This window comes from Lepus europaeus, chromosome 17 (assembly GCF_033115175.1).
Source record: "Lepus europaeus isolate LE1 chromosome 17, mLepTim1.pri, whole genome shotgun sequence".
Classification (NCBI taxonomy): domain Eukaryota; kingdom Metazoa; phylum Chordata; class Mammalia; order Lagomorpha; family Leporidae; genus Lepus; species Lepus europaeus.
Window position 1 is genome coordinate 17691927 of NC_084843.1, and position 142781 is coordinate 17834707.

The 142781-nt window shown below is 47.6% G+C and overlaps 1 protein-coding gene across 6 annotated transcripts; it reads left to right on the plus strand.

Moving 5' to 3' along the window:
- The first annotated feature begins 28497 nt into the window (after positions 1-28497).
- Positions 28498-89936, plus strand: GPAM (glycerol-3-phosphate acyltransferase, mitochondrial). Of its 6 annotated transcripts, none has more exons than XM_062215347.1 (22): positions 28498-28704; positions 56834-56964; positions 58101-58223; positions 61030-61103; positions 63678-63791; positions 65496-65642; positions 66676-66772; positions 67359-67495; positions 70698-70797; positions 71799-72011; positions 74380-74493; positions 74813-74898; positions 76018-76133; positions 78376-78446; positions 79200-79464; positions 80014-80156; positions 81741-81818; positions 82411-82551; positions 84134-84323; positions 85586-85644; positions 86356-86518; positions 88211-89936. In XM_062215347.1, the coding sequence occupies exons 2-21, from the start codon at positions 56863-56865 to the stop codon at positions 86470-86472; spliced, it is 2487 nt and encodes an 828-aa protein (XP_062071331.1). In that variant the 5' UTR covers positions 28498-28704; positions 56834-56862; the 3' UTR covers positions 86473-86518; positions 88211-89936. The 6 variants fall into 6 exon arrangements, 5 of the variants coding, with proteins under 5 accessions (XP_062071331.1, XP_062071327.1, XP_062071330.1 ...); XM_062215345.1 differs by lacking the exon at positions 28498-28704 and adding exons at positions 55094-55170; positions 55843-56072 and having other exon boundaries at positions 86356-89936; XR_009868371.1 differs by lacking the exons at positions 84134-84323; positions 86356-86518; positions 88211-89936 and adding exons at positions 83973-84133; positions 84384-84466.
- Positions 89937-142781: the final 52845 nt, after the last annotated feature.

Below are 142781 nucleotides of genomic sequence, written 5' to 3' on the forward strand. Positions count from 1 at the left end.
TCAGTCACCTTTTGCATAATAGTACCTTTTATAACACAAAACTGCGGAGTCATTGGGGCAGGGCTAAGGACCAACCAATCACTTAAAAAATCACCTTATGGGGGGGATTTCTATAGGACTAGCCCTATGTCTATACACTTGTTACTAGTTTTGTTACCTCCCTTGATGTTGCACAGCCAATTAGTTTTAGTGGTAAACAACTTTGGATTCCGCCCATCTTACTTCCTCTGGGCGCCATCTTACTTGGCTCCGCGTGGCTTTGTTCCGCGCAGCTCGGGCGGGGGCAGCTGCGCATGTGGAGCCCCCGGGCCTGGCCTGGCCATGCCATGGCCGCGCTCATGCCCCACAGATTCCCCCTTTTTGCTTTAGCACGCGATCCCTGTCTTAGGTTGCCCCCAGCCGTCCTTGCCCTTACCCGTCATTGGTAACCCAGGCAGCTTGGCCATGAGCCCTGTCTTAGGTTGGTGCAGGACGCTGGGTGCTTTACCCGTCTTGGGGTGTCGCGTAACTTGTAATTATGGGGGCTTGGTGAGCTTTCTCCACCGCCTGTCTTAGGTTGTTCTGGTCCATCCAGAATCTTACCCGTCATTGGCAATGTGGAGAGCACCGGGGGCGCTTCCCCAGTTCAGGGGATCGTAGCCCTCTGTGGCTAGCAGCCTCTGGTAATGAACCTCAACCTGTCTTACCCTTGTTGCCTCTATGTGCTGTTGTATAAACTGTATAAGCCTATTCATTATGCATGGGCCAATAGCAAGGATTAAAAGCAGGGCAAGAAGAGAGAAGAGGTAGGGAAAGAGTCCATTAAGGCTCGTCCAAAAGAGGCTTTCTTGGAGTTCTCTTCGTCTTTTTCAGGTCCTCCTGAAGTGTTTTGATGATCTCGTTTGGGTCATCGAATCCCCCGTCACTGGGCCGGGCACTTCTTGTCAGGAAGAGTAGCGTCCACATCATCGCCTGCCTTTGGATTTCGATCTCCATCCATTTCTGGAAGAGGAAAGACAAGGGGATCTCCCTCAGGGGCAAACTGCTCCCTGGGTGGGTTGTTACTTGCATCGGGCATAGGCCTGATATTTCTGGCCGGTATTCAAATTGGAGTCAACTCCCCTATGGGGAACACACAGCCAAATCCTCTTCCCAACTGAATTAGCGGGTCAGGCCCTCTCCAGAGTCGGGTGAGAGGGTCTCTCCGTCTCTGAGGTTTAGGGGTTAAATGTCCCCAATGTTTTTGGAACCTTGACTCCCTTGACCCTTTTGAAAAATTTTAAATATTGATGGTAAACAAGGCCTTATGTAACTGTAGATGGGGGGTAGCCACTCCCCCTTTTTGTTTTAGTAACTGTTTTTTGAGGCATTGATGGTTTTTTCCCACCATAGCCTGTTCCTGTGGGTTGTGAGGAATTTTAGTAGAGTGTTGAATCATTTTACGTCTTGGCAGCATTTTTAAGCATTTCAATTGGTTATTATTGGTTATTATCTCTATAAGATGAGAGATATCGCTTTTGACATCTCCAGGGGCCCTTTTGGAGATACCAAAAGTTTAGAGAATTTAGAACTTTGATTTTTAGAAAGTTTGTTAAAGGTGCCAAGAGAACTTAGAGTATCTGGTTAGAATAGAATTTTTTAACATCCTGAAATGATAGCCCTTCATTAGACAGGGTAATCTTAACACTTTTAGACCAGGTCTAATTATAATGATATTTGACAATGCTTTTTATTAATCTGAACTTAACAGAGACAGTATACACTAGATTACCTTGACAGAACATGAATTTTATGTTTTTTGTTATTGAATAAACCAGAAATAAACACCTTGAACATAAGAGTTAGTACACAAAATCCTCACATAACTTAGAACTATTTAACAGAGCTAAGTTTTAAGTAGTATTGGCTGTAGACACAATGCTGTACATTGTACATAATTAGAACTAAGTTCTGTACACTTGAAACTTTATGCCAATTGAACAGTTCCCTTACCCTAGAACTTGGAAATTCTTGTTCTACTCTGTTTCCACAAGTCTGATGATTTTAGATACTTCATAGAAGTGGGATCATGCATTGTTCGTCCTCCAGATCTGCTTATTTCACTAAGCATAATGTTCTGCAGGTTCATCCATGTGTTGCCTGTGGTACAAGCTCCTTCCTGTTTAAGGATGAATGCTATTCTGTTATATGTGTGTCCTGTAGTTTATTTATCCATTCACCCACTGAGAGACTTCTGGGTTGCTTGTGTATCTCCGCTACTGTGGATAATGGTGTGATGAACGTGGATATACAGATATCTCTTTAAGATTCTGATTTCGATTGTTTTGGATGAATAGTTAGAAGTAAGATTGCTGAATCATGTAGCAGTTCTCCATTTAATTTTCTGAGAAATCTGCTTGTTGTTTCCATAGCAACAGCCCCATTTACAACCCCACCAACATTGGACAAAGGTCCCAATCTCTCCATATCTTCACCAATACTTACCTTTGGTTTTTTGATAAGAGCCATACCAACAAGCATTAGACAGTGTCTCATTGTAGTTTTGGATGGCATTTTCTTGCTTACTAGTGTGTTGAATACCTTTCCATATACCTGTTGGCCAGTTATGTGTCATCTTTGGAGAAATGCCTTTTCAAGTCCTTTTTTTTTTTTTTTTTTTTTTTTTGGCTAGTTGTGGAGTAGGGAGAACAAGACATTTGAGCAAAGAGTTGAAGGAGGTTAAAGAGCCAGCCAGGGAGGAGGAGTTGTTTCTGGCAGAGGGAGCAGGAAGCACCACGTTCTACAGGCAGGGGTCTGCCTGGGGAGAGGGAGCAGTGGCATAGGGGCCAGTGTATCTAGACCTGAGAGTTTCAGAGAGGTCGTGGGACAGGAGCTCTTCATGGTCCTGGGGAGCTCATCACAGTCCTGGGCAGCCGAGCTGAGGCAGAAGTGGTCTCATACCAGATGTGGTTTGAAGGTGACATCACAACGACTCCTCCATCACAGTTTTAACAAATATGTGATGTGTATGTTCTGCCTTCCAGGTAAACACAGCACGACTTTGAAGCACTCACCATGACGACACAGCAATAAGTAACGAACAAGCTGCAGTACAAGGCCAGAGACAGGTGAGTACCCAAGAGGGGAGCCAATTCCCAGAGGAAGTCCCTCTTGTCCTAGGTCTTGGAGTGAATGACTTTGCTGCTTTGGTGTTGGAAATGGATTTTCAGAATGAATATGATTTCTGAAGTCTTTTTATTGTTCTAATAGTAAAAATAATGCATGTTTATTATAAAAATGTAAGATACAGAGCAACACAAAGATAAAAAGACCAACAATAATCCCACTCCCTGATATAATCAGTATTTTGGTATTTTTCTAGTTCCCTTCCCCTATATGCACAAATGCACACTACATAAAATTTGAGCCACATCGTTTCATGGTTTGGTTTACATTATCATTTTTCATTGAAAAAACTTGGAGCTTTTTCTAAAACTGTAAAATCTTTGACATGCTAATTTTTTATTGCCTAGTATTCAATTATGTTGTACTAGCAGCAACTCAATAATCTTCAATTTTTGAAAATTTATTGTTTTTATTTACTGACTGTTACATAGCCCTATATTGCCATTCAAAATGCTCGCCTTATTGAGCATTCTTTTTCATAAATCTTTGTCCACATTTCTATTTGTATCTTGATAATAAATGATTGAGCTAGAGTTACTAGATCCAAAGCTATGTTATAAAGTTTTTGAATGTATTGAGTCTATTAATCAATTGTCTCAAAAGTTTGCAACCATATATGTACCCAAAAGAAATCTAGGGACAGACTGGTTTCACTATACCTGAATTAATAATGGCCATTGTTCTTTAAAAAGTCATTTCTAGTTTGGAAGGTTTAAAACAAATGTCACTTTTATTCCTGTATCAGGTAGCTTTCACTGTAACAGATCACTTCCCCTCCTTCAAACAGTGGCTCATAAAAAACATCTGTGAGGGCTGGTGCTGTGGTGTAGCAGGTAAAGCCCACCACTTGCAATACTGGCAAGCCATATGGGTGCCAGTTCGTGTCCTGGCTGCTCCGCTTCCAATCCAGCTCCCTGCTAATGGCCTGGGAAAAGCAGAAGAAGATGGCCCAAGTGCTTGGGCCCCTGCCACTGATGTGGGAGACCCGGATGAAGCTCCTGGCTCCTAGCTTTGACTTGGCCCAGCACTGGCCATTGTGGCCATCTGGGGAGTGAGCCAGTGGATGGAGGAGCTCTCTCTCTCTGTCTCTCTTTGTTTTGCAACTCTGACCTTCAAACAAATAAATTAATTTAAAAAATCCAACTTTTTGTTTAGTGAATAATCAGTAGGTGGGTGACGTGGGATGAACTCAGTGCTGGTTTTGACTGGGGCCCATCACACATCTGTGATAAGCTGCCACTCACTAACAGGCTCTACTTTTGGGGAGTTTATTGCTTATTTTCAGTTGGGGCAGGGAAATGTGTAATGGGATAACATTCCTCTCATCATCCAACAAGCTGGCCTGGGCCTCTTCACGTGATTGAGGGGGGTGGGTTTCTGAGCACAGCAAGAGAGGACGAACCCAGTGCACAGGCACTCATCAAGCCTTGGCTTGCATCGTACTTGCTGACATCCCATTGGCTAAATCAAGTCACATGACTAAACTGACTCAGCATGGGTGCATGCTCAGTCACATGGCAAGGAATATGGCTAGGGCGAGGGAAAGACCGTATTTGTTCCAGACGAAATAGAATGCTACCCAACACTGCCAAGCAATGATTGTGTGCCAGACATCATCGCGCATTCTCTCATTGAATCCTCACAACTGTCCTTGGACTAGGTGCTGTTGTGACTGTCAGACGTTGAGGACTGTGTCAGTTGGAGTTCAGTCATGAAGTAGGAGCAGTAGGGGACATAGATTAAGAAATTTCTTGCAGGGACTTGGCTGCATGCCATCCTGAAGGCTGGCCTAGCAAGGCCAGAATCTGCAGGGCAGGCCGTCTGGAAGGGCAGGCGGGGATGTCAGGTCCAGGCCTGGGACACAGCCCACAGGTGGGATTTCTTGCACTCCCAGGGAAGCCTTGGCTCCTCTCTGAGGCTCTTAGCTGATTGGACAAAGCCCACCAAGATTATGCAGGCAGATCTCCCTGTCTTAATCCCAAGTGATCACGGAGTACATCACTGCCTCACAGCCAGTGTGGCACATAAAGAGCATCACAAAGACTCGAGAAGCGTCCATAACTTCCCCCAAATCACACAGCCATGCAAATGGTCGAGCTGGGACTAAAACGAAACTCGGATATTAGAGCTCTCGTTATTAACAACTACACTCTTCTTTGAGTGTGGTTTGCCCTTCTCTTTTTAAAGATTCATTTGTTGATTTATTTGAAAGGTAGAGTGATGGGAAGAGGTGGGAAGAGGTAGATAGGAGAGAGAGAGAGAGAGAGGTAGGGAGGGAGAGAGAGAGAGAGAGGGAGAGAGAGGGAGAGTGAGAAAGAGAGAGAGAGAGAGAGAGAGAGAGAGAGAGTCTTTTATCTGCCCAAATGGCCACAGCAAGCAGGGCTGTTGCGTACCAGGCTGGAGCCGGGAACTCCACTGGTCTCCCACGTGGGTGGCAGGGATTGAAGCACTTGGGCCATCTTCTGCTGCCTTCGCCGGCCCATCAGCAGGAAGCTGCACAGAAGCAGAGTACTGGGACTTGCACCAACACTCCCATGTGGGAGCCAGTGTCCCAGCAGAGGTTTCACCTGCTATACCACAGCACTAGCCCCTGATTTGCATTTTTGAATGGTGAATGATACTGGTATATATGTATACATATATTGAACATGTATGTACTTTTCCCTTTGTAAATTTTTCATCTCCACTATGGAGCAGCGGTTAGTTTCTTACCAAGTGGAGATGTAAGAGCCCTGGTGAAGAGGCAGAAAATGTTTTTAAACACAGAGGTGGAAACTAAGGGGTTGCAAGGGTGTATTGTTTTTCTGTTGCTGCTGTAACAGCGTAATCACTCCTTGGTGATCTGAAACCACACAGACTTGTTATCTTCCAGCTCCAGACATCAGAAGTACAAAGCCAACCCCAGGGGGCTAAAACCCAGCAATCAGTAGGGCTGTGATGATTGTGGAGGCTCTTGCGTTTTCTCTCCCTTATCTTTTCCAGATTCTAGTGGCTGCCCACATGCCTTGGCTCTGAGCCTTGCCTCACTCTGAGCTCTGCCTCTGTGGTCACATCCCCTTCTCTGCCTTTTCTCTTTCCCTCTTGCAAGGACTCCATCATTATATTGAGTCAACTGGATAATGAGGCTAACATTCCTATTTTAAATCCTTGACTTGGCCACATCAGAAAAGCCCCTTTTCCCATCTGAGGTTACAGATTTACATGTTCCAGCAGTTAGGACATGGACATCTTTGGGGACCATGGTGTGAGTGACCTGCTTTATTAGGTCTACCTGTACTGCAGTAGGGGAGATGGGGGTGCCACACATTGGAAGAGGTGGCTTGGGATAGATACAGAGTCTTTGAGTACCTTCCAAAGGGCACTTCCCAAAGGGCACTGAACTGGACAGCAGAAGGCTGCTCAGATCCCTGATCCACCCCTACTTGTATGGCCCTGGACGATTCTTCTCTACTCTCAACTTGCTATTTAATACTGTTCTCACCTTGCCTGTAATCAGGGGTTTCTGTGGGCTGTGGGCCTTGGGACCCATGGGGCTCTTGGAAGTCAGTGAAGCTCTGCATAAGCTAAGCACAGCAGCTCTCAGGATGTGCCATTTTCTAAGCACATGGAGAGTCTGTAGTGATGACTAGCAAATGATCGGCCTTCCAGAGTATTCCCTGAATTCATGATAGTTATTTGTCAGTCTACATATTCTGGTTATAGAAAGCTCCTAGCATATGAGGGATTCACAAATTTATTTATTTATTTTTTAAGATTTATTTTATTTATTTGAAAGATAGAATTACAGAGAGAGGTAGAGAGAGAGAGCGATCTTCCATCCGCTGGTTCACTCCCCAGATGGCTGCAATGGCTGGAGCTGCACTGATACAAAGCCAGGAGCCAGGAGCACATCCAAGTGCTGATTTGAGTCCCAGCCTCTCTACTTCCAATCCAGCTTCCTGCTAATGCACCTGGGAAGGCAGCAGATGATGGCCCGTGTGTTTGGGTCCCTGACAACCATTTGGAAGATCAGGATGGAGCTCCTGGATCCTGGCTTCAGCCTGGCCCAGCCCTATCTGTTGTGGGAGAGTAAACCAATGGATGGAAGTTATTCTCTCTCTCTCTCTCTCTCTCAAATAAATGAATAAATAAGTCTTAAAAAAATGTGTTGTATGATTTGAGTCCCCATGTAAAATACATTTCATAATGCATCACCAAAGAAGTTAGAGAAATGTTAGGTGTACTTTTGTTATGAGGTTGTTATGAGGTTGAGCCCCTGTCTTGCCTACTGATTCCTCCTTACATAACTTCTCTAAGCTGTCCCTTGCCTTGACAGAAGAGTGTTTCTTGTGTTATTGTGCAAGCAGAGAATGAAGCAATGCATGTGAACGTCGCTGCTAAGCTGTCTGCCACCCACAAAGACTTTGTCATGCCCAGTGCATGCTCACCTGGCTAAATCTGACCCCCACACACCCACTTTCCTCACACCTGTCTCTTTCCTAGACAGTGAGCACCCACGAAGTAGACTTTTTTGGGGACCCATATCACAACCCTTTGGGCCACTCAAATTGCAGAGCATCAGTGGTGAGCAGTTGTTGGCCACTGCCGGAGTCTCTCCTCCAGTGCCAGGTTCTACCCAAGAGCCTTTGCTGAAGCTGGGAGAACGTGCTGAGACCCATAGGTTAGTGTAGCCTGAACCTGGAGGCAATGAACATGTCTGGGGAATCCCTCAGCCACGAGGGAAAAATGTCTTCCACAGGTCATATCTGAGCCACAGTCTACACACAGCCTCCAACAGTCCTCAGTGAGTTTGGACCCCATTTCCCAAGGTGGGAGCCAGCTTGATCTTGCTCCCTTTCCTGTCTTTCCCCTCCTAGTCTCTGCCTAGGAACTTTATTATGGTTTGGGTTCATCTCCCAGAAGTTCATGTGTTGGAAACTTGATTCCTTAATGTGGTGGAGTTGGGAGTGGGACCCAGTGGGAGGTGTTTGGGTCCTGGGGGTGGAGCCCTCATGAACCCAGTGACACTGGGAGTTCCTGTCCTCTCTCTCTGATACATCCCCTTGCCCTTCCACTTCCTGCCAAGAGATGAAGCAGCACAAGGCCCTCACTGGGAGCCGAGTAGAAGACGGTGCGTTGCTCTTGAACTTGCCAGTTTCTAGAACCACGACACCACACCTCTTTTCTTTAATTACCTAGGCTCAGAAAACAGAGCAAGACACCCCTTCCTCTTCTTCCTGGAAACCTTTTATCTCCCTGCTTCTGAGTACTTGTTCTAGGGCTCTGCTTCCAGGGAACCAAATGAAGGCACGCCAGCATCCAAACAGGCTTAGGAAGATTTTCCCACCAAATCAGGATTAAGGAAATTTTGTCCAACCTGCTGACTCTCATTTCTCTAGACTAATGGAAACTGAAAAGGGTGACTACGAAAGTTCCTGAGAAAGTGCACGCTTGTGTGTGTGTCTGTGTGTCTTTGACCCTGTGTGTGCGTGCACAGCCTGCTCATTCTGAGCTTGAGCTCATCAACTCAGCCTGGGCTGGCTGATCCCTCACTCACTTTTGCGTCCTGGAGAATTCACTGGAGAAGCATTCATTGCATTGAAACAAATACGTGGAAACACCAGCAGTTGTCATTTAGTGTCTACTTTTAAATTTCTACTTCTGTTGATTTTAATGTAATTAATTTTTAAAACGTAGGCTTTAATATGATTTTTAACAACTTTATTTAGATATAAATCATATGCCATACAATTCATCCATTTCAAGTGTACCGTTCAATGGTTTTTAGTAAATTTAGAGCATTGTTCCACTCTCACCACAATCCATTTTATAACATTTTCATTATCCTCAAAAGAAACCCAGTAATTATTAGCAGTCCTCAGTTGTTCTCAGCTTTCCCTATCCCTTGGCAATCACTAATTTATCTGCTGTCCCCGTTAATTTGCCTATTCTGAATATTTCATGGGAATGGAATCACAATATGTGGTGTTTTGTGTCTGGCTTTTCACTTAGCAGGGTTTTAGGTTTTCTTCACCTTGTAGCAAGTGTTAGGTCTTCAGTTCCTAAGTATAGTATACTGTAGCAAGTATTAGGTCTTCAGTTGGTCTTCAGCCAAATGTTTTATTGTATGACTATACTATGTATCTGTTACTTTTTAAAACATTGTTTGAGAGGCAGAGAGAGGTAACTGGAATCCATCAATTCACTCCCCAAATGCCTGGGAGCCAGGTGCTCAGCCTGGGTCTCTCACAGAAGTGGGAGGAACCCAAGTACTTGAGCCATCGCTGCTGCTTCCCAGGGTCTGCATCAGCTAGAAGCCGGGGTCAGGAGCTGGAGCTGGGAACTGAACCTCGGTACTCCCATGTGGGATAGGAGGGTGGATCTTAATCAGCTCTTTAGCCACTGGGCTAAATGTCCACCCCTCTGTTTTTGATCATCTGTGTTCACTATAGTATGCCACACATCTAGAAGAACACCTGTATAACTACTCTTGAATACATGAATAAGTGACCAGTGATAGCCATCAGAGCAAGAATGAATCTTGGTCCACAAATCAAGCTGTGAAAGAGCTATCAGTGTTTTTTTTTTTTTTAAATGCTTATTTATTTGAAAGTCAGAGTTACACAGAGAAAGAAGGAGAAGCAGAGAGAGAGAGAGAGAGAGATCGATCTTCCATTTGCTGGTTCACTGCCCAATTGACCACACCAGCTGGAGCCGCACCCATCTAAAATGAGGAGACAGGAACCTCCTCTGGGTCTCCCACACAGGTGCAAGGGCCCAAGGACATGGGCCATCTTCCACTGCTTTCCCAGGCCATAGCAGAGAGCTGGATGGGAAGTGGAGCAGCTGGGACTTGAACCAGTACCCATATGGGATGCTGGCACTGCAAGTGGAATATTAACCTACTGCACCACAGCGCCGGCCCCAAGTGTTTTTATCTTTCCACAAAAAAGCAAAATTCCTATTCGGAGGCCTCTCCTGCTCGTTTAGTTCCTCCCAACCTTTTTTCCTAAGATGTGTCTCCGGGGCATCACGTGTACACCCAGCTATGCTGTGAGATCCCCTATGCCTCAAGCCTGCAGGATTGGGAGACCACAGGCAGGGATGCAGTTGGGGTGCCCCCTTTCCCAGGCACTGGGCCAAGGATTCTCCTGGAAACTTCCGTGCCCTTCAGGTACATTCGTGAGGTTGTGCCTGGTCACACCTGTGGCTGCTTCTCCTCTGAGATCTCGCCGGCTTCCTAGGGGTTGTGACTGACCCGGGTCGGTTGGATTGCCTAAGATCCTTTAGTTCTACTCCAACAGGTATGGGCAGCATCTGCCAGTAACGGCTACAGACAAGGCAAGTCTCAGCTGAAGCCCCGCCCACTAGCACACAGACACACAGCATGCACTTCCTCAGGCTGCGTGAAGACCAAGCTTTCCGTCCTCTCAGAAGCTGCCCCAGCGTCTTCCATAGAAGCTTCTCTTCGGACAAGCAGCACTCTACGCAGAATCAGCCAATGAGACCCTCCCGTTCGCTAACACACAATTCTAACCCTGGGTGCATTTCAAGAGCATAGAGGACACTGGGCTTCCTAGGTTCTCATGTCCCATTCATGCAAGAGCAGGAGTCGGCACACGTTGCCTGGCCCATCTATGTGTCTTGGTTACACTCTGAGAAATTGCTTCCACCATCCGCCGTAACCGTCCACAGAGCCTCTGACTGAAGGGCTGGTGTTTGAGTCCATCATGCAAACGCTGGCCAGTACCTGGTAGGTGGGGGAGGGGAGGGAAAGATCCCGATGGCTCTTTTCCAGACAGTCACCAACCATTTCTGGGGCTTAAGCTAAAAACAGCACATACCCTGCTATCTAAGTAGGAATATTTTGTAAAGATTTATTTTATCTATTTGAAAGTTAGTTACAGAGAGAGAGATCTGCCATCTGCTGGTTCACTCCCTAGATGGCTGCCACAGCCATCTCTGGGCCAGGCTGAAGCCAGGAGCTAGGAACACCACGTGGGTTTCCCATGTGCAGGTGCAGGGGCCCAAGCACTTGGCTCATCTTCTGCTGCTTTCTCAGGCACATTAGCAGGAAGCTGGATTAGAGTGGAGCATCCAGGACTCAAACCCGTGTCCTTATGGGATGCTGGTGCTGCAGACACAGCTTTATCTACTATACTACAGTGCCAGCCCCAGCAGGAGTATTTTGAAGTAAATTACAGAGGGCACGATAGTGGGTCTCTACCTATGACCTGAGGCACAGTAGGATCACCATGTAATTTGTCATCCAAGATGGGGTCCTGTTGGAGATGAAATGGGGACTCATGATTTTGCATGGTGACAAACTGTGCCTGCCCCAGGCCAGCAGGGCTCCATGGCTGCTTTAGATAGAGGTCCCCTCTATTCTCAGATCCCACAGTTAGAGGCATTCTCTGGGTCTGGCCCTCAAGGGAGAGATGGCTGTGCTGGGATCCAAGACATCGGTGTACCTCCCTGCCCCTCCCTCCCTTCCCTAGCTCTGAACAACTCAGAGAAGGTGCAGTGGGACATGTCCGGATCCTGGAACACAGCCTGCAGGCAGCACCTCATCCCAGGAGTGAGCCACGAAGGTGAAGTGGCGGCTCTGAATCTCAGTGTCCACCTTGCTTCCCCAAGGAGGGCACCTGAGCATCTACTGTGTGCCAGGCACTGCCCTCAGCATCACACATCTGCTAGCCACAGGCGCTTCTGCATTTTACTCTTTCTCCTCCCTGCGCCTACTTTGTAGCTGACCAGAGTTGGAAGAGCAGAGCTCGCTCCAACAGCCGCAGGACCAAACCCCAGTTTCTATCCTAACCGTGTGATCTTGGGCATTTCCTTTGCCCCTCCTGAGCCTCACTTGCTTCATCCACAGTGTCCTGGTGACTCCAGGTATAATATACATGTTCCTCCCCAAGACCCATTCTACCCCAGGCTGCCCTGCTCTGACCTCAGCACACAATCACCAAGCACCTGCTCTCACTCCTGCCCCGTGGACTGGATGCTTCCTTCTCTCTCTGAGCTCATCTCTATCCTGGCAACTTAGCATTCTCTGTCCCTCCACCTACAACAATTTTCTTCCAGGTGTCTGCAGAGCCAGTGCCCGCATTTCCTTCCATTCTTAATGAAACCCCACCTCCCCCAGGAAGCCTTTCTTGATCACCCCAGCACCACTCCTGTCCCCTTTGCCATTCTCCCATGCCACCTACTCCATAGACCTCCTGCCTGACCTAGGTGTCCCTACCTAACATGTGACATTCTTGTTGGCTATCTGTCTTGCCCACTGCTGCAACAGCTACAGAAGAACAGAGATAGGTCTGTGGAGTTTGATGCTATAGTCTCAGCCTCTGGAACACTCTAGAAGGGGTTCAATAACTATGTGTTGAATGATGTTGAATGATTGAAAGAATGAAGATGTGGGTGGTGGGGGGGGGTGGGGAGGGCTTATATTGCCCGGCTCACTCTATTGCTGCTGTGTCCTCTGGGCCCAGCCCCAGTGAGATTCCCTTCTTGGGCCCCCCACCCCCCACCCTATATCTCTAGCTGTCATCATTTAGTTTCACACAGCAATTCAGCTCCTTTGAGGTGGTCAGCCCACATGGGCCTAGCAGTCAGGAATAGGCCTGCATTAAAAACCTCCTCACTCCCCTGTTGCATGAAGACTTGGCAGGGGCCTGAGCACAAACACACACAGCTAGCAGATGTGCAGTGCTGACAGAGCGCCTGGCACACGGCAGGTGCTCAGGTGCCCTCTGCAGGGAACCAGGATGGCAGCTGCGATTCGGAGATGTCACCTCATTTTGCCCCTACTCGCCAGGAGTGAGGTGCTCTTCAAATGTGGTGTTTCAGAGTCTGAAGACCCCTTAGTCCACCTGTTCAAAGTTGGTCAAGGAAGGGGTCCCAGTAGGAACAGAGAGGAGTTGGAATCACATATATCCCAGCCCACCCATCTCTTCTTCCAAAGCCCAGCCATGAGTGGAAGGAGTTAACTGCAGTTGCTGACCTCCCACTTAGCCGGGAGACACCATCTCATTTCCTACTCTTAGCACCTGTGTTTAAATATGTTCAGGTGGGCCATGGCATAACTTAAAGTGCTTGGTTTGTTCAGGGCTTGAGCAGCAAGTGGCCTCAGAAGCTGGGGCTGTTGGTTCTGACTCTGTTCACCTCCAACTTGCTGGGTGACCTTGAGTGATGTCCCGCTGCCTCTCAGAGCTCTTGTATTATCCCCTGCAGAGATGGGACACCCACCAGCGAAGCAAAATGCTGAGTGGCTTTCAAAGGTTGGGTTCCGGCTCTGTGCTGCAGGTGGGTTTCCAGGGCTTTGTGCACCCTTCACCTGAGACCTAAAGCAGAAGTGAGAAACAGCTGTGTGCCTGGTGTGTCGTGTTCTCTGGAGGTGTGGGCGTCATTTGGTGAAGCATCAAGCAATGCTGGCTTCCGGTGGGTATTTTAGATCAGCAAGCACAGCCACTTGGGTTCTCAGTTTTCTTTTCCTCCTTGTCACTGGGGGACTTGGGGAGGGGCTGGATTTCATGTTGATTCTCTCTGCCCTCACAGCTAATCACCAGTTTGAGCAATTTCATCCCCTGAATCGCCTCCAGTATCACTTGTCGTGTCCAGTCCCCCGACACAAGCCGAGTCCAGGCTCTGGGGCTCCTGCCACAGCCTCCTCACCTGTGTTACGCACCTTGGTGTACAGAGAAGCTAGAAGGATGCTGGCAGCCTGACTCGGATCACTCCTGGCTCCTGCTGGAGTCCTTCCAAGCTTGTCGGCTGTTGTCCATACAGTCCTGCTCTTCTCACGGCTCTTGCTGCCCTCTGACCACCTCCCCAGCCCTGCCCGCCCCCTGCCCTCATAATCTCAGCCACACTGCATTGTTTCCCTCCCGTTCCTACTTTGAGCCTTTCATATTCGCTATTCTTTTGGAAGGAACCATTGTCATTGCCATCCTCACTTAGGCGACTCCTACTCCATCTTGAAGTCTCTCTCTTTGGGAGATACTTTCTCTCCCACGTCCCCCTGACCCACCGTGTCTGCTTTAGGCTGAGATTTCTCCTCTGTGCTAACTCTGACTAGCTGGAAGCACCTGCCTGGAATATTGGCTTGAGGTTTTGGAGACCCAGGCCAGTGGGAAAGAAAGCTGTCAATGCTGAAAGATGTTTGCAGTGGAAGGAGGAGCGGCTGTGTGTGCGCAGGTGAACCTTTGTGATCATTGATGCAGTTCCTCTCTTCTCCTGGGTGAAATACGCTTCCCCTGCACACCCTGAAGGCCTTGGGGTCCTTCTGTTCAACTGATCTCACCTTCTCCAAATGCCTTTGCATGGAGAATCAGAGCCACTGACTTAGCTCCAGGATGTTCCATAATTGTATTAGCCATTATTTGTTGTCTCTTGGCCCAGACTGGAAGTTCCGAGAAAACAGGGGCCTTTTAATCTAATCTTCTGTGTTCCCATCTAGAAGACCTGGAAAGCAGTTGCTGGTGAAGGAGGCAGGGCTGCTGGCCACCCTTTGCTTTGGCTCCCCGGGGCATAGATGGCCACCTGCTCTGAGCCCGAGCTCCTTCCTACAGTGTCTCCTCTGGGTGCCTGTGCTTCTGTGCCACTTCGCACTCACCTCTGCCACTCACCCCTCCAGCGCTCTGCACCCTGCCTAAGCTCCTGGCCCCCTCCTGCCACCTCCTCTAAGGCCTGTCTGCTCCTTTGCATCTCGCTAGAACCTTCCCAGCCTCATGTTCTCCACAGTGTGTTTGGCTTATTGCTGTGCTCCCCCGGATGGGGGAATGAAGGAACGAAGACCTAAAGAACAGGTGTCTCCTTTGGAGAGGGATCCAGTAGGAGGACCTTTTTCCTACATTGTGAATTTCTCAGGCCTTTGGCTCTGCAAATTCAGGAGGATTGCAGGTGGCTCACTGATTTCTCAGAGAAAGCGAGTGTTTACTGGGAAGAAAGAAACCAGTGAAAGGCAATGGCTGCTGGGTTTGTCCGTGGCCTGGGCCCTCGGAAAGGTCGAGGGGCCATTTTCCTTCTCCTCAGCTCCCCCCCCCAACCTCCTGGAAAGCAGGGAGACCACGAGAGGGCCCCTTCCGTGGCCCTGTTTGCACCAACAAAGAGCCGTGTCTCCCCGCTGACTCACCAGAAAGGAACAAGCAGCCCTCTATCTCCCGGCTCTGGGCCTTGGATTTCAGAATCCCCTGAAGAATGTTAAGGGGGTTTAATGTTTCTCTGCAGAAACGGCTTTGGAAGAAAGAAGCCGGGAGGGAGGCAAGCCTCTGCCTGCATCCTTTCTGGTTGTAACAGACAGCGCTTGTTCCTCGGGAGAATGTGTTTTCTTTCTTTCTTTTTTTTCTTGCTGTGATTTTCATTCCCAAAGCCTGTTTTTCAGTGATGCTGAAAGCTTCTGTTTCTTCCAGGTCAGGTGGAAGTCTGCTTAACCCGTGATGGCTCTTTGTTTCATATGCACACACACATATAGATACACACACATGCACACACACATATATACATATACATATGTACACACATATATACATATGTATACACATATATACACACACACATATATATATTCATTGTGCTCAATTTGGAAAATATCAACCAGCAGAGTAGAAGATGAAAGTGACCTGTATTTCCAACATCCAGAGGCAACTCTCAGGCATTCACCCCTCTCCTGCATGTTTGTGAAAATTAGAAAGTCAGCTTTTGTATTGGGCAATATACCATAAACAATTGTGAACATTCTTTTTCAGGTCATTTTCTGCTTTCAGATTACAAAAGAGTACTCTGTGGTGATAGAAAAATTAAAAAGCAGAACCAGATAGCATGGGAAATAAACAAAAAATACCTGCCATGTCACCCCTCAGGTAGTCACTACAAGGTATATGCCCACCTATTCCTTAAAAATTATTCTTAAAAACATATTTAAAAGTCTATCTTTGAAGAGATCAAAATAGGGCTATGTTGGATATCCAGTGGGGTCAGGGAAATAGTCTCTTACAAAGAGACCACCAAGGTCAAGTAAGGTTCATCTACTCCTTGATGAATGTGCGATAAATATGTAGCAGTTGCTATTGGCTGGGGGAAACCTGTTTACAGCACCTTCCCCTTACCACAGGGGACAGTGTGAGAGAAAATAGTAAATACTTCTTTGTGATTTCATGACAACTCCTCCGGCTGTCAACTGTCTACCTCTGGAATTCTTGATGTGTGAGAAAAGTATATCCCATCTTGTATGAGCTACTATTCACATTTGCAGGTGTTCTGTTACGTGTGGCTCAATGTGCTCCCGACTGGGCTGAGATCTGTGACGTTTTCTCAAATCCAGCCTCACTCATGTCTACCCTTTGGCTCTCCCGCCCCCCGCCAAAGGGCCAACCCAGAACAGAACTTGGAGTGGAGGCATACTGACAGTAATAAGCCTTCCACAGCAAGCTTCTTGTTCCAGATATTCATTTCAGTGGGAGTCCTGTCTGGCTGGGTTTCACTGACCTATTTTACGTCTGTTATACAACTCTTCTGTCCTCAAACCCCCTTCAGTGACTGCTAGAGTTTAGATGTGGGTTTTGCCCAAAAGTTTCACGTGCTGGGGGCTTGATCCTCAGTGAAATTGAGCCCCTTTAAAAGGCGGGGTTTAGTGTGAGGTAATGTCATTGGGGATGCTGCCTTCGAAGGGATTCTTTTTTTCCTCAGAAACCTTTTATTTAAGGAATATAAACGTCATGCATTTCATAAATATAACTTTAGAAACATGGTGATTCTTCCCACCATACCCTCCTTCCCACCCTTCTTCCTTCTCCCTCTCCTATTCCCATTCTTATTTTTTACTAAGATCTATTTTCAATTAACTTTATACATATAAGATTATACTAAGTAAAGAGTTCAACAAATGGTATTAAAAAAAAAAAAACTGTTCCTCAACAGTAGAGACAAGGGCTGTTCAAAGTCATTGCATCTCAAAGTGTCAATTTCACTTCTATACCTTTTAGGTACTCTATAAGTTATCACAGATCAGGGAGAACACATAGGATTCGTCCTTCTTGGACTAGCTTCTTTCACTAAGTATGATGTTTTCCAGTTTCAATCATTTTGTTGCAAATGACAGAATTTCATTTTTTTTATCACTGTCTAGTATTCCATGGTGTACATATCCTATAATTTCTTTACTCAGTCTTCCATTGACAGACATTTGGGTTGATTCCATATCTTAGCTATTGTGAATTGAACTGCAATAGATATGAGGGTACACATAACTCTTTGATATGCTGATTTCATTTCTATTGGGGATTCTTTATGATTTTGCTGAGTGAGTTCTTAAGAGAGTGATTTATTATAAAGGGATCCCACCCACCCCCACCCCACACCCCTGGTACCTTTTTTTTTTTTTTGCTTCTGGTTTTTGTTCTATTTCTCTGCCATGTTGTGATACAACCAAGAGGCCAAATGGATGGAACCACCCTATCTTGGTCTTGCAGCCTCCAAAACTGGGAGCTAAGTCAAACTTCTTCTCCTCCTCCTTCTCATTCTTTTTAAAAATGAACTCCCAGCCTCAGGTATTTTGTTACTGCAATAGAAAACAAACTAATACAGTAGGCAACATACCTTCCCCAGGACAAGGCCTGAGCTTTCTACTTTTGTCTGTCAACCCACAGCAAAGTTCCGTATGAATGATAGATGCTTCATAAGTATCAGTGGTTTGATTATTTTTTTTAAAATAAATGTACTTTTTTTTTTTTTTTGACAGGCGGAGTGGATAGTGAGAGAGAGAGACAGAGAGAAAGGTCTTCCTTTTTGCCGTTGGTTCACCCTCCAATGGCCGCTGCGGCCAGCGCATCGCACTGATCTGAAGCCAGGAGCCAGGTGCTTCTCCTGGTCTCCCATGCGGGTGCAGGGCCCAAGCACTTGGGCCATCCTCCACTGCCTTCCCGGGCCACAGCAGAGAGCTGGCTTGGAAGAGGGGCAACCGGGACAGAATCCAGCGCCCCAACCGGGACTAGAACCTGGTGTGCCGGTGCCGCAAGGCGGAGGATTAGCCTGTTAAGCCACGGCGCCGGCTTGATTATTTTTAACTCTTTGATTTCTTGGTTACTGGATGTATAAGACTTTTGGGGACTGTTGATTTAGACATCTTTACAGATAAATATAATGTCACTTATTTTTCAAAATGCTAAGTAGACCTGTCAAAATGGCACTGTCATATTCTTTACAAAATTATCTTCTTGTCATCTGTTGATGAACTGTTATCAGCAACATCATCTGATGGTGAGGGAACACTTTTGCAAGAAGGATTGTGTTTGGAAAGGCCTGGAAATGGTTAATATGGAGGCTGTGACTCTCTCATGTTGTCTTGTGGTTGCAGATGGAATATGGTCGATCAGCTGAATGATGCTTTGTGCATCCCAGGCCCTTGTAATTGAGGAGCTGCTGTTCTTGCTTGCCTGAGTCATTTGTGGGTCAGCAGGGAGCCTCACAGCCGGGTGGACAAAGAGGAAAGAAGACAGTGTAGTTGCCCAATGAACCTTCAGAACAAAGTGATCTGGAATGTTTGTGGTTCCAAAAGCTATCAGGTATTTGCATGCAACTCTCCATGTGTGCAGTTGGAACCTTGACCTCTGCCTGTCCATTGCTGCTGCAAGTTGAGAGCCAATGCTTCAATGTGTGTTTTTAGCTTCTGTCTTCATTTGTACTGGGACTGGCAATCAGGGAGATATTGCTCAAGAAGCCCACCTTGGCTTTCACCCTGTGGGAGGCCAGAGGGCCACAAGCCAAGGCCTCTTGGTGACTGCGAGGGCCTAATAGTCTTTGGAGTTCACAGCCAATCAGGTGAGCCAGCTGAGCAACTGAAGTACCAGAACAGCCAATGACTGGGCTCCAGGATGGGGAGATCCCAGAGGGGAGGGACCGCAGGGGCGGGAGGAGCAGGAGAGGGAGCTCTGGGGTAAGCCGAAAGGAACAGAGCAGGGAAGCCACTGAGGCCTTCAGTGCGGCTGCTGCTATTTTGCCTAAGAAGCTCGGGTTTAATGGACCCCGTTTGGAAAGACCACATTTTCTACACTGAGGTGTCACAGCAGTGTCCATAGCAGGTGAAAGAGATGGGTGCTTTGTTGCAGAAAAGGTCACAAATGTTTGCACATAAAGAGCCTTAGAGGCCATGTTGGCTGCCAATCACCTGTTCCTTATAGGGAAACGCATGGGCGAGGGAGAGTGACATGTCCAGGCTCACATGGATTCCAACTCCTGAACTCCTGTCCCCTCCCCCAGCCCCCAGCTCTGCCCCCTGATGGGTTTCCCTTTGTACAGGGGGATCATGCACCTGCTTACGGATGAGCACACATCAGGCATGGGGAACATAGTAGGTGCTCAGGCAGTGTCCACCTCCTCCCTTCTTCAGCATTTCCTTGCTCCTTGGAGAGAAAACAAATGTTCTCAGAAAGCAATTGGAAGCACAAACCGGTGTCTTTCTATGTGCTAAACCACATTGCAAGTAAATTGAGGGGAAAGCCTTTGATTAGTCTCCTCTATAAACTCAGGGCCTAGCATGGGACATGCACATAGTAGGTGTTCAATCCAAGTTTGTTGATGCATCACAGGAGCAATAGTATGCTCTTCAGAGCAGGCAGGGTAGGCTCCCAGAGGGAGTGAGGCCAGCACCAGGCTTCAGAAACACGGCTACTTGTAGTTCCTTTGTTCATTCATTCAATGGACTTAATACTCACTTGCCAGGCATTTGTCTAGACAGCAGACACACTGTAGAGAACCAAATAAAAAAAACCTTGCGTTAAGAAGCTGGCATCCTAATATACGGGGATAACTACTAACAATGAACTCTATCTCGTTGTGCAGGGTGATTCATGGAGTTTCACAGAAAGAGGGAAAATGAAGATGTTTGGGGAACAGAGACCTTGGGTGGTGTTGGGGAGCAGGGAGGGAGTTGACGCTTCATAAGTAGAGGGCGGGGAGGGTTTTGTTGGTGGAGAAGGGCAGTGACTATGCTCTGTGTTGGAGCACAAACCAGGGGATCCATCCTCAGATACCCCCGACCCACAGCTCGCTAGGACATTCTTATCCCCTGTTTCCCTGCATGAGCATCCTGGCAGTGAACTCGGGTGGGGTGGCTGGCACAGGTGGGAGGAGGAATTGTGGGGAGGAAATGCATGGTAGTGGTACTGGGCTAGGTGGCTCTGGCCCCTGGAGCTGAGAGCTCGGTCCTCGGCTTCCCAGGACTTCACTCAAGAGTGCCCACCTGACTGTGGAAGATGAGTTCCCTGCAGAGAAGCTCCGTGTCACCAGATTCCAAAGGGCATGGTTGGCCCCACATGGCAAACAGTCACCTTTTCATAATTTGGAAGGGAACTTGGCTTCTTAGGCACTGGGAAGCGCCTTGTCCAGTCCTGAGAACAACTTGTCTGATTTACAGAAGGCTTTGAGCTCCCTGGTGAAGAAGCTGAGAAGCGAGAGGCAATGTCAAGGATGTCTTCCCACAGTGCAGCAACAGCACAACCCAAGGGGGAGAGAGGCCAGAGGAGGACTGTGTGTCCCGTCCGTGGTGCACTCCGGGCACAGACACCTGTTGGACGGAGCTGACTACAGCTTGCAGCTCTCTCTCAGCACCTGGGTTGGTCTGCAGAGGAGCAAATTCAGATATGGCCTTCTGAACGCCAGCCCAGGGCCAGTGGGAAAACAGAGTGGACGTCTTTGTGTGCATCCCAAGGAATGAATCTCTCCCATCCAGAAGATGGGGAAAAGGCACATTGGATCCAGTTGTTCTTGCTGCAGAAAAATCATCGTGATCTTGTATGCAATGATTTGATTTCTTATTTAAATTGTGATAGAAAGGATTGGGTTTTAGCTCCAGACAGCATGCTTTGTATTGAAGAGATGCTGTACACGTTGCAAACTACTTCTGTATTTACTGTCACTGGATCACTGGCCTCAGTGGGAACTGAATAAGATCGTGAGAAAGTGATAGACACACCACACACGTTAGCTCAGCTGCATCTGTAACCGTGTGTTAAGAAGGATTCTGAAGCCCCTCTGAGTTCTACAGAAAGATGCCTCCTGATGGACTAGTCAGGCCTGCCGTGAATGTAGGAGGAAGGAGATGGTTGCTTGGAAAATTATGATGCCCGCTTTCTTCCACAAGATTCCATGACTCAGGGGCAAAGGTCAGCAAATTACAGCTCAGGGACCAAACCCAGCCACCTCCATGCTTATGTAAAGTTTTGTCGGTTACTCTTCCTTGTTTATGTGTTGTTTTTGGCGGCCTTTGCACTCCATGGTGGGGTTGACTTGGTACAACAGAGACATATGGCCCACAAAGTCTGAAATATTTACCTGTAGAGAAAAGTTTGCCATCCCTGTTTTAGGGAAAATTAGGCAATTAAAAAAATGCATCCAGCATCTCCATGAAGGAGCAAGGATCTTATTCACCTCATTTTAAGGAATAACAAAGGTCAGGAGCCATGACGAGTGCCTTGCCCAAGGTCACACGGCCAGACACAGCTGTACTGGTCCTCCAAGCCCCCAGATCATTGCACTGCAGCATGGACTTCACAGCAGAACATTCTCATTGGGTGCAGAAGAAACGATTTTTATTTGCTTTAGGGTAGATTTTCCCGCCACGTCTTTAAACCTAAAGTAGGAGGAGCATAGAACTATTTCCAAGTGTAATAAGGGAAATTCTGGTTCTTGGTGAAGTTCAAATGCTTGAAGTGGTCAACAGGATGGGTCCTCTGAGAAACAGATGCTGGGGCGATGCTTGTCAAGGATAAAGGTGGGGGGAGAAGAAGTAGGCAGGCCTTGGACCACGGTGCAGGTTTCAGTCCTGTGAAGAAAGGATTGGTGGGAGGAGCCTCAGACTACAGGGGCTCCCCAAGAAAGTGTCTGCTGGGCTGCTGGAGGAATGCCACATGGGGCAGGCAAAGGCCAACCCTTGCACCCCATTGCACTCAGACATGGCACAGGAGCAGCCTGGGGGAAGAGTGGCCATGGCAGGGGTGCCATAGTGGATCAAAGGGGCGGCAGGGAGGGGCCAGCGAGGCTCCCTCAGCAGGTTCTGTTGGAGGGGAATCTGGGCACTGCCTTTCTGTGGCCACCATGGCATGCGCTGTTTGGCCACATGCCCTGGGCAAGTCTCCACGCAAGGCCCGGAAGCCCCAGAGATCCGAGGAACATCCCTCCGAGCCCAAGCCACGCAAGCCTAATTGGAGAGATCCAGCATGCATACTTGAACAAGCAAATATGACTGAAATAGCAGCAGAGGTGGTAATTAAAGTGGGGAGGAAGGAGAGGGAGTAATCGGGGGTTCTGGGACAGTGCATGCCATTGGTTCCAAGAGGGACCCTGCGAGGAAAGTTTGTGACGTTACCCCTTGGCATTTGAATGGACTGTGCAGGGTGTTCTGTGCCATTGCAGCCTGCCCCATGCCCACAGGTTGCCTCCATCTATTTGGCATCCACTGAGTGCCTACTACGTATAAGGCTCAGTGCCAGGTGCCTTGGGTATGTGGCTCTCTGGTCATAAAATCTAATATATGATATTGAAGGGACTATGGATACTGATGAGTCATTTAAGCCATTTAGAGAAATATGTGTGCGCTTGTGAGCGACTCTTAATGAGTAGAATCCTGATAATATTCAGTTGAGGCACAAGCAGAGGACAAAACCATTCATTTAAGCAACCATTATTTGCCAAGCTGTGTAACACACGGTGCAGTAGCAGGAAGGAAGTCTTGTCTTTCCTTTTATAATGAAACAATAGAACACATTTACCTATAGGGAAGTATGAAAACTATACACTAGGGAATCATGTAGTGCACTCCAACCATACCCATCACTCAGCTTCAGCAGTTATTAAAGTATGGCAAATTTTGTTTCATCTTTAACCTCACTCATATCCTACCTCTTATATAATTTGGGGGCAAACCCCCTCTGGATGTCATTTGCCTTCACATATGACCTCTTTGTCATGGAACTTCAAAAACATCATTGGAAAATGAAATCAAAATGTAAGTTTATTTTGGTGCAAAATTGTTTTGAAATCCATGCTAATTTTTTTCATAATAAATGTTCTCTGTGAACTTTTGGAAGATTGTGCATAAGTCTAAAACGTAAATTTGCTGTTTTTCTTTAAAATCATATTTGCAATACTGTTATCACACATTTCACTTTCCCAAGTCTCGATTTCTTATCTGTAAAATAGACATAACAGTATCTATTTTGTAGCATTATTAGCTATACCTTATGTATTTAGCTCAAGTCGTGCTTTCTATTATGATGATGATATACTTGAGAAATTGTGAATCAGAAGCCTAGAAATCCACACTTAAACAGGATATCAAAGCAGCCCTCAGGGCTGGTTCTGTGGTGGGCACTGGTTTGAGTCCCAGCTGCTCCACTTCCTATCTGGCTCCCTGCTAATGCACCTGGGAAAGCAGCAGAAGATAGCCCTAATACTTGGGCCCCTGCACTCATGTGGGAGACCTAGAGGAAGTTCTTGCCTTCAGATTTGTCCAGCTCTGGCCATTGTGGCCATTTGGGGGAATGAACCAGCAAATGGAAGATTTCTTTTTCTCTCCCTGCCTCCCCCGCAACTCTGCCTTTCAAATAAATCTTTTTTTTTTTTTTTTAAAGCAATTCTGACACAGGTGGGGCCTAGACCACGTGCTGAGACACTCTGTTCTGGTGTATACAGTGATAACGAGAGCCATCATTTAAAGCCATCAGTTAAATCAGGTCATCATCGGTAGCTTCATAGACCTTTCAAGACATACTCAAGGCTTTACCTTAACATTCAAGACTCTTTGGAATGTAGAGCCAGTGATTCTCAAATTTTAACAGCAGAATGAGATGTGATTTTGTTTACATGAAGATTCCTGGGTTATGTCCCTGGAGTTCCAGGAAGGTGTCTGGGGGTCTGTGTGTTTATTAAGCATCTGGAGACTCCTGGTGCAGGGGCCCTCTGACGACACCTTGGTAGCTCCTGACCAGGGGGAGCAAGACAGACACATCCAGAAGCCTCCAGAACTGACTCTCTGCCTCTGTAGAACCTTTGGTCACCGTGTGAGGGTTGACAAGTACAAGTATGTGGTTGCAGATATTGTCCACATTAGAGGTAAAAATCGGCAGTCCACAGGCTGAATTTGTCTTGCAAATCTGTGTAGGCTTTTAGATTTGAACAGCATTTAATTTCTTTAATCAGTTGCCAGTTAAAAAAAATGTTGGAAATTTCACCTTACAATCCACTTTCCCAGCCTCCCTTAAAGTTAAAAAAGATTCCATGACCCTGGCTCCATTTTCCATAGCAATCTTTGTCTGGAGGTGGCAGAAGCCCTGAGATGAGATGTATAATCCTCATATCACCCAGGCCCCTCCATTCCCCACTGATTGCCTCTGACCCATTTTTCTCATTTACATTAGCTGACAGGTGCTAAGATAGTTTTGAATCTGTCATATATTAGACAGTTTCCCCACTTGATTAAAAAATGTGTGTGTTTATGTATGTGTGCACGATCTGTCCTCAGTGCAGTTTAAGCTCAAATCAAAGAGGTTTTTTTTTTTTTTTTTTTTTGTCATTACATGTACTTTAATGATATCATGGTTGGATACCCACATTAGCCGAAGTTTAGACAAAGATTCTTGGATGAAAGAACCATCCCAGGAAAAGGAATTCGAAAGCTGTTTGCAGTATGGTTATTTTCCTGGTCAAAGGGACTGATTTCTCCATGCAGGTACGGGGACTGATGTACAACAGGAATACCATCAGGAGGCAAGTTTCCAAGCACAGACTTCAACACAGCCTCACAGAAATTAAATTAAAGCCACTGATCCCTCTCTCTGGAGGCAACAGAAGGTATGTGGCTAAAAGCAAAGAGAGACACACATGACTACGTGTGCACAGACTGACATCTGTATGAGTATGGATGTAGATGTGTATGTCATGTATTAGCACACATGCACACAAATGATGCTGGTGGTGCTAGAAAAATCACACAAAAGAAGGAATCTAAGACCTCTCTGTGCGTAGCAGCAGAAATAATGGAAAGGTCATGGGCCTTGGAGTCAGATGGCCTTAAGGTTCAAGTCGCAGCTCCACCAAACTGAGCTCAACTTCTCGGAGGCAGTCCACCTCTCCGAGCACACCTCCTTCCATAGTGTGACTCTTCCTTACGCTTGGAAGCCGTGTTTGTGAGGAGATAATGGGTGCCAGTCAGTGTTGCTTCCTCACCCCAGACGGAACCACTGGTAGCTGCCCGCCTCGCTCTGTGCTCCGATGCCCCAGCCTCCCTGGTGCTTGAGGAAGGAGCAGACTTCGAGGCACCTTTAATTTCCCACAAGTGGATCTTGTAGCCAGTCCAGGAAACCATGGGCCTTGGAGCTGGTCTGAGGCCACTGCCTGCCCACAGAGAGCTTTTCTGACCAAATTTTTCTGAATTCTGTCTACTGAATTTTGCAAATCATGGGCCCAACTGGATAAAATGGAAAATAAATGGAGTCAGTCTGATCGTGGTGCAGTGAATCCACTTCCCGGATCTGAGTGCTCTCACCGCTCCATGCCATCACTCTTCCTCTTACACTTTGCATTGGAATCTCTGTCTCAGGCTGCCTGTGGTCAGACCTGTGCTCGCCTGTGCTCACCTGGCACTCCCCCCCCCCCCACCATGGAGAGCCTTCCCTCCTGCTGCTGGGCTGGCTCCTCTCTGTGGGGCCTTGCCAGGGCTGTGGACTTCGGTGAGGGCTGGAGACCAGACAGGTGACGAGAATCCGGGTGGACTCCCACTCTCAGCACACTGGCTGTCCCACACCATTCCACCCAGCACGTCTGCTTACGCTGTGGATCAGGTGATCTCAAGCACCCAGATGATACGTTCTCGCCACAGGTCAAGCTGGGAACAGGGCCAGTCATCCTCTGGAGCCCTGCCCATGTTCTGTTTTCTCTGCTGCTTCTGTTCTGAATGGCCATCTTTCCCCATAACTTCTGACTTCCATCTTCCCTGTGCTCCCCCTTCCTATGTATGGTGCTATCCTCACCCTGTACTGCCCCCACCGAAAGACCCCCTTCCTCTCACCTGAACAACCAGGCATCTGCAGCAGCACTGCCCTCAGTTAGCTATTCGGAAGGAAGCTAGCTGATCTAGCCTGTGCTGGGGAATCGGGTTTCTCTCTGCCTTAGTTGTCAATGACTGGCTTGCCAGCTCTGTGCCTTTCGGGAAACTATTCCATCTTTCTGGGTGTTAACTAAAATTATTACCAAAAAAAAAAAAAAAAAAAAAAGCAAACCAACAATAACAACTATTGGCTTAATTGTCATTCATTTTTTTCATAAATAATGATAAAACCTCCTTTTTTCACTCCCTCCTCCCCCCGGAAGCCAAGACTGAATGTGGAGAACAATGAAGAGCTCTTTTGTGTGGGAAGAGCTGGAGTAGGACAAACACAGCACTGGCTTTGGTTCCTGACTGGGTAACTTTGCATAAGCTACTCAAACTTTCTGATTCTCCAAAACCTCACCTTTGAAACGACAATAAAAATGGCATCTTCCTCTTGCCTGGGGTTGCGGGAGGATTCCACAGGTGACTGTGCTTCACGCACTGGGAAGATGTGTGCAAATATCAGACTTGGCTCCTGCTAAGCTGTTATGACTTCTGGCTGGAGAGAAGTGCTTTCGTGATTCAATCTCTCCACTGCGTTGTGTCCTTCTCATTTCTTTGCAATGGGGTGTGAAGGTGTGGATTCTGGGTAGTGGAGATTTGTACGTGAATGTGCATAGCAGCGTTATTCACAAGAGGGAACCAACTCAAGTGTCCAGCAGTGGATGGATGGGTAGACAAACTGTGGTATATCCATGAAATGGAATATTATTCAGCAATGAAAAGATGAGAAATGAACCTTGAATACACGTAGTAACTGACAGAAGCCCGTCATAAAGACTGGAAATATTCAGAATAGGTAAATCCACCAAGCAGGTTAGTGGCTTCCTTGAGCTAGAGGAGGGATTTTTGAATTTTTTTAATAGGGGTTGGGGTTGAGTAGGGAGGGTGGTGACTGCTAATGGGAAGAGGTGGATTTTTGGAGTGATACAGTGTTCTAAACCAGATGCTCCACTCTGTGAATATACTAGACACCAATAGTTACACACTTACATGGGTGGGTTGCTTGGTATGTGACTATGGCTCATTGAGGCTGTCTCATGTTTTTCAAAAGGTTGGAGATATAACTTCGCTTTTTCTTGCCAGTAGGAGTCCTACAGGGAGCTCCCCAGGAAACAGTTTGGCTGCATTCTACTCCCTGGCGTGGGGATGCTTCCGGTCCACCTCTGAGGGTTTGTCCCTTGTTCCCTTTGGACAGCCCATCCCCTTTATGACGAGTCCCTTCCTGGAGCCTGCCACTGGTTCCATTGCTCTAAGGACCTCTTTGATTACCTCCTTTCTCCATGCTACACATCTTTCTTGAGGGTAGGGAGTCATGCTAGGTTTGGTCATTTTGGTGCTCCCAGGGGTTAACACAGTTTTCAATAGAGTCGATGCAAAAGAAATCTTAGCTAAATAATGGTTATTCACATAACAAAAGCATTCCTTCAATGTTGAGCTCTAATAGGTCAATATCATTTAAGAATTGTTCGCAACTCCTCAGGGCCTATATGAGGCTCACAGGGAGTTGGGCAAGTTCCTCTGCTTCTAGTCTTTGCAGCAATTCAGCTAGGAAAGGAACCACAGATGTGTCCAGCGTCACAGGGCCATTATTCACCCCCAGGCTTGCTAAGTCCCTCCTGCTTTACAGTGCCTCTTCTAGCCTATGAGAGCAATGATAGCTTTGGAAGTGGAGGGTGGCTGGACAGAATTAGAAAAACCCCGGGTCACTACTGATGCTGGTCTGATAGCAAAAGCATGGGAAGCGTGTCCGATGTGTGAGAGCAGTCACCGGGGTGTCCATGACCGCCGCAGGGGCTCCATCCTGGAGCTGCACATCTCGTGTCAAATATGCGCCTGACAGTGACCCCAGGCCTGCTCAGTCCATTCCAGCCTCTCTTCTCTGATACCTGCAAGAACTAGGAGCCTGGGGCTCCATCTGACGACTCAGGGTGCTCAGCTGCAGCCCTGCACCAGGCACCTCCACAGCGCATGAGGTTATTGAGCTCAGAGCTTCACTCCCCAGTTAGAAAACCCCCACTTGGCAAAGCCTAGAAGACACCACCCACTGCATCATTAAATTATAACAAGCCCTGAAACTCACTCCAGAAGCCTGGGCCTGCCTGCCCTTGTGGTCGGAAGCAAGCATGTGATTGGCTGGCCAAGCTCAGCCTACCAGGCCTTATCTCTGGCTGGTTATTATTTGATTAAAGAGCCTTCCTCCTCCTGGGGTGTTGCAAAACTGCACCGGGAGAGCTGGATGCTTCCCCGGGGACTTTTTCTGAGGTTATTGCCGAGCACCCAAAGTCCTTAGGCCTCTGGCCATACAAACAGGAACCCAGCGGAGCTCGACCTGGTTTTTTATTCATCCACAGCCTGGGGCCACCTTCTGCAGTGTCTCAGACAGCTCTACTGATCAACTGATTGGAAATACTCCGAACACCACAGAGTCACGGGTCCAGGTATTTGAACGTTTTGGTAGGGGGTGTAATTTTCTGGGATGTCATGACATAGGGGTAGAATGGATGGGAGTGGGATGGGATGTGTTGCGGATGCAAAGTGCAATGCACGAGAGGCAAACACAGCAGAGGAAGCTGAAGAACTTGGAATCTTAGAATTCACCAGAGAGCCAAAGCCAAGGCTCTTGGCATGAATGGTTTGCATCTGGAAAGCGGTGCCAGCACATTTGGGATGCAACATTCACACCTGCATGCCTTTGCTCCCCAGGAAGCCTTTCCCAAGGTCTTGCTACTCTTGGCCTGCACGTAATCCTTCACCATTTCTCAGAGCCCCCAGGTCCTGAGAGGGTTTTGGATACTTTATATTAAGTCCAAGTGTATCCATCAATTCTGATCTGTTCATGGGATGTGGCCAGCAAGGGGTCTGCTGAGTGGCACAAATCCTGGTGATGTTGGCTACAGAGAAGAGTAGCACTGAGCACCGCATTTATGAGAGTTTGCTTCCCTCTTTGCTTGAGATCTGTGTTTGATGCACGATGTCTGTTCTCATCCGGCCACATTCCCCACTCAATGGTGTTTTTCTGAGTCCTGGTTGAGCAGAGACAGCTCGGTCTGAAATCTGTCAGAGCTCATGTCAAAGGACTTCCTTGCTGCAGATGGACGCTGGGCTCTGCATGGGGCCAGCAGAGATTTAGCCACCTGGAATGAAGATGACAGGCCGATGAAATGACAGACTGTCTGCTCCAATTGTTAGGTTTGGCTTGGGTGGCTGAGGAGGGGAGGATGGGATGCAAAAACAAGGAAAGCAATAATGTAATTCTAGAGTTGAGTAGAGACAAATGCTTTCATGGCACATCCATGTCCTTAAACCCGATTTCTTTCTAATGCATTGTAGGCTAAGAAATAACCATGCCAATGGCATTTCCTCTTGGTGGCTGACACTGGTCTCAGTTGTGTCCATCCCTGTTGCTTTAGTCCTCACACGTTTGTATCCAGGTTGTACCTGTCTTGTCATCTGTAGTGGGACCATACACGGCCATGTCCCCACAAAGGTTCTTCGTAGATGGAGGAGTCTTCTTCCAGCCGACCCCTCTGTGGTTCCCCAGGGAGCTGGCTCTGCTGTGGGCCCAGTGGATTTCCTGGGACTACTTGGAGTAATTGGTCTGACAAGTTTGTCATAGTGAATGATGCTCTCTGTTCATTTTAAGGGAAATGCCAAGACTATGCAGGGGGTTTTGTCTCCTGGACCTGACTCCTCTCTGTTCTTCCAAAGGGCAGTTCCCTTGGCCATCCTTGCATGGGCAGGGGCCTGCTTGCTGCTTTGACCTCCTCCCTCACCCTTCTCCGTCTCTGTCTTTCAGTTCTTTGCATCCACTGTGGTCGCTAAGGTAACTCCTCCCCTTCTCCTCTCTCAGGACCTCCCACTCAGGAAGACCTAACCTAAGGCCCCCCATTGAAGGGCCTCTCATTAGTCTTGTGTTAGCAAATCGTCCAGTGTGGGAAAAGAGCCATTCAGATCATAACAATCTTGCTTCTGCCACTGCTACTTAGGTTGTCTAAGCCCAGTTTCCTCATCTGTAAGGACTTCTCCCATGGTGTTACTTTGGCTATAGAGATTCTGTGTTCCATCAATGCCAGCTGTGTGCCTATGGTGTGTGTGAGGGGAGGAGAGTAGCTGGGAAGGCAAGGAAAGCTGGCTGCCCTTGTGGGAGTTACAACTGAATGTGAGCTCCAGGTCTGGAAAATTCACTCAACTGTGGCATTCCCATCTGTGATGAAAAAAAGAATCAAGGGTTCCATGGAGATGGAAGTGGGAGCTGTCAAGAAAGGAATCCTTGATGAACCATAGCATTTGATGACCTTGACCTGAGCACAGTGGGTGGTCCGTGTGGGCCACCCTGACTCCTGTCCAGTGCTCTGCCCCAGCTGCCTCTGCTGATGGAGACAGGTTGGGCCCACACCCAAGAAAGGCCAGGGAGCGGGAGGAAGACTCGAGACTGTTCTGTACCCTGAACTCCCCTTTCTCTCAGCACCTCTGCACCTTCCCCAAGCTGGAGGCTGGACTCCTCACCTCCTTCATCCTCTTTGCAGGAGCTGCCTCCCCGAGCACCTACGTGCCCAGCCTGGGCACTTAACCCCCCTGGCCGCTGCTCTCCGAAGGTGAAATTCTGAGTGCAGGGAGAGTGGGAGGGGAGCTGAGGGTTCGGGGATGGCTCACGGGCAGTTCCTGGGCTGTTGGCTCACGCTCTCAAGGCTGCCCACTCACCCCCACCTCCGCCAAGAGCATCGTGTTCTTTTGCGCTGCACACAGTGTCTTTTTGTGGTTCTCTGGCCAGGACCTGAGGGACAGCTCTTGTAAGAATTGGTTAGCATTTTTTCCAGACAAAGCTAGCAGCCTGGGAGGTGGTGGGAAGGATATGTCTGCAGAGAATGATGTAAGGCCCCTGCTCCTGAAAGGGTGGTGAAGCTGACGTCTGTAATTCCGCCCCCCCTTCCTGCTGTGGGGTGGGCAGAGGGAGACTTTGCCCCTTTGACCTTCAGGGTCGTAACAAGTCTCTGTCCCTCTCCTCTTCTCTGCCTGGGGCCTTGCTCTTGCCATCAGCATCTGGGAATCAATCCCTGCCCGTGGTTCACGGCTCTCAGGGCCTCGTGGGACTTCCCAGGGCATCAGCGTTGGAGCAAGCAGTAGCAGTGGGACTTCCTGGTGCACCTCTCTTCAACATGGGAATTCTGGATTTGAAAACTCCCTGTTTGATGGGGTGGTTACAAAGGTTTGGAGGCTTGAGAAAGAATCAGAGATCTTCTGGCATCAAACCCCAGTCCCAGAGAGACTTTGAGTGGCAGCGCGTAGCCCAAGGCACAACCCTGCCATGACACAGGTCAGGTAAGAAATATGACAGCAGAGCTGCAGTGCAAAGTTTAGCTTCACAACTCTTCTCCCAGAACCCTCAGCCTTGTTAATTTCACTACCATGGTGGGACCAGGTTCTGTAACTGCTGGCGGCATTTCAGATATAGAATGGACTCCCTGGTGTCAGGCAGAGCTAGTGCTAATTAAAACACTCCATCAGCACCGTGGGCATGCCAGCAGCAGGCAGCCTGCCTGCCTCCCCGCTGCCACCCCACCTTGTCCCAATGCACTTGCTGACCGCATTTCTCAGCTGTCCAGAGCTGGCCAGAAGTGTGGCTGAGCCTCGACCTTCAGTGTCACACCAGGAATCAGAAAAACAAAATGAAACAGGCACCCAAAATGAGTCTCGGAAGCAAGCAGCAACCGTGTTCCTGTGGGCGGGACTTTTCTCTACAGGAAGGGGGCCGTTACTGTGGAACTTGACCCCGAGGGCTGCTGGTAACCATGTTGGGTTTTGTTTTGCTTCACTTTTGAGTCAACTCCAAGACAGTAACTGTGAGGAACAGGGCCTGGGAAAATGGGGAATTCTGCGATGGAAAGCTCTCTAGGACTTGGCAGTGGGAAGGCCACAGGACCAGGTGGCAGCAGCAGCAGTCAAGGGCCTGGCTTCTCCCCAGCCTCAGCCTTGCCCCCACCCCACCCCTCCCCCCAGTACTGCCGCAGGGACCATGGGCCAGGGAGAAGCTGAGTTTTTGATCAGAGTCCCCAGGCACCTCTCTAGGGCAGCCACAGTCCTGACCCTCCCATCAAGCTCCCCTTGGGGTGCGTTTTAATTATCTTGTGGGATGCTGCTCAGGCTGAGGCTGCTGGCGAGGTGGGAGTGGCCCCGTCTGCTGTAGCAGGCAGAACAGCACGCACTGGTGGGTAACAGAGGGTGTGCCCTCCAACGCTCAGTGCACACAGGTCTGTGAAGCGGCACTGTGTGTCCCTGGTGCCTCGCCACTGCTCCTTCAGTGCCCATGTGCCACGCCAGCTTCCCTGCCTCACATCTAATTAGCTCTGTGACTCAGGGAAACAGAGCACAGTGGCTGCTCTCACGGAGCCCATAGCCCAGTGGAAGAGATAGGGAGTTGAACAGGAACCAGAGTGCAGCCTTGCAGAGTGGAGAGTATAACCGTACAGCAGGGCAGTGTGGCCGCAGGGCAACCCCTAGGCTGCAGTTCTACCCCCTTGCCCTTCCTACCCTCACCGGACAACACCCTTTCCATTCCAGTTTGGCTTCACTCTAACTCTTCTGCAGTCAGAAGAGTTTGGAGATTGGAGAGTTCGGAGGATAAAGATCGGTTCCTTGTTGCTCGTGGGCCCCATATTCTTGAGTGCAGATGGGTATTGATCTCTGATGTATTTAACAGTCTAGGGCGACATAAAAACTAAGGACAAGGTGCCAGCATTGTGGCATAGCAGGTAAAGCTGCCTCCTGCGATGCCAGCATCCCATATGGGCACTGGTTCGAGTCATGGCTGCTCTACTTCTGATCCAGCTCCCTACTAATGTACCTAGGAGAGCAGTGGAAGATGGCCCAAGTCCTTGGGCCTGTACCCATGTGGGGGGCCCAGAAGAAGCTCCTGGCTCCTGGTTTCAGCCTGACCAAGCTCTGGCTGTTGCAGCCATTTGGGGAGTGAACCAGCAGATGGAAGATTCTCTCTCTCTCTCTCTTCTTTCTCTCTCACTCCCTCTCACCCTCCCTCCCCCCCTCTTTTCCTCCCTTCCTCCCTTTCTCCCTTCCTCCCTCCCTCTTCTCTCTTTCTTCAGCTTTGCCTTTAAAATAAATAAAATAGAATCTTTTAAAAAAACTAAAGTTGCACATCTTTAATAAAACTATATATATATAAATATATATTCAGTTTGAGGGACTTTCTGTGATTCTTTCTGCTTGTTGAGATGTGAAAAGCTTCTTTTATTAAATAATGGTATTTGTCAGTAAGCAATTTATGTTCAGTTTAATTTTAATATGGTAGTTCAAAATCTAGGAAGCATTATCCAATCAACTAGTTATAATGAGACAAACACCCATGCCCGAACCCAGGCAGGAGCCCCTGGGGTGTTTCTCTTAGCTTCTGATGTCCCAGTCCGCAGCAGAATACCCAGACTGATATATTCAAATTCCACTCACTCACCCCCAAGACACTTAGCTAGTTGCGGCAGCTGAATCCTTAAATAGAAACTTTTGTTTGCTTGGCGTCTCAAGCTCTTGTATGTTTAATGCTTCAAGTATCTGCTTTCTGGGCCAAACTCATGAAAATCTAAAGGGGCATTATCTGTATCAGAGAGCAGTTGCTGTGGAAATAAAAGCCATTAGTACTCAGCGTTATCAGGATGTTTAATTTTTCATTGATACTGCAAGATAAAAGTTAATCTTCCGAGTTGTGTTAACCCAGGTCACCAGCTTCTCCTTTGATGCAGCTTGGAGACAGTTGCCAAAGATGCCAGTACCCTAGCTTGGGGTAGCCAAATTTTAGAGGCCCTGTATTCACATGCTCAGGTTAGAGGATTTTGCAGGCATAGGATCTGCTCTGGTTTCATGTTGTCTGATACTGCATCTGGTAACTGACATTTCCATTGTGGTCTGGGATATATTGGGGTAGGGGGGAGCATGGAGTGATGGGGGAGAAACTTGATGGATAGGAGAAATTCAGACAGGCCACATCCCAGTAATCCAAGTGGTAGAGTTCAAGTTCTTGGGCTGGAGTCGAATGTTTCTGTGTTAAAGGTTGTTTAAAATAAGCAAGTCGTGCTAAGTTTAGATATTTAGCTGCAACAAGGGTTTGTAGTGCTCATGTTTGCAAGGCTGGCTTCACGCGCGCTGTAATGGCAACAGCAAAGGAAACTCATGCTTGGACTGTGTGCTTTCTGAGGTCAAGGGTGTGCTTTGTGTCTGACACTGATGGAACTTCTCTCTCTCTCCCTCCCTCATTCTCCCTTGGGCACATGGGAAGACAAAAACTAGTTGTTGGTGACAATGATAATGCAAATGACTCTACATTTCCTAGAGAATCAGTGTCTGAAAGTTTTTATTTCGACCTACAATGACCAGCCAATTGTTAATATCCTTAACTTGCCTAGTTATTCAGCTATTAAAAGGAAGCTTTGAGTTGATCACTTGTTGGGTTTGCAACCCCAAGAAAAGACAGGAGTATGAAGCTGTCGGTGGCAACAGCCCCTGTGTTCTGAGGCTTGGTCACCCCATCTACAACTAGTCCTGGCTGCTTATTCAGGGCCTGCTCCAGACTCAAGAGCGACAGGCACTGTCCACTTGAACTTGACATTGTCATGCTTCACCTGTCTGAGGCTTACACCAGCTGCACTTGGCCCTTTGGGAGCAGACAGCCCTCTGGCTGGCAGTAGTTTGAGGACCTGGCAAAAACATTGTAGAAGGCTTCAGGGTGTGTTTACCATCACAGCTCTGCCAGTAACACGTTGTGCGGCCTTGGGCATAACTCTTTATCTCTCTAGGTCTTGTTTTTCTCCTCTGTACAGTGGGTTGAATTAGATCAGAATCTCTCTAGCACTATGGATATTTGGGGTCAGATAATTCTTCACCATGGGGACTGTCCCGTGTGTTACAAAATGTTTGGTGGTATTCTTGTCTCTATCCCTTGGATGCCAATAGCGTATCCCCCTTCGACCAAAACTATCTCCAGACATTTGCAAATGTCCCTTGGTGAGCAAAATCACCCCAAGTTGAGAACGATTGGATCTGATATCTACCTCAATTTGAGAAACCACATTAAGAAGTATGAATGCATCTTATGTTATTGAGCTACAAGTATGTGTGAGGCAGTGTGTTAGGCTTTGCAGATTAATATGTATTTTTAGATAACTCATTGATAAAGTGCCATCTATGTGATGCAAATCTGAACTGGAGACCCAAACAGGCATGGAGGTGGAGTGGAGGAAAGATAGATTCCCTATTGGGCTGCTTTCCAGTCACTCATCTCAGTTTCCTTATCTGTAAAACATGAGCTTTATACATTGTTGGCAGGACCTAATGCTCAGTATATAGGAAAGCAACCAGAGCATAGTAGAGAGTTCATAAAATAAAATTGGTTGCTCTTTTCTCCCTCCCACCCCTGAGGGAATGGGATGTGTGAAAACCATGAACTTTGCCAGTCTTGCCCTGCTGTCTCTGGAAATCCACACTTCACTCTACTCCTTCCCCGATAGATCATCTTACAATTCTCCAGGAATGCCCCCTCTTTTTTTTTTTTTTTTTTTTTTTGAGGTGAGCCACATCTGTCTTAGCACCAGAGCATTGGTATTTGGGTCATCCTTGAAGGGGATGCTTTCCCATCAAATAAAAAAAAAAATCTGCAGCAACTAGAGATTTGTAGACGCCATTAAAACATCTCTCTTCTTGCACACGCACGGACAATAAGGAGTGAAGGATAAGGGAGCTGCTGCTATCTGTGCTATCAGCATTGCTCCTCCTGGAACACAGGTTGCACCATGGGTGTATCACCTCCTCTAAGTTCTCAGTATCTCAAGGGCAAAGATCAGACCTTGGAGGCCACAGCAGTTGCTGCACCATCTCCTCCATGGAAAACCTCTTGGTATTTAATAGCCTGGCATGGTGAGAGGCAGCAAGGCACGGTGAGAAGTTTAGGGTGAGGGTGTTTGCAGCTGGACTTTGCTCTGTAGTTGAACACCAGCAAGGAACATTGGCACATGAAGACAGTGTCGTCCTTGAAAAAATGAGGCTCCGGCTCAAATCCCAGATCTCCCACTTATTTCTGGGGGACCTAGAGGAACTTCTGTCACCTAGCTGAACCTCAGCTGTCCGTTGCATCTGAGAAGTCTAGGTTGTAAGAGTCCCTCCCTTGGGAGGCAGTTGTGACAGCTAAATAACAGAAGGCAAGGGAAGCACATGGGAGTGCTCAGTACCGAGGCAGGCTTCTAGTCCTAGACATCACCTTAAATAGTAATGATAAGTACAACCGATGTCGCACAGCAGATGACAAGTGCAAGTTGGGGAGGTGAAGAGGTATGAGGTTGGATCATTCTGTTACTGATAAGGAAACAAGCTTAGAAATGGGAAGACTGAGTCAGGGTCCCCTCGCCCTAGGTACTGTGGAAGGGAAGAGCTGGGAGAGATATTACATCTCTAAAGTCACCTTCAGACTAGTTCCAGTGCTGGGGCTGCCTTTCTGCTCAACACTTGAAAGCCCATGTTTAGAAAATTGCACAAAGTTGAGGAAAATAAAGTTGCACAGTGACTTGGTACACCGTTCCTTCACAACTGAGTATTTGGGGCCTGTTGGGGATGGAGGTTGATGCAAGTTTGTTAGAGTGTTGGCATGTGAAATCACGTATAATTACAACACTAACAGAACCTTGGTTTAAAAGAAATAACTTATTTCAATTAAACTCTACTGTAGTCTTGGGTAATGATTTCAATCAAGAGGCTGAACTGGTAGTCACAATTTATACCAGAATCATACCTCTTGTTTTGCCCTTTTTAAGTTAATGGTTTATTTTCTGGCTATCTTTCTTAATTAGAGGGGCTCATCATGCATAGAGCACACATTTTAATACTTTTCTTTTATCCTCTCATCCCCATTTTTAGCCCCATTCTTGTGTAGCATTCATAGGATGATGAATTAGAGGAGTGATCAGTAAGCAGGGACCCCTGGACAAGATCCTGCCCACAACCTGTTTGGCTAATCAAGTTGTACCTGCACATAGGAACAGCAATTTGTTATGTATCATCTATGGCCTCTTCCCCCCTACAATGGGATTCAGTAGATGACCTAGTGGCCTGCAAAATCTGAAATCTTTACTATTTGACCATTTACAGGAAAACAAAAAGGCTGATTCCTGGCTTAGAGTATGAGGGTTGGAGTCGAACATGTCTGAGGTCAAATCAGGTTTGGTTTCCCACTAGCTGTGACACTGGGAACATTGTATGACCTCAAGAATAATAGATAGACACCCACCTTGTAAGGGTATTGTGGAAATTCAGTGAGAATTTGTAAAAAAAAAAAAAATGTACAGCCCTGGGCCTGGCACAGGGTAAATGCTCAATGGGACCTGTAATGATCATCCATTCTTTTCTCCAGCAGGTGTACATCTAGTGACTTCTCTGTGCTAGGCCTGGGGGTTGGGGGACAGCAGAAAGTCCCCATTGTCATGGAGTTTACATTCTTTTTTTCTTTTTTTTATTTTTCTTTTTTTTAATTATTTTTGACAGGCAGAGTGGACAGTGAGAGAGAGACAGAGAGAAAGGTCTTCCTTTTGCCGTTGGTTCACCCTCCAATGGCCACAGCGGTAGCGCGCTGCGGCCGGCGCACCGCGCTGTTCTGATGGCAGGAGCCAGGTGCTTCTCCTGGTCTCCCATGGGGTGCAGAGCCCAAACACTTGGGCTATCCTCCACTGCACTCCCTGGAGTTTACATTCTAATGGGCAAGATAGGCAATGATCAGGAAACCGAATTGACAGGTTATTGGCAGAGAGTGATACATACTGTAAATAAAACAAAATAGAATGATATAGAGGAAAATGACAAGGCAGGGGACAGAAAGTTGCTAACTGAACTAAGAGCTAAAAATAGGAATGAGTCACCCAAGCTAACATCTAGAGAAGGAATGTTCCTGGCAAAGAGACTGCAAACACAGAGGCATTGAGCCAGGGATGAGCTTGGGATGGTCCAGGAACAGTGAGATGGTCTTGGGGGCTGGGGCAGAGGGAGGGAGGGAGAATGGTGGAGGACCAGAGAGCAGAGGTAGGCAAGGTAAAAGCATGGCAATGCTTGTAGACTCTGGAAAATGGTTGGCTGGCTTCCTTTTCCTCATCGGTCTCTGGCATTAGCCACTGTTAGAAACAGAAATGAATGAGGGCCCTCATGAGCTCTGGTAAAGGTAGCAACTCTTGGTCGCGGTGAACCCATCAGACTGCCCAGCTGGACCCAGCCGCCTCATGTGGGCTTTTCTCCTCACAATGCCCCTGACTCACCTGACAGATCTTCTGGCCAATGCCATTACCTCTTTGAAATGGTTCCTTATCAGGGGCTTTGAAAGCTTCTCCAGGTAGAGCACTTAAGGTAAAAATCAGTTAATGTAATCTTAAAACCCTCTAATAAATTTCCAGCAACATAAGACCACCAGATAAGCACTGTGTCCCTAGGGTCATTCAGAATTCACAGCTCGGTTCCCATAATTAGCATTTCTTTTATGTCTGAATCATTGAACAGGCGTGAAGAGCCTTGGTGATAATATTTTACTTGTTTGAGGCTTAAAAGAAAATCTTAGACGCAGCTGTCTCCAGAGGTGCTGGTGCTTGTCATAGAGCACATCAAAGTCGCAAAGCCACGCTGTACGCCCAGCTCACTTAGAGGGAAAAGTACACCTTTGGTTTACTTTCATCCATTTTCAATGACTTCTCCTCTTGTTCTCTTCACTCTCCCCACTCGTCGTCTTCACGATCCTCAGATCCCTTTGCTGAAAGTCCTTAGGTCACTAATAGTAGTTAATACTTCCCTCCCAGTGTGTTTGTGTTTCTATCTTGTCTTGCTTTACCCCTTGTTAAAAGTGCAAGATCCAAACATGGCTGTCTTCCAAGCCATGTTTTCAAACACTGTTTTTTTTTTTTTAAATGACAAAAATTTTGTTTATATTTATGGCATACAGTGGGATGCTTTGATACATGTATACATTACGATATGATTAAATCAAGCTACTTAACACATCCACCTCACATACTTCAGCTTTTTGTGCATGTGGTAAGTACTGTCCTAGCAATTTTTAAGTGTACATCCATTATTCTTAACTATAGTCACATGCTGTATGATAGAACTCCAGATTTTATTGCCTCGTCCAACTGAAAGTTTGTGCCTTTTGATCAGCATCTGCCCCTATAGTTACCCCTCCCCATCTCATCATAATCACCACTCTACTCTCTACTTCTCTGAGTTGGAGAGTTCTAAATTCCATTTGTGAGATGATGCAATGTTTGTCTTTCTGCACCTGGCTTATTTCACTTAGCATAATGTCCTCCAGATTCACTTATGCTGTTGCAAAAGACAGGATTTCATCCTTCTGTTTGGCTAAATAGCATTCCAGTTGTGTGTATGTACTGTTTTTTCTTTCTCCATTCAGCCATGGATGGGCTCATGGGTTGAGTCCATGTCTTGGTTATTGTGAATAGTGCTACAAAAACATGGGAGTGCAGATGTCTCTTACTCATATTAATTTCATTTCTTTGAATATACGCCCAGTAGTAGGGTTGTTGGGTCATATTGTTGTTTTAGTTTGAATTTTTCGGAGAATTCTTCAGACCTTTTTCCATTACAGCTATATTTCAAATATGGATTCTTTTTTTTTTTTACACCTTTCTTTTTTTAAAAAGTTTTTTTTATTTATTTATTTGAAAGATGGAATTACAGAGAGGCAGAGGCAGAGAGAGAGAAAAAAAGACAGAGGTTTTACATCCACCAATTCATTCCCTAAATGGCCACAGTGGCCAGAGCTGGCCCTATCTGAAGCCAGGAGGCAGGAGCCAGGAGCTTTCTCTGGGTCTCCCATGTGGTTGCAGGGACCCAAGGACTTGTGCCATCCTCCACCACTTTCCTAGGCCATAGCAGAGAGCTGGATCAGAAGTGGAACAGCTGAAACTTGAATTGGCGCCCATACGGGGTGCTGACACTGAAGGCGATGGCTCCACCTGCCGTGCCACAGCAATGGCCCTGACATCTTTCTTTTTTAAAATATTTATTCATTTATTTGAAAGGCAGAGTTACAGAAAGAGAAGGAGAGACAGAGAGAGGTCTTCCATCCACTGGTTCACTCCCTAGATGGCTGCAACAGCCAGGGCTGGGCCAAGCAGGGGCCAGGAGCCATACCAGTTCTCAAACACTGATTCTCAATCTGAGGTCCTTGAATGACCTTGGGGGAGAGTTATGGACCCATGACAATGCAGAGCAAACTTTTTTATTTTTCTGGGGAAAGAGTGTGGCGTTGAATCAGATTCTCAAAGTCTTTCCTGATGCCCAAAAGTTAAATACTCCTGCTTTCAAGACTTCACTGACCTAATCAATAGTATTGTTATCAAAGGAAATCTCTGTGCATGTTTGCAACTAAAAAAGGAAAACGTGGTGAAATTTCCAGAGGTGGGGAGCCTGTGATTCTACAAGACCCCATTTATCAATTTTGATCTGCAAAGGCAAGTGGAGCAACATTCAGATCAAGCGAGTCTGCATTTTACAGGACTGGCCAGTTTCCTAGGCACTCTTAGAATAAGTGTAGGTATTCTTTCATACTCACTGTGTTCCAGGCACTATCTCAGGCCTTACATCTTTTAACTTTTAATCCTGACAACACTTTAACATAGGGACTATTACTGGCCTTGTTTTATAGGTAAGGGAAAAAGAGAAACAGAGGTATACGAACCACACATTGAGTTTGAATTCAACATTCCAAGACCCTTCATAATAGTGGGTAATACAGATTATTGAGCTGTAATTGATGGTTCAGAATAATTGCCATTTGGGACCTGTCTGAATGGTGGTCATGTTGTAATCTTGAGAGCACATTCCTAATTAATAACAGGCGTCCTATACATGCCATCTCTGGTTTTGTGGATGAGAATCTCTCCAGATCACATGGAGAGGAGAACCAGTTGATTGCTCTGCTTAGAATTTGGCAAAAAAAAAAAAAGAAAAAGTCACTGTGGTTTATAAAATAGGATTTCTAACCAAGTAGGTAATTCTATTTTTATAATTATTATCGCTACTAAAAAAATCACATATGTACATAAGGTATGCCACAACTGTAAAGAGCTTAAAGTTAATTAAACTTTATCCTGGGAGGGTAAAATTGCTTTCATCCCAATATTTGATGAATTGATGAGGCTTTAGCTATAATTTCCCCTTTACCTAGATTGTATTAATTCCACAGTTAACGACTAGGTGACCTAGAAGTTTAGATGACTATCCTCCAAGAATATCATTTATAAATAAAATGGAGAAATATCAACACTATTGAAATCAAGATTTATTTAGCTTCTTTGTTATGTACAGTGGTTACCTGGAATCTGGCAATTCAAGAATGCACGCTTAATTTACATGTGTCTCCAGTGAGTTATAAAGTGATTTAGGAGCACTGGATCGGAACTGAGAACCTTTGAAGGAAAAACTATAATATTATTGAGAAAGAGGGAAAATGTTTTGCCATCTCAAAGCGCAATTGGACATACAATGGGATTGAGGCAAGACATAATTCACCTTGAGTGCGTGAAGTGTCAGTTTTCACGACCCTCTGACCAGTAATCGAACAAAATGAGCTCGAAGAGAAAATTGTACCTGGGATTCTGGATTATGGAAAGTCTATTTTCTAGCAGCTTCTTTTTATGTTGGAGATCATCTCTGTACTAAACTTCAAATATTTTATTGAGGAATATGATGACTGCCAGCTAGGAAAAAAGCAGTCCACTGTGTAATACTGATGCAGGGCTTGCTTTATATTGGGCAATTTAGATAATTGGAAACTGGGGTGTTAAAATCCTTTACTTTGGAAAACTTTTCTTTTGGGAAATCTGTAGATCAAAATCTAAAGCCAGTTACAAAGTATGTTTAGAATACCTGCGAGAATAAATTTCCCAGAAGAAAATCTTTGAGCTGTTTTATGTTGAGTTTCTTTGGAAGTATTCTCAAAATGAGCCTTAGTGGAACTTCGATTGATCTTCCTCTCAATTAGACTTAATGAGTGAGGTTCTAGCTTACTTTGAACTAATCAGGAAAAGAATTATCCAAATAAAAAGTAGTTCTGCTTCTTCTCTCTTTGAAAATTCTTCCCTTTTGGGCAAAGACTGATTCCTAGGGAGGAGAGATGATGATAAATCCATCTCCAGCCATGGCCAGGTCTCCCCTTACAGCCTTTTCAAATCCTTCCTTCACGGGCATTGGGCATATGTGTGGTTCCCTACTAGCCCCACTGTGCCTTTCTTTGTGTCATTCTGTCCTGTGGGGCACACCTGCCTCCCCACCCTCACCCCCTGTCCCCAGCCGCCTGTGTTGCTGATCACTGCTAGAACCCTGAGCCTCTCTTCTCCACTTCACCCAGAGAGTGAAGTGGGCTGGGGTGAGATGGGAAATCGGCTTCTTGCCCCAAGACCCATGAAGCCCTGGGATGAGCCCCTACACTGTGGCACACATATTTCTCCTTGAATATCTCCAGTCCAAGGGCCGTCCTTCTTGTCTTGTTGACAGTTGTGGTAGCCTTTCCTGCTCTCCTTTATTAAATATTTAATCTTGCCTTGTATTTAGACACTCAACAAATAGGTACTGAGCAACTGTTTTGTGCAAAGCACTATGGGATCTGTGAGTGCAGGGGAAAGAAATGGGAGAGGCCAAGAGTGACATCTAAAAGGGAGAAGCAGTTACTAAGTGACTCCAATGAAGGATTGAGTTATAATTCTGCTAAGTCTCGTAGGAGAGCGGCATATGCCAAGGGACTTGACTTAAATGTTTGCGTGAGGAGGTGAGATTTGAGCTGCATATGAAGTGTGCGTTGGAGAGAAGCAGGGGCGTGGGGGAGACCCCATCAGTCCGAGGAAGCAGCTCGTACCAGTGAAGGGCTAAGCCTATCTTTGTCGAGGAACTGAAAGTAAACCAGGGTGGCTGCAGTAGGGGAGAGGAGATGAGGCTGATACAATTAGCAAGTGTGGATGTGCTAGGCTTTTAATGGCACATTGAAGACTCTAGTTTTTGTTCTAAAATTTTTGAGGAATAATGGAGAAGTTTATAATCAGCTGGAGTGCGGTTGAGCAGGACATCGAGTGTATTTGACATGGTCAGTGTTGCACTTTCAAATGTTCCCTGGGGCTGATATGGGATTGGGGTGGTGTTCAGAAAGGTTGTGGGTGGCAGAAGTAGGATGAGGAGCCCAGGAATAAACTGCAAGCATTCCCAGGGGAGATGGTGGTGCTTTGGATCAGGATGGTGCAGGTAGGCAGGGAGTTAAGAGTGATGGGTTTAAAACTAGTTAGGAGGCAGAATTGCTAGGAGTTAGTCCTGGGTCGAACGTGGGAAGGCATTAAGAATGATTCCTACATTCTCGGTATGCTAAGGAAGGAGTATGGAATGAAAACAGAGGAGGTACTGGAGCCAGCAAGGTGCGCCAGTAAAAGCCATCTAGGCAGGTAGAAATACAACTGAGCCCGGCGTTGTGAAAGCTGAGGACAGACCTTGCTCCTTCACCCGAGGCTTAACTTGCTCAACAGGCCATCGGTACCCAGGCATCTGACATCAGGTTATACAACATTTGGAAAGTTCTGGATGAGTCCGGGCATGCACATCTAGACCATGCTAGGATTCCTTTTGCACAAGACAAGACACGTTGTTCTCACACATCATTCCTGCCACCATCTCAGCTCCATAGACCTTGATGATATCTTCCAAGAACCCACAGCAGCTTCCAGGAAAGTGGTCTTCAGCAATGTTTAGAAACAAAAACTTTTCCTAAAAAGACAAGGTGTCTTCAGAGCTGTAACTCTCGGCACAGCAAAGACGGCCTTTCATGGTGTCCTTTCAGCTGTTTTGTCTGATTTAGAACTTCCTTAACCTCTTCCTTCCATTCCTGGGATTTTGCCTTATCTCAGGTCAAACAGAAGCGTCACTGAGGTTAGTCCGCCATTCACTAGGACTGTTCATAAATGTTTAATTCTCTGGTTTCAGACTTGGGGTAGGAGTGCACGTCTTTATCTACTTGTTTCACATGACTTAGGTTCGCTATGGAATGTGCACAGAAGCCATGTGGGATTCAGAGTGAGCGAGTAGCTCACTACCGCCTCTTGCCTAGTCTCGGCAATCACTGACGTGTGTGTCACTATGATGCCCGGCCTCCCGTGGCCATTAGAGCGGAGCCCCTTGACCGACCTGCCCTTTATATGTAGCACAGATAAGAAATAAGCTTTGCTGTCTTGAAACTAGGAGACATTTGCTACTGAACCATAACCTAGCCCCTCCTGACTGATAGACACTCTTTCCAGGACAAAGTAACCCGAAGGGTTCAGACGAGTCTGAGAGGTTTTGGAGAAGATTCTTTGCCAGGGTTCAATCTCAGAGGAACAGGATTCCCATTTTTATTTGCAAACTCTCATTTCTGCAAGGTGTATGTTTTCCAAGCACAAGATCTTGGTGGCCCAGGCCCAAGATGAGGGCTGCAAAGAACTACAGCCACTTCCACAGAAAATCCTTACCCCAATGATAACAAATGCTACCATTTAGGACATCTTACCATGTTCCAGGCTCTGTGCTATCTTATATACACAACTGAATTTTATTGGCCGGCGCAGTGGCTTAACAGGCTAATCCTCCGCCTTGTGGCGCCAGCACACCGGGTTCTAGTCCAGGTTGGGGCACCGGATTCTATCCTGGTTGCCTCTCTTCCAGGCCAGCTCTCTGCTATGGCCCGGGAAGGCAGTGGAGGATGGCCCAAGTCCTTGGGCCCTGCACCCGCATGGGAGACCAGGAGAAGCGCCTGGCTCCTGGCTTCGGATCAGCACGATGCACCGGCCGCGGCGGCCATTGGAGGGTGAACCAACGGCAAAAAAGGAAGACCTTTCTCTCTGTCTCTCACTATCCACTCTGCCTGTCAAAAAAAAAATTGAATTTTATTTCAAAAAAAAAATCAAAATGTAAATGGATGTTAGTAAACCTATTGTTTTAAAGATTGATTTATTTGAAAGATGAAGTGAGAGAGAGAGAGAGAGACTGAGAGACTGAGAGACTGTGGCTGGTTGACACCCACATGGCCACACCAGCCAGCGCTGGACCAGGCTGAAGCCATGAGTCTAGAACTCCATCCGGGTCTCCCACATGGTTGGCAGGGTCTCCAGGATTGGCCCATCTTCTACTGCTTTCCCAGGTACATTAGCAGGGAGCTGGATTGGAAGCAGAGCAGCCAGGAGTTGAACTGGTACTCTAAAATAGGATACAGGCGTCACAGGTGCCACAGTGCTGGCAGTAAACCTATTTTCAAAATGAGGAAACTGGGGCTCGGTGAGGTTAACGAGCTTGCCCACCCAGCCAGGGAATAGCAGACTCAGGCCTGGAAACCAGGTTGGCTGCGTGGCCTTCGTAGAGCTCTCAGACACTGGGGCAGAAGGACTTGGGGTCAGTCCCCTGATGTCCCAACTAGCAGCTTGGCTTAGAAGCCACCGGCTCTGAGCATCAGCTCCCTCAGCTTTGCAGCAGAGTAGCCTTGTCCCTAACATGTGATTTTCCCCCCAAGCCCAAGAGGTGGTACCCCAGCCCTGGCTACCAGGCTCCTACCTAGGCTGGCTAATTAATATCTTAGCTACATGCTTGGGGTCTAGATTCAGATAGATCAGAATACAAATTAGAGTTCTGCTCCTTAGCAGTTTCACTTGACATTTCCGTGCGCCTCAGTTTCCTTGTCTGAAAAATGGGGCAACAATGCTTCCTATCCCATGGGGCCCCTCATTTGCCTCTGTGCCTTCAGACCCATTCCCCATTCTTCCCAGCTCTGCTGTGTCCCTGAGGGGGCTCCTCTGCAAACTCATTTTCCAGGCTCCCTTGCAGCTTGATTCTAACACCAGGTGGTGCTGGCAGGTGCCAGGAGAGCAGAAAGGGAGTCAACGCTAAGTATTGCCCTCTTTCTCAGATGGACTCCCCAGCTGTGACAGCTTTGGGCTTCTCACACTCCCAGGCATCCTCTCTTCGTCCCAGTGGTTCCCCAAGTGGCTCCAGTTCCTGGCTCTGTTAACACCTTGCTTTGCCACCCCAGCCAACCTGTGTGGTTGCTCACCACGCTCTTTCATTCTTTCAGCAACCCCCAGGCCTTTCTAAGTCACTCTCGATAGTTAAGTTCCGCTAAACTGGGTTCTGTTTTCCTGTTGGTGCCAGAGGTGCCACAGAGAACTGCTTGAGACAATGCCTACAGAGTACTCACAACAGTGCCTGGCACATAGTAAGTGCTCAATAAAGGGCAGAATACAAAACAGACTCTACCTTGGGATGAGCATTGTGGTAGAGCAGATTAAGCGGCTTGGGACACCTGCATCCCGTATCAGAGTGAGGGGTTTGAGCCTTGGCTACTCTGCACTTCCAATCCAGCTTCCTACTAATGTACCTGGGAGGCAGCAGATGAGGGTTCAAGTCCTTGGGATCCTGCCACCCATTTGAGAGACCCAGATGGAGTCCCTGCCAACTGGCTTTAGCCTGGCCCAGCCTCAGCTGTTGTGGGTATTTGGAGAGTGAAGCAATGGATGGAAGATTGGTCTCTGTTTCTTACTCTGTCACTCTACCTATCAAATAAGCAAATCTTGAAAAGATGTACTTTACCTAGATGCTATGTCCAGCCTGTCCCCTGAGGCAGGCTCCTGTATCCATTGCAATTCCAGAGTCACACACTGCCCGCTTCTCGTCTCCAAATTAATCAAGTTCAGAGGTCTGGGCTTCGATTTTGAGTCACCCTTCTTTTAGGTAACAAGGTAAAAGGTATGTGAATTCCCTATGACCTTCATGAGGAACTTCATGTCACAACTTTATATCAATGTCCCAAACCTATCCCTGTGGCCTAAAAGGCCCTGCTCTCCCAGGGCCCTCTGATGTTCCACCCTCACCCATCCAGGCCTTTCCCTGGATTCCACTCCAGCCACACTGGAGCTCTGCTCTGTCCTCCCCAAGCTTCCAAGTGCCTGGTCCCCTCTCCGTGGAGAGGTCTTCTCCAGACTCCCTTCACGGTCATGTCCTCTGCACACCCCCATCTCCGTGTAGCTGCTCTCCCCTTCCAGAGCCCCATCACCCCCTCATCTAACAGCCATCACCTCTGCTATTCTGTGTGACAGATACTGTTTGGATTTTTATTGCGCTTTTCTTATTTTGTCTATTTGTTGATCATCGCTTCCCCTACTATTCCCACTCCCACCTGCCCTAGCCCTTTAGACTATTAATTCCAGAGGGTAGGGTCCACGGGTGACATTGGCATCTGTGTATCTTTTACACTCAGCAAGATACCAGCAGCAAACAGGCTCTCTTGGTCAGTGTGTTGGGAGTGAACAGATGTCGAACGAATCTGTCTTTACACAGCTGATTTCAAGGTTCCACAGACGCCAGACGGTGATCATTTCAGGGATTCTGCGCCTTACCCCCCAGCCTAGTGTTTGTGCTGTGGGTGAATGGAGGCGTGAGTTTGGTTTGGACTGGTCTCCTTCACCATTGCTCGTTGTTGGGGTCTGCGAGGTGCATGGAGCTCCATTTCCTTGGTGATCTGCTCAGCCACAGGGCCCCGCACCGAGGATTCTAAGACTGTACACTCACTCGTCACACTCGGCCCTCCTGCGTCAAGACCTGTACCTCCAGCATCTTGCATCAGAGCTGCCTCACACTTATCCCCCTCAGCTCTTGTCTCTTCTCCCTGCCTGGACCATCCGGGCCCCTACTCCCTTCTCAAATAACGTGGTCTGCAGGGGAAAAGCAAAGGCCCATTAGGTTTTAACTATTTGGTTGCCAACTCTAGCCATGCAGCTTCTGGCATTTGGCTTTCCATCACAAAAAGGCTGCTAATTGCCACTGCTCATCTCCCTCAAGGGCTTGGAAAACTTAAACCACAGAACCTGCCTACACCCTAGAGAGAGCTGGGAAATACCTTCCATTCTTTGAGAATGAGCCAACAGTCGTTAGAAAAAAATACAAGCTAATTTCTTAACTATCCTGCTCGGCTAGTTACTCTCTCTGAGTCCCAGTTGCCCTGTAGAACTGGTGCCCAGCCCAGAGACACAGTGGCTGGAAGCCCAGAATCCTCCGCGTTCCCGCCATGCCCCTTTCCTGGGGGGCTGAGCCTTGTCATGCACTCTGTCCACAAGGAGGTTCCACGATGGACGTCCAAGAAGCCCGAGTGCAGACTCAGGTATGGTTAATGACTGTCCTGAGGGACTATTGGCCTGAATGTCTTTGTCACATGGACCTTCCAAGTCCCAATGGATGTCTGACTTGGACCTGGGCTTCCTGCATTCTTTAGACACTATGTCTCACTATAACTGACTTTGGTCTTTGGAAAAATTTCTTCATCTTCCTTTCTGTTTGTCTCTGCCCTCCTCCCCAGGCTGAAATCCTAGTATACTTCCCTCATCTCATATTGGAGTGCCTGGGTTCAATTCTCTGCTCTGTTATTTTTTTTTCTTTAGATTTATTTTATTTATTTGAAAGGCAGGGTTACAGAGAGAGGGAGACACAAAGAGGCAGAGAGAGACAGAGAGAGATCTTTCATTCACTGGTTCACTCTCCAAACTGCAACAGCCTGGGGCTAGGCCAAAGCCAGGAGCCTGAAATTCCATCAGGGTCTCCCATGTGGGTGGCAGGGGCCCAAGTACTTGGGTAATCTTCCACTTCTTTCCTAGGTGCATTAGTGGGGAGCTGGGTCACACGGGAAGCAGCTGGGATTCAAATAGGCAGTCATATGGGATGCTGGTATGGTAGGCTGTGACTTAACTTGCTGTGCCACCACAATACCACCCCTCCCCCTACTCCCAGTGTGCATTGGGAGGCATGGGTGATGGCTGAAGTAATTGGGTTCCTGCCACCCACATGGGAGACCCTGATGGAATTTCAGGCTCCTGGCTTTGGCCTAGCCCCAGGCTGTTGCAGTTTGGAGAGTGAACCAGTGAATGAAAAAGCAAACAATCAAAACAAAACAAACAAATAAATTTAAAAATTGGCAAAAAATTTTTATATGTAAGAGCAAACAGGGGCCGGCACTGTGGTATCATGGGTTAATGCCCTGGTCTGATGAGTTGACATCCCATATTGGTGCCTAGTTCTAGTCCCGGCTGCTCCACTTCTGATCCAGCTCTCTGCTGTAGCCTGGGAAAGCAGTGGAAGATGGCTCAAGTCCTTGGGCCCCTGCACCCGCGTGGGAGACCCAGAAGAAGCTTCTGGCTCCTGGCTTCGGACTGGTGCAGCCCTGGCCACTGTGGCCAATTGGGGAGTGAACCATTGGATGGATAACTTTTCTCTCTTTCTCTCTCTCTCTCCTCTCTCCTCTCTCCTCTCTCTGTGTAACTCTGACTTTCAAATAAATAATTTAATTAAAAAAAAAAAACTAAAAAAAAAATCACAAATATTTTAGCTGGGGAGCAACAGATTGAAACCAAGGAAATAGTTGTTCACACCTAACTCTTCTTGGTGCAGCAGTGTGGAGAGAACCCTGCTTTTTCTAGAAACTGGTGGGCTATTCCTCATTTGCTGCTCCAGATTCAACTGTGAATTATGAACTCCATAAACCCACACATGTGTGACGGGTAGTACAATTAGCAGTTCAAGTGTGAGGGGCAGTTCTAGATCATTTCCGTCACCACCGTACTTAGTATTCCAACCATCCTTTGGTATCTCTTATTTGAAGTTTAATGTGCTAATTGATTTCCTGACGAAGCCGTTTTCAGCCCCACGGTCACACCAATGTTGGAAAGTCTCCATTCTCTTCTCGTCTAAGGTCCTTTCTAAAAAGCAGACTCTAAAGTCAACTCCACTGCCATCTCTCAGCATGATACCCTGGCAGAGGCTATTTCCAAACTATCTCATTTATTTACTTTGTCATATGCTTGAGTCATTCTAGCAGTGAGATTTGCACTCAAAATTAACTATGCATCAGTAATCCATTTGCCCTAGAGTCACAGAAGACAGGATTACAGTGGTTTCAACAGGAAAAGAGTTGACAAAGTCCAGGGATCTGTGATTGGCAGTGCTGGCTTTGGACACTTTACACTGAAAATGGGAGGGGTGGGGCTGTATCCATTCTCTTGGATCGGGAAAGCCATGCTCCAGAAATCTTCAGTTTCCCTCTCTCTCAGGTCACACTGCCCAGAACTGGGTCATCCGATTGACCTGGCTGCAGGGGCAGTGGCCATGTTAAGAAACATGATTATCATAATTGACTTAGATACCTTGATTCATTCTTGTCTTGGAGCTGAGCAAGAGATCACTCTGAACAGGGTAAGAGAGAGCAAATAGGTACTAAGACAGGTAGGTCTCAGTGCCTGCTGCGAATCAACCAAGAGAATCCTAGAAGCTACACACCAATGAACTTGATGCTGATTTACAATTAAGCAGAAATAGAGTAAGTATACTTGATTGTAAGCTCTAAGGGAAGAAGTATTGTGCTATGGTGTCCAAAGCTGGAACTACAACAGAGTATTTGGCATGAAGTAGATGTTCTACAAATATTAACTGAATAGATAAACACAAGGAGCCTGGAGAAAAGGAGATGATAAGAACAGCACGGGTGCAGAAAGAATAAGGCATAACAAACTATTCCCTTTAAAAGTTTTGGATAGAATAACTGTTATATTTCTATATTGGCATATCATAGGCATTTTGGTCTTTGGATTTTGGAGGGTCAGTTAGCAATGTTCTCACAATATTCATGCAGAGAATTACTAGTTTGCTTAGGTGTGTCTGCAGCAGTTTGTCAGGTAAGTTTCGCTTAATGAATGTGGATCACCCTGGGAGGAAGCCTACTGAACAGGGACTACCAGGAAGGCAGTGTGAGTTACTGGCAGGAGTGTGGGGATCGTGTGGCTTAGATGCAAGTCCCTTCCCCTCTACCTTGCGTCTGTCCTTCCTGGGGACTCTGTGCCATTGTGATACACTTCATTTCTACAAGTATTGTTCTTACTTTTGCCATAAGCTGCTGTCTTTCTAAAGGCTTTTCTTTTTTTAAAAAAAGAAAATAATTATTTACCACTGTACTCATATTTATGGTTTTTTAAGCCCTTAATGTCTTTGTGTAGCTTCAGATTTCTATTTGGTAGCATTTTCTTTTTGCCTGAAGAATAACTATCTATTGTAGTGCAAGTCTACTGGTGATGAATTCTTTCAGCACTTATGTGTCAGAATGTCTTTATCTTATCTTGTGCTGAAATACAGGGAGACTTTAAAAAATTCATGAAAAATTGAATTAAAAATTTATTTTGGTACAAAAAGTTTTTTTTTTTACAATTATACATATGAGTATTAAGAGAACGAATTCTGAAAGTATTTTCATTCAGTACTTTAAGCTGCTTCCTCCCTGCCTTCTACGTGTTTTTTATGAGAAGTTGACTGTCATTTCTATTTCTGTTCCTCTGTACAGTAATGTCTTTTTTATCCCATTTGCTTTTATGGTTCTACCTTCATTACTGATTTCAGGCAATTTTATTGTGATATTCTTTGGCATAGCTTTTGTCACATTTCTCCTGAGTTTGTTGAAGCTCTTGGATTTGGGAGTTCATAGTTGTCATCAGATTTGGAAAGTTTCCGTCCAGTATTTGTACAATTAGTTTTCTGTCCTCCTTGATCCTCTCTCGTCGCTGTTTCTCCTTGTCATGTCAGGGACTCCAATGACCTGTTTACTGAGCTCGCTGATCCTCTGCTCATTTGGATTTTCAGGCTTTTTTTTTTCCACTCAGTATTTCATGTTAGATAATTTCTATCACAACGTGTTAAGGTTCTTGACTATTTTTTGTTAATGTTGAATCTGCTGTTCCTATAGAGGAGTGTGTGTGTGTGTGTGTGCAGGTACTCAAGTGAAAACTCAATGATCATATAATCCATTGTTTGGTCTGATATTTTTTCTGAAGATTTTCCACATCCCTATTTAACATGCTCAAATTCTTCTCTAGACATATTGAATATAGTTATGATTACTTTCTTAATGTCATTTTCTACCATGACCTTTGTCATTTCTAGGATTTTGTCAATAGATTTTCTTAAAAAGATTTATTTATTTAGTTGAAAGGCAGTTAGAGAGAGAGAGAGAGAGTGAGAGATCGACTGATCGTCCATCCATTGGTTCATTTCCCAGATGGCTGCAAGGGCTGGGGCTAGGTCAGGGAGAAGCCAGGAATTTTGCAAGGATCCCGCGTGTGTGTGTCAGCGGCCCAGGTACTTGAGACATCTCCTGCTGCTTTCCCAGGCACATTACCAGGGAGGTGGATCAAAAGTGGAGCAGCCAGGTCTTGAACTGGCGCTCACAGGGGATGCTGTCATTGCCGGTGGCGGCCTAACCTTGTGTGCCACAATGTCGGCCCCTTTCAATTGATTTTTGTTTTCCCCTCACTATGAGTCATTTTCTCCTGCCTGGTAATTTTGATTAGATCTTAGACATTGTGAATTTACCTCGTTAAGTGCTAGACATTTTTGATGTAAGTATTTCTATGCTTTGTTTGGGCTATTTTGTTCTTGGAAACGCTTTTATTCTTTTGGGGTTGGCTCATAAGATCTGTTAGGTAGGAATGCCGTAGCATTTGCTCTAAGACTAATTTTGCCCCACCTCTGAGGCAAGACTGTTCGGGTCATGAAATAGGAAGTTTCCTGTCTGGGTGCCTGGATCAGGCACTGCTCTTTGGTCATCTATGATCATTGAGTACCTTCCACTCTGCCTTGCGGGAACAGGAATAATTTCCTGCCCTGTGCGGGCTCAAGCCCTTGTTCTAACTTCTCTTTACATGTGTTTTTTTCTTTGGCTTTGCTTAGCTTTCTCACATGAATGTGCTAACGATTTCAGTTTAAGATGGGACCCAGAGGGGTCAGGCTAAGCCACTGCTTGCTACACTGCATCCCCTATTAGCATGCCGGTTCTAGTCTCCGTTACTCTGCTTGTCCCTGCCACCCACAAGGGAGTCCTGGATGGGCTTCCTGGCTTTATCCGCTAGGCCACAGTGCCGGCCCCCGTGTCCAATCTGTGGAAGCCATTGTTTTATATTTGCCTGTTTATTTGCATTTTGTTTTTAGTTGTTTTGGGGCAGGAGAGTGAATTCAGTTCTGTCTCTCCCACCTTGGTGGGCTAGATTGGATTACTATAAATTAGTCATTCTCATGCTGAGGGTGTCATCTGTTTCCAAAACAATGAAGGAATCTGAAACATCTGCCATTGTAATCCACCTCCTCCAAAAGTGCAGTAACCCTTACGCAATGACTGTTATAGAAAACCTGCCTACCAACGAACTCAGCGTAAGACAATCTGATTGCCCACTCGGGCTCACATCATAAGCTTCCTGTGACACTGTCCCTAACTCCATTTCTTCAAGTGACTTCAGATCCTGAGGCTTCTCTGTTTTCTCCTGTCTTTATCTTTGGCAGGGGCCTCTAAATGTTTTCAGGGTGTTTGGGATCAGAGCTCACTTGGTTCTAGTCAGCATATAGTCCCCGAGTACGTCCGCCTGTTTGGAAAGTATGTGTGAGGTTGAATCAACACAGGACCTTTGAACTCAAAAGCATTTTCTTAAACATTTATGAATACCCACTCCTATTATTTTTGGTTGTTTCAAAAGAAAAGTATGTTTACAGTTTGGGATGGGTTTAGAAAGAGACATTGCAAATTCAGGAGAAAGGAGTCTTGCTTTTCTTTTTCCTCCCCTTCAGCAAATATCGTTTACTATAACGAGGCATTGTGGTGTTTAGCAGATGAGGCAAGCCCCTGATGGGATGAGTTTGCAATCTCATGGAAGACGGACACAAGCGGATTAAAGACTCGGAGTGTGGCACCCTGATAGATCTGTGACGATTTCACAGGAGAGTGTGATTATCCAGGGCTGGAGCCATTTTGGGAAAGGTTGTAGAACTAGTTTAGGAAGGAGCTATAGAATTATAGAATTTCACAGAGGATCGCATGAACAGAATTAGGGATGTGAGTGCCTGTGGGCTGTCCAGACCAAGGGAAATGATAGGGAGAGAGAGAGAGAGAGAGAGACCGAGACTCCTACAAGAGTGGTGGGGATCTCCTGTGCCAGACTTGGGAGTTCAGATTTTGAGGAGCTGTGTGGACATGCATGAATGTCCCAGATAGGGGATTAGGGTTACTGTGTGTATAAGAGACAAGGACTGGAAGCAGGGACTTCAGGGCAGGGAGCATGGTCTTAAGGATCCTTTCCCTTCTAATTCACTAAGGCTTTTGACGACCACTGGCCCTGTCAATAGCATGACGAGCATCGTGAAAGAACCTCCTCGCACGTGTTATTTGGTGTGAAGGGTTAATCTGGACTCAGCTTCCTTCAGGCTTCTTACAGAATTTGATTAAATCGCAGTTGCACGTTATAGGGTGCATTTTCCTCCTTAAACAAAAAACGCACTCAGCCCGTCTTTGAAAAATCACACAGCAGGACCATCCGCAAGCCCCGCCTCTCCCGTCCTGGGTGCCTTCTACGCGGTCTTACAAAGCCCGTAAAACAGCACGCGTCTACACACCCACCCGACAGCCCACGCATTCGCGCCACGGCCCGGCCGGACCCACGTCCCCACGGTGCGGATTTACACACACACACACACACACACCGCCCAGGCAGCGCGGCCCTCTGTGTGGACAGCACGCACAACCCGACCTCAGCTCCCTCCTCCACGCGCGTGCACGCCCCCCGCTCTCGGGCCCACGCACAGCACGCGGGGCCACCGGGCCCCGCCCCCAACCCATCACTCCAGCGCGCCCATGGCGTCATCAGGGCGCGACACTGCAGCAGGCGCTGGCTGGGACGTGAAGTGCGGGCAGCGGCTGCAGCCGAAGCCGGAGCTGCCGGGGCGGAGACGCGAGGGCTGTTGCAGGCTGTGGGAGGCGGCACAGGCGAGCGCCGGCACAGGTGCGTCGTCGGCCCTCGTCCCCGGACCTGGCGCGACTCCTGCAGGTGGCCGGGCTGTCCGTGTCCCCCTGGCCCCCTCCCCCGAGCCCCGGGGTTCCCCCTGAGAAATGGGCCGGGCTCGTGCTGGCGTGGGAGCCAGCCTTGTTCTCTCTCCGCGGAGACCAGGCGGCGGGGTGGGCTCCCCTGCGGAGGAGGGGGTGTCCTGCGGACGCAGTGCCCCCAGCGCCCCAAGGGGCGAGGGCGCTGCCGGCCGGTTCGTGCCGTGGGGGGCTCTCAGAGCAGCTGGTGCTGGGGATAGTCCGGTGACAGCGGCCACCGTGGGTTGCACTGGGCGCCCACTGCGTGTTCCGCGCTGCGCTGGGCGCCTTGTACCCCTCGGTCAGTCCCCCCGGCCACCCGGGAGGTAGGATCGGTCGTGTGCCCATTTTCCAGACGGGGAGGCCGAGGCACAGTTCACCGACCTGTTCCCGGTCGCACGGTGGAGGATTTAGACCTCAGAGCGGCCCCTGCCTCTGCCCCTGTCGGGGCTCGCGGTCCGCTCCTCTGGGCCCACGTGGAGCCCGCGGCATGGGGTCCCCCCACCCCTTGACCTTGGGTCAACCCTGTGCGGCGGGAGGAGGCGCACAGCGCGCACTGCCTATTGGCGCGAGTCTCCCTTTGGTCTCCTCTTAGGCGGCAGCGGCTCCCCGTGTTGAGTGGCCGTTCTCCACCCGGGTGCTGAATCTTTGCTTTAGAGTTCAGAGGAACCCCCTTCCTGCCAGGTGCATCGCGCCGCTCGTCGCTGCCATCGGCTGGTGCTGCGTGGCGGACAGGTGACAGCGGGCGGAGGCTGGCGGCTGTGCAGACATCACGATAGCCCCAGGGGAGCGCCCTGGACCCGGCCGCTCCGATTTGAAAGCCAAGTGAGAAATGGCCAAAAGCTAAAATCATTTGAGAATGTTAAGAAGCTTTTGTATTTTAGGGTAATATCCATGTATTCTGGGAGTGCACTCTTCCCTCAGAGTAGGAAAAGCCTCAAGGAAAAAGGTGCAAGTGGATAAAACTCATGTTGCATAATAATGCGTTTTTCTTTTCCGTCTTTGTAGTTAAGAGTGCAAACGTCGTTTCTTTTAAGGTATCATGAGAAAATCAAGCTTAATTCAGTTTCAGTGGGAAACTTTAGAAGTACCCTAATCGCTTTTCGGTATTTTGCCTTGCATAAATATGTATGAGGGAAAATTCCCAGTAGCTTAAAAAAATTGTCATTTGTGGGCATACAAATGTTTAATTAAATAAACACATGTTTTCATCCTCCTTCAAACTATTCAGTTATTAACAAAAATGAAATAAGCCTCTTTTGCCTGTCTGAAACAAACTCTCACATTTGCAAATAACTTTTAATAGGAATTTTTTTTTTAGGAAATCTAAGGATGCAAGTATATCCTTATATATTCAGGGAGACTTCTGATACAAATGTTCTTTTTTATTTTTTGAATAAGGGCAGTTTGAGTTTATCTAAACACATAAAGCCTGTTTTTACATTATACTTAATATGGTAAAGTATACAGTTAGTTCAATTGCTATCCTATTATAGAGCAAAATAATAGAGAAGTCAGGATTTTGAGTTCTGATATTTACTGTCTGGGTTCTTCATTGGCCTGATACGTGTATATATTTTTTATAGCACATGATTTGGGAGTTACACTTTGTGACATGGATGAATCTGCACTGACCCTTGGCACAATAGATGTTTCTTATCTTCCGAATTCCTCGGACTACAGCCTTGGTCGATGCAAGCACGCCAGTGAGGAGTGGGTAAGTGTCAGATAAAACTTAGAAGAATTTAGCCGAGACTGTCCGTTTCAGTGTTGCTGGCGGGGGTGGAGAGGTTGGCAGCAGTGGGTGTAATGTAGGTTGACAGCTGCGGAAGAAGTCTCCAAGTGTTGCGTGTGTTTATGAAGTCTCACAATATTTAAAATTTTTTGGTATTAGCATTAATTGGGAAAAAAGCAATGTGGTGGAAAATGTAAGTGCAGTGATTATGTCAAAAAGCAGAACTCTTGCATGGGAAACAAGAAACCCTCATCATTGTTTTGGACGGGATTTCTTTTTTTCCGCTCTCTCATCATGTACTTCCCATAGTTATATTTAATAAGCACAGATTTTATAATGGACGTGAGCTTCAAACAGAAAACTCTAGTGTGGATCCATTACAAAGGACATGGCTTTGCTTGTCTTGTTTTCCTTATTTCAGCAGAACATGACATATTTTAAATCTTATCTCAAACACTCTCTGCTTTATGTAAATTTTTTTTCTTTGCTTATTTTGAGATTGTTATTTTTGTGAGATTTGAACAACTACTTCTATCAAAGTCAAAAGAAAAATTGTTAGAGCAGAAGAGCCGGTTTGACCCTAATTGAACACTACAACTATAATATAATTTAAAGTCCAGCTTTTAAAATTTCTTGAAAAGATACAGGAATGTTACGTGAGTTTACTTTGTTTTCATACAAAGTTAAATATTTTTAGCTGTAGCATGACAACTTCTTACCACGTAAGGTAGTTCTGTTGTGGAAGTGGCTTGAAAGGAGGGAAGGTTAACAGTCAGCCTTGGGGTCCAGGAGTCGGAAATTCTTCCTCAGTAGATTCCCATTTGGCTTCCACAACTCACTAGCTTTGAACGCCGCCTTGTGTGTGCTGTGGTTGTTATTAGCGATTGCTGTTCTCAGGCATTGACTTCTTGTTTATGTCCCAAGCTTGTGTCTGAGTGTTGATGGTGGAGGCGGCTGGCCAGTGAAAACCCACCATGTGAAACAGACGTGGTTGTACCACCGAAGACAAACACATCTCCAGAATTCTCTGCTACAGAAATGTCTTCCTTGTAGAGATTAAGTGGACAAATATCATTTTCTTGCCACTTAGGCAGTTTTTCTTGCTTAATATTTATTAGGGTGAATATGGTTTCAGACCTACCGTCTTCAGATCTGCAACCTTAAAATGGAAAGAAAGCCTGATGAGCCGCAAGAGGCCATTTGTTGGAAGATGTTGCTATTCCTGCACCCCCCAGAGCTGGGTAAGGATGGTACTGCTTGTGGATCTTTAGTGCCCAGAGCGAAATATGTGACACAGGGTTCTCACTTTGTGTGAGCTCATATTTTCTGAGACTCACATTTATAAAGCCAGTATCCCCTGTAAAAGTGTGGACTTGATTTTTCTTTCTGTTGTTTTATTCAACAAATATTAGCCCATAATCAATACTTGGTAATATTCTGATTCTTTTGTAGTTTTAGTGTGATTTTTTAGGGGAGAATAAATCTGATTTTCAGTTATTCTTCTAGAGAGTTACTGGGAACCTTCATGTAACTTCTAGATGTTGAATTTTATTGTTTTATATCTGTAAACCCTCATATTTAAAAAATATTTATTTTCATCTAATTAAAAGGCAGAGCCTGAGAGGGAGGGAGAGAGAGCAAAGGAGAGGGAGGAAAGATGGAGAGAGAGAGAGAGAGAGATCATTCATCTGCTGGTTCACTTCCCAAATGCCCACAACAGCCAGGGCTGGACCAGCCTAAGGCAAAGAGCCTGGAAGCCGTCTGGGTCTCCCGTGTGGGTGACAGGGACCCAGGCACTTGCGTCACCTTCTGCTGCCTTCCAGGATGCGTTATCCGCAATGCGCAGTTGGAAACAGAGGCCCTGGGACTGTAGCCGGCACTCCACTGTGGAATGCAGGCCTTCCAAGCAGCAGCTTGATCTGCTGTGCCACAATGCTTGCCCAGATGTTGGACATCGGCACTTAACGTTCGAATCCTAGACCAATGGGAGGAAGACAGTGGGACGGGAGAAGAGTTAAAGCTGTGACTTCGCTTTGGCTTGTGTCACGTTTCTGTTCCCAGGCTGTCTGTTGCTGTGATATTGAAGAAAGGTCACTAAAATGTTAGGGGGAAAGTTGACAAAAGAGCATGGGTAGGTTTGTTTGTATTTGGTATAAAACGAAGCCATGCAGTGTCTTCCACTGTCCAGTGCAGTGGTTGAGAAGGCTCGACTGGGTGAGAGGTGCTTCTTAGGGCAGCTGGCATGGGCCACATTAGCACAGGAACATAGGATTTCATGTGGCTGTGTCCTGAAATAGCTGATTCTTTATATATATATATATATATATATATATATATATATATATATATATAGATTGATTTGTTTGAGAGGTAGAGTTACAGAGAGAGGGAGAGACAGAGAGAGGTCTTCCATCTGCTGGTTCACTCCCCAAATGGCTGCAACAGCCAGAACTGAGTTGATCTGAAGCCAGGAGCCAGGAGATTCTTCTGGGTCTCCCACGTGGGTGCAGGGGCCCAAGGACTTGGGCCATCTTCTACTCCTGTCCTAGGCCATAACAGAGAGCTGGATTCGAAGAGGAGCAGTTGGGACACGAACTCGTGCCCAAATAGGATGCCGGCACCACAGGTGGCAGCTCTCCCTGCTATGCCACGGTGCCAACCTAGCTGATACACTTTTTAAAACATTTTTCTTGATGTTAAGCTCTGTGAGGGGTGAGCCAGTTGTTAGGATGTAGGAGATCTGCCAACTAAGTGCCTGCCATTTATAGAGGTTCCTTATAACCTGTGTGAATAGGTAACTGTGCTGTGTGAATTTTCTATTTGGGTTGTTTTGGCAGGAAGTAGAATTCTGAGTCTGATATAAAGTGATTTACTAACCCAACATAGATTTGTGTGGAGCCCAAGCTATTTCCATGAACTGTTCAGGTCTGCTTAAAGGTGCTTTGTCATAAAAATTGCTTCTTTGAAACCACAGGTACCTTATTGCAAGAATTTGGTGGAATTGAAAGATATGGAAATTTCTGGTCTGGGAGTAGGCCAGCTCAGAACAGGCCAGTATAAATAAAGATGTAAACAGAAGGCTGTATGGCTTTTCCTTTTTGATCTGGTTTCTCACCTCAAAGCAATACTTTAGCTACAATATCAAGCCAAAACAGTATCTTATATGTAATGTTACAGTGTATTCTTAAGTTGGAAGAGAGTATAAGAAATTATTGGTAGTGGTGATGGTTTGGAGTGGGGTTAGATGGTATTTTGCCTACATGCAGAACCTGATGGAACTGAACTCGGTCTTGAATTTCTCCCATGGCATGTTCTTTTAAAAAAAAAAAATTGTTTGAAAATAGGTTGGTAGTGATTTTTTTATTTGGCTGAAATGTTATTTTTCTTTTCTCAAAAAAGATTTCACTTATATATGTTTTACATCTTTTTTGAGGGTAGGTAATGCTTTTTGGTTCTTTATTTGTGGAACATTTCTCTTTCAGCCCACATTTGTAAAGCTGTAGACTTGGTCTTTTCAGCACGGCTCTCTGGATTATCTTTCGAGGCTACCTACAAAGAGGGTGGCTTGAGGCTGCACATTTTCTCATTAAGTGGGCAGTCATTATACAGGGAGAGAAAGACCATGCTCTCTGGAGCAGATTCTGAGGCTGAATCCTAAACCCCCACCAGTCTCCATTTTCTCACAATTCTTATGAGGATTATTGAGAGATTTAGTGATCTAACAATAGCTGCATGGTGCTTACTTAGCGCAGTATTGCTGTATTCTGGGAACTCTCTCAATGTTTCATGCTACCTGTAGCTTTAATTTGGTAGCCTTGTGGGGCATGAAGGGCGAGACAGGGTTTCCTTTGGTTTTAAGGATTAATTTGGAGTTTGTGACCTGAAAGTTCTTTTCAGTAAGGCCTAGTTGATCTTCATCACACAGAGTTTTGGAGCTATGCCTTTATATCGTGCTTGAATTTTCAGAGTCATCAAGAATTCTTAATCTGAGCTCTTGGCCACCATCCAGTTGTGTATTTATGTTTCCGTTTATTTTGTTTTGTATAGGAAAAGTTTTTCAACCCCAGTATCCCGTCTTTGGGTTTGCGGAATGTTATTTATATCAATGAAACTCACACAAGGTAAAAAGAAACTTCTTACACTTCTAATAAATGTCAAAAAAAATTCATGATAGCCAATTAATACACTTAAAGGTGGATCTCTTTATGTTTTTTGAGAGTTAATAGAGCATGAGTGTCTGACATGAGAGTTTTAATCTAAAAATTAGAAGCAGTGCAGATACGACAGAAACTTCTTGCTGTCACCACTGCTGGACTTAAGTCTGTGACAGTGCAGATGTTATGATGGTACTTTATCCATATAATGGTTTTGCATATAAAGGGTGCCAAAATGTAAGAAATATTTGATGACTAGTATAGGTTTGGATGTCTTGTAGTCTGTTATGGCTATTTTATTATTCAAAAATGTCCAAGTGCCTAAAATCTGCCCCATCTATAGGGTTTTAGTAGATATTTTCTGCTATTAAGGAAACTTTCTTTGACTTATTATTTGTCTAATACTTTTCTTAGAATTCTTACAAGTTCCGGGCATATGGGGATGGGTTAGTAAGCATCGTAGCAAGAGTAAGGGGCCTTTGTTTGATAGGCATCCAGGCCAGTGGCTAAGGAAGGAGGGTTGGCAGGTTGTGTTAGTGTCATTGATGCAAGAGAAGCAGTGGCCAGACAAGCTCCCAGTGCTCCCAGTTCCAGAAGTAGATGCCTGTGGTAGGTAACCAGGGTGCTCAGGTGATTAGATATTCTTGCAATTCTATGAAAAATTGACCCAAGAAGTTGCATAATTAATTTTGAAGGCTTTCTGATGTTCGTATTCATAATGGATAATGAGGTCACACACAAGCATAATTCTACATGTACTAAAGTTTTCATTTTTTTTTTTTTTAATAGAACTGCAGTCAAAGTCAAGGGATGTATTGTTTTCTACTGCCAGGCTATTCTTTTCCCCCTCTCTCTAAATTTAAAACAGGGAGGGGCTGTGTGGTCTATTGAGTTTTTTTTTTTTTAATTGTTATTTTCCTTTTTACTCATGGTTGACATGATTAAAATCCTAAGAAAAGAGAAAGCCTTTTATTCTTTACATAACTAGACATTTTATGAATAAAGCCAAAAGTTGCTCTTGTTGCCCTAGGAGGCAATTGGGAAAGACAGCATTTGCTATATTGACATGTACAACGCTTCTAGTCAGCCGCAAAGGGGTTTCATAGGGGGCGTAGACTTTGGATCTTACAGTAGTAGCTCTGAAAACGTTCACTGAAGAGTTTAGGGGGAACCTTTAACATAACGGGACACATTTTCAAGCGATTGAGGCAAAGGGGGCAGGAAGGAGGGGCAAGAAGGAGAGATGAAGGAGCAGGTGGTTCGTGCACAGTGCTTTCTTGAGTTACGTTCCTCAGGGCAGGGCCTTCTGGATCCTTTTGGAGTGAGTGAACTTATGCTTCAGCTCTTCTCCTGTCTCTGTCATGAAAAGGAAATAGTAGCAAAGCATTATATAATCATTAGAAATGATGTCAAGTGGTTACCTAAGGAAGGTTTGGCATTCTGGTTACCACATCAGTCTCCCCATCCCCCCATGTAAACACCACACAGTCACTGTCACTGCTGGGACCACGTCCTGTCTCTCAGGTGGGGTGAATATGCGTTTGCATTAAAATAAAATATAAAATAAAAAAAATTAAAGAAACAACCTAAGCAAAGAGGCTTCATGAATCCAGAATCCAGATGTTCAGATCATTGGCCTGTTACACTTGACTCTCTCAGCTGAGCATCCTTATGGATTCAACTGGAAAGTCAGTGATTGCCTTGAAAGAAGTACTGTGATAATAAAGGGGTAGCTAAGAGCTAGCTTAATATTAGATAAGAATATTTCCAAATTTATCTTTTTATGGCCCATAGCTATGATTGTAAGCTACATAACTTATCTCTATACAGTTAGTGCTCCTTGTCCCTTGGTTCCACATCTATGGATTTGACCAACAATAGATCAAATATTTTTGGGAAAAAGAATTGCATCTGAACTGAAAATGTATAATTTTGATTTTTATTATTTCCTAAAAAGCACATTACAACAACGATTTAAGTCAGTTTACCTTGTAAGAGGTCTCCTATGTAATCCAGAGACAATTGAAGTGTGTAGGAGGCTGTACAGTGGATTACATGCTGCTACTGTACCATATGACATAAGGGACGTGATGAGCATCCTCACATTTTGTTGCCTGTGGGAGTTCTGGAGTCAGTCCCTTCAGATGCTAAGGGATGACTCCGTGTGCATGCGTGCTCACACACACATATATGATACATATATATTGTGTATATCCTACATATAATACAACATTTAACTTAGTTGCCTTTTTAATGGCATTAACAAAGTCAGACATTTTTATTCTTTTGTTACTGTAGAAGGGTTATTATTTAGCAGAGTTTCCAAGTTTCCGTTGTAGCTGAGAACAGGAGAAAGAAACTGACTAAAGTGGGCTGCCCAGCATCCTGTACTCCTAAGGAGAATTGGCTGCTGTAGGAGATCCTCTGGGTCTTGGGAGCAGATGCCATCAGGCTTTGTTTTCACAGGAGGAAGCCACTGCATAGATTAAGCCACTGGTTTCAGACCTTTCTCTTCCCTGCTAACTCAGCTTCACATTGCAGGCACCGAGGATGGCTGGCAAGACGGCTTTCCTATGTTCTTTTTGTTCAAGAGCGAGATGTCCATAACGGCATGTTTGCCACCAACGTGAGAGAGAATGTGCTAAACAGTACTAGGTAAGGCGGGAGCACTGTTGCTAAGGTGGGGAGAGGCGGGGTGGTGGTGGTGGTGGTGGCAGGAGTGGGGGTGGGCCAGTAATCCCCTCTGTGAATCCACGGTGTCTCGGGAATGCTATTTCAAGAAGGGTTTGTATTCCCAAACATTAAATGTTCAGCTCTGAAGGAAACTGCAGAAGGGCAGAACAGATGGTTTTGGTGAACAGTGCCATGTGGGAGTCACAGACTTGTTTTATGGATTAGCAATTGGATGGGTTTCTAATCCGACATGAAAGGAGGGTTTAGAGATGCACATATTTCCAGTTTTCTGTGATGCCAGTGTTGGAGACACTGTACTTCCTATTTTATAGCCACAGGGGATGTGGCTTTGCTGTCTGTCAGATAGTTACTGAGTGCTCCGTACATACTCTTGTGCTAGAAAGTCTCCTAACAATCCTGGTAAGATTCTGATCTTGCTCTCAGAGGCGCTTGCTTGCTGGGGAGAGCAACTGACTTTAGCCCAGATGGGATGCTACAGTAGATACTCCTGAGCAGGAGTTGTTCTGTTCTGTCTCATTGCTGGGGCCCACTTCAGAGATTTGCTTCACTGGGGAGAGGGAGATGAGGACGAATTGAAAGGCTGCTTTGAATACACAAGGGTTATTTGTAGGTGGGTAGTTGTTAAGGCTTGAACAGTGCTGGGAGGGGGTGCATAGTAGGTACTCAAGAAATGTTTATTGAAAGAACAAGTGAATAGTTGATAATGGAAATGTAACAATTAGAGCATTAATTCCTTGTGAAAAAATTCCTGGCAGGAATGTGGGAAACATCACTCAGGGAGTACACTTGGGTGTACCCCTGTCCTATGGAATGAGTCTTTTCATATTAGTGAAGTAGAGGACCATGTGGAGTTTTGCCAGACTTCATTAGACTACATTAGTAGCACTAGTGGGAGAAAACTTGAAATTCTATTGGATTATTATGTATTCTATTTTCTAGTCAAATCTGCAAGTGTGTTTCATTCCATCCAGTTTTGAGTGCTAACTGCAGTGTTAGAAGTGGTTAAACCCTACTTAGGTTTCTCTCCAAAGTTAATGGAAGTTAACAAAAGTATAATAAAATTTTCATTTTTCCTCACTGCTTATTGCTTTGTGTTATTTTTATCTTGAACCATTTTTTTTAATTACTGGATTGATTTGGGAAAAAATGAAAGCGTGATAAATATTTATGTCCCCCTTTGATCCTTCCCAGAGAGATTTGCATATAGTTTTAATGGGGTCGTGATATACATCAATATTAATTTAGGTCTTTAGAAAGAGAAATTATAAATTACTTTGGCAGTGGATGTTTGAATGCTTCTGAATTATGTGACTAAAGGAATAATCTTTTTTTCCTTTGTGGAATTCCTCTTTGTGACTCTCCCATCACAGCCAGAAATTTTAAATGCATGGAGTTGTCCCCCAGTGAATTGGGTCAAATTCTTCAGTCTACCTTCCACATGCCTCAGGGAGCCATTGATTTAGGGATGCTCCCAAATCAGTTAACATCTCTGGATATTTTAGGGACAGCCAGAAAGAGTGCTTCCAGCTTGAGTTTATTCTCTCGTGTTACCACATATTAAAGAGAACGTACACTTTGTTTTGTGACTTACTGTGCCATTTAGAAAATGCTGAATACAAAATGTAGTGTAAAGCCAGTTCCTTTATCTTTCTGTGTTCAAATCAGAGTACAAGAAGCAATTGCAGAAGTGGCTGCTGAATTAAACCCTGACGGTTCTGCCCAGCAGCAATCAAAAGCTGTCAATAAGGTGAAAAAGAAGGCCAAAAAGATTCTTCAAGAAATGGTTGCCACTGTCTCACCTGGGATGATCAGGTATTAAAAGTGAGGCACAAGACTGTCGCAAGCACCTTCCTGTCTTGAGCAAGCAGGACCGACTCATTGGACTGCCTTCTCCTAGCACGACACTCTGTGTTCCAAACTTGTGTTGATGTACGCGATGTTAAATTCCGATCTTCTTTCTGTTATTATTCAGTGTCCATGTGCAGTAGCCCTGGGGTAGGCTTTGAGGTGCTTCAGGCTCTGCTGGTTGGTAGCAGCCACTGGCTTCCTGCTAACGTTTGTCCTCCTAGACTGCTGTGACTTAGGTTTCACGTGTCCCTGTCTTTTTTTTTTTTTTTTTTTTTATTTTATTTTTGACAGGCAGAGTGGACAGCAGAGGGAGACAGAGAGAAAGGTCTTCCTTTTTGCCGTTGGTTCACCCTCCAATGGCCACCGCGGTAGGCGCACTGTGGCTGGCGCATCGCGCCGTTCCGATGGCAGGAGCCAGGTGCTTATCCTGGTCTCCCATGGGGTGCAGGGCCCAAGCACTTGGGCCATCCTCCACTGCACTCCCTGGCCACAGCAGAGAGCTGGCCTGGAAGAGGGGCAACCGGGACAGGATCGGTGCCCCGACCGGGGCTAGAACCTGGTGTGCCGGCGCCGCAAGGCGGAGGATTAGCCTGTTAAGCCACGGCGCCGGCCTAACGTGTCCCTGTCTTGAAAGGACTGGCCTGTGCGCACCAGAAGGGTCATTCTGTTCCCTAGATATTTGCCTGGACGTTCACTTCTGACGTATGAAGTGTTACCTGAGTGAAATGTGAGTCCATCAGAAGTGGATACTTCTGTGTGTGGCATATATTCAGATATATATATATTCCACAATTCAGATATGCACATGCGTGTACACACACAAGTCATTTACCTATACATGTATGCGCACACACACACACACGAAGTCATCTACAAGTACTCTTGGGTTAAGCTCAGAAGCTTCAGTAGACACAAGTTAAGTATTTGTGTTTACATATACACATAAGTGTGCATTATATGTGTATCATACTGTCCTCTTGTTTTTATTTCCTTCCAGGCTCACTGGGTGGGTGCTGCTAAAACTGTTCAACAGCTTCTTCTGGAACATTCAGATTCACAAGGGCCAGCTGGAGATGGTGAAAGCTGCAACTGAGGCAAGAATTTCTGTGAACCTGCCTTTCTGCTCCCCGTCTGCAGCGTGGTCTTGAGAGTCCTGCAGATGTTCTCTTGTACACACACTGTTGTGCGTTTCGGCCAGCTGGGGAGGCTCCCCCTTTTGCAGCATGTACTTGGGGAGGAGGAGTGAGATAAGGAGGGCCTCTCAGCAGCAGGCAGGATTCCTGGCGTAAATTACCTTGTAACAACCTTGAAAATCAGGTAGAACAATCTCTACTTTATTGGTAATGAAATAGAGGCGCAGACAGATGGAGAAATGGTCCCAAGTCACCAGGATTCCAACGTAGACCAGGCTGAGTCCAGAGGCTTTCACGGTCAGGGCTGCCCCTCGGGAGGCATGGGATCAGCTTGAACTCTCACCCTTCTCCTTCCCCCACTCACTTTTGTTATTAGGGTTCTTGTATTTAGGTAGTACTACACTGAACTGAGTTCACAGTACTCTGTTTTTTAAAGCGTGAGTGACCGATGGGCCAGCATCTGAGTGATTCAAACCAGATAGACAGTTGCAAAGTGTGATTGAACTTTATACTGGAATTTTAAGTTTGGTGCTCTTCTCTTTACTAGACGAATTTGCCGCTTATATTTCTGCCGGTCCATAGATCCCATATTGACTATCTGCTGCTCACTTTCATCCTCTTCTGCCATAACATCAAAGCACCGTACATTGCCTCGGGCAATAATCTCAACATTCCAATCTTCAGGTAAGATCAGCTGATTTTGAAATTTAGGGTATGAAAAAGATTGTGCTTTGAATTTTTGTTTTTTTTTAATATATACCCTTTGATATATGCTATTACTGTTAGCCTTTTTTTCTTTTGTTATAAAAGCAATGAATGTTTATTGTATACAGTTTGGAAAGTAAAAAGAAGAGCATTAAGACTATCATCCTTATCCGTGTATTTTATGTGGAATTCTTGGTAAAGTATGAATGTGTGAACTGTATGGGCATGATGAATATCTATCGAATGGATAAAAGGCAGTTGGAAAGGAAAGATAGCAAATTACCCAGCTTGGCAGGAGGGAGGCATGATGAGGGTGAGGGGTGTGGTGTGGTGGTGGTGGTATAAAGGAAATTCAGAATAACCGTCTCACTGTTCCTTGAGTTAGAAGCGAGTGAAAACCACGAGATAGCATGGATGGTTCTTAGCAGTTTTCAGGAGAATGCAATGCATTCCATTCAGAGGAAACAGTAAGGGCAAAGGCACAGCTGCAGGAGCGCAGTATGGTTAGGAAGTGGGAGGAAGGTAGGCAGTCACAATGTGGAGAGCCTTGGGAAGGATCAGAGGCCACGGGGGCTGCTACATTGGTGGGGAGCCCCAGCACAAAGCACTTGCTAAGCCAAGAGTTCAGGCTGCCCTGTGCTTGAGAAATGACAGGTTCAGATTTCCATTAGGAATGATCGCTTCAGAAGATGCTGGATTAATTCTGATTCTGTTACAGACGTCCAGGAAAAGGCTAATGAGGTCTTTTTTTTTTTTTCCTTTAAAAAATTTATATAAAGGGAGCAAATCTCATGTATTTCATAGTACAGTTTTAAGAATATAGTGATACTTCCCATCCTACCCTCCCTCTTGCTTCTTTTATTATTTTTTCTTTTAATTTTTGCAATGACACTCTTGAATTTTTTTTTTTTTTATAATCACAAGCTTAATACTCTACTACATAAAGAATTCACTAAGTAGTAAGTAGAAAAACCACTGCTCCTCAAGAGAATAGGTCCTCAGTTAAAAGTATAGTAATACTGTTGGAGAGGAGGGTGTAGATTGGAAATGTATTTGAGAAGTTGAACTTGTAAGATGCAGTGCTAGTCCTGTGAGGCTCAAAAGACGGGGAGAGGTGTGGGGAAGACACCTAGATGCTCACCGTGTAGGAAACAGGGTAAATAGTGGATCTGATCCCCAACAAGGGGTTGGTGAGAAGTAGGTTGAATTGGCTTTGGAAATTGACATTTCAGACTTAAAAGCAAAAGTCACCTTTAAGGTCAGATCTTCAACTAGAGAGGCAATAAGCAGTATGAATCTGGAGAAAGATTGAGAGGGCAATGGGCTGGCAGGTTATTCAGGTAGGCCTCATGGGGTGGCGCTCATCAAAGACTAGCCCCCAGCCTCACAATCCAAGAAGCTCCTTGCAAATCTCTTGGCTCAGGGTTCTGTAGGATTTCAGAGTGTGTGCCAGCCAGCTTCGGGGAAACCATTTGTGCAGTCAGTGATTTTTTTTTTTTTTCTTTAAGATTTATTTATTTATTTGGAAGGCATAGTTACAGAGCGAGAGGGAGAGACACAGTGAGAGAGATCTTCCATCTGCTGGTTCACTTCCCAAATGGACACAATAGCCAGGGTTGAGCCAAGCCAAAGCCAGGAGCCCAGAGCTTCTTCCAGGTCTCCCACATGGGTGCAGGGGCCCAAACACTTGGGCAGTCCTTGCTGCTTTCCCAGGCCATTAACAGAGACAGGGATCAGAAGTGGAGCAGCTGGGTCTCGAACCAGCACCCATACGGGTTGCTAGCGTTGCAGGCGGTGGCTTTACCTGCTGTGCTACAATGCTGGCACCATAGTCAATGATACTTATCCAACTGTGATTTAGATAAGAATAGAAAATATACAAAATCCTTGCCTTCAAATAGCGTAGAATCTAATGGAGTATCGTGATACCTCAATGTGATATGAATCTACAGGGTAGAAGTGCTTTCTAGGGGTTAGAATATCTTTGTTTACTCTCCAAGTCACCTCTTCCCAAGGAACCTCTTCAAGGAGCCTGGGAAGCTGAATTACAGATTCATCAGTAAGTTGCTGGTAGGCGTCAAGTGAAGAGCAGTGCTTTCCCGAGGCTCTGGAGAAGCTGGCCTCTCTCGTCATCAGAATACCTCATTACTCATTCTCCTCACGGCTAGGATCTCTTGGAAGTGCATAGTAAATACCAGTATCTTCCCGTGATCCAGGTTCTCTCTTGTGAACTCTGTGCCAGTGATTGCTTAGTTCCTTTCCTTCCGACATAGCCCGCTGTAGATACCTGGCCTGTTCAGGAGCTTCCTTTCGGATCTATACATTCTCCACTTCTCAGGGTGTGCTGTTTTTTGTGGATGGCGCCTCTCATGCACTGTGAATTTATTCTGCAACATTTTATTCTCAGCGTGTTCTTAAGTTTTGGCCATGTCTTACTGAGGTCTCCTTAAACTGACTGTAGAGGAAACCAAAAGTATAAATTAAGCTTTATGTTAATATCCCTGTATTTGAAAAGAATAGGAAGAGGTTGTGAGTTTGTTAAAGTTGACTTAGAAAATCTCAACCTCGGATAAAAATTCATCAGTGTTGAAAAAAGAGACATGAGGTTGTGAAAAGAATTGCTTTATTGCTGTGTTTGTGTAAATGAAGCAGATTTTGAGCTCGTGGTCTGGAAAGATGGTTATTCTTGGTTTCAGTTTGACAGGATCATCCTTATTTCACAGGGGCCTTCTCTAAGCAATTCTTTGGGAAGATTTCCTCCAAAGAGCTTTTGCAGCATGTTCATTTTGTAGTACACATGCTGGGGACACTCTACAGCTGGTCTAAGAGCTGGTGTCTTGACACTCCAGGGTTTTAAAATCTAGAAGTGTCTCCAAATCCTTTTAGAATCTGTATCGTCATCCCAGTGGGGTAGCACATCATGCCAATTCCTTTTGACTTGGAAGAGATGAAATAGAACTTATTTTTGTGCAGCCATTTTCCAAAAGCTTATGAATAATGTAAATGGGTAAAATAGGTCAACAGTGTGGAAAATGGAAAAATATCTGTGTTTTCATTGTCAGCATCTCAAATAACACATATGGTTTATATTCGGGTGACAGATGTTTTGGAGTACCTTGGAATTTGAGCATCCTTTTTACATTTTTCTTTGTAAATAATTCATGCATTCTTGAATTTCTAGTACTTTGATCCATAAGCTTGGGGGCTTTTTTATACGCCGGAGGCTAGATGAAACACCAGACGGACGGAAAGATATCCTCTACAGAGCCCTGCTGCATGGGGTGCGTATGGCCCCTACAACCCCTATGGCCATCGTGTTGGTTGTCACAATGGAAGGAAACGGAGACTCGGTGGAGTTGAGATATCTTTTTTTCTTTCTTTCTTTTTTTTTTGACAGGCAGAGTGGACAGTGAGAGAGAGACAGAGAGAAAGGTATTCCTTTTGCTGTTGGTTCACCCTCCAATGGCCGCCGCGGTAGGTGTGCTGCGGCCAGCGCACCGCGCTGATCCGATGGCAGGAGCCAGGTGCTTCTCCTGGTCTCCGATGGGGTGTAGGGCCCAAGGACTTGGGCCATCCTCCACTGCACTCCCTGGCCACAGCAGAGAGCTGGCCTGGAAGAGGGGCAACCGGGACAGGATCGGTGCCCCGACCGGGGCTAGAACCCGGTGTGCCAGCGCCGCAAGGCGGAGGATTAGCCTAGTGAGCCGCGGCACCGGCCGGAGTTGAGATTTCTAAGTGACTGTTTCATGAGTTATGAGTTTTTTTTTTTTTTTAAAGATTTATTCATTTATTTGAAAGAGTTACACAGAGAGAGAAAGAGAGGCAGAGAGAGAGGTCTTCCATCTGCTGGTTTACTCCCCAGTTGGCCTCAACTGCTGGAGCTGCACTGGTTCAAAGCCAGTAGCCTCCTCCAGGTCCCTGACTTGGGTGCAGGAGTCCAAGGACTTGGGCCATCTTCTACTAGCCTTTCCAGGCCACAACAGAGAGCTGGATCAGAAGTGGAGCAGCCGGGTCTTGAACTGGCATCCACATGGGATGCTGCACTGCAGGCATGGCACCACCTGCCACACCACAGTGCCAGACCCCATGAGGTATTTTTTTTTAATCAAAACATAGTGTAGGACAGGAAGCTTTGCAGTTATGGGTGAGGAGAAAATATTCTGTTCATAGTGAACAGGGTTTTTATCTAGATTTTTAAGATTTGATTTCCCAGAGCTCATTTTAGTTTGGACAGTCTTGTTTCAGGTTCAAATTCGTATTTCGCTTTCTCCTTGTCTCCCAGCATATAGTAGAACTACTCCGCCAGCAGCAGTTCCTGGAGATTTTCCTGGAAGGCACACGCTCCCGGAGTGGAAAAACGTCCTGTGCTCGGGCAGGGCTTCTGTCAGTTGTGGTTGACACTCTGTCTACCAATACCATCCCAGATATCCTGATAATCCCTGTGGGGATCTCCTACGATCGCATCATTGAAGGTCATTACAACGGGGAACAGCTGGTAAGGGCACTGCCTATGTGCAAGTCTGCCTCTCTTTTCCAGCCTTAGGTTTCAATTTAGCTTTTGTAGTTTGCATTTGCTTTTAGAATCCACTAAGGCTTGCTGGTTTTGGTAGCGTCCAGTTTGAAAGCACTGCATGGGATGTGGTTGGTGGGCACGGTGAGGTGCTCAGTGCTCTGCTGGATTTCCCTGTGCTTGGAGGGAGCGGTGTGATTGGATTGATCCATGCCAGCCTCAGTCATGAGACTGGGAATGGAGGAACGCTTGCTCCTGAGTTTCCACGTCTATTGTGGGGATTATCCACGAGTCTTTCTCCCCAGAGCTTATTCTTTCTGTGCAAATTTTGAGTGAAACCTGAAGAACTGGTGGGTTATGTCATTACAGCCACTACAGAGTAATTTGTGAAGTGGCAGTGTTTTTTTTCCAGTAAACTTTGGATGGAAGTATAGTAGTAACAGGAGTGTGCAGATCCCACGCATGGAGCTTGAGTGGTTATGGTGTGATGGTCCCTGTGTAACCAGCACCCAGATGAAGCAGTGGTCTTAGGAGCCTAGCAAACCTCTCTGCTTCTATCAGCACCCCCTCATAGAGAGCCACTTAATGGACTAATTTTGCCAATTTTTGAACTTTCTATAAACAGGATATGTGCAGTATGGTCTCTCTGTGTCCTATTTCCTTCGCTCAAGGAGATTTTTTGAGCTGTCACCCATGCTGTTACGTGTGGTTATGGTTCACTTACTCTGCAGCAGCACAGTATGCCAGTGCATGAGTATGTCACAATCTGGTTTTTATGCTGTTTGAAAACAAGTTTGGCCATGAGCAGTGGGATGTGTTTCTCTTAATGGCCACATACCACATTTTGTTGGCATGTGCCTAGGAGTGGAACTAGCGAGTCACAAAGTATATGTGCGTTCAGCTTCAGTAAACACTGTCAAATGCTTTACCAAAATGGTCTTACCAACTTACCACTTACCAGCAGCATGAGACTTCTAGCGAAATTTAGTTCTGTTCTTATTTAAGAGGAAGTCTTGGGCAAGATACTTGTTTGAAGCTTACTGTTACAGATGTGTCACAAGGTCAAGAATACTTAACAATTGGAAACTTAAAAAAAAAATTATTTGAGCAGTAGAGATAGTTATGTGGGAAGGTAGAGAAACAGAAACAGACACGGATGGAGGTCCCATCCACTGGTTCACTCCCCGAATGCTTACAATGGCTGAGGCAGGGCCAGAACTGAAGCTGGGAGCCAGGAGCACAATGCAGGTCTCAGGAATCCAGTTAACTTGAGCTGTCAGTGTTGTCCCCAAGATCTGCATTAAAAGAAGCTGGAGTCCGGAGCCAGAGCAGGAACTGAACCCAGCTACTCCCATGTGGGATGCAGGTCCCTTAACCACTAGGCTAAACACCTGCTCTGACAACTAGAGCCTTTAAAACCCAAGTGATGGACAAGGGCTGTTTTCTGCATGGCATTCTCTTATGTTGGAGGACTGGTCTTGTGTACCCAGTCCATCCTGTATCATGAGGTCGTGGCTGAGACCTTGTGTCCATTACGTAGCCTGCCATTATGCGGCATGTGCAGTGTAATCAGTGCTCAGTCACGTTTCTGGGATGGGTAATTCACGCAAAGTCCGCTGTGAGTTTTGATTTGGCGTTGAATTGGTTGCTTTATGTTGATGATCAGACCTCAGATAAGGGACCCGTTTGACATCTTGTTTTTGTCTGAGAACTGCAGAACAGTTTTCCAGGCTGTGTCATTTTACCCTTTACCAGTTACAGTTTATTTTTTTAAATTATGTGAACATTATACAGATGCACTAGTGCCACATGCATCTTGACTGAATTACCGCTCGTAATGACGTTACATTTCCTAGCGTCTCTGAATACTGGACGTTGCCTGACAGCCTCAGTTACTGAATGCTTCTTTGCCCCTTTCATTCACTCTTGTCTTTTTCTCAATGAACCACCAGTTTTCATTAAAATAAAGTTAGAGGATGGGTCATTGGCATAGTGGTGTAAGATGGTGCTTGGGACACATCCTATATCAGTGTGTCTGGGTTCCAGGCCCAGCTTGGTTCTTGATTCCACTTTCCTGCTAATGGGTACCCTGGGAGACAGAGATGATGTCTTCCAGTCCTTGGGTCCCTGGTATTCATGTGGGAGACCCTGATGGAATTCCCAGCTCCTGGCTTTGCCTCGCTGAATCCCCACTGCTGTGGGTATTGGGGATAAACCAGTGGATGGGAGATCTCTCGCTGTCTGTCTGCCTCTTAAAATTAATAAAATTGGGAAAAAATTATTCTTGGATAGCAGAGTGTTTGTGTATGTTAGCTTTGTTTGTCACTGTTATTTTTTTCACGTTGGTGTTTAGGGCAAACCTAAGAAGAACGAGAGCCTTTGGAGTGTAGCCAGAGGTGTCATTAGGATGTTACGGAAAAACTATGGCTACGTCCGTGTGGATTTTGCGCAGCCGTTTTCCTTAAAGGTGAGTGTCTGCAGGTGTGCAGCTGCGTCCCAGCCTCAGCCTGCAGTCAGGTGGCTCAAGCGCCACCTCTCTGTGTGACTTGGGGCCTCTGTTTCCTGCCCTGCCAAGTGAGGCCTGTGCCCAAAGTGGGGTTCCCTAAGTCTCCCACCAACACATGGCTCTAGACCGGGGCGAGTGTTTTAAGCATAATAAAGTATGTTATGGAGGCTTCAACAATTTTGTTTAAGCATCATTCTGTTCTTTCTGTGTTCAGTTCTTGAATATCATATTTAGCAACAGACAGTGAGAGTACTGATCATATTATTTATTGTTTTTCCAGGAGTATTTAGAAAGCCAAAGTCAGAAACCTGTGACGGCTCCACTTTCCCTGGAACAAGCCCTGCTACCAGCTATACTTCCTTCCAGGTAAGATTTGCAGAAATTTTTATACCAACTAAGCTATCAGATATCTTCTTATTTGTTTCACTGCACCAAAGCGTGGGTTCACTTTGTGAAGAATATGCATCTCTCATTCCCTTCCTCGTGGGAGTAACTTTTCTCTTGATTTGATCAAGGATATTGAAGTGATCTGTTTTTGTATGAGTTTAGAAACTTTCCACTATTCACGTGTGAAATCTTTATCATTTTTATGGCTCATGTAGGAGTTCTTATTTGATTTATGCTTCTGAGTGTTTGAGTTGAATTATTTTTGGTGGTAGCTTAGGTTATACAAATTGTACATAAATGGAACATAAAAGAGTTTTGCTATTTGAATTTTCCATAATTCAAATTGAATCTTCATCTAGAGAAGTTTAATATGAAGCTTTTCTTTTAATGTGTGGAAATGTTAACTTTTTTTTTTTAAAGATATATTTGAAAGGCAGAGTGAAAGAAAAAGGGAGAGACAGAAAGACGCACATATACAGAGAGAGAGAGAGAGAGAGAGAGAGAGAGACAGACAGAGAGAGAGAGGTCTTCGATCTGGTGGTTCATTCCCTAGATGGCTGCAATGGCCAGGGCTGGCCCAGGCTGAGGGCTAGAGCTCCATCTAGGTGTCCCACAGGGGTGGCAGGGGTCAAGCACTTAGGGCCTCATATGCTGCTTTCACAGTTGCATTAGCATGAAGTTAGATCAGAAGTAGAGCTGCCAGGACTGGGAACTAGCACTGCTGTATGGGATGCTGGGGTCATAGACAATGGGTCCAACCTCCTGGGCCACAATGCCGGCCCCATGAAAGCGGTGACATTTTGGATGTGCTGTAAAAGGAGGCATCATCCTTTATGCATTCTTTCTACCTGTAGATTTTGGAAGTGATACACCAACAGATAATTTATTCGTAACTAAAGAGCATAATTTGGCCAGGAGAGTGTTTTAAGCATAATGAAGTATGTTATGGAGGAGAACAGTCTATAGGAATAATTTATTTATTGTTCAGATTTAGAATATCCTAATTGACAGTACCTCATACCTTTGTGGATTAATCCCACATGATTTACCTTGTAAAAGAGTGGAATTGTTCAAGCCTAATTTCCAAAACCTTTTCAGACCCAACGATGCCGCTGATGAAGGTGTCGATGGATCCGTGAATGAGTCCAGAAATGTCGCCGATGAGTCCTTCCGCAGGAGGCTGATTGCAAATCTGGCCGAGCACATTCTGTTCAGTGAGTGGGGGACCCCACCCTGTGATCTCACAGCTCATGGTCAGAGCAGTGCAGTCCACACCACACAGCTTTTGGAATCCGCTGAGGTTGCTTTCCACGCCCAGTTCTATTACCAGTATTCCCCAGTGGTGATACTTAAGGTATTAGACAGAAGGGGATATTGTGAGGATTTGAGAGAATATTCATAAAATATCTCACCTGGTTTCTGCTCATTCGAAGGTGCCTATGTTCTTGTGTTTCTTGTGTTTTGTAAACTATTATTATCAAAATGCCTCGTGGCCTCTGTTGCTAGTGAATATGTTTTTGAGCTAATTTGTACTACAATATCTGGATTTACAGTTGCATATTCCTTTCTCCTCTGATGCCAGGAATGCTTTTATTCAGCAAATGTTGAGTGGCTCTTATGGGTAAAGCTTTGTTTTAGCTGTTGGGAGTGCAGATTGAATATTAGTGGTTTTGCACTCCAAGAGCTTCTGTTTTCAGTGAAGTAGTCGTACACAAATGACTCAAGTGGGAGAGGCCCAGCGCCAAGTGGGGTTGAATGCAAGGCTAACCTTCATTGAGTTCCAAGTCGCAGCCCTGTGTCCCGTGGGAGAGGTTGCTGTAAGATGCTGAGGCAGTACCATGGTCCCTTGGTGGTCAGCCGCAGGGGAGGGGGGTCTCTTCAGGTCCCTGGGCCCCGGTCTTGGTCAGATTCCCCACTTCCTGCCCATGCTGCGGTGTGGGCTTCCTTCCCTCTTCTTGCTGCTTCTGCTCTGGCTACTCCCTCTCCCTCCTGCCTCTAGACTGGAAGATTCTTTCCTAGCACATCTGCTTGGGTCTCTCCCCGGCCTAAAATCTGGATGTAAAGAATAATATTTCCTGATTGTCAAAAGATGAAACAGGTAGCAAGTACTTAAATAACCAGCATCATTGCTCCCTGGTCTCCAAAAATATTTTATGCAGTTTTATAAGTGTGTTCCACTTATAACACAAATGCTTTAAGAAACTAAATATAAAATTTACTTTTAATGGTTATAAATACAGTCCTGGATTTTTTTTTAGTACGCTGAAGACAACTTCAGTCAAGAGTGCAGTTTTCAGGCCGGCGCTGTGGCTCACTTGGTTAATCCTCCGCCTGCGGCACCCGCATCCATATGGGCACCAGGTTCTAGTCCTGGTTGCTCCTCTTCCAGTCCAGCTCTCTGCTGTGGCCTGGGAGGGCAGTGGAAGATGGCCCAAGTGCTTGGGCCCCTGCACCCGCATGGGAGACCAGGAAGAAGCATGTGGCTCCTAGCTTCAGATTGGCTGTAGCGGCCATTTGGGGAGTGAACCAACAGAACAAAGACCTTTCTCTCTATCTCTCTCTCACTGTCCATAACTCTACCTGTCAAATAAATTAAAAAAAGAAAAAAGAGTGCAGTTTTCCTGGATTCATTGTCATCTCTCGGTAAAGTCACAAATGATACCTTTAATTCTGATTATTCCATGGATGTGCTCATACTTCATTTCTACGATTATCATTTTCTGTGAATTCCAAGTGTTGCACTATGCCCTACCGTCATTCTTAAATGTGTTTTTCCCTGTCTTTCCTTACCTCCGGGCCAGGTTGGAAAGAGGAACTGCAAATATATTGAGTACCTAGTCCTAGAAGCTTTGTGCCAGGCCATCATTTCCCTCTCAGCTCACTGAGCTGGCTGGTGTTTTCATTGTACCCATGAGGAAACCGAACCTCAGAAATTTAAGTCATTTGCCCAAGTCATGAAATTAATTAGTGTAGAGATTAGGATTTGAGCCCAGACTTTGCTGACTTCAGATCCTCCTTTTTTCTGACTTTTACGCCTTCATTTTAATGGGATGAATAGCTACTAGAAGATTGAGGCAGTGTTGCAGGTATCAACTGCAGACAGGAACAAGTCTAGACACACGAAAATGGGGTAGCCTGGAGCACCCTCCCAGAACAGCCTCCCTCTTTGGATGCTGGTTTTTTAATGAAGGTGTCTCTTGGATGTTCGTTCTGTTAATCTCAGCCTGGAGTGAAGGTGGACCAGTCTTAGATTGTGACATGATGAACCGTGATCTCTGATGAGGTTCAGTTAGACTGGAGCTCTGTGATGTTATTACTGCCTTTTGGTGAATCTAGGTTTTGGGAACTGTAGCAAAGGAATTCTATAGTTATAGATACTGTGTTTCAAGTAACTAGCTTAGAAGTGTGAGCTATATTAAGAGAACATGCAAATAAAGCTATGTGTTTGCCTTGTAGCTGCTAGCAAGTCCTGTGCCATCATGTCCACCCACATTGTGGCCTGCTTGCTGCTCTACCGACACAGGCAGGTACGTCTGCATTGTCCCCTGCAGTTCAGTGCTGGCTGTTCAAGACTTATTCAGGGAGCAGGTTGGCCCCTCCTGATTAGTATGCGAGATAAACCACAAAATAAGCTAAGGACCCTGCTCAGAGGAGCTTGTAGATCTGGTGGAGGAGGGAATCTGCATGAAAAACAACTGCGACTGCTTTATAAATATAGTAATAAGACATTCTTTGATTAATGTAAATAAAGTATATTTCATTGACTTGAGGTACGTATCATGGGGTGCCATTTCTAAATGATTGGTGTATGTTTTAGAACCCGTTGTCTACCCTCCCACAATCCACTTGTCAAATGTCTGTGATGGGGGACACCATATCTGGTGCATAGTCATGTTCTCAACACCAAACATAGTGCCAGTATTTGTAGGCACCAAGTAAATATTTGTCAGATAAATATTTAAAATACAGGAATTTCTTGCTAAAACCTAGCACTTCTTACTGTAAGCTGTCTTTTCCCCTCTTTTGGTCTTCCATGCTCATGTCACGTGTCCTGGCTTGAGTGGTCTTTGGAGTGTGGAATATTTTGACAATCCAGTAGGACCAGCCTTGTAAGATGTTTTCTGGCTTGTTCTGCATGAGCGCTCAGGCCCTGTTTCTGTAAGTGCCAACAGCGAGCTGCAGGAAAGCCAAGGCAAGAAGAAAATCCTTGGGACGTTGGCCTCTCGGCCTTGGGGAAATAGGTGCTCTACTGTCGCAGATCACTTGTGTCTCTTCTTCAGGGAATTGATCTCTCCACATTGGTGGAAGACTTCTTTGTGATGAAGGAGGAAGTTCTGGCCCGTGATTTTGACCTGGGGTTCTCAGGAAATTCTGAAGACGTCGTCATGCATGCCATCCAGCTGCTGGGAAATTGTGTTGCCATCACCCCCACCAGCAGGAACGATGAGTTCTTTATCACTCCCAGCACAACTATCCCCTCGGTCTTTGAGCTCAACTTCTACAGCAACGGCGTCCTCCATGTTTTTATCATGGAGGCCATCATAGGTACTATGGGCCCTGGAGAATACAAGGGTGGCAGCCCGTAGTGGTGACTACTTCACTTTGGATGGTAGTGCCCCCGTGGATGGAACACATTGCTATATTTTTAGCTTCCTTATGGAAATGCAATCTGCTTTGTCACTAGTTACATCTACAAGGAATAGTTACTGGGTTACTGTTTGGCTAGTGTTACACTTCCTGAGAGGCTATGCCTTGCTGTGCCTTGCCGTGCCTTGCTATGTCTTGCTATGCGGGAGCTGAAAGCTTAGTTGAGGTGAACCATAGGCAGGGCAGTGAAGAGAACCGATCTTCTTGTAGTTAAGCGAATGCAGACAAAGGAGGCAGAAGGGACTAAAATTCTTGGCAACTTTGAGGGAGTTTGGGTCACGTGGTCTCATGAGAATTGGATCCTGTTGGGCTTTACTGAAATTTCCCCAGCTTCTGCAGAGCACTGGTTCTGGTGTATCAACGACCAGGTGATAGGAGTTACCTGAGCCAGAGGAAGCATTCCCTGGAGACCGTAGCTGGTGACCTCTTTGTTGCTTGCATCCGCAGCCTGCAGTCTTTACGCGGTCCTGAACAAGAGGGGCTCCGGAGGGCCTGTGGGCGTCCCTGCCGGTCTGGTCAGCCAGGAGCAGCTGGTGCGGAAGGCCGCCAGCCTGTGCTACCTGCTCTCCAACGAAGGCAGCATCTCTCTCGTGAGTGGAGGCTCTTCCCTTTCTGCGTTTTCTCCCCTGAGCATCTGTGTGAAGACGGAAACCACTCGTGTATCTCTCTAAGAATCACTGGTCTGTTACTGAAGCTTCAGGTTCTGCCCCTACTGAACATAACGTTCTGTAGGTTTCTGTAACTACCAAAGCCATGAGCCGTTTCCTATCTCACTTTGCTTTCTGGCTCGCTGCACCAGTGAGTCCCACCTGCAGCCATGAGGCGTGACAGGACCAATTGCCCAGTGTTCCCAGAGGTCAGAGCCAGAGTCACAGAGCTTTCACTGTGCAGAAAGCACTGGGTCAGTAGCTTGTAAATAATCAACACTCCAACCTGTGGAGGATGGAACTACTGATGGGAAAATCACTACTTCAGCCTCCTGTTCATCTCTAAATGAGGAGACTAAGCCCAGGAGTGCTAGGGAACCTTTCTATTACAGCCCAGACTTTAGATATTTATAATGAGGCGTATGCATTAGGTAATTGATTCCTCCTCCCCTGTAGAATTGGTATTTTCTGTGTATTCTCTTACTCTCTTCCCGTTCCTGTGAATGTGTTTGGGACGTTTATGAATGTGTGTGAGTCCAGCCCTCCTCTGGGGCTTCCTTGATTGTGGTTTGCTGGTGGTCCCGTTGGAGAGTCTGTTCTGCATGAGCTTGGCTGCCTGGGTGGGCCGGATGGGGGCTGACACGGCTCCTCACGTGGCCCTCATCCTTTCCCTGGGTCTCTTTTGAGTTATTTGAATGTTGTGCTTCTCATTCACCACTTTTTGTATGGTAAGTACTGTAAGATCACTTTTACCTAGGAGTTGTCTTTTTTTAAAAAAAAGATTTCTTTATTTATTTGAAAGAGTTACACAGAAAGAGGAGAGAGAGAGAAAGAAAGAGAGAGAGAGAGAGGTCTTCCATCCGATGGTTCACACCCCAGCTGGCCTCAACGGTGAGAGCTGCACCGATCCGAAGCCAGGAGCCAGGAGCTTCTTCCAGGTCTCCCATGCGGGTGCGGAGGCCCAAGGACTTGGGCCATCCTCTACTGCTTTCTCAGGCCATAGCAGAGAGCCAGATCGGAAGTGGAGCAGCCGGGACTTCCCATACGGGCGCCGGCACTTCAGGCCAGGGCGTTAACCCGCTGCACCACAGTGCTGGCCCCTAGGAATTGTCTTACAAAGAAAAAGGAACAGGTGGTTGGGGCTTGACACACAGCTCTTCAGTGGGCTTGCTCTACTTGGGGACAGAATGGAGCCCCGGAACTGCCTGGGCAGTCAGGGAGAGAGGTCTGCTCTCGGGCTGTGCCTATGACTGAGTATTTATCAAGAAGGTGGATGTCGGCAATCCTAGGGCTTGACCAGGGGAATAAATACAAGGGATCTTCAAGAGAATTCATGGAACGTGTGTATTATGAAAATACTCTGCCTAGACACTTTGTATTAAAGTAGACTTACCTTTCCTTTCTCCATGAGCCTTGTAAAGTCTCCTTGTTTTTAGCAGGTCCCTTGTACAGCTTTTTTTCCTTTTTGTTTTTAAAAAATGAAATACTGAAGAGTGACATTTACAGGGGCGTAACTTCTCTTCTCAGCCCTGCCAGACGTTTTACCAAGTTTGCCATGAGACAGTGGGAAAGTTCATCCAGTACGGCATTCTCACTGTGGCGGAGGTAAGAGCAAGCCCTCGCCCGTGCTTGTCCTCGTTTAGTTTCTTGCTCTTCAGTTCCAGTATTTCTATGAATATCATTTATGTTAGCAAGCAGTGACATTTGCTGCTTAATCATGTCCAGATGAAGAGAGCAGAAAAGCAAGAATGGGGAGAATGAGTGTCTTGTTTTCCTCCTGTTGTCTCAGTGGTTTGTAAGTCATACCTTTACTTGGGTCTGTGGCATCTGTAAGTTTGCGTTCTAAGAGGGCACTGTTTCCTATGTCAGTGTCCTTGTCATTCGTACACGTTCGTCTTTCTCTCTTGAGATCTTGATTTGATTTTGGTGGATCTGCTGTGTGTGTGTGGGGTGTGGCTTGGAGCGCAGAGAGCAGTTGAGAAGATGGAGGCCAGTCTCACTTATCTACCTGGCAGCTGTGCCCTGTTCCTTCCCTGCAGTATCCTAAACGTGAGTTTGGAGAGGGAAGTGGACTGCCCCATGAGTGGCTAGGTGGACAAGTCGGAGAAACACTGGGAAGAGGGCTGCTCTGTCTTAGGGCCAGTTGGGCAAGTGTTTATGTGTTATTTATTTATCATTGGTCATTTCCTTGGGATAGCAAGATGAACAGGAAGATATCAGTCCCGGTCTTGGTGAGCAACAGTGGGATAAGAAACTTCCGGAACCTTTGTCGTGGAGAAGTGATGAAGAAGATGAAGACAGTGATTTTGGTGAGGAGCAGCGAGATTGCTACTTGAAGGTACTTCGGTGCAGAATTCTGGTGGACATTATAATGCTCAGCTGAGATTTATGTCACAAATAGCTAATCTGGGACTGGTGACGCGTATCTAAATAACCCACCAGCCAGCTCTGGTGCCTTCTGTGGAGGAAAGATGCTCAGACTGTTTGGGTTATGGTGATGCCTTTAAACTGTCCTCTTTGGGGATGGGCAAATGGAAAAGGAAGCGGGAGTAGCAAGTCAGGCAGGTGGACGTCGTCGGTGTGTCATTGGTGGCGTCTCACAGCGTGCTCTCACAGGTTCACAGGTGCCTGCCCTCCGCTGGCCCTCCGCCTGTGAGGCAGTCTCTCTGTAGTGTCAGCCACTGGCGCTGGTTATTCTAGCTGAGTCATTCTCAGCCTCGCCACTGCTCCCAAAATTTCATACATCGAACCCTCTGCCTTAAACTAAAACATCCTGTTACAGGAGACAATTCTGATTGTCCAAAGATCAGTTGTCATTAACTCATAGAAAAATCAGTTTTGTCTGATTGTAGTTTTAGAAATTAGTACTGATGCCCCATCTGTTCTGAAGACTGTGGCTGGATGGCTCTGCTCACAGTGGCCAGCACATCCGGGTTACACTCACGGTCAGCCAGTTACAGGGTGTGGTCGCTAGAGATTCCAATGACTTTGAGAATCCCGTTTCCATTTGGAAGTTACTAGCATTGAGATTGGGTGGCATCTTGCTTCCCCATGACACAGGTACTTACACGAACCTGCAGGTTATGGGTGGTGTAGTGTGGCCGTCATTACCCACAGCGCTGGGCCATGGGTGAAGGCCAGGTCGGGGAGGCAGAAAGTGGGAGCTTCGGGAGGACCGAGCCGATCTGGGAGGAGCTTCGGGAGGACCGAGCTGATCCAGGAGGAGCTGAGGGAGGATCGAGCTGATCCAGGAGGAGCTGAGGGAGGACCGAGCTGATCCAGGAGGGAGCTGAGGGAGGACTGAGCTGATCCAGGAGGGAGGACAGAGCTGATCCAGGAGGGAGGACAGAACTGATCCAGGAGGGAGGACTGAGCTGATCCAGGAGGGAGGACTATGCTGATCCAGGAGGGAGGACTGTGCTGATCCAGGAGGGAGCTGAGGGAGGACCGAGCTGATCCAGGAGGGAGGACTGTGCTGATCCAGGAGGGAGGACTGTGCTGATCCAGGCGGAGCTGAGGGAGCTGAGGGAGGACTGAGCTGATCCATGCAGTCCTGCCTACAACCTTTTTGCTCACTTAAGCTCACAGTGCAAACCCTGAAGGGTGCAGCCTCAGGACCTATTATTTCTGTTGGTGATTATGTGTCATAATTGTGTCACTGAGCCATGAAAATCTCTCCCAGGCAGCTGTTCTATGAATGTACTGTAGAAGGGACTGGTTATAATAAAGGGCGTGTTTCTGAGCCGACTGTGTTTCCAGTAGGGAGTCTCTGCACGAGGAGTACTAGGCCACGTTTTATGCCGTGCTGCTGGGAGTGCCCGTCCCCCAAGTTCCTGGCCTCCAAAGGAAGCCTCAGGAGCTTGCTTTGCTGTCCTTCCCCGTGACTGCCGCATGACTTCCTCTCCTGCTCTTGCACTCAGGTGAGCCAGTCCAAGGAGCACCAGCAGTTCATCAGCTTCTTACAGAGACTCCTGGGGCCTCTGCTGGAGGCCTACAGCTCTGCTGCCATCTTTGTTCACAACTTCAGTGGCCCTGTTTCGGAGCCTGAATACCTGCAAAAGTTGCACAAATACCTAATAACCAGAACAGAAAGAAATGTTGCAGTGTATGGTATGTCAAGTCATCATTTTGATTTCTTTAAAGAGTTTTTTTTTTTTTTTTTGATTACAGAAATCTGCTAATTGTGGAAAATTGGAAAAAGGCAAAATTATCATGACCTCTAACTCCATAGATTATTGCTATTATCTGCTTTGGTATGTTATGTAAATGGAATGATAGCCTACTCATATACTGTTGTGTCTGGCTTTTTTCACTTACTGGTGTTTGCAAGACTCATGCGTGTTGCATGTAGTTGTTCTGGTTGCTGTGTACTGTTCCACATTTACTGATTCGGCTGCCACTGACGGACGTAGTGGGGGGTTTGCCCTTCAGAGCAACCTGGCGCAGTGCTGCTGTGAACACGTTGGAATGTCTCGGGGTGAACGTCTGTGTTCCCGTGTGTGGGTATCTGTAGAGATGGAACTGCCTGGTCACGGGCTGTGGGTCTGGTCAGCTCTAGTGGACCCTGCCCAGCAGAGTCCAGGTGGTTGAACCCACTTGCACTCCCACCAATGGTGTGATCGCTGTTGCTCCACATCCTGGCCAGCACCTGGTGTTGTCTGTTAGCCCATCTTTCAATAAGAGGTGACTGGGGGGAGTAGCTTCTATAACGGCGAACCTGGAGTCAGAATGCTTCCTTCTGGTCCCTGAGCCTGTGTGCTTTCTGGTTCCCAGGATGCATGTCACTGTGTAGTTTATTTATTTATTTTTTTTAAAAGATTTTATTTATTTATTTGAGAGGTAGAGTTACATATAGTGAGAGTGAGAGACAGAGAGAAAGGTCTTCCTTCCATTGGTTCACTCCCAAAATGGCCACAATGGCCAGAGCTGTGCTGATCTGAAGCCAGGAGCCAGGAGCTTCTTCCCAGTCTCCTATGCAGGTGCAGGGGCACCGCAGGCGGAGGATTAACCTACTGTGCCACTGCGCCGGCCCCCATCGTGTAGTTTAAAAGAATATTCATTCACTGTGTCATTTAGTTCTCGTAAAAGCCCTGCAAGATGGGTGTTTTGTTTCTTCTCCCTTCCTCTTCTCTCCCCTCCCTTCTGTCTCTCCTGACCCTCTTTCTTCATTTAACCGTTGACAAGGTCAGTTGGAAAACAGCATGTCATTAGCGACCCCCTAGGTTGCCAGTAGCAGAAGTGGACCTGCCCAGGTCCAGGGACTTGTCACACCCTCTCCCCCACCTCCCATGCTTTCTTCCTCTGTGTGTGGCGGGGGATTTCCCTTCTGGCTGGGCCTGGGCATCTGATGGGGCCCTGTTCTGTCTCTGCAGCTGAGAGTGCCACGTTCTGTCTCGTGAAGAATGCCGTGAAGATGTTCAAGGATATCGGGGTAGGTGCCCGCCGTCTCCGGGATAGAGTCCCCTGTCAGTGTCTCGTTTCTACACCTCGTCCGCTTGAGCTTGGCAGCTGGCTGGGCCCCAAGGGAAGCAGTTTTGGGCGGTGACCCGTGAAGGCGTTTCTGGGAGTGGGGTGAGGGTAGTGGCAGGATGAAGGCGAGGCCACGCAGGGCAGTTAGTTGAACGTTCCGGGATTTTGCCTGTTGCACATTCATTTCCCACCTGGTGACAGGCAGCAGGTGCTAGCGTGTGTCACGATGCTGCTACGCTTCCGGCTTCACTAAATTTTTCTTGATTTTCAATTTGTGCAGAAGGCTGTGTTTTTTGGGTCTTTCTTGGGGTATTTTTGCCAGTCTTGCTAGAAATATCCTCAGGTCCCTTTACCTTCCTGTAGAGTCCGTAGAATGTGAGTTCCGTAGTGATACCGGTGGCCTCTTTGCAAGGGACTATTTGTGATTTTCCTCGAACATAAATCCGAACGTGTAGTATACTGGCTGAATTCTCCCCAGATAACACCAGGCCTGCATCCCAACCCCCACCTGGTGCACACCCCGCACAGAGATGGACTTAGTTGAGGATGTGGTTTCCCACGCCTTTCCAGGGTCCTGGGACCTGCAGGTGTGGGTTGAAGACGGAAATGCCCTCCCTCGTCCTCCCCCCACCCCGTCCTTAAACCTTTAATTTAATCGAAACTTTCTCTTCAGGTTTTCAAAGAGACCAAGCAAAAGAGAGTGTCTGTTTTGGAGCTGAGCAGCACGTTTCTACCTCAAGTCAACCGGCAAAAACTCCTAGAGTACATCCTGAGTTTCGTGGTGCTGTAGGCAGTGTGGCTCCTCTGGCCGGTGAAGGGCACAGGACGAGTTCACGGTAGGCTCCAGCCCCGAATCAAGGACTGCAGAGCTGCGGGCGCCAGCGCGTGGTCAGGCCTGCCCGTCCCAGGGTGGCCTCCCAGAAGACAAGTGCCTTCTCCTCCGTGCACCTGCGTGCGACCTGCCCCACGCTGACGCAGCACAGCGGCCTGCAGGTGGCACTTGGCGGCCCTCGGCCTCCACCTGCGACTCCTACTCAGTAGACGGCTAGATGAAATCTCAATAACTTATTTCGGAATTTATTAAAGATTTACATTTTCATTACAACTTTAAGGACTAATTCCTGTGATGCATACAGAAGTGTAGTTGTGCTCTAGAACTGAATTGTGTGTGAGAACCGTAATGCCGTCGGGTCGTTCCCTGGTACGCTTTCGGGTTGCTGGGCAGTGCTTTCTTTAAACCTCCCCGACTCACCCAGCCCCTCGTTTGGGCTGTGTCGCTAGCAGCTGCGTTTTCGGGGGGGCACCTTTCTTCCCAGAGTGCGTTACGAAGAATGGGCTGACATCCCGCACACCCAGGAACCCCCGTGCTGTCCTGTGCCCTCAGAGTTAGGAAGCAGACACTAGTTAGTGGAGGTCAGGAGTCGAGGTGTTGGGCTCACACAGTGAACAGCAGGAGGTAAATTTGGCTGGTAGAATTCAAGGTCACCCTGGCCAGAAGATCGGTGTTGGAAACTTGGTCATGAAAAGAAGTGCCATTTCGTTTTAAAAGACCAGCAAGTATTTAGAGACTCCGGGTTTATGTCCGTGTCCCTTCCTGGTCCACGGTGGGGAATCTGCTCCACAGGAATAGCTGTGTGTTGGAGCTCCTGAACCCAAATAGCTGCTGTCCTAATGTGGTGAGGTTGGCCTGGCCTGCATGCTGCAGACCCAGGGCTCCTTTGGATGGCACACGGATTTGACACTGCACCCTAGTCAAGGTCAAGAGCACCCAGCCAGTTGCACAGTGTACAACCTGTGCAACAAATGTGCCGACCCTACCCAGTGGTAAATAGTCAGAAGCATTGATGGATTTTTAGCTTCAAGAAGAAAACCATGGTTCTTTAGAAATTCATGTAGGTTGTCTGCCTAAGCCCCGATGCCACGTAGTGACCATACTGACAGGTTGTTCCTAATGGGTAGGTGCCTTTTTGTGACAGGGAACATAATTGTTAGTTGTGGTAATTATGATGATTTCTTAAAGATCATGTAATATTAAAAGTTTTTCTAAGAATTTATTGTCCCCTAGCTGCTCCATAATATTATGGAATCAAGTTTTTTTCCTGATAAATGTTGTATAGATTCTTTTGAATTTAGTATAAAAGCAACAAGAATTCTGTTTGTACTTTGCTAAGCTCGGATTTTTGACACTACTAGAATCTCGTGAATTTTCTGTGTGTGTTGGGAGAGGGAGGGAGACTGCTTGGTATTTGGCTTGTGTGAAATGTCTTGTTCGACACGTGCAGCAGTGGCGCTGTGCTGTGTGGTCCCCTCTTCACTCTTCTCACGGTCTGTGTTTGAAACACGTTTTCCTTACGGGAACTCATCGCCAGCTGCGGCTGCTCTCTGGAATGAGATGCTCACCTTAACTCGGCCTTCCGCGTTACTCCCCGGGGTAGAAGAACCCTGGGAGTCTTATTTATTTATCCCTCTGGATGGTCCTTGTCTGGGGAGCCCCTCATTTCCCTAGTGTCTCTTTTGTCTTCCTCTAGACTGCAAGTCAAGGCTTGTCTAGGCGCTCCGGGAGCCGGCTGGAAAGGCGGGGTGGGGACGCCGCCCCGCGAGCTTGGCCAGCCGAGCGAGGAGCGAGCGGAGCAGCGGCAGCTTTGGCTTGCCCTTCCCCTGGGCTGCTCTGCTTCCCAGCAACGGGTCGGACGCTTTGCGGAACGCGGAGTGTGATCTGCTGGCCGTGTCGCCACTTCACTCACTGTGAGGATGAATGCGCATGCTCCTGGTGACTAACTGGTGCTTTGAAAACCTTTTCTACGGAAGAATCTCAACCAAAGTTACGCTCATCCAGACAGGCTGACCCTTGAGTTAATTTTAGCACAACTCATTCTTCAGTGCCTCATTACTGGAAAAAAAACTCATCACACGAAGGCTTCCAGATGGTTCTCATCGTTTCCCAACAGTGAATGGCTTCCATGGAAGGTTAAACAAACTAGGTGCTCGTACCTGATTTCTTACCGTTTACTCTGGCGTTTCTGTGAAACCGAAATGCATGTCCTTCGGGGGAGACTGTGAGTCCGCGTAGACCACACCAACAGCAATCAGCAATACGACACTGCACTTGGTTTTGAAAATGCGACTGTCCTGTGTCACTCAGAAGAGAAGAAGGCATTTGGCACTCGCAGGATGTCAAGGAAAAAAAAAAAAGGGCAAAAACTGATGTGAGGTGCATGGAACGAAGAACCAGGAAAGCACTGTCTTCCTTCTCAGAGCTACGCAAGCTACGGGGGAGGGAAGAAATGACATCTGAGCTCGCACGGGGGGGAGCTCAGACTGGAACCTTCGGCAGCCGGGATGGCACCGTGCTCCGGGTAGTCCCGTGCTCTGCGATGCTCGCTGCTTCCTTGTCGGGGAACTCCGTTTGCCTGTGGAAGGACCCAGCGCGTGCAGCAAAGCCTGTTTAACCCAGCATCCCCCACACTGTGGACACTAGTATCCTTTTTCCCTGGGGGCACCCCTGGGGCTCTCACTGGGGTCTCCCGGAGGCCACTCTGGGCGACGCTACACGCGGTGGCTGTCTAAGAAGACAGCAGCGGCAGCCGGCGCAGAGGCAGGGCGTGTGTGCGTGCTGGGGCGCCCAGTGCTGCGCTGGACGGATGTCTGTTCCTCTCCTGGGCGGCACGAGTGCAGAAGACTGTACGGGAGGTGATCGGGGCTCTTTCTCCTGATGGAAGGGGCAGGCACCCGTGACCCTGGCTGTTTCGCTGAAAGTAGCAGAATTAATAGGATTCATTGGGGTTGTAATCAGGGTTTTCATTCAGATCTAGAGGAAAATGTTGCTCGATTGAATGCAGATTTTTGGCCACAGATAGTTCTCACACTTAGAAATCCGCCCTGTCATTGACACTTATAAGACTTACTATGGGATGTCACCCTGTTTTTTAAACACTCTTTTTAGGGACCTGAGAGGTGGCCTCTGCACGGTCATTTAACACAGACGAGTGATTGCATTCGAGAGGGGCTTGCCTTCATCTTCTGAGCAGCTGGAGTTCTGAAATGTCGTGGTGGAAGGGGTTCAAGCGTTCGCCTGTTGTACGGAGCAATGTGAACTTGTAAAAAGAATTACTCTTAAAGTACTGTAAAATAACACTGCGTGGTTTTGTGAGCAAAACTTTCTTGGAAGTGCCGGTTGATTTTTATGCCTGATAATGTATTGTGAGAAGCACAGAACTGTAGTTTTGTTTTAATAAACCAGAAAGTGAACAGATACTTGTTGCCTTTGATGTGTAGTTAAAACTTTCCTTAGGTAATTCGTTATGCAAACAATTGTCATGTTTGATTTTGCATACAATTTTATTAAAATTCTTGATAGAATCTTAGATCAGCTTATGAACCTACAGGTAAGGATTTTATGACTAGGACACACATCTCTTCAGGTTTGATCAAGCATTTGGAAATACAGATACCTGCATTTCAGCAGTTATTGTCCTTAGTTAATATTCACATCATAGAGATAGTCTTTGGGTTTCTCTAAAGATTCCTTTTCAGTTTTATTTATTGATGCTTGGCGTGTAAAAAATTTAGTTAGTGGGGGTGGTAGGGAGAGGGCTCTCCCATCTGCTGCTCTCTCCCCAAATGCCTACAATGGCCAGATTGAGCCATGACCGGAGTGGGGGGTGGGGAATTCCACCCAGGTCTCCCTCTGACTGGCAGGGACCCAGTGCTTCAAGGGCTCACTGCTGCCTCTCAGGGTCTGAGCCTGCAGGAGGCTGTCTTTGACCCAGGTGCTCCAGCGTGGGGTGCTGGTGAGTTAACTGCGGGGAGATGCTCCTGTGAAGATGCCTTGCGAGGAGTCTTGGGTCTGTTCTGTTCTGTATTTATATACTTGAGCTCACAAAACGCATGCACTGAGGTACTGGGTTTTCCTTGCTTGTTTTGTAATAGTTGTTTAAAATAAGAGCAGCATTTCTTTTATCAGAACACAGGTATGTTATGTTTTGTGGGCCCTGTGAAAGCCTTGATCCAGCGTGGCCTCTGAAACAGTGGGAAAGCCTTGGTCTGCACCCCAGGGGTGTGTGATGGACAGCAGGGCTGTCCGTCCTTCCCCAGCCACCCCGCCCTCTGAGCACTGTGCTTCCCCTGCCGACCTCGGAGGCCAGGAGGCTGCTGTGGCCGTGCCCTGGCTCTGGCACATTCATTTTCCTTTGCAGTAGCAACTCCCTTGAGGCCGGGGCATGTGGCCTGCCCTGCGTCACGGCTCACTGCTGCCTTCCCAGCCACCGGGCCTCTCGGGGGCTGTGCATGTGGGAAATCTCCTGATGCTTAGTTGATTGAAGTCTTACATGTGCCCTTCTGTAGCCCGGGAGTCTTTTACACGTCTGGCCGGTAAACTCCCAGTGTGTGCTGTGGCTGAAACCTCTGACTTAAAAAAAAAATCCATTTTATCTGTAATTTGTATTATTTCTTTTTTTCCTTTTCTTTGACAGGAAGAGTGGACAGTGAGAGAGACAGGGAGAAAGGTCTTCCTTTTATGTTGGTTCACCCCACAAATGGCCGCTGCGGCCGGCGCACCACACTGATCTGAAGCCAGGAGCCAGGTGCTTCTCCTGGTCTCCCATGCGGGTGCAGGGCCCAAGCACTTGGGCCATCCTCCACTGCACTCCCGGGCCACAGCAGAGAGCTGGCCTGGAAGAGGAGCAACCGGGACAGAATCTGGCGCCCTGACTGGGACCAGAACCCGGTGTGCCGGCGCCGCAGGTGGAGGATTAGCCTAGTGAGCCGCTGCGCTGGCCTGTAATTTGTATTATTTCTTCATGTGAAAGCACTCAGTTTTTCTGTGTTGGTGCAGCCAGCTCTGTGGATCAAGTAAATTGCCGCTTTGGGCCATTCCCAGCTCGCTAGCTGCTAGCCTGTGTCTTCTGGCCTAGGAAAAATGGCCATAAAAGCGGCAGTCTGAGGAACCCCTTGCGAAGCAAGTCCCAGGGCAGAGGAGGCCGCCCTGGGTCATGTGCATTAAGGAGCCATGGACAAGCCTTTGATGAGGCCCAGGCGATGCTTAACTAGGCCTTGAACGTCTTAGTCTACCTGGATGTCTGACTGTTGTGCTCAGAGCCGAGCAGTGTGTGTTGCTGTCCCTGGGCCTGGTGCTGGTGCGGACGCCTCCCACGACCTGAGGCGACTGGGACAAACTCGGTTTCCAGACTTCTGAGGAAACACCTTGCTCCCTTGTCTCGCAGCTTGGTTGAGAAGTGGAGGGAAAAGAAATACACACACTCTGAAATGCCTGCTGGAAGTTCCCAACTGTCACGGCCAACAGGCAGAACTTTCTTGAATTGAGGTGGTTAGAAAAGGCAAGGGCAGGTGTGGCGTCTCCAATATACCTTTGTCCTTGCTTCTTGTCCCTTATTGGTGGGACTCTCCACCACCTTCTTTGCCTCCAATTTTTTTTTTTTTTAATTTATTTGACAGGCAGAGTTAGACAGTGAGAGAGAGAGACAGAGAAAAGGGTATTCCTTCCATTGGTTCACCTCCCAGATGGCTGTTACGGCTGGTGCACTCCACCGATCTGAAGCCAGGAGCCAGGTGCTTCTTCCTGGTCTCCCATGCAGGTGCAGGGGCCCAAGCACTTGGGCCATCCTCCACTGCCCTCCTGGGCCACAGCAGGGAGCTTGACTGGAAGAGGAGCAACCAGGACTAGAACCCGGCGCCCATATGGGATGGCGGCACTGCAGGCGTGGATTAACCAAGTGAGCCACAGCGCCGGCCCCAATATTCTCTTTATAATCATTAATAAGGCCTTTCCTTGCCCTCAGAAGAGTCTTGGTGTGAATGATAGAGGTTATGACCATCGTATCTATGGAACATGGCATTTGCCAGTGACAGGGACACTGCTGTGTTGGAGAAAGAAGCTGAGAGCTTTTTTTTTTTTTTTTTTTTAAATAAGGTTTGTGTCACCTGGGAGTTCTAATGATCTTGAGTCTACCTGTACTGCAGTGATGAATATCTTAACAGCTGCCTCTTGAGCCAAGCTTAGCTCTTAGAGGGAGAGAGCAGAGAAACAGCCCAGACGTCCCCACGTGATCTCCAGGAGCTCTCCAGGACCCCACGAAGCCCACCTCTGCTTTCTTGGAAGGATTTCAAGCCCAGTTCACGTGCTTGGCTGTCCCTCCATCGCTGGGCCGACGGGGAGGAGGGCTGCTGACCCCATTGCCCTGTCAAGGCCAAGGTTGAGCAGCAGGAGGCCCACGCTGGGGACTCCCAGGAGGGACAGGGTGTGGCTGCTCTGTCTACACCAGCTGTGTCGCAGGTGGCTGCCGGACACCCAGCTTGTTGGGAATGCAAACACACACCTTGGTGCAAAATCACACCCAGGTTTCTGCTTCAAGGGAACTCTGAGACCCCTGCCCTAGACACATGGTTTACACAAAACTCGGCTTCCCAGGGATTCGCACGGGGTGGTTAGGTCGTGAAAACAAGGAGCAGGGCTGGGGGGATAGTACCCCGCTTTTCAGAATGGCTTCTCCTATGAGAGGTGGGAGGCCATTAAGTAAACTTGGCAGAACTGGGCATGGGGGCACGTCAGGTGCTTCTGCGTCGGGCCTCGTGGCTGCTTAGTTCTGTAGGTGCTCGGGCATCATCAAGCATGGCGGGTGGGTGCCTCTCAGCCCTCGGTCAGAAATCAAGGCTTGCCCAAGGGCAGCTGGGAGTGTATTTCATGCAGCCCCTCCATTGGTTTTTGTTGTTTCTGAGATAACGAAGATGGCAGAAAGGGTCTGGAGTTGGGGAGCAGCCAGCCCGTCTGGGACTGAGCTCTGGCCTCCCCACAGTTGCTGCGGTGAGCATGGGTGTCCCCAGCATAGCACAGGGGCAGTCGCCCAGGATTTTTAAATTTAAATCGTCTTTTTTCTTTTCAAAACAATATTTGTTTTTATATTTATTAGGCAGAGAGAGAGAGAGAGTGAGAGAGAGAGAGAGAGAGAGAGAGAGAGAGAGAGAACAGGAGAGGGCAGATGGATCACTCCCCAGATGCCCACAACATTCGGGGCTGGGTGGAAGCTGAAGTCGGGAACCCAGAATTCAATCCAGGTCTCCCATGGGGGTTGCAGAGACCCAACGATGAGAGCCATCACCTGCTGCCTCCCAGGGCGAGCAGAGCAGGAAGCTGGAATAGGGGACACAGCTGGGACGCCAGCCCAGGCACGTCCACCTGGGGCATGGGCAACGTTTGAGTGCTGGGACAAACCCTCACCTGTCACAGTGGATGTCTGAGGATGAAATCAGCTGTGGTGAGTGTGGAGGAAAGCGCTATGCAGCTGGGGGTTGTTTGTGTTCATACAATGTCCGTCAGCTGTGTCCAGCCAGCAGCCACGGGGCGCAGCACAGGTGGAGATGGGGGTCGGGGGCTGCTATGCAGAGCCACAAGGAGGCCACAGGAGTGGCCAGGAGATGACAGGAGCACCACACAGGTTCAGGCCAGAAGCCTTTTTTTTTGGTTTCTATGGGAAAGGCAGGACAATGCGTGGTGAAGAGCACAGGGCTGGAGAGTCTGGGTCATTTCGGGGGCTCTACACCATGGGGTGACCCCTAGCCGTCTGGCGCTGGGCTCTGGGTTGATGCAGGTGGTGGAATGCTGGCTCCTGGGTGAACAGGCCAGGCGGAGGAGGTGGGCTCTGGATGGCTTGGTTTGCACGCCACAGGTGGTCTCCAGGCTGGCTGAGAGTTGGTCAGCCTGGGAGGGGCAGGTTCTTCCCAGGAAGTTTTCTTAAGAGGCTGAAGACATCACGAGGCAGAAACTAGTTCTGGAAAGGAAACCAGGCATTCCCTCACATTCAGGCCCACATCTTGCAGCCAGGTTGCCCAAGCTTGCACCCCAGGTTGAAAGAATCTAGGTCAGAAGCGTCATCCTGTACTCAGTCTCAAAAACACCAGCAGGCAAACGGAACGGGCACACGTGAGCAAAACGACCCCGCGTCTCTCTGGGGAAGTGGAGACTGTGTGTGAGCTTGAGGACTCGGCAAACTGCATGGAGGTGTGGAACTGGAGGGGAATCCGTTGGCTGCAGCAAAACAATGTGCCAGGCACGCTCACGCAGGGGACCTGTCCGCGCTCCTGCAGCCGAGGGGACTCAACACTTGTGACTCCATTTTTTTTTTTTTTTTTTTGACAGGCAGAGTGGATAGTGAGAGAGAGAGACAGAGAGAAAGGTCTTCCTTTTATGTTGGTTCACCCTCCAATGGCTGTTGCGGCCAGCGCATCTCGCTGATCCGAAGCCAGGAGCCAGGTGCTTCTCCTGGTCTCCCAAGTGGGTGCAGGGCCCAAGCACTTGGGCCATCCTCCACTGCACTCCCGGGCCATAGCAGAGAGCTGGCCTGGAAAAGGGGCAACCGGGATAGAATCCGGCGCCCCAATCGGGACTAGAACCCAGTGTACTGGGGCTGCAAGGCGGAGGATTAGCCTGTTAAGCCACGGTGCCAGCCTTGTGACGCCATTTGACAACCACCTTAGGAGAGGAGGAGGAGACGGAGGGGGAAGCAGGGAGGAGGTCGGATCTGGCACACTGGCTGGCCACTAGCAGGTTTGGGGGAGAAAGGTCAGGCTCGGCCCAGTCGGTACCCAGGGAGCATGACAGCTCTGGATAACCCACGCGGACAGAGCCCAGGCTCTCAGCCCCCTCCAGCACCAGGGGACTGGGTTGTATCCAGGAAGCTCCCTCCCCAGGCTGTGCTCCATGGGGGCCCATCTGGGGCCTGCAGGGGGACAGCCGGGTGGCGGCTGAGTGGGGGGTTTGCACGGCACAGTCTCCCTGAGCCTCGAAAGTGGGGCAGGAGCAGGTGGTAGGGACAGGAATCTGATGTCTCACCTGGCGATTCAGTTCAAACAAACCAGGGGAGTGCTCGCAGGTGAGACCCGCCTGTGCCGCCCATAGGCAGGCCTGCCTCGTTTGGCCACTCAGTTTTCGGCCTGTAACCTGCCCAGTTTGGTTAAGTTTGCCTAAGAAATGGAGTTCATATGAAAGGTGGCAGCAGTTTTTTTTCTGCACAGTGCCAGCTTTGGCTAAAGAGGCCTCCTTGATTATCCCCAGGCACAGAGGTCAGGGGTCCAGGGTCATGTAATCATGGGGTGCACGTTTCCCCCCCTTTTTTACACACCATGGAAAGCAATGGCTCTACACACGTGTGTTTCTTTAAAACGGAAAAGCAGCAGCCATTTGAGCTTGCAGTGGGCAATTTGATTTGTTCTGGGAACAAACACCTGAGCTCAGGCTGCTTCGCAGGGGCGGAGCTGCCGGCATCACAGGTGGCCACGCCCGCCTCCGGGTCCTGAGCAGCTGAGCAGGTGGGCGCGTGGAAAGGCTTGCCGCCCCAAGGGTCAGAGCTGCGTGAGCAGCAGGTGCTCAAACCCAGGCCTTGCTGGGAGAGTCCCGGGTTTCCTTGACCTTGGTTGTGCTGAGTCCCTGCTGTCACCACGTGCGGGGGTGGCGTCTGGATGAGTGAGGGGAGAGAGAAGGGAGGCAGGTGCTAGGCAGGGGACTTAATCATTGCCGGAAAAAAAGGTCAAGCCTTTCCCAGGCCCCTTGTCAGCTTCAGGAGTGCCCCCCTCCCCGCTCCCCGTCCCCCAGGCCAGGCCAGGGGCTGGGGCTACGGCAGTGCTGGGCAGGAAGGGGATGGGCTGGGAGTGACGGACTGGCCAGGCTCACCGCCACGCCTCGGGTGACGCGGGAAAGAAGGCCTGCGAGGCGGTGGCTGAGGCCATTTCGCAGCTTTCTCTCTGTGCGGAGTCCTGAACAGCCGAGGCAGGGCCCGGCCTGGGGAGGCTCCGGTTGAGTTGCCTTTGCCTGCGCATGTGGCCCAGGGTTTTTTTTTCTCCCTGATTCTGTACCTGGGATCTGGCTGAGGCTGCCTGGGTTAAAATCCCGGCTCTGCGCCTCCTAGCTGTGCGACCTGTGCCTGCCTCTCCCTTAACCGCCCTCCCGAACAGGGATTGTGCAATGGGGTAACGGACATGCACCAGGCGTCTGCTCCAGCCTGGGGCAGCGGAAATGCTTTTTAGATGGGGGCTCCGCCAAGAGGTCTGCCCCTTTTCGGATGGCCACTCGAGCCACCCTGTAGGCAGGGACAGGCGCCTACAGGACGAATGCCTTGGGACCCTCCAGCCGCCTGCCTCTGTCTTCCAGAGCGGAACCCAGGCTCTGCTCGCACCAGGCAGCAGGGCATTCCAGCTGTGTCCACTAGGGGGCGCCGGGACTTCATCCCCGGGACGGGACCTACGACGGAACGGACAGAGGGGCAGAAGGGGTCCGAGTGGGTGTGGCCGGGCGTCTGCGGAGCGCGCAGGGACACTGGCCGCGGCTACGGACCGCGGGGTGTCCGGCCAGGGCTTTTCTACCCATTTCGCCGACTCTAGGCTCGCTTGCTCCCAGGGAGGCCGCGCATCGGATCTGATGGTTGCTCAAGACGCCGGCTCCACACCTGTAAAACGGACCAGCGGGGCAAGCCGGGGAGAGGGTGGCCTTGTGTCTGGGGTCTGTGGGAAGACAGGCATCCTACACGCCACCGTGCTGGCTTGGCCGCACAGCTGGGCCCCGCAAACTATGCGGGGTGGAGTCGGGTGGGAGCTGGCAGTCGTGTCGTCCACTAGAGGGCGCCAGCACCCCGCAAACGGCCGCGAGTCGCGGGTGCGGGCTTCCCAGGCCGCTGGGAGGCTGAGCGGGGTGTGGCGGCTGCCCGCCGCCTGGACCCGTGCAGCACCCTGTTCTGCAGCCACCGCTCAGGTGTGGCCGCTGTTTGCTTGGGTACACCCAGACCAGCTGTAGCCCCAGCTGTTGCCAGTGTGAGCCCTGGGGGACCCGTCTAACGGCCCCAGCGTGTGTCTGCCTGCACAGACACCTCGGGTCCCCTTGGCTCCCTCCCTACGGGGTGGGTTTCTCCGCACATTTGCTCTTGTCCTGGTTCCCCTCCCCTCCCCCCCCGCCCCCCGCGGGGGTGGGCGTCTGGCGTGGCCCTGTGCGCAGTAGGAGCGCACCCAAACACAGGGCGTGTGTGCCCCAGGAGCAGCAAAGCCCCCCGGGAGGCTGGCTCTAGGCCTGGCTCCCTCCGGGCCAGGACTCTGGGGGGAATATCTCCATATCCCACTCCGGCTTTGGGCTGCACTCCCACGGCCCACAGGAGGAGCCAGTGAATGTCATGTGGCCCTGGGGCAGGTGCGTTCAGGCACGGCCTTGGGCCAGGCCTCTCCTGTGGGTCCCGCTGGAGCCTGTGTGTCCGTGGCGTCCCCAGGCGGAGGTGTCAGTTTGGCGGAAGTGGTGGTTGGTGCCACGGTATCTCTGAGCTTGGCTAGGCCAGGGATGGGTGCAGAGTTCTTGTCAGGGTTTCAGCCTCACTCACTGAGTGCTGGGCCTGCTTGCCCTGTTCGTCTTCTCCCCCTGGGGATGCTTCTGTCCCAGCCGCCATTCCTCCCATCTGAAAAGAGCCACCTGCTGGGGTCGTCCAGCCACGGGCTTGCCTGAAAGGCTAGGGTATTCGTTGGTCAGGGATCTGGGTGAAGACCTCCATCGCGATGAGCGCCTTGGAGGTGAAGGTCTGGAGTCTGAGGAGTCTGTGCAGGGCTGGAGAGGATGACGGGGGGACACCGGTGGGGTGCACATGGTGACGTCACTGGGCCATGGGCTGCCAGGACTGCTGGGGGAACTGCTTTGGGCTGGAGCTTTGGGGTCATTCCTATCAGTGCATCTCTCAACTGAAGAGTGGTGTCACTGAGCTGGCTTTGAAGCCGGTAGGCAGTGGACAGTGGCCACCCTTTCTGTGCCACCTGAGCCATCACTATTGTGTATAGAGGGGGAAGCTCAAAAAGGCTGAGACTTCTGCCCAGGGCCCCACTGCAGAGCAGAGACACAGCAAGTCTCCAAAGGAGGCTTCTGCATCGTAACTTTAATAGAGTCTTGCTTTTGTTTTGACATTTATTTATTCAAAATGCAGACTGACAAAGAGGGAAAGACACACACACACACGCACACACGCACATCTGCTGGTTCATTCTCTAAATGCCCCCCACTGCCAAGGCTGAGCCAGGCTGAAGTCAGGAGCCAGGAGCTCCATCTGGGTCTCCAATGTGCGGGCTGGGAACCCAAGGACTTGGGCCGCCTTCTGCTGCCTGCCCAGGCTCGTTAGCAGGGAGCTCAATAGAAGTGGAGCAGCCGGGACTGGAATATGCACTCTGACACGGTGCCATTGTTGCAAGCCCTGGCTTAACCTGCTGCACTCCCATGCTGGTGCTTCAGAGAGCTCTCTGCAGAAAGGGCCTCAAAGGGCTAGAACCCAGAGCTCACTCCTTCAGTCTTCCTAATCGTATTTCCTGCGCGTTTACTGCGTGCGAGGTCTGAGGATGGCTTGGAGTCTCACGAGGGATGCCCAGGCGGCATGTCAGTCCTGATTGTCATCGTGACATGGAGGAGAGGCCCCCTGTAGCCAGCTGGGGTTTTAAGCAAGCCTTCTTGGGGAGCAATATATATATATATATATATATATATATATATATATATATCTCCTATGGTTGGACAGCCCATCAATCTGATGCCTTGTTGAAATGTCCCAGGAGAAGGGAGGTAACTAACACCAAAGGGTCTCTATGCAGGGTAGGAATGCTCACCCCAGGGGAGGGTGGGCCTTGGGGAGAATCCAGAATGTTCTGGAGGGTCCCAGTTGGCCAGGGGTGAAGCGGAGAATCTCCTAGACTGAGGTCTTTATTTTCCTTCCCTTAAAAAATTTCCTGGTCACAGAGGAGATTCCCAGACTTGCAGAAAAGCAGAATCCCAAAGACCTGCATTCCCATCGTCCAGCTCAACAACTGCTGACATGGGGTTGACTCTATTCCAGCTCCATCCGCCACGCCTGTGCACCACCGGACTGTGTCAGAGCAGCTCTCTTGGGTCAGGCCATTTCAACCGTAAGTGCTTCACTGGGCAGCCCTAAAGCACAAGGAGTCTTGTCTTGTCCCCTTCCTCCCTCCCTCCCTCCCTCCCTCCCTCCCTCCCTTCCTTCCTTCCTTCCTTCCTTCCTTCCTTCCTTCCTTCCTTCCTTCCTTCCTTCCTTCCTTTCTTTTATTTATTCATTTGAGAGGCATAGTTATAGACACAGAGAAAGAGGTCTTCCATCTGCTGGTTCACTCCCCAGATGGCTGCAACAGCCAGAGCTGAGTTAATCCAAAGCTAGGAGCTTCTTCCGGGTCTCCCATGTGGATGCAGGGGATTTGGGCCATCTTCTGCTCTCCCTGGTGCATTAGCAGGGAGCTGGGTTGGAAGTGGAACAGCCAGGACACAAACTGGTGCTCATATGGGATGCTGGCATTGCAGGTGGAGACTTGGCCTACTACGCCTCAGTGGTGGCTCCAGGACTCTTTCAAGAAGTGTAATCACCATCCCATTTTAACACCTAAAAATATCAGCAGTAATTCCAGTCCATGTTCAATGGCCTCAACTTGTTTTTTCTTTTTCTTTTTTTAAAAAAATGTTAAATTTTATTTAAGTTGTACATGTTTCATGTATTTTGTATATACAGATTTAGGAACATAGTGACACTTCCCCCCACCCTCCCTTCTACTCACGCTCCAACCCTTCTTCCTCCTCCTTCTCACATTCCCACTTTTAATTTTTTTTTTTATTTGACAGGTAGAGTTATAGACAGTGAGAGAGAGAGAGAGAGAGAGAGAGACAGAGAAAAAAGTCTTCCTTCCGTTGGTTCACCCCCAAATGGCTGCCACAGCTGGCGTGCTGCGCCGATCTGAAGCCAGGAGCCAGGTGCTTCCTCCTGGTCTCCCATATGAGTGCAGGGCCCAAGCACTTGGGCCATCCTCCACTGCCTTCCCGGGCCAGAGCAGAGAGCTGGATTGGAAGATGAGCAGCCGGGACTAGAACCCAGAGCCCATATGGGATGCTGGCGCCGCAGGCGGAAGATTAACCAAGTGAGCCACAGCACCGCCCCCCCCCCCCACTTTTAATTTTTACAGAGATCTATTTTCAGTTTACTAATGATTGAATAGATAACTCTACACCAAGTAAAAGAGTTCAACAAATAGTGTGAAGAAAAAAAAAACCCACTGTTTCTCAATGGAAGAGATGAGGGCTGTAAACAATCGCACAACGTCCATTTCACTCCAATACATTACATTCTAGGTACTCTCTTAGTTACCTTGATCAGGGGAAACATGTGATATCTGTCTTTTTGGGACTGGCTTATATAATTGTTTATATATATTATATATATTGCTTATATAATTGTATAATTGTTTCCAGCTGCATCCATCTTATTGGGAAAGACAGGATTTTTTTCCTTCCTTCCTCCCTCCCTCCCTTCCTCTTTCTTTCTTTCTTTCTTTCTTTCTTTCTTTCTTTCTTTCTTTCTTTCTTCCTCTCTTTCTCTTTCTTTCTCTTTCTCTTTCTCTCTTTTTTCTATTTCTATCTCTCCCTCTCTCTTTATTTTTTCTTTTTTCTCTCTTTCTCTTTCTCTCCCTCTCCCTCTCTCCCTCTCTTTCTTTCTTTCCTTCCTTCTTTTCTTTCTCTTTCTTTCTCTCTCTTTCTTTCTCTCTCTCCCTCTCCCCCTCTCTCTTTCTCTCTTTCTCTCTCTCTCCCTCTCTTTCTTTCCTTCCTTCCTTTCTTTTCTTTTTTTCTCTATTTCTCTCTCTCTTTCTTTCTTCTTTCTTCCTTCCTTCCTTCCTTCCTTCCTTCCTTCCTTCCTTCCTTCCATGAACATAGGGGTGCAGATAACTTTTTCAGATTATTTCTTTTGGTTTGGGTAAATTTACAGGAGTGGGATGGCTGTATCATGGGAAGTCTATATTCAGCTTTTTGAGATATCTCCATAGTGTCTTTCACAGTGGATGTACCAGTTGGCATTCCCACTAACAGTGGAGTAGAGTACCTTTCCTCCCACATCCTGATGAGCATTTATTGTTTGTTGATGAGAACCATTCTAACTGGAGTGAGGTGAAACCTCATTGTGGTTTTGATTTAGATTTCTCTGCTGGCTAGTGATCTTGAGCATTTTTTTTTCAAGTGTTTATTAGCCATTTGGATTTTCTCTCTTGAAAAATGCCTGTTCAAGTCCTTTGCCAATTTCTTAACTGGATTGTTTGTATTATTTAATTTCTTGAGCTTTTTATAGATTCTGGATGTTAGCCCTTTATGAGTTGTGTAGATGCAAATATTTTCTCCCATTCTGTCAGTTGTTTCCTCACTTTGCTGAGTGTTTCTTTTGCAGTGCAGAAGCTTCTCAGCTTGATGTAATTCCCATTTGTCAATTTTGGCTTTGATTGCCTGTGCTTCTGGAGTCATTTCCAAGAAATTTTTGTCTTTCAGAGTTTCTCCAATGTTCTCTAGTATTTTGATGTTATAGGGTCTTAGATTTAGCAATTCATTTGCTCAAGATCCACACATTGCATGCAATTAAGTCTTTTTTTTAATTTTTTTTATTTTTGACAGGCAGAGTGGACAGTGAGAGAGAGAGAGAGAGACAGAGAGAAAGGTCTTCCTTTGCCGTTGGTTCACCCTCCAATGGCTGCCGCGGTAGTGCGCTGCGGCCAGCGCACCGCGCTGATCCGATGGCAGGAGCCAGGTGCTTATCCTGGTCTCCCATGGGGTGCAGAGCCCAAACACTTGGGCCATCCTCCACTGCACTCCCTGGCCACAGCAGAGAGCTGGCCTGGAAGAGGGGCAACCGGGACAGGATTGGCGCCCCGACCGGGACTAGAACCCAGTGTGCCGGCGCCGCAAGGCGGAGGATTAGCCTGTTGAGCCACGGCGCCGGCCGCAATTAAGTCTTTTAACTTTCTTTTGAGCTGTTGTTTCTCTCTTCCTCTTTTCCCCTTGCGAGCTATTTATGAAGAAATATGGTTGTCTTTTCTTTGTTTTCCATACCTGGTGCTTACTGTTGCATCCCTGGGGGCCTGTGTAACATGTTCCTCTGTCCTTTGTTTAGCCTGCAACTTGAATCTGGAGGCTTGATCAGAGTCAGATTCAGATTTCTGTAGTGCCAGCATTTTTAAGGCACAAATAAAGAGACGGCCCGCTGGACAGTACGTGCATGCGTGTCCACCTTGGCACACATACCAGTGCCTGTGTGTGCCCATGTATTTATGCACACATGTGTGTCCAGAAGTGTGTGCATGTGCTTGCTCTGTGTACGCACACCTGTGTCCCTGTGTGTGCATATACATGTCTCAGTGTGTGCACATTTATGCATACATGCCTATGTATGTGTGTTTGCATGTGTGTGCCTGTGTGCATGCCCATGTATGTGCCCACGGGATATTCTCTTCTATGTCTGACCACTTTGCAGACATCTGCCCTCCAGTGGTCACAGGCTCCTCTCAAGCTTACCAAACTGCTTCCAGGTTCCTTGTCAAAAAGCAGGCAAGGTGCAAATCAAAAGCTTTGCCCTTGGTCAAAGCCAGCAGCTGGGATGCTGCTTGTGGAAGCTGTCAGTGGAGACGGAGTTCCTGGTGTCGTCTGCACTGCCGTTTCGTCCAGCAGCCTCCCTCTGTTGCCTGTATTTCGACATTGGGGTCATTTCTGCTGGGAACTGTAGGAGGTTTGAGAACCAGCATTTTCATCCTTCTCCATCCTGTCCCTTGGTACCCACTTAATGATGACACAGCCACAGGCTGGATGTGCTGCCTTGGCGAAGTTAGGTGTGAGCTCTGCATCTCCTGCAAAGGCCCTGCGGTCTGATGAGAGGTAGATGTGGAAATAGCAATGGCATTAATTCACTAAGCGCCCCTGAAAATGTCCTAGAAACAGAATGGGGGTGGGGGGAGATCAGGAATTTCAGGTAGGAAAATGCTGTCCAAACCAGAAACTGAGCTTGGAGGCGTCAGCTTGAAAGTGGAGAAGGAGCTGTGCATCCAGCAGATGCCTACCCTGGCACAAGGATGCTTGCTCTGAGCCACCCGTCAGTGTGCTAGCATTACTGAGTGCCTCATTCAGCAGGAGGCAACATCTCAGCAGGAGGAAAAAGGGGCTTGTCTCATCCTGCAAAGCACATCTGGTGTCCAAGCCACTGGGAGCCCATCTCAGCCCCTCTCTTTCTTTCTTTTTTTTTTTTAACTTTTATTTAATGAATATAAATTTCCAGTGTACAGCTTATGGATTACAATGGCTTCCCCCTCCCATAACTTCCCTCCCACCCACAACCCTCCCCTCTCCCGCCCCCTCTCCCCTTCCATTCACATCAAGATTCATTTTCAATTCTCTTTATATACAGAAGATCAATTTAGTATAAAGATTTCAACAGTTTGCACCCACATAGAAACACAAAGTGAAACATACTGTTTGAGTACTAGTTATAGCATTAAATCAAAATGTACAGCACATTAAGGACAGAGATCCCACATGAGGAGCAAGTGCACAGTGGCTCCTGTTGTTGACCCAACAAATTGACACTCTAGTTTATGGCGCCAGTAATCACCCTAGGCTCTCGTCATGAGTTGCCAAGGCTATGGAAGCCTTCCAAGTTTGCCGACTCTGATCATATTTAGACAAGGTCATAAAAGACAGGGTGAGGATAGTAACCAATGATCCTAAGAGTGGCATTTACCAGGTTTGAATAATTATACAGCATTAAGTGGGGAAGAGGACCATCAGTACACACAGGTTGGGAGTAGAGCCATTGGTGGTAGAGTAGAGGTTATGATTACAAAGGAATGAGGCCCAAGTGTGCTAGACAGGGTCTAGAACAAAGGACAGAGTCATTATTAGAGGAGCTAAGAAAGGTGCTGTCTAAGCTACAATTAAGTTTTCTGCTTGAGAGGCAAATAGAACCTGATAGAAGGGGCTTGATAATAATCTGGTGGGCTTTAGGCCTTGTAAGTTAAGAGGCCCAGACCTATCTATCTCTTCACATGGGGTACATCCTAAGGGAGGTGTGAACCTCCTAGGGGAAGGCACTCTGTTGACTTTCATTACTTAGCTGGCCTGGGAGGAGAGCTGGCCAGGTCAAGGCAGGTGGCATCTCTAACAAGAAATTTACAGTTCTGCCTGCAATGTTGCTGACCCTACTTGACCATACCCTCAGCTGCAGTGGTCACTTTGGAAGTTGTCAGCCCCTCTCTTTCATCCCTCACCTCCAGCCCACGGCCTGTGGTGTCCGCTGAGCCTCCCACACAGATCTCAGATCCATCCCCTCCTCTCCACCTCCCCTCGGCCCCTCACTGGCGCCTGCTTTCTCCCTTGCTCACTCTGATCCATTTCTCATGTGGCAGCCAGGGTCCTATTTCTGAGACATAAATCCCATCAGATCCCCCTGCTGACTGAAATCTTTCAATGGGTTGAATTGTGCCTCCCCAGGATTCCTGTTTACCCAGAACCTTGAATGTGACCTTGTTTGGAATAAGAGTCTTTGCAGACATCACTAAGTTAAGATGAAGTCATGCTGGGTTAGGGTGGGTCTTAAATCCAATGACTGGCATCCCAAGGAAAGGAGATGATACAGAGACACAGAGAGTGGAAGGCCAGAGGAAGACAGAGGCAGAGGTCCGAGCCATGTGTCTACAAGCCAAAGAATGCCAGCAGTGATGGGCTGTGCCGGCTGCCAGGAAGAGATGTGGAAGGATTCTTCCCTTGAGCTTATGCTGGGAGTGTGGCGATGCAGACACATTTTATTCTTATAGATTATTTGTTTGAGAGGCAGACAGACACAGAGAAACTGATCGACAGACAAGGAGATCTCATTTTCTGGGCTACTCCCCAGGTACCTGTAACAGCTAGGAGTGGGCTGGGCTGAAGCCAGGAGCTGGGAACTCAATGGATCCATGTCTCCCGCGTGGGTATCAGGGACCCAGTTACTGCAGCCGTCATGGTTCCTCCCAGGATCTGCCTCAGCAGGAAGCTGGAGTCGGGGGCTGGAGCTGGGACTTGAGCTCAGGCATTTTAATGGCAGGGGGCGTGGGCATTGGAGTCCGCCCCTTAACCACTGGGCCAAATGCCCACCACCCTGCCAGCTTCCTGATGTCTGACTGGCACCCTTCAGAGCTGGGAGGGGATAAATTTCTGTTGCCTTTTAGAAAATAATTGGAAGGCAGAGTGAGAGAGCGAGAGAGAATGCTTTCCATCCGCTGGTTCACTCCCCAGATGAATGGCCATAGCAGCTGGAGTTGGAGCAGGCCGAAACCTGGAGCCTGGCACTCTATCCAGGTCCTCCCACATGGGTGGCAGGAACCAAAGGACTTGGGCCGTCCTCTGCTACTTTCTCAGGCCCATTAGCTGGGAGCTGGATCAGAAGCAGTGCAGCCAGAACTCAGATTGGTGCTCATATGAGATGCTGGCATCACAACATTGGCCCAGATTGGTGCTCATATGAGATGCTGGCATCACAACATTGGCCCTAAATTTTTGCTGCTTTGAGAAACCTCGTCGATACTTTGTTATGATAGCTGTAGGAATCCAACAGAGAGCCTTTGTAAATGGCATTGAACGTTACATCTGGAAAAAAACATCCAACTCCATTCACATGGCCTGCCAGGCCTGGAACAGTCTGGTTCCTTCTGCTCTGTGACCTGGTGTCTTTGTTCTCTCCATGCCTCATAGGTACTCCTCCTAACCCTCCTATAGATCTCCCTTTTAAACTCAGCTTTGGGGCCAGTGCTGTGGTGTAGCAGGTAAAGCTCCTGCCTGCAGTGCCGGCATCCCATATGGGTGCCGGTTCAAGTCTCGGCTGCTCCATTTCCAATCCAACTCTCTGCTATGGCCTGGGAAAGCAGTGGAGGATGGCCCAAGTCCTTGGGCACCTGCACCCGTGTGGGAGACCCGGAGGAGGCTTCTGGCTTCTGATTGGTGCAGCTCTGGCCGTTGCAGCCAGTTGGGGGAGTGAACCAGCAGATGGAAGACTCTTTCTCTCTCTCTCTTTGCCTCTGCCTCTCTGTAACACTGCCCCAAATAAATAAATAAATCTTTAACAAAGAAAAAGAGTTCCACAGAGGGGCCTTCCCTGACCACCCCGTGCACCCCTAACCCCATCTAATCGTAGTCAGGCCCCTGTCCCTCTGTCACATCACTCTGCTGCTCCCTTCTCTGGAGTGCTCAGTACAGTTAGGGTTCTGACTCACGAGGCTCACTCCTCCAGCAGGTGCAGGGCTCTCTGGGTGCTCCTGGGTCTGTCTTGCTTGTCCTATGTCCACAGCTCTCCGTACTGCGTCTGCTGCAGAGTGGGTGCTTCCTACACAGTTGCTGAGTCAGTGACCTCAACATGCGCAAAGTGACAGAACCCATGGGATGAGGCTGTGCAGAAGGTCGGATGCAGAGTCGGGGCGTGGGGGGGTGGTGGTCAGTTCGGGGAGATCAGAAATGGCTCCATGCAGGTCCCCGCGAGGCCCGTGGTGAGGGAGGATCGGTGCTGGCTGTGCTTCACTGCAAATTAGGGGTGCTCCGTGTCATCACCACGTGCAAACAGTGTCGTCAGCACGTGCCAGCCTCCTCGGCCAGGAGGTTAAACTTGGCTCTGACCTCTGGTGAGAAGGGCTCCCCAGTTCTCTGGCCTGTGTTCCACAGATCCCACACAGGGCGGCAGTGACCATGACTCAGAGGTGCCACTGACCCTCGGGGCCAGCGACACTGGGGAATGACATTGCTCAGTGTGGGAAAATTCACAGTAAAGGCAGGACTCCAGGCGTCACGGGTCAGCACCCGATCCCACTCCAAGTTTACAGATTGGTCCCCAAGGCCAGGAAGGCGCATGTGGCTTTCCCAGGGTCACCCATGGGTGTTGTCTCTGAGGCAGCACAGGACCAAAGCCTAGATCTCCTTGGGCTGTCCAGGTCTCCTTGGAGGACTTTCCTTTTAGAAAAACAGGGACATCCAAGCGAGACACCCCACCCCCAAGCACACACGCTCTGTGCTCTGTGCCAGGCTGGCATTTAAATAACCTGATCCAGCCCAGCTTTTCCTCAATGCACATAAGGGTGACAGTGAACTACAAGCTTTCTGGCTCTTTCTGACACCTGGAGAGGTCACTGCTCGGCTTCCCCAGCCTCTACTGCCCTTGTGAGGTCTGGGAACCTGAGGCACGCTTGTGGGGGCCAGGCAGAGAGGAGACGTGCCATCTGGTTTACCTGTCCTGCCTCCTCATTACCCTGCCCATGCCATCAAAGCTGGGGTTGTGCACCCCAGCACTGTGCCAGGCACACAGCTGGTGCTTAATTAAAGCTCACCGAAGCAGCGAACAGCCTGAGGCTCAGCTGATCCTTTCCATGGCTTCTTCCACCTGCTGTGGCACCGTTGCCCCCTCCCCCCTTTCAGAGAACTGCAGTGTGGCAGGTTATGGGGACCTTGGAGTCCCTGCCCCTGCCCATCTGCTCAGCAGATCACCTGGCTGTGGTCCTTGAGCCTCATTTTCCTTCCCCTTCCAACTCCATCCTTTGCCTCTAGCCCATCTCAGATGTCACTTTTCCCTGCCCTGGTGCCAACCGCCAACTCAGCTGCCCAACGAAGAAGCTTGAAAACCTGTCCCAGCTTCCAAGATGAAAGTCACTCAAATGATGCCAGTTCTTCACTTCAGTGACTTACCCTTGCACTTGCACCAAGCTCATCCCTCCCTTCTCTCACGGGGCAGGGCCTCCTCACCTCATCACCACCCCCAGGGAAGTCCTCTGTGACCACCCATGGACTGTGGTCCTCTTTGCTGTCGCTCAGGTGTCTGCACACTCCATGGCCACCTCTGACCACAGCTTGATTTGGTAAGTCAAGTTGACTGGGGCCACGGCCACAGCCGTCCCCTTTCCCACTGGCTCTGGCTGTCTCTGGGTTACAATGGCAGAGCTGGGAAGCTGCGACAGAGACCGTATGGTCCACAAGGTCTGCCAATCCGTGTGCGAGCTCAGCCTCTTGTTAGCATTCTTTGTGGCCTTTTTTCATGGGTGGTAAATGTTGTTTTATATATTTTTGTGTTTTCTCCTTTGGAGCCTGTCTTCAGTAAGGGCAGGGTTGTTCGAGACATTTCCACCTGTGTCTGCAGTGGGAGGAAGGTGGTGGGAATACAGGAGGCACCTAGCCATTATTTGTTAAACAAACCACAACATTCAGGTTTCACCTGATACTTTGCTAGGACTAAAAGAGTCCTTACTGGTCAGATCAGGATCTTGGGATTATCTATGCTCGGCCAGAGTAAGCCAGGTGTTCCCATTGCTTCCCGCAGTCACAGTTCCCACTGCCAGGCAGTCACACCTGGGCACAGGCTTGTCTACTTGGGTTTCCCTCCCAACCGTCTTGGCTTCCTGCATGATTTTTAGAGTCTGGATGGATGGGTTCTGGGTGGTAAAACAGTGGACAAAATGTTTCCTTCGGTGGGAGGGAGGCCAGGATGGAAGGTGGACCACAGAGTGGTTCCTAGAACTGGGAGCCCTTCCGGGGCATTGTGCTCTGGTCTTGCTGCCGAGGGCTAGTTACAAATGGCCTCAGTTTCATTGTAAGCAGGCAGACTAAAAATTACAACTAACTAACTGTGAGAGCACATTCTCTCCGGGCCTTTGTGACTCCGTCTGGAAAATTGCTTCCAAAGAGCCAAGAATGACCCCCTGCACAATTTCCTGGGGCCCTTGTTAAAGGCAGATTCCCGTGGAAGACCAGGTGACTATGACTCACCATGAGCCCCCACGGACCAGAAATTCTCCACGTTCTCTCCTGTATCTCCGATTCCTGATGCTAGTTTCCGGTTCCGGTTGTTTCACAAGCTCTGTGTCCTTGGCCTGGATGCCAGCTGTCTCTGAGCCCCTGGTGCTCAGCTCGAGAGAGCATTGTATTTTGTAACTATGAACTGAATTTTGCCATTGGCATTACCTCCTTTCTCCTGGGGCCCTGCCTTGCATTGTTGGTGACAGTCCTATCTTCCTCCCAGCTCCTCCTTGGGACAGCAAAAAGGAGAGGAGAGAGGCACTCTCCTGGTGGCTTTGTGTTCAGATAGGCTTGTCCCTTGGGGGAACAGAAGGGACTCCTAGTAGAGGGGAATTACCTAGGAACAATAGGCAAGGCAAAGGGGCAAGAGCTGCCTCCCTCCCTCACTGGGACCACAGCAAGAGTGTCAGGGCTGCAGGCAGGGAAGTGAGCTGGAGGGGATGCCAGGAAGACCTGGTGCAGAGACCTCCAGGAGAGAGCTTGGCTCTCTACTCCCTGGGCTGAGCCCTGCAGAAGCAGCACCTCTGCCAGGTGAGTCTGGGAGGCCTGAGGGCACAGGAGGCAGCAGGATGTTGGGGAGAAAAAGCTTCCTAATGATTATTGTTGAAGAGGCCAGGCTCCGCCTCCGTCCGCCCACAACCTAAAATGCAAAGGGCTCAGCAGGTGACTCCAGAGTGGCCAGGTGGCCAGAAGGGACCTCATGGACAGGAGGATTTGGCTTTTCTTCTTCTGCTCCACCCTCCTCCACGTGGTCTTGGCATTTCTGAACCCTGCCTGGGCAGACTCAGGGGAAAGGAGGGTGGGCCTGAGTTAGCTACTGGGCTGCCACCTTGCTGACCAGACAAAACCCCCGGGTTGATAGTGTTTGTATGGAACAGGGAGCAGAGCAAGTTTGGGTTTGGCTTGAAAACGGGGTAGGAGGTTTTGAACCGATGAGTAAGTTGATTTGGAATGAAATGTAGAGGTGGAGAAGGAGTGAGAGAGGGAGGGAGGAAAAGAGAGAGACTGGAAAATCAATTCCCTAGCACCAGCCGCGCAGCTGGTGGGCACCAGATGGGAAAATGATGATCTACAGATCAGGTCCTGTTAACAAGGCTGCCGGCAACGACGAGAAGCCACCTGCAGCTGCGTGGTGGAAAATCTGGCTCCAGAGCACGGGGCTTTCGGAAATCCTTCTTGGTAACCGCCGAGCCATGAACTTGCTAAGCGGTATCCGCTGGAGACCGGCTCCACTCGGGCTCAGCTGCAAATGGTGGCCAAATCTCTGCCCCTGGAAGACCGGCATGTATTGCAGCAGATGGCCGGAGGCACCGCTCCTGGGACAGCGGCTCTCCTGCTGCTGGTGCCCGCCGAGGAGTCAGGAGCTGCATCTGTCATGTCCCTCCTCCCAGCGCCCACCTCCTCTGACCAGCATCTGCCCACCTGCTCTGAGGATGCTTCCTCTCATCTCCCCCTGCCAGGAGCAGGCAGATCCTGAAGAGGAGCTCAGGCTGTGGTGATGGGTAAGGATGGACAGTGTGCTGGAGTGGGTGCCAGTGCTCTGGGCTCAGATTGAGGCTCATGGGCCTCCTTCCTGGCTTTGTAACTCCTCTCTGGGACTGTGGGTAAGGAACTCAAACTGCTATAGGCCTCAGCTTCCTCCTCTGGTTTTGTGGATTAAATGAGATCATGAGAATAGAGAACCTGGCTGCTAAGACCCTGTATGTACTCAGTGAGGATAACCCCAAGACCACAACCAACAATGCAGTCTTGCCTAATTCCTGTTGTACCTATTGTCCCCAGGCACTGGCGCAGCCAGTGGGGCGCCTGTGCAGCTATCCAGGGGGCCACGTGGTTCCCGGATGTCAGTGAGCTCATCTTTCAAGCCTGTTTCTCCCACCCCTCCTGGAATGTGCTCCTCTCCCTGCTCCCCAGGACAGGCCTTGCGAGAGTCTCCGCTGCACGCGATGGTGTGAGTTGCTTCTTCCAGGCGGAATTGCATTAGAGGTTTCCATTTCCTGAATCCCGGCCCATGGAGAGAGCCTGTTTCCAATTACTGTACCTACCCATAATTAGATGAGAGCTCACCGAGAAAATGGCTTTCTTGGGGCCTTGGTCGTGGCTGGATTGACTGGAGTCTTAACCTCCTTATTAATAGTAAACATTTTGGGGGTGAACTTTTGACCACACACTCATTCAGTGTGTCTTCCTCAGGCACGCTCTCCCCTGCAGACACAGTGAGTGACAGACAGGTGTGCAACCAATGGACAGTGGTGTGGATGTTCTTCTCTCTCTCTCTCTGCCTCAGTTTCCCCTGCTGTAAAATGAGAGGGTTAGATCCTGTGACCTCTGGGTTCACTTTTGAATGTTTGTAGGGAAAAAAGAAGATGAACCATCAGGGCTGGTATTGGGTGTAATGGGTTAGGCTGCCACCTGCAATTCTGGCATCCCATGTGGGTGCCAGTTTCAGTCCTGGCTGCTCCACTTCCAATTCACCTCCCTGCTAATGCACCTGGAAAAGCAGCGGAAGATGGTCCATGTCCTTGGACCACTGACACCTGTATGGAAGACTTGGAAGAAGCTCCTGGCTTTGGCCTGCCCAGCCCAGGCTGTTATGGCCATCTAGGGAGCGAAAAAGTGGTTGGAAGATTGCTTGTTCGCTCGCTCTCTGTCTCTGTCTCTGTCTCTGTAATTCTGACTTTCAAATAAATAGGTGAATTAAAAAACAAATGAAGAACCATCAAGCTCTGAGTTCTCAGTGGTGGGGACCAAATCAATGTCCTATGGTTTTTGAATCACTTCCTGGGACTGGACCACCTTTGGCAAATGGTGCCTCCTTGTGACCCTTCAGGAGGGAGAGTGTGGCGAGATGACTCCTGACTTGGCACTGTTTTCCCAAATACACTTTGCTGTCTGTGGGTGTTGTGGATTGGATGCAAACTTGTCTTTCTCAGTAGACTTTGACTTTGGATTCTCACCAGAGTTATCCAGGGAGCTTTTTCAAACGTTTGATGCCCAGGCCAGATATTGAGACAATTATAATAGAATTTCTGGGAGTGGGGTGGAGCATGTATTTTGTAAAAATCCCCAACATACAGGCAGTATGGAGAATAAGCTCTAGAATAGTGCATCTCCAACTTTCCTAGGCGCAGGAATCACTGGAGATCGTATTATGGTGCGGATTCTGGCCTAGGAGGTGGCAGTGGGGCCTCAGGGTCAGTGTGTCCAGAGTCCAGTGCTGCCGGCTCCCAGGTCACACTGCGTAGCAACACTGGAGAGGCTCCATAGTCTGGCTCTGCTACTGGAAACCACAAGTCCAGGAGAAACTCGAACTACAGATGTCCGAGGGGGTGGCTTTTTTGCCCATCCACGCCAGCAGAACGTGGCTAGAAGTGTGGGACCTTTAGTCTCTGGGTTAGGCCTCTTTTCAAGTGGCCAGTCTGTAAGTATTTGTTCAACATTTCTTTAGTGGAGGTGTCATTGTAATGGCAAGGATTTTTTAAAATTGCGATGAGGTGGGTATTTGGTGCAGTGGTTAAGACGCTGGTTAGCACCCCTGTGTCCCATAATGCAGTGCCTAGATTTGGATCCTGGTTCAGCTCCCAATTCCAGCTTCCTGCAAGTACCTGGCTCTCTGCCACTCACGTGGGAGACTCTGATAGAGTTCTCAGCTCCTAGCTTTCTCCTAGTCACCTGCCTTGGCTATTGTGGCCATTACAGGGGTATACCAGTAGATCAGAGGTCTCTGTTCATCTGTCTTTCAAGTAAATACAATAAAGAAATAAAGTTAAAAAAAATTTGTGATTTGACTTTTCCTCCTCGATGAGAGTGGGCACTTGTTCCTTTTAGAGCTGGACAGCACTCGAAGCTCTTTCTTATGCTTTGGGAGTTGCCCCGTGTGCTCACTGCAGCGGGCAAACCTCCTGTCACTCAAGGACTCTGATGATATTTCCACTCCTAAGGCAAGGAAAAGCTTTGGTCTGAGCTGGAACAATCATATTTCTGCCTGAGACTTTGGCCTGAGCAGGTAAGTGTGCAAAGGTGCAAGTGCAGTGAGAGTTGATTCAGGCAGCAGCAGGTGCATCCAAGGCCGATGGTGGCAAGGACAGCAGTGGGACCCACACCCAGAGGTGGTGGCTGTTCTTTGCAGACTCTGCCTGTGCTCTGACCCAGGCAGGGAGATTCTGGCCTCCAATCTTGATTGGTTCCAGGTGTTTCACTGATTGTGCAAGCTACACGGTAGCCCACCAATGAATGTACTTTTGGCTTAAAGTATCTTGATTTTTGCTGATTGGTACCTGGGGTGGTCGTGAGAGTTGATGAGAAAACCCAGATGGAGAGCGTGGGGTTTCACCCAACGCAGAGTAAACCAATCAGTGCTAGGGAAGTCAAAGAAGCAGCAGAACAGTAGGAAGGGGAGGAGAAAGGGAGAAGAGAGGAGAAGGAGGAAAGGAGCAGAGACTGAGAGACACTGGTGAGGTTTTCATCAGAGGGGTCACGAGGGCCCAGCCAAGTGCCTGCTGGGAAAAGCCAAGACCCATGAACTGAAAATGAGCCAGCCCCGGGGAAATCCCAGCAGACAGGCAGCAGCTGTGCCCAGCCCGGAGCATGGCATGAGGCTAATGTACTGCAGGGGGGTGTTGGGAGGTAGGGAGGGGCTTGGTGATGGAGGGGGTTGGGTAGGAGATGCAGGCTAGAGTAAGGAGGAGCCAGGTCAGAATGGGTTTTCTGGGCCAAGACAAGAAATCATCACTTAAGATTTAGTACTGAGAGTGCTGCAAAACATTGCCAAGCCTGGTCCTTCCTCCAAGTCCTGGATTATCTCCGGTAGGAATCTTAGCCTGGCTGGCCCTAGCTCTTGGGGGATGGGATGAAAATTAGGAGATGGATGACGTTTGTCTCGGGGGTGGAGCTTCCACCTGCTTGGATAAAGCTCAGATGCTCAGGACATTCACCTGCGTGGCTGTGGAACCCTTACCAGGAAGACGTCTCCAGGAGCTGGCGGAGGGCGGACTGTGCTATGACAGCGAAAACCACCCCCCCCCCCCCTTGTCTCTGTGGCTTAACCCAGTTGCAGTTCACACGGAGACCTAGCCATCCGCTGTGTTGACCTTGTTGGGCCGTGGTTTGGAGTCATGGTAGTGAGAGAGGACGTGTGAGGAGGTGAAACTCCACTCTTGGCTCACTGGCCAGGATTGGGTGCACAGCCTCGCTGAAATCCTTGCAAGAGGGCTGGAGGACAGAGGGAAGCCCAGCGAATATTTGGTGAGTGTGAACATTTTTGCTACTAATTAGTCCTAAAATCTGGTCCAGTTTCTTAATGTTTATTTAATTTATTTGAAAGGCAGAGAAGGGGAGAGAGAGAAAGAGAGAGAGAGAGAGAATATTGGTTCTTCCTGGTTCACTCCCTGAATGGCCGCAACAGCCAGGTCTGGGCCAGGCCAAAGCCAGGAGAAAGAACTCCATCCTGGTCTCCACAAGAGTGGCAGGGACCCAAGTACTTGAGCCATCCTTTGCTGCCTTCCCAGGTGCATTAGCGACAAGTTTGATTGGAAGCAGAGTAGCCAGACTCAAACTGGCGTTCTTATGTGGGATGTCCCTGTCCTAAATGATGGCTTAACCCACTGTGCCACAACACCCACACCTGGATGAATCTCTTAAGCTGATCATGTCCTTTTGGTGATGCCTCGCTGTGGCTCTAGAGGGAAGGTAAGCGCTGATGTTATTCCATATTGCCATAGAGAGATACGGAGACGAGGAGACTGTATGACTTAGGATTTATGGTTGTGAGTGTTGAGGTCTAATTGTCTTAGGCAAACCGAGGGGGGTTGATTCACGTTAGGAGAAATTCTAGGACTTGGGCACAGCTGAACCTCAGTCTTAATGATGTCATCAGGACTAATTTCCTTCCCCTGGTTCTGCTTTTCACTGTGATGGGCAGTAGCTTCTCCATTTCTCGGTTTCCAATGCAGTAGGAAGACCTCTTCCTTCTCCAGAGTTCCAGCGCAAGTCTCAGGACTGAGTCTCTTTGGTCTAAGGTGAGGCTTGGGCCACCCTGTATCAGGGTAAAGGCCAGAGCACGTGGGGCTGCTCTGCTCCAAGCCCACTGCTCTCACTTGGGCGGAGCTGGGTGCATTCAGCCTGAAGGAAAATCGCAGTTCTATTAGCAGAGAAGAGTGGTTACAGATGGCAGGAGCACGAAACCAGGGAGGTAGGCATCTACTTCCGTGGGTTTAAGTAACATGCAAGAATGTTCATGTCCATTAAGTGGCAGGGACAGAATCCAAACCAGATGCACGTTAACTCTGACACTTGTAGCTCTGCAGTAGCTGGACTGGCACTATGTGGCATTTCTGGTACTGTGTGGCACTTCTGTCACGGGTCTCCCAGACACGCCCCCTTCCCTGTCAACCTGCTCCACTTGGGCAGGGTGCTCCTTGCTGTGAAACCTGCCAGCTTCTTCTCGAGGGGAGTGGAATTTCAGTGCAAAGTTCCCTTCCTCAGGGATGATTGGAGCATGATCCCGGCCGTGGTTTGTAAGGACGATTTGCCCCCTGAAGTGATTTTGGGCATTGGCATGGAGGCGAGGGCACAGGTCCTTCCTGATGCTGTGAGGTTAGCTGCATGGCGTTGTCTCCTGACTGTGCCCCCAGAGAGGAAGCTCTGGGACTGGCTTGCAGTCCACATTGGTATCAGAAGGCTGCTAGAGGCAGCGAGGGGTGAAGAGATAAGGGCAGTTCTGTTGAGACAGGCACCTAGCCTGGATGGTGTCTGATCTAGCCCTCCTCCACAGGGCTGTGTCCAGGGCTCTGGGAGGTTATGTCTTCCTATGCAGACCGTGGCTCCCTTTGTTCCAGCTGGGAAACCCCTTTAGAGCAGGAGTGGCGGGGCCATTTCCTGCATGTCCTTGGGTTGTGTGAGATGCTGTTTCTGGAAACTGCCTGGGGAGGAGCAAAGTGAACCTCAGGTGCTCGTGTGTGTGTGTGTGTGGGGGGGGGGTGTTTATATGTCCATGCATGTATGTCTCTCTGTGTATGCGTGTGCCTGTGTGTGTATGTGTGTTGCTGTGAGAAGTAAGATAGGGTAATAGGTAGTCAGGGTGGTCCCAATGGCATTTGGGCTGTAAAATATTTGCTTCCTCCCCCAAAACATTATTGCTAGCAAGAACAAAGGGGCCGCCCTCCTTCCTTCAAAATCTCCAGCTCTTCCTGAGCTCCAAGCTTATTGTGGAAACAAGTTAGCTATCCCACCCTTCTGGGTTTTTGTTTTATTATGAGCCGGCCAGACAGGATGGAGAATTGTAAATCAGGCCTTTTGATGGGTTTTGTCCCCACCTGGTAACCGAATGCCAATCTAATTGTCAAGTTTTTTTTTTCTTCGAAATTGAACTTAAAAAACCCCAATGCCATGAGGTTCTTTGGGTTTTTTCCTCTCTTGGATGCCCCTCTCCAAGCCGCTCTGGCTGGAGGTCTTTGACTCTAATAAATCTATCTAAATCTCTCTGCTTGTCCACCTGGAAATTCTTCTTCCATGTGAAACAGAACTGAGGTAACAATTTCTCCGCCACCATCTACCCTGAACAGTTCTGTGTGGGTGTGTATCTATGTGTGTCCCTTTGATGGGAGTATGTGTGTTTCTGGGTGTGTGTATTTGTGCCTCCCTGTAAGTACAGGTGTACAAATTGCCAGGTAAGTTTTTGGCGAGGGCTGGTCTGGTAGAATAAAAGATGTCTCCCCTTTCATATGGTAGATGGTCCAAGGCTGATGACAGGGTCTGCTTTTCCTTGTTGAAAAGAAGACTTGAAAAATACGGCCAGTGGTTATTTTCCTGGTTGTTCAAAGCTGATGGCCCTGCCAGCTGCATCCACCTCAAGCCTGTGACCAGTGCAGGAGCCATAGCTGCTTGGGGATGACGGAGGAAGGGGTTGAGGGCTCCTCATTCACTGGCTGGGAGCCCAGAGCCTGAAATCCCTCCTCTTCCTCCTTCCCCAGCACTGGAAGAACACACATGGGTCTCAGCTGCCAGCCCCCACCCCTCACCTTTCCACCTCCTCCCTCAAAGCATCCTTTCACTTCTTACTTGCTGGTGATTAATTTGGATAAAAAAAAAGACACAATGGTGACCCATTCTGGAGTTCTACCAAGAATGGGTTACTTAATGATGTCATGTCCTCCTGTGCAAAAGGAGCTGCCCTGGGGGATGGGATGGGATGGGTACTATTGAATTTTTAAGTCAAGCATAGTTCTGCCTCCTCTCCCATCCCTATCTCCCCAGGCTCATTCCTGAACTTGGTGAAGGGATGTGGCAAAACCGAAAGCAGCTCCCATGTGGCCCTCTGTGGTCTTACCCACCAGTCAGGGAGCTGGCATGAGAGGAGGGAGATGTAGTCTGGGGAGGCCTTATGAAGTCACTTCCCCAAGGACAGTCCTTGGGCATCCTGGGGGGACGTCAAAGGAACCCCATTAAGCCCTGGTCCTCTTGGGAATGGGCAGGGCCCTGCAGAGGACCTGGCTCTGTTGGACTGGGGTTCCACTCCATGATGTGCATTTCAGTTCACACCTCAAGTTCTGAAGCAAGGAGACCATGAGCTAGATCTCGGGGGATGCAGCCATACACCAGGCTTACTCAACTTGGTACCATTGACACCGGGATTGGGTAATTGGCTTGTGGTTGTGTTTTGATCAACACAGACTGCTGGACATGAGAGCTGAGGTAGAGAGAAATACCCCCAACTGCAGTCCAGCTGCTGTCCAGGGCCGTGGTGACAGCCTGTGGAAGGGAGGTGGGTGCCATTGGAGGCTTCCTCTGGTGAGGCCCCTCTACACCTGCACACTTGAGGGACCATGAGGTCTACCACTGCTACTCTGAGGCCAGGGGCAGGATGAACTCCTATGTAACGCTGAGAAGTAGTTGTCCCAGTGGCCAGTGTTTACTAAGCACTTGGTTCAGGACAAGCCCTGTGCTGAGAGCTTTGTCCACATGGTCACTTTTTGATCTTCTCTGTCACTTTATGGGCTTCATTTTTATCCTCACTAAATACATGAGAAAAGTGATTCCGTAATGGTTGGCCTGGGAATTAAGCTTGAACAGTCTGACTTCCAAGACCGTACTGTGCTGTGTGTGTGCATGTCTCTCCCTGATTCCTGAAAAATGACCTCAATCTTAACACCAGGGGAATATGATTTTAGGTGGAAACGTGTGATGATAAACATGGAAGAATGCCTTGTGCTCTCACCCTCTTTGATCGGAAAGTGGGGAGCTTCTTGGGAGCAGCCCAGGAATGAAGTCTCACCCAGTTTGATGAGGTACCTGCTCCTGCCTGCTGAAAAGTTTTGGGGTGTCAGGGAGTGATGAGGGGGGCTGCAGGGGAGGTGACATGAAGGAGACATGAGCAGGGTTCAGGACTTCTACACACACATCTGCTATCCCCAGTGGGATATTTGCTAGCTGTGAATATTTACAACTACTACCAGAGACCCGCTGTGGGATGATGGGGACTCTGGGTTGGATTGGCGCTGGGAGGATCCCTGCTGTGCCTGGCGCTATTCCCTGAAGATTAGTAAGTAGGAGGAAAATAAAGGCCTCATTCAGAATGGTTGTTGCTTGTGCTAATGAGCATATTGTAATAGCAGTTAAAAACCCTTTAATTCATATTTGGACTGGAAACAGGAAAGTGTGAGAGGCAGAGCAGTGAATTGGGAGTGCCTTGTAAAGGTGCTGCCAAGCTGTGCTTCGTGCATCTGGTTTGTGTCTCTGTGGCTAAAGATACACTTGAGCAGACAGTGGGAGACAGGCAGTGGGAGCTGAGCAGGTATGGGGGTGGTCCATGAGACAGGCTATTCAGAATCACGAGAGAGGAAGGGGGCATTGTGGGCAAGCTGGTGGTGACGACGGTTGGTGTGTTTCCTGGAACCTGGAAGGATTTGCCCTGCCTGTACATCAGGAGGGTGTAGTTAAAGCACAAAGATGCGTGTTCAAATAGCATGTTGGTACTGCGTGTAGTCTAGGTGGACAGGATGGTCGTTGTGGAAAACAGAACTTGAAGTTGTGTGTCCACTCTGAACTGTCATTCACAGTTGACATAAACCCTGCTTCAGACAATTTGGATGAAACAGAACAAACCAATCAAACAAAAATGAGCATTTGGGCGTGCACATGTGGGGTGACTTATTAACGTAATGGAAAATTCCAGGGAAGATTGCTTTCAGACACGGGTGTATCCAGAAGCTCATATTTTGTCAACAGGAATGTTTCTGTCTTGGTGGCAGTTTCTTTTGTTGGCTAAGTTGTCTTTGCATTATGGTCCCCAAGTATCCTTAGCTTCAAGTCCAGTGGAAGGAGAAGGCTTCTAAGCAAAAGTCCCTGACTGGAGTTGGATTGGCTGGTCCTGGGTTCTGTGCTTCCCTCAGATTGGGAGTCTGAGTCAGGTGCATGCAAATGACACGGTCTGAGAGGAAGGAAGGGGTCTCATGCCGAGGGGGCAGAACCTCAGGGGCTCGGGATGGTTTAGATGACCTTTTTCACTCCATGTTGATCTGCAGCCAAAATCTTGTTGATGACACACAGCCCCACAAAGCATTCTAGCCCCTGAATTTCCCTTCTGTTCTGTAATAACTTTGAGCTAGTGATTTGATTTCACTGATGGTGAGTTGCTAATAGATGAATTTTGATTTTAACGTGAACTCCAAATTTGGGTTTACAGATGAAGCTCATATAAGTCATAGAGATGAACATAAAAATAGCAGTTTTTTTTCTTTTCTAACAGGTAAGATGCTGTGTCTTAGTGTCTTTTTTTAAGTCTCCTATTGCCTAAGCCAGTGACTTCCACAATTTGTTGTAATCCAGTGTGATTCACACAAACCTTAGGAACAGGAGTTTCTCTCTCCCTCTGTGTTGTGCTTTTTTTTTCCCCCCTACAGCAAGGCCACCAGACAGAGAAGGTGAGGGAAGTTGGCACAAAAACATTTCATGTATTTGAAATTAAACAGTTTGTGTTGACAACTTGGAAATTTCAGATTGAACAGGCTCAATTCGGTCCACTCATTTTTGGTTTTACAATCTTAAAGCATCTTCTTATGAACCAGTTGTTGGGCTGATGTGCAGGCCAACCCATATTTTCTCCCAAGGCAATTGAGCAAGACCACACGGGTCTCTGACCTGATTTCCCATTTGTCTTACTGGGTTATGAGCATTTCCCTCACAAAATCATTTACAAGAGGGACTTGGGCAACTGAGAGCTGTGCCTTTGGTTTCAGAAATGAATGTAAACAAAAGCACACATGATGTCATAAGGAGTTAGTGGACTCCTGGCTGGACCATCCCCGCTTGCAAGAGTTCAAATGGGACTCTAATACCCTTCTTTCTGGAAGCCCAAGAACACAGGCATATTCCACTCATGCTTACCTTAACTGCATCTTCCAGCACCTCCCCTGATATCACTAACATCACGTTCAGGTTCTGTTTACAGGATAGGGGTCTTATAGATCCCCTGACTGTGTTAAGTTCTTAGAGTTTTTTTACTTTGTAGGGGAAAAAGGGCCAGAATCACACTTGAGAGATTTAGGCTTCAAAAAGTCATGGACATCACTGGCCATCAAAGAATGCTCTTCAAAATCACAGTGAGATGCTACTTTGTACCCATTAGATGGCTATAATGAAATACGTGTATTGATGAGGCTATGAAGAAAGTGGAAACCATTTCCTCCTATGCATTTATGGGAGGAATTTAAAATGGTACCATGCTTTGGAAAATAGTGTTGTCATTCTCTATGTCTATCTGCCTTCTTTTGCTCTTAAATAAGTAGGTTAAAAAAAATCCAACATGGTATTGGCATAGAAACAACATATAGACCAATGGAATGGAATATAGGACTTAGAGATAAATCAATGCATGTGTGGTCAATTGATTTTTCAGCAAGGGTGCCAAGAACACACAAGGGAGAAAGATAGTCTGTTCAAGAGAGAGTGCTGGGAAAGCTGGATACTGGACTTCCACATGCAGAATAAAATTGTTCCACTGTCTGACACCATATATAAAAAGCAACTCAAGGGGCCGGCACCATGGCTCACTTGGTTAATCCTCTGCCTGGGGCACCAGCATCCCATATGGGTGCCAGGTTCTAGGCCCGGTTGCTCCTCTTCCAGTCCAGCTCTCTGCTGTGGCCTGGGAAGGCAGTGGAGGATGGCCCAAGTGCTTGGGAGCCTGGAAGCACCTGGCTTCTGGCTTCGGATCGGCATAGCTTCAGCTGTAATGGCCATTTGGGGAGTGAACCAATGGAAGGAAGACCTTTCTCTCTGTCTCTCTCACTGTCCTCTGTCAAATAAAAAAAAATAGGCAACTCGAAATATATCAAGGACTTCGAACATAAGAAATATTTGAAACTATAAAACTACTAGAATAAAATGCAGGGAAAAATTTATTGGTAGGTGTAGGGCAATGATTTTCTTGGATACAGTATCTTAACATAGTGCAAAAGAAAAAATATACAAGTAGGATTTCATGAAATGAAAAAACTTCTCCATAGCAAAGGAAACAATCAATGAAATGAAAAGATAACTCATGGAATGGGGGGAAATACTTTTAAACTGTATGCTGATAAAGGTTTAGTTTTTAGAAAAAGTGAGACATTGAGCTATCATGTGATGCTTCAATTCTACTCCTACATATTTACCCAAGAAAAAGTTCACACAAACATTTGCACTTGGATGTCCATAGCAATATTATTGATAATAGCCAAAAAGTGGAAAAAATCAAATGTCCACTAACTATGAATAGATTAGCAAAATGTGGTCTATCCATATAGTAGAATCTTATTTAGCAATAAAATGAAGTACTGATGCATATAATAAAATGGATGAAACTCAAAGACTTTATTCTAAGTGAAAGAAGTTAGCCACAAAGACCACGAACAGGTAAATATCCAAAGTAGGCAAATCCATACAGATGGAGCGTAGATTAGCCATAACCAGTGGCTTTGGGGTAGAGGTACTGGGGAGTAGCTGCTTTACATATGGGGTGCCCTTTTGGGGTAATGAAAATATTCTGAAACTTGATAGTGATGATGGTTGCATAACTCAGCGAATATTCTAAAAACTATAAAGTTGTACAATCAAACCGGGTGGATTGTATGGTGTGTGAATTATATCAACCAAACTGGATGTGATTGTGAGCAGTATAGAGTGAGTGAGTGAGCGCTGGCTACTGAATCTTGGGGGGAGGACGTTCAGTCTGCAGAATTCTATGAATGTGGAAATTAGCTGGAGAGAAAATGCAGTGCTAAAGCCACTTCATAAAACAATAATGGTGGACTGTTCTCTCCCCCAAAGCTATTCACACTTAATTGCATGCTAGGTCTTTAATTCTTCATACTAATTCATGAAAATTTTCATTGCATATCAAGATTTAATATTCTCAGTTTCAAGGACAAGTATGTAAACCTTAACTTTGACAGTGCTATTCCATGGGGTGCTATGGGAAATGGGCAGTGCCCTTTTACTAGGAGGTACTGGGGAAGCATCTCACAGCTCCAAATGGAAGGATAAAATGCGACTCTTGGCGGAAGTGCAATTTCTCTCTTAAGAATTGCAAATGTTATATTTTGAAGAGCAATTCGAAGTGCTTTATGAATCTCAGGTCTTGCCTTGTGTGAAGACTTATGGGAGCTCCCTTCTCCCTTAGCTGTCTTTGGCTTTACTGTGAGGGCCAGACCCAGGGGGCATTTCAGAGTTGGTGCAGGGAGAGCTGATGGAGTTTATTCTAAACAATCAGAATCCATGTCCTTGGCAAACCAAGAGGACAGTGTCTGAGCCATAGTTCACTACAAGCAGGTTGATATTAGGGGCAGGATCCCAGCCAGTTTGGCATCCTCTGGACCCAACACTGCATCTGACACAAAGTAGGCACTGAGTGTTAAATGTTAGCCACTCTACATGTTCGCTCTACTTGTTCACCATTGCTCCACATAGTCCATAGTCTACAGTGTGGTACACACAGATCCTTACAGAAACAGTAAGGGAGATGCTGAGGAAATGATCATGTGCGGATGCATTTACAAACTATGAAATATCTTAAAGGAAAAGTACGCAGCGGCCAATGGAGTTGTAGATGACTTCATGGACTGTCACCTTTACCTGTGACACGCTTAGGTGTCCATATGGGGATGCATTTATATGTAAGAAATCACTGCGGCTCGGTCAGGACGGTTTACCCAGTGAAACACTGTGTATCCAGGTCTCCTCCTTGGTGAAAGTGACAAGCTAATGGACAGGGTTTCCCTTGGTAGAACCCTGTTACCCTGTGCCAACAATGAAGAGACCCAGAGCATCAGGGCAGCTGCAGAGCAGCCTGACACCCGTGAAGAGGGACTCTATGCTGCCTCCATGTGGTCAAACTGGGAACATGGGTCTTCCCTTGTCCCTGGAGTTGACATTTCCTCCATTGTGTACACCTGATCTCCACACTGGCCCATTAAGGAAACCCAGAATGTTCTTTTCCATGCTTATTACCTTTATTGCTTTTAGCATGTGATGGTAGTAAGGAGCTTTGGTCTGTGTCCATCACGTATCCTAAAGGACACGTCTCCAGTCCCTAAGATACAGGTTTTGACATAGAGGTTTGTAGAAGTAAGCTCATTGTCTCACCCCTCCACCTGTCCAGCTGTGTCTCCTTTGACACTCTCTGTTTGATCTAATAGATGGCATCACTCAGTCCTCTGGGCTGGGAATCTGGGTGCCTTCCATCCGTCCTCTGTCTCTTCCTCTTCCCAGGGCTAATCAATCCCAAGCTTGTTCACCATTGCTCCACATAGTCCATTGAATTTATCCTCTTTTCCATTCCTAGTGCTGCTAGGATAGTGTTTTTGTTCATATAACTCAGCTGTCTCCTGCTTGGTCTTCCATTTGCTGTCCACCTAATCCAGCTTCTACCTTGTTAACTAGATGATTCTAAATTGCTAATATGGCCATATTAACATACCTGTCTAAACCCTTAGGGAGCTTCCTCCTACTTAGGAGTCAAGTGCAACTCCTTAGCATGGATTTTTGGTTCCCCACTGGTAGGCCTGGTGAACATTTCCAGTGTGTTGTTTGTCCTTTCTGTACCCCTCACCCTGAAGCTTCTCCAAAGCACCCCTGTGTTTGTATCTCACGTTGCTCATGCCGCTGGATGGGTTCAAGGATCACCACCTCTGTGAAACCTTTCCTGCTTTCTTCTCCCAGTTCACGTCCCAGATGAAGTCTGCATTTCTTCTTTGTAGGATATGCTGGGACATAGACAAGAGCGGAGGGTTTGAAGACAACCCCTGACCACAGGCTGGCGTAACTACTCAGGCTCTGTGTGGTCCAGACAGGTCTTGAGCCTCTCTGGTTCATTGCTGGCAACAAGAAGCCCTCAGTAAACATTTTCTCTGATTTCAACCCCCAAGATAAGCAGAGCAAGTTTCTGCCCTAGGCTGGTAACACTGTAGGGTGACCCTATTGCTGTTGCATTTCCGCAACTAGATCAGCCCTGATGAGGACAGGCTGATGCTTGCTTCTTCAATTCCCAGAATGCTGCTGGGGAAATAGAAGACGTTTAATCTTTTCACCTTCCTGTTGCATCCCAATACATCTCAGGAAATCAATTAAACTGCCATCCATTAATGGTATGATTGAGATCAGATCTTCCACATGATATTCCGGGCCTCAGCGCAAAGGAAGACGAGAGTACCGAGGTCTGTGTGCTCCTGAATTCTCCATTCCACAGGATGGTATGCCAGAAATCATCTTGTTTGTTCTGATTTAAGGGAAAACATCTCAAGGAATGACATTTTTTAAAAAAGTAAGAAGCCAAACCTTTAAAAATTGTTTGTTCAAAAAACATAATTAAAGCATGTAGGCTATTGTTTTAATAAAAGCTCATTTCTAATTTGCTGTTGGATACGGCAATTGTTCTTGTCTGTAGCACTGTTTCCTAAACATAATGAAGATTGACCTGTTGAGTTGGAAATGGCCCCTTTCCAGGAACGTTACCAGTTATCTATTTCATTTAGCTGCAACTAAAATGTAGAGCAAATGACCCTACCATCTACTGATTTTCAGATGAAGCTGTAAGTTGAATCAGAAAAATATTTTATGCCAGGAAATGATAGTGTATACTTTCTGTAGACGTCATCAGCATCTATCTTGGAGTTTGGAGGAATAAACACCAAAGGCAAAGCACACAGTGCAAATGAACAGCTTGCAGAAAGCCATCTTGTTGATGGGAGGCTTCCTTATTAATGTTTTAAGTCATCCTTTGTCACAGAAATCCAAAATGCCTGTGTCACAGTCACTATCAATCAACTGATTTACTGTTAAAAATAAAACTAGTAAAGAAATGATCTCTATAAAGGATTTACTATGTTTTTGCTTTGCCTGGAGAAATTTTATTATGGTTTATGATGACATAAGCTGTGACCCAACTGGTGACTGGAGCCTTTCTAACTTTCAAGTGTGTGTCACTTGAATGGCATTTATCTCACTGGAAGAGTGTGGCTCACAAATCCTTGGGTTCCTACTGTTTTGATTTTACAAAGAATTAGAATTAAAACATGAATTAATATATCTTTCCGTCAAAATATTCCTAATTCTCTACTATCTCAATTTGTCTGGATTTTTGTCCTATTTCTTTTAATCTCAGTTATCTGATGTTAGAACATAAGCTTAGCATAGAATGTGGAGATCATCCCTAGATGGAAGCTTCTGGAAAGATTCACAGTCTACTTTGGTCTTCCGTGTTCACAATTGGGGGCACTTAGGCCTACTTGACTGCTTTTGGCCAGAGATGTCCAAAGCATTATATAAGCAATACCAACGGAACAATTGGTTGTCTCTCACTCGATTGTGCCAGTGAGCCATCACCAGGAGCCACAGTCCTGAGTCCTACTGAGACATGCTGTGTATATCCCAAGTGTCTCTAATAAACTCTGCGTGGTTGTGTGTGGTGAACCAGAGCAAATGAATCATCTACTGATATAAAGCTGATGGCATGGAGCTGGATTTATTTTATTGAGTTATCCATACTGTTTGGCATAATAAGTTGTGTTGAAATACTTCCCACTTCTGTGCCTACCTTTATTAGTTTAAAAATTGGATCTTTTTAGTGTTGTTGGTGCTTAGAATAGGTTTAATATGATATGCAATTATCACTCTGTCATGTTCATTTTGTTTTAATGGCCTATTCTGTATCATAATGGGACAAGTCAGCAAAAGACAATGTCCTTTTGCTTGCGCTGTGTTAAGTTATCTTGCATAACTTCATAAGTTATTTGTAATTCCAAGCAGCATTGAAACTACACATTTTAGAAACAAATTTCATCCCTATTCCCCTTGAAACTACTTAAAAACCTAACATCTCTCTGCATGACCAGCTAGAGTTTGCTTCAATTTTTCTTTTTCTCACTTTACCATGGCTTTCCTGCGTCGTATAATTCAGGTTCCTGCTTCTGCATTTCTGTCTTCCAAATGCAGCAGATCCTCAGTTTTTGCAGATTTTCAAACTCAGGGGATTGATTATTTTCTAGAAGCCCTGAAGTTATTTGTAGTTTTGCAAAGACAAGAATTAGAATTGTACTTATCGTAGGTTGATGTCTGCATGAGAGAACTTTGGGTAATGAAGGCACTGACAGTCCACATCCTTAGCATGGAGTCACTTCTCTATTAGGAGAAGGCTCCAGATGCATCTGACGACTTGATTAATCTTTACTTATCTTTGGGCATATTTTTATGGACTAAGTTATATTACTGAAGGACATGTGCATGTGGGGTTTGTGATGGTTTAGGACACAGTTTCTCAAAGTTTTAAAAATTACTAGTGCCCAGGTAACACCCCTAGATATTTTGATTATTTTGGTCTGGGGTGGGCCTGAACATGTGCATTAAAAAGAAAAAAAAAACTCCCAGGCAATTCTCATATAAAAATCAGGGTTGAGAGCCAGTGGACTAGAAGATATTTAACTCCTTCATAAACTCTCTTAAGTGTCCCCCAAATCAAAGCCTCTTATGGTGCCACTTTTCTTGGGGGGGGGTATACAAAGGCACTTGAAAAAGTTTTTGGAGAGGCAGGCTTTAGATAAAGTGAATAAGGTGCTATTTGGGATGCCTGCATCCCTTGTCACACTGCTTGGGTTTGAGTCTTGACTCCATTTCTCCTATAAAAGAATTTACTTATTTGAAGGGCAGAATGACATGGAGGGAGAGAGGGACTGATTGATCAATCGCTCTTCCATCCACTAATTGACCCCCAAATGCTCACAACTGCCAATACTAGGTCAGGCTGAAGCCTGGAGCCAGCAACTCCATCTCGTCTCCTACGTGGGTGGCAGAAATCCAAATACTTGGATCATCATCTGCTCTCTCTCAGATGCATTAATAGGTAACCAGACAGGAAAAAGAAGAACCCAGACTCCAACTGGCACCCTGACGTGGCTGCAGCTGTATCAAGTGGCAACTTAACCCACTGTGCCATGATGCACACCCCTGGTTCCATTTCTGATTCCAGCTTCCTCCCAATGTGCACTCTAGCTCAAGTACTTGGGTCCCAGCCATGCAGGTATGTGGGAATTCTAGATCAAGTTCTCAGCTCCTGGAGTTAGTCTGCCCAAACACAACTCTGGTGGGCATTTGGGGAATCAACTAGCACATGGGAGATCTCTGACTTTCTGCTTTTCAAAACAGAGTTCATGGAAAGATGGAATTAAAAAACAAATGTATTTTGACACAAACAATTTTTGAAACCCATGCATAGTTTCTTTATAATGCACGTTTTTTAAAGACCTCCTTGAAAGCCTCTCATCTATTCCAGCCTCTTGTGTTCCTATTTGTCTTCCTTTCAAGACTTCTGGATGTGCTGCTTCCTTCAGCTATAAAGACCTTTATACTTCTCATTCCCTAGTGTGCTCCGAACATCCCTAGAACTTTACCTGGCAACAGTGTCCTCATGGAACCTCCCCTGACCAACCATCCACATCAGTCAGGTGAAATTCCACCCTGACTTACTGTCACACATGTAGGGCTCACAGTTGCCACAGTACCTTAGTTAGATAATTCTTTGCCTGGTACCTATCTTGCCAAGAACCTTGTTAACTCTGAAGACAGGGACCATGTATTCTTTGTCCTAAACTTCTCTTCCCAGCATGATGCTTGCATATTCTGTAGTTGGGTATTGAAGGTAGTTGTTGAGTGTAGGTTTGCAATGATCCATTTCCATCACACTATTCCACTATCAGAATTTTCACTGAGTTAAAATTAAATCAAGTTCATTAATTGCAGATTAGATACTTGGCAGAACATTGTTCTAAGTCATGATTTCTCAACCTTAGCACTGCTGACCTTTTGTGTTGGATAATTCTTTGTCGGGTGGGTAGGGGGATGTCCTGGGAACTGTGGGGGGGATTGAACAGCATCCCTGACTCTGCCCACTGGGTACCATTGGAACTCCCTTCCCTAGTTGCAGCAAAGAAAAGTGTCTGCAGCCCTTGGTTGATATGGGCAACCTAGGGGCAGAAACCAAGATGGAAAGTTACGATGGCCATGTATGGTGCCTGCACTCAGGGGGTGGGAGGTAGAAGCTGTTCTCTGTCACTCTTCATCTGAACTGCTGGAGGAAAAAGAACTTAGTCATCTCTCATCACAGGCTAATCTCAAAAAGAAATTGAATATGCTGAGTTCTATCTGGAGAACCTTCTGTTATGGCTTCCTGACAATTTGGGATTAAAAATTTTAAAAAGTCAGGGTGGTGGAGCTGTATGAGATGAAGAGCCTCCCAAGCCCTGATCTCTGTTTTGTGACTTTCTCATAACATCAGATTAATTTGTTTTTTTTCTGATTAACTTGGCCCACTATAGAAATGATAGGGAGAGCATTTCAGAAGTGGGGAGGCCCAGTGTGCTGCTGAGAGGTTCTGGGTAGGCAGGACAAGAATCTAAAGCTGAAAGGAGCCCCTTCAGGGATGCTGTTGGTTCTCCAGGTGTGGGGGAGGCTGACCTGGCCACGCTGAGTCCATCCTTGAACAAGGAACCCAACTGGCCCTCAGGGAAATGGGAGATGTGGTTCAAAGGGCACACAGTTTCAGGTAAACAGGAGGATCTTAGAGTTTCTCAAAGAGTAGATTTAAGATGTTTTCTCGACAAGAAAATGTTAAGAATAGGAGGGAGGGTTGCAAGCGAGAGGGAAGTTATCGGGGGAAAAAGCCATTGTAATCCATAAACTGTACTTTGGAAATTTATATTTATTAAATAAAAGTTAAAAAGGAGGAGATGGGCTTGTTAATTTGGCCTCATTTAATCAATCCACATTGTAAATATGTATCCAAACATCACATGTCCCATAAATGTGTACAAGTATTATTGGCCAATTGAAAAAAAAAAAATTGAATGTGAGGTGTTGAGCCTTGTGCTGAAGTGTCAGGGTTTGGTGCACGTGTGCTCTGGGGCTGCCTAATGACTGGAGGATGAGCAGCATCTGTGGAAAGGGACCTGATGCTGAGGTAGGAAGGAGCGCTGTGGGGCAGAAACAAGTGTCAGGTTTATGGAAGTGGGAGCCGAGGGCCTTCCTGACTTAAGGAAGAAATGAAGAGAGTATTTAGATGGCGTTGCCACCACTGTCGCCAGAAAGATCAAATCTCCTGTTTGACCAAATTCATGTGAATTCTTTTGGTCACTAAAAGGGATTCTCATTCCCAATCTTGCCGTCAATGAAATAACTTTCAAAATTTTCTTAGGATTTTTATTGACAAGGTGGGGAAGGAATTGATAAGAAAGGTGAATGAGCTGCTTTGTGCAAAATTTCTCTCTACACTGAAAAGTGTCAGCAAATACATGCCACTGGCATTTGGACTGCGTGGGGGTGATGGTGGTAGGTGCAGGAACTGTGGGTGTGTCTCCTTTTGCCCAGAGACCTCAATACGGTCCCAAGAGGGGAGAAGCAGAGTGGGAGTGGGAGTTCATGTTCATGGTGAACTTGCTGGTTTATGCAATAAAGATTTCTTCACACATCCCAAGTAGTACTTACATGCTGTATATCAAGTTCAATTTGTATGAATCTGTTTAAAAGATGTCACTGTGCACATCAGAAAAACATTCTCGCAGGGAAGGAGTTAGTCATGTCTCATATTGTAGACAAGTTGAAGGAATGGGGTTTGGATTACAGAACATGAGTGCAATACAAATGTATTTGTTTGGAGGTAATTTGAAGAAAAATGAAGTGTGCTTGTATGGGGAGTTCAAGGACATCAAACGGTCTTTGTAAGATGGAATTCTGGGTGAAAGCTCTCTTGGAAATTGCAGCCTGAGTTCTGAGCTGCCAGTCTGGAGATCGAGTCCTTCATTCAGGTGAACTCTTAGCTCTCTGTGGGGGAAAGTAGCTGTTTTAAAAATTCTTCCTTTGAAGGATTTCTTCCAGCAATTCTATGTAAATGGACACTCTGTTTCCTAGCACTTCTTGCATTACTGCACATAATCCTGTGGATTTTGTTATGATACTGTTGGAGATGAGGTTTTAGTGGTGACTTACGTAATTGGGTGATACTGAAGTGTTAATATTGGCTTTACAAAGATTTAGGTATTTTCCCCTTCTGTTACCTCTGGTTTTTGGAGTGGCTGAATGATGATGTTCAAAGATGTGGCATTGAACATACGTTTGCATAATACACACGAAGTTTAGCTTGGAAAGAGAGTACTAGGGAAACTCAAACCAGACTTATAGACTCTGGGTCTTTGTATCCCACAAATATATTCAATTATTGTTGGCCAATTGAAAAGCAATTAAAAATGGTATGTTGAACTCTAGGCTGGAGAGTCAGGGTTTGGAGTGTGTGCATGTCGGCTACCTAAAGGTAGCCATAAGGAGGTAAAGTCTATTTCCCCATCCCGTGAGTCTGGGTTGGACTTGGGACCTGCTGTATTTGATGGAATGAAGAGGGGTGATAATATTGTGTCAATTCAAACACTACATCTCAAGGGTCTTGGAAGGCTTCTGCCTTTTCTTGGCACACTGGTTCTGCCCTGTGAACAAGGCAGAGCTAGTGCACTAGAGTATGAGAGACCATGTGGAGGCTAACAGAGGCACCTTGGCCAACAGGAGCCAACATCCAGAAGCAGAGGTGCCTGACTGAGCTGCAGTGGGTGCAAAACCAGAAGGAACCCAGGCAGCATGCAAAAAAGTACATAACTGAGCCTGGCTTAAATTTTCAACAAGTCTTTTTTTAAGTTTATTTTGACATACTTGAAAGGCAGAATAACAGTTGGGAGAGGGGAGAGAAAGAAAGAAAGGAGGGAGGGATCTGCTGGTTCACTTTCCAAATACAAGCAACAGCCTGGGCTATGCCAGGCTGAAGCCAGGAGCCTGGAACTCCAACTTGGTGGAGGCTCTGGTGCTTGAGCCATCATCTGTTGCCTCCCAGGATGCATTAGCTTGAAGATGGATGGAAAGCAGAGTATCTGGAACTTGAACTGGCATGCCAATACAAGGGGGGTGGCGCTGTGGCATAGCAGGTAAAGCCGCTGCCTGCAGTGCCGGCATCCCATATGAGCGCTGGTTTGAGTCTCAGCTGTTCTACTTCCAATTCAGCTCTCTGCTATGGCCTGGGAAAGCAGAAGATGGCCCAAGTCCTTGGGCCCCTGCACCCATGTGGGAACCCGGAAGAAGCTCCTGGCTTTAGATCAGCCCAGCTCTAGCTATTGCAGCCATTTGGGGAGTGAACCAGTGGATGGAAGACCTTTCTCTCTGTGTGTGTGTCTTTCTCTCTCTCAAATAAATAATTTTTTTTAAAGAGATGGCTTGACCTATTGTGCCACAATACCCAGCCTATGAAATTTTTAAAATAAGTTAATTTGAGAAGGAGGGAAAGAAAGATTGAGAGTGAGAAAGAGAATGAACATACTTCCATGCACCGGTTCACTCTGCAGATGTTTACGGCAGCTGGGACTGGTGCAAGGGGAAGCCTGGATCCAGAAAGTCATTCCAGGTGTCCTGCGTGCATGGCAGGGTACCAAGTCCATGAGCCATCACTGCTGCCCCCTGGAACCTGTGTCAGCAGGAAGCTGGAAAGGGGAGCACAGAGCCAGCACTGGGACCCAAGCGCTCTGATTTGGGCTGCAGGTATCCCAAGCAGCATTTTCATCACTGTTGAGTGCCTGCCCCAGTTCCCTGGGAGTTTTTTTTTTTTTTTTTTTGGACAGGCAGAGTGGATAGTGAGAGAGAGAGACAGAAAGAAAGGTCTTCCTTTTTGCCGTTGGTTCACCCTCCAATGGCCGCTGCGGACTGCGCATCTCACTGATCCGAAGCCAGGAGCCAGGTGCTTCTCCTGGTCTCCAATGCGGGTGCAGGGCCCAAGGACTTGGGCCATCCTCCACTGCCTTCCCGGGCCATAGCAGAGAGCTGGCCTGGAAGAGGGGCAACTGGGATAGAATCCGGTGCCCCAACCGGGACTGGAACCCGGTGTGCCGGCGCCACAAGGTGGAGGATTAGCCTGTTAAGCTACGGCGCCAGCCTCCCTGGGAGTTTTATAACTCAACAGTAGCTAGCTAATGTATCAATGATGTGGTCATAGACATACCGCCTAACCTTCCTGCACTGGAGTCCACATCAGCACAATGGGTATAATCACACTACTGAGAAGCTCGTGCTACTCGACCGTGCGCGGGAAGCTCTCAGACCCGTGCCTTGTGCATAGTAAGTGGGACTGGACAGCAGTCTTTCCACTCCGCAGTGGGTTTACAGCCAGGCTCACTCCGGGCTGACTTTGGAGTCTGCTGTATCTGGTAGAGGGCTACGGAGAGAGCTGCTCTGCGAAAGAAAGGAAAATGAGCACGTGGGTGGCAGCTGGGGCTTTTTCTCCTAGTTCCAGGGAAACAGGAAGAGAGACAGAAGCAACGGTTCTTTGCAGAGGGATGTCTGCCCCAGTTCTTGGAGGTGGAGAGCCCCTGAGCTTCAGGAGGGGCTGGGAGCATCTCCATCTCCGGGCTGCTAGCCCTCTTGCAGCCCAAGCTCTGCTTTTGCCTGTTGCGCAGAATCTGAGCTTTCAGACGAAAGGAAAGCAAGGAACTGGTTCATGGAACTGGGTGCTTCAACGCAAGGGGACAGCATGTTGCTGTTTGTTCTATGCTAGATGGGGGCGATATTGGCAAATTTCACTCTATCAAGCTTTGGCAGACCCAGGCCCAGAGCAGTATGTGTGCAGACTCAACTCTGAGACCTTCCCAGTGCCAGTGAGAAAGGAGGTCAGGGAAGGCACGGCGAAGAGCGGTGGGCATCAGGCAGTGAGGGGTGGGCTCACTGAGCACTGAAGGACATGTGGACAGTGGGCGTGGGGTGCTTCTGTGGCCCCTTTTCACAGACCCCTGCTACAAGCTACAGCTCATCTTCCAAGGCCCAAATCAGTTTTGCCCCTGTGAAAATATACCTCCAGAGAAACAGCCAGCAGCCTGCTTAAAGCAGACTCTGTCTCTGTCTCTGTCTCTCTGCGTGTGTATGTGTGTGTGTGGGGAGGGTAGAACTGAGGCATTGGTATGTTTCAAACCTTTCCCAGTTTTTCCCCATGTACAGGTGGGGTTGAACATGCTGACTTGAATGGCAGGTATTTTTCATACTGCAAATAACAGAAGAGGTAGGGTGGTGCCGCAGTTGGTGAATTTAGGGCTTAATTATTTCAAGAACTCATGTTGTTTATCTATTCTATGCCAACTCCACCACACTGGCCTTTGGTCTTAGCCTCATGGTCACAAGATGGCTGCCTCACTTCTTCAGTAGTTGCATCTTGAGGCCAAAAGAGGTGACTTCTTCATATAGTATATGCATAGTGAATAAATCTTTGATTTTTTTTTTCCTCAGGGAATTTTCAATAGTTTCTTGTCCAGAATTTTGTCCCATGAACAAGTCTAAGCCAGTTTACAGCTGAGGCAAATAAAATCATTGGGACTGGTCAAGATCAACTGCAGATTCATTCACTTGCTCTGAGCATGTGGCCACTCAGAGCTGGAACCATGGACGGTCACGGGACTTTGCCAAGCAGGAGATGATGGGGAGTGGCAGCTGGATGACAGCTGGCAGGATGGGGTCTGTCCCGTACCTCGGTGTCCTAACACAGCCTGACTGACTTCACACCCAGCAGTGCCAAACAGTTTGGATGAAGGCTGTCCTCCGTCTGGTGACTTCGTTCCGCGCTCCATGCCCCTCCATCTTCTGAGGCTCTCATGTCAGTGCATGGCTGCCAGGGTTGCTATGACAACTTGGGAACGAGCAATGGTGGAAGCATTTATTTGAACCACCTAACCCAGAAGCAACACACTGTTCACATCTGTCGTTGTCCATTGATGACAACCGCGGGACTGGTCCCTACCAGCCCCCAGAGAGTCTGAGTGCAGCGGCTGCAGGGGCTACTCGGGAGCCTACCTTGCCTGTAGGAGGCAGCTGAATAGGAAGCCGAGGCAGGAAATGTAAATTGAGTTTGGGGGACAAAGGGGTGCTGGGTTAAAATATGCACACTTGTTGCATGTCCAGCTTTTGCTTTGAATCTGATTGGACTCCCCTTGTCTACAAGAGATGGAGTTACCAGTGGCCATCTGCATGGCTGCATTAGGGAGGTTTTGTTTACAGCTAAAAAAAAAAAAAAAAAAAAAAAAAAAACCAGTAAAGAGCCTCTGAACACCTCAGGGGCTGGAAATATGTAAATATTTGGTGCCATTATCCTGCTGTTTGCTGGCCCTGGGGCTCCCATCATTACTCAGCTGTGTGCTTCATCCTGACCGGCAGTGCTTACATTTAGAGACAAAGGTCCAGCTCTGCAGTCTGCCCCACTTCCTTGTGCATTGGCGTGCTGGCCTCAAAGACCCCTTTCTGGACCAAATTAGTCATTTTTCAGAGAGCCATTATACTGACTCATCTGTTCTTTCTAGAAGAAGGTGGATCTGTTTCATTGATGAACCCAAGAGTGTCTGTACAGCCGTAGGGCTGTGAATTGAACCTTTGGCACAGACGTCTTGTGGTTAAAGCCAACAATGAACTCTCTTAGAGCAAAAAGCATGACTTAGCCTCTCTACAGGACCTAGCATAGCCTGAGTCGACCTTTTAGTTTGGTTCTTTCTCCCAAGTAAGTGCAGTGACTTCTGATGGACTGTGTGTCATTTGCAAGCATGAGTAGGTTAGAAAAATGTGGGCAGGAAGCAAGGAGCCTTTTCTAGTTGCCCCAGGACATGAACCATCTAGTGACGACTGAGCAGCTCCAGGTCCTGGGCTTCTGGGGGACACATGGGCACAAAACAGCTGCCAGGTTCCCACAGTCCATGCTCCTGGACTGGGATTTCAGCCGATGTAAGCCAGTGGTCCCTCTTTGGCTGTGAGGTGACCACAGTGGGCCCTGGAATCCACTTGTGCCCAGAGCATTGCTTACAGGCTGAGTAACAATGTGTTTAGTACACAGGTACAGATTTTCAAATGCATATGGTTAGTTTCTAAGCAGAGTAGTTATCTCTGTCCTTTGTTAGTCTGGCAACACTGAAGGCATCACGACCAACAGCTGGGGCCTCTAAGTACTGTCTTGAAAAACCTCCTTATTCATGCAGGCTGAGAACCACTGTTTTGCAGGGAGGCATAAGATGTAGCCTCAGGTCTCAGATGCTACTGGCAAGCCCTGACCGATTTTCTGGGTACGGATATGGATCCAGCCCCAACAGGTGGTTTGAAGTGGACTTGCAAGAAGAAGAGGAATGTGATGTAGCTGAGGCAGGAATGTCTTAGTCCTTTGATCCCTCCCACCTCTCCTTTTCTTCCTTAGCCCTGGCATTTGGTCTCCATGCCAGCCACGGCACTTAATAGGGAGCACGTGGCTTTCTACCTAACTAGAACTTCGGCCAGAGGTGTAGATGTTCAGATACAACTGCACAGCGAGCTTGTGAAATCTCCTGATTTGATTTGTTGATGATACCGACAACCGTAACTAACACAAAAATCATGTGAATAACAAGACGCTTGACATTTACAGAGCTTTCAAGATGAGACGGTGCCTTTGCCAAGCCTGGCTGGTCCCTTGTGCAGGGGTTGAACGTGAAGATTAAGTGCAGGTGGAGCCAATGGTGAACGAGGAAGCAAGGCAGGTGGGGAGGAGGAAGAGAAAATAGCTTTGTCTCAGAGCAAAACTGCAGGATTTGCACACTGCAAGTAGTACTTCTTAATAGCAGCCACCTATGAGCACCTTGGGAATTTCTTAACTATAACACTCAGGCCCCGCCCAGACTCAGAATCCCTAGAGTTAGGATTGAGCATCTGAACGTTTTAAAGTTCCCAGTTCGGGCAGCTTAATGGGTATGTAGCACCCCAGGGAGGTCCTGTTAGGACACAGATGCAGGGAACCTGCACCTAGAGTTTCTGGCTCAGCAGGGCTGGTGTGGGCTTGAGAAGATGCATTCCTAGCGAGTGTTCCGGTGATGCTGTTGCTGCTGCTTCCAAGACTCCGCTTTGAGATTTCCAGCTCTGAGCTCTTAGTCCCACTCCGTGGGGGCCTCAGGTCTTTGCTTCCATGGTACTTGGAGGAACTTTGGAAATAAACCAGATTAATAGCATGTTTCCTTTAGCTAGCCCTAACTCCAGAGACACTTCACTGATCCAACCCTTTGCGACTTATACGAACTCACAGTGGCATCATCATTGCTTATGTCAGGGGGTGGGACAGGATGGTCATGAACATTTTTCTGTATGAGTTGCATTCATGGACCTTGTGTATGCTTGTTGCCTGCTGCTTATGTGTAATGTCCTTACAGTGCTGGGTTGGTTGTCATTTAGCCAGGGGTATTTCCTGTCACTCCAGTCTTTGCCTGTGTGCAAGCTGGGTTTAGGGGATGGCGTGGTGGCACTGCTGATTCAATGTCAGCAGTGCACATTGCTTAATACAGTTGGTGCGTGAGGCTCAGGACCCTGGAGTAGGTGCAGGGCCTGGAGGCATTTTCTGCAACAAGGGTTCACTACCTAAGAGGTGTTCTCTCTAATGGTCAGCATCAGGGAGGGTCATTTCAGAGTGTTGGGGTGAAGAAGGGTGACAGGAAGTTCAAGAGGAGGGGACGTTTGGAATCATAGGCAGATGGCACCAGCAAAGGGATGAAGATCTCTGTCATTGTGCAGAGATAGGCACCAGAACTCCAGGAGGGGACTCGTGAGAGTAGGATGCAGCTTTGGGCCTTTGATGATCTAGAACCAAGGCACAGGGGTTGAGGTGGGAGAACAAGGAAGTGAAGTGGGTCTTTGGAACAAGGCACAGAAACCCAGTTATTCCAACAAGGACTCAAACTGTGGGCTAGAGCATAGGAAAGGGGGATACTCTTGAAAGGAAGCCTTGTATCACAAGTGAGATGGAGCCCGCAGGCAGGCCCGCAGGCCGCAGCTCTGGAGAAAGGTTCTACAGAGGTATGCCGTCAGCAAGGTCTCGCACATGGAGGGTCTGGCACCTTTATGTAATGGAATGTGATAGGTATTTCTCTTATCCAAGCACCAATGATTCGTGCTACACCAAAAGGTTTGCATGAAACAGTGGGGTGAATGTCATTTCACTGCTTGGATATTTGCCAGGGGTTCATGCTTGCTCAGGTGCCCAACAGGCACTTCCAATTGTACTTCCTGTGGTGGAGAGACAGGCTGTGCACACAGAGTGGATTTCGGCAGTTTCCTGAGAGTTTTCATGGAGAGATTAGGGAAGTTATTCTACTTTGTAACTGATTGTCCCAGATTGATTACTCTGGAAACGGACTGCCTGTCTGGCTGGAGGTGTAGTCTTCTTAGCCAAGCATGGCTGATGAAAATCAGTGATCCAAGGGGTGGGCTGGTAATCCCTGCAGAGCCAATTGGAGTCCTTCCCTGGGACTGATATATGAATGTTGGGAAGAAGCTGATCTCTGTTGTGTTTGTGAAGCTGAGTTTGCTGGCAGCCATGTTCCTTCCTGGAGCAAAAAATACCCAGCTGGCATGCAAGAAAACCCAGAGATGAATGGGGATCAGAAAAAGGTCCCTGCACCTGCTACGCCTACAGAGGTCTTGAATATTTGGTCCCTGTTTTTGAAGCTTTTCCTTTGATGTTGTGGGTTGTGTTCCTGCCCTGTACACTGCTAAATCACTACTGTACTTGATTGAGTTTAATTAATAATTGAAATTCCCAATTAGTGCACTGTGTTGATTTGGAATCTCAGAGGATAGGAAGTAGCCCAGAGGACTGGAAAAATAAAGCTCAAAGTACGACAGCCATGAGCTGTTCGGGGAGGGTTCACCTGTGAGAGCGCGGCTTCTGGAGGGGTCTAGAACCATGAGCTGCTGAATTGGAAGCCTGCATTGCAGAACGCAGAGCTGTTCTGCTGCCGCTGGTTATCTGATGTCCAGTTTCCTTTCAACTTAAAAAATGATTTATTCGAAAGGAAGTGTGACAGGGAGGGAGAGAGAAATACTCCATCTGCAGGTTTACCCCGCAAATTGCCACAACAGCTAGTACTGGGCTGGGCCAAAGCCAGGAACTCCATCCTGGTCTTTTACAAGGGTGGCAGGGGTCCAAGTACTTGGACCATCATCCACTGCCTTCCCAGGCATGTTAGTAGGCAGCTGAGTTGGGAGCTGAATCAGTGGGACTTTGACTGACACTCCCACTTGGGATGCTGGCATCACAGGCAGTGACTTAACCACCATGCCACAGTGCTGGCCCCAGAATTCCAGTTTCTTTGTAAAGTGAGGGGTGTTGACAGCACTGGATTCTTGCCAGCGTCTACCCATGTCTAGTGTGAAGCAGTTGACCTTCCTTTTCTTTAAGCCATGGCAGGGCAGAGTTCACTTTCCTTTACATCATAGCCTAAAGTTGGGGCTCTGGTCTTCTTTCCATGTCTCTGCCTCCAGCATCTGGCCGCTCCAGGCCCTCTTTACTCTGCAGCTGCCACTCTTTAAACAGACCGGGCTTGTGGCTCTCCATCAGCTGAGAGGGAAGTGCTGGGTCTCACCCTGGCATGGAAGGATCTCTAATTCTCCACTCAGCCACTCTTGTGCAAAACTGCAGAGACTTTGGCTGGCTTCGTCGATCAACTCCTTTACTCTGATGGAGAGCTGAGACTGTGACCTATGCACACTTGGGATTGAGCTTTGTCTTTAGTGTATTCTTCAGCACATACCCTGAGCAGCTGTTTCAGAGAGCTCACCGTCCACATGGGGTCACGTCCACCTGTAGCCCTGGCACTTTGCTCCCACCATCCCCTTGTCTGGTGCACATGGCTTGCATTGCCAAGTCTTTGGGAGCAGTGCATATTGTCAAGGCTCATCTTTTTCTAAAATGTTTATTTTCATCTACTTGAAAGGGTAGAAAGAAAGAGAGGGGTTGATTTTGATTGACTCATTGATTTTTTTCCATCCATTGCTTTACTCCCCAAATGTCTTCAACAGTCAGGGCTGGGCCAAGCCAAACCAGGAGCCAGGAACTCCATCTGAATCTCCATGTGTCAGGGGCCCAAGCACTTGAGCCGTCTACTGGATGCATTAGTTGGAAGCCAGAGCAGAAGCAGAATAGCTGGGACTTGGACCCAACTTGGATATGGGATGCAAGTGTCCCAAGTGGTGGCTTAACCTGCTGTACTGCAGTGTCCACTCCACCGTCTAAGAGCAACCTTCTCAGCATGACCTGCTTTCTCCTTGTTACTCTGAGTGCTCTATGTTGCTTCCTGGAGTCATCATTTCACATTTCTGTTGGTTAGAGTTTTGTTTCTTTTTCTTAAGCACAGGGAGCTGCCTGGGGGTCATCTCTGAAGCCTTCTAGGTGTCCGACCCACTTACCCACTCAGGACCCAGTTGCCGGGTAGAAGCCACAAGGTGTAGTGAAGGTGTTCCTGAGTGGCACCCCACAAGAGAACCTCAGCCCTGATGCTGGATGTACTTTTCACAAGAGTCCTCCTTGAAGCACAGCATTGGGGTGAAGTCCTCTAAGAATGCTAATGTTTCATCTCATTTAGCCTTCTGCAGGTCAATACCATTTTTGAAATCCATGGAACCTTGGAAAGTTCAGTGTGTTGAGACTGGGCGATTTAATTAGCCTTTATAGGTTAATAGAATGTATTCAGGTGACACACCGTTTATTTTGGGAGAAGCAGCTGGATGGGGGTGTGGAGCAGAGTAGGAGATGGTTTGTGTTGGAAACCTAGACGCTCCTAAGTTATAGGTATGAGAAATAGGGACGATGCTCAAGGTATTTTTATACTGTATGCTGTGTCTTTCCATGCGTCTGAGCTGGGATTGTGCTGGAAGTGGTTATAGTTGCCTTGAAAGTAGGCTAGGGGATTGCTGAAACTGGAAGCTTGATTTTCTTAAAAGGTGATAGACCAGCATTTCCTTTTTTTCCCTACTTATTTGGGGGGGGGAGGTTTGCAAGGGTGATAGAGGTGGGGGGTAGGTATCTTGGAACCTGGGCCATGCTGGGAGCTCCCTTCCTGGGACAACCTACACTTGCAGTCACTCTAGCCCTCTGGCTCTGAAAGGTGGGCATTTGGAACACATCCTATCTTTGTAGCAGAGATCATAAGTGACTGATAACTTTCCTGTCTATTGCAAGCATCTTCATTACCATAATGAAAACTGTGGGGGGGGGGGAGAGGGAGAGAGGGAAGGAAGGGGAGGGAGGGAGAGGGAGGGAGGGGGGAGAGAAATGGGCATGTGAGCCTGCCTCTGCATCTGTAACCGGTGCCTTCCTTTGCAGAGCCAGCTCTGCATCCTCACTGAGCCCCCTATCTCCGGAAGAGGTGAATTGCAGGGGAGGAGAACACTGCTATGTTTTCTTTCTATGTTAGGGCTCCCAAGGGCTGCCTGCCTTGGCAAGTGAAATGGAGACTGCTAAAGAGACATTTAACAAGACGACGAATTCTATCTGGAGATCAGTGAACCTGTGGTGGAGAGAACGAACAAAGAAAAGGAAGAATTAGGGAGTGGCAGGGGCCTAGGTTATGAGCTGGGATGCCAAGTCAGATATCATAAGGAGTACAACGTGATGCTTTGACCTATGTATATATTGAAGATTCAGTTAAGCTAATTAGCATATCCCTCATCTTTCTAGTTCATATTTTGTGTGTGGTGAGAATGGTAAGATTCTAACTTTGCATATCCAAGGGCTGAGAGCTTTGAAAGGTGCTTGTTTCTGTTTTCCATCACTAAGCAATGCAAGGCAGAGAAATTTGCATTTAAAATCAGATTAGCCTGGGCATGACCTATTTTGATCCTGCAAATGTTCTTGATGGTCGAGGAAATTCCAGAAGGTTCCTTTGAGAATGAGGGGTTGATGGAGGTGGAAAAGGCCATTTTGATTTCTGTTTTAAAATGGTAGTTTAACTCTTAAATTTTATTTCTCATTTTATTTGAAAGGGAGAGGTTGGGAGAGAGAGGGCGCTTCTCTCCATTGGTTCTACTCTGCAAATGCCTCCAACAGTGAGGACTGGGTCAGGCCAGAGCCAGGATCCAGGAACTCAGACTGGGTCTCCCATGTGGGTCACAGGAACTCAACCACTTGAGCCACCATCTGGTGCCTCCCGGGGTCCACATTATCATGAAGCTGGAAGTGGAACCAGGAGTTGAAGCCAGGCACTGCAATCTGAGATGTGGGCGTGCCACATGGCGTCTTCAGTGCTGGGCCAGAGGCCTGCCTTGTATTCTGGTAAATTTCCACATCTGCTTCACTTAGACACTGCATCAGCTCAACACACTTGCTTTTATGACACAGGCTGACCCCGAAACTCTTGAATAGGAATCTTATTTTTAGGGTATGTATCATTTTAATCTTTTTTCTTCCTTAGTAGAAATTTCTCAAGGGAGTTTGCACATTTGTATAATGAAGTTTATCATCCCATCTCTAGGTTAAATTGAGAACAATGAGCTATTTGTATTTTTTTAATGACATACTTTCCATTTATTTTATAATCACAAGCTTAACCCTCCGCTATTGACTAGGAGTCTTGAAAACTGAAACGTGTACATAATTGTGGAAAGGCTGTGTAAATAATTGTGTAAAGATGTGTAAAGGCTGGCCTGGCCTCCAACAACAGGGTTGCATAATCGTGTGATTTCTTCCAATAAGGATGAGGCGGTGGGTGATGGAGTACCAGTAAGAATTCAGGAAAGACATTTGGAATTCCAAGTTGACTCATTACAAAAGAGATGTCCTAAAAATCCAGTTAGATATTCAGGGAACTGCAGATTAGCTAATTTATAGCAAAAAGAGCCAATCCCATGTCTCACTTTGCTCCACTTCTGATCCTCATTCCCAGAGGCAATTAACTATCTTTAGTTCTCCCCCATTTACTTTCATATTTCTAACTACTATGCATGTGTATATTGATTTTTGCTTTTTCAGTTTGATTCCCTAGTGGCTTCCCCCGTAGAAGATAATGATTTAGCTCTCTCACTGTGCCATTCCTACTCTACTCCATCTCTCAGTAGGGAAACCTTTTTTTTTTTTTTTTTTTTGACAGGCAGAG

What these genes read in the sequence shown, in the direction of transcription:
- GPAM (XM_062215343.1), top strand. Translation starts at nt 56,863, where the DNA reads ATGGATGAATCTGCACTGACCCTTGGCACAATAGATGTTTCTTATCTT. An exon ending in CCAGCTATACTTCCTTCCAG is followed by an intron (nt 74,899 to 76,017) that starts GTAAGATTTGCA and finishes AAACCTTTTCAG; the next exon opens with ACCCAACGATGCCGCTGATG. An exon ending in GGCCGAGCACATTCTGTTCA is followed by an intron (nt 76,134 to 78,375) that starts GTGAGTGGGGGA and finishes TTTGCCTTGTAG; the next exon opens with CTGCTAGCAAGTCCTGTGCC.